Raw genomic sequence first — 143,764 nt, forward strand, 5'->3', positions numbered from 1 at the left:
GGATGCTTTTAAAAAGCGGACTCATAAAATTGCAAGGAAAGATGGCGGAGCAGAGCCGGGCGCTTTGTGCAGAACGGCAAAACCAGAGATGCTGTGGCACAGGGTACCGCACAGGGCCTCGGAGTGGCCTGCTGGCTGCAAGCATAATACAGTGGTGGTGCCCGGTGAGCTTCCGGGCAGCCGGCACCAGGGACAGGAAGCTGTGTGAGAGCCTGGCGCTCCTAAGGTTCCTGCCCCTGTCTCCCTGCCTAACCAAGATCGTCCTGACTTTAGCACTGTATCCAAGATGAATCTGAGTGATGGTCCAGAATTGACGGTATTCAGAAACAGGAAACCTTGAACCAGACCAATGGCTGGTTGCAATGAATATTTGCCTGTAAAGTTGTTTGACCAAAAAAAAAAAAATATATATATATATATACTGTGTGACACCCTGAGGTTTACAATGCCACTTTGATGAGCAAATACGTGATGGAGGGGCGGGAAAGATGGAGGAAGGGAGGGGCATGGGCGCGGTGGAAAGAGGCGGAACTAGAGATGTTCCACTATGGCCAAGGCGTGGGAGAAGACAAAGGTAGACTGGGAGCAACTGTTGCCAAGTCGAGCCCTCAGGGTGTGCAGCAACCTGGAACTCACTTGGATTCTTCCCCCTGAAACCCTGTCTATGGGGGAAAGGGCCAGCCAAAGGAACACACCCTGAGCAGAGCCAAAGAAACACACTTTGGCCCTGCAACCACAACCAGAAAAATGCCTCTGACCCTGAAACACACTTTGTCCCTGGAATTAGAGCCAGTGAAAGAAATACACCCTGGCCCTAAAATTAGAGCCAAAAGGCTAAAAAGGACCAGTGAAAGAAATATATTTTAGCCGTGAAGCCAGAGCCAAATCTGACCCTGAACCTGTGCAGAAAACTAACCAATGTCCTGAGCAGGAGGAGATCTAGCCATCCTAAACTCAGGGGTTGAAATCTGACCAATTCCCACCCTGGAAATCTCCCTGGAAAAACTCTGTCCCTAAGAAGCCCCATTTAAACCCTGTGCCTGTTCAGCTTCCGAGTGCCAGAAGCCATCCCCTTTCCATCTGAGCTACCGCAATGCTTACACTGTACAACAGCACCATTACCCTTGTGGGCTTTATGACTGATCTGATGGACAGGGATTCTCGCACTCAGGAGCCAAGGAATACCACAGGTCACAGTAAGTGTAGCAGTTTACAGCCCTGGTCCAGAAAAAGGCTTCCTCAGTGTATCAGCTCTGCTCCGGCAGGAGAGGACATCCCCCCCCAGCGAAGATATTATAGCTGGGCTCCAATCTCTGGAGTGTGGAGTGTAACAATTCTGTTTGGCCAGGGGAAGCTTTCCCCAGCTAAAAGTGTTACAGCCCTGCTCTGCTCCCCTCTGCCCAGGGTCGCCTCTGCTCCAGCGAAATAAAGTCTCATCCAAACCTCATTCAAGAGATTTATTGGGAGAGAAGAATCCAGGAGAGTGGTTGCCTCTGCCAGGGTGGAAGGAGACAGCCAGACAGCCACCAGCTGAACAGGGCACAGGGTTTATATAGGGCTTCTTAGGCGCAGAGTTTTTCCAGGGTGGGAATTGGTCAGATTTCAATCCCTGAGCTCAGATTGGCTAGATCTCCTGTTTAGGGATTGGTTGGTTTTCTGCACAGTTTCAGGGTCAGATTTGGCTCTGGTTTCAGGGCCAAAATGTGTTTATTTCACTGGTCCTTTTTAGCCTTTTGGCTCTAATTTTAGGGCCAGGGTGTACTTCTTTTCACTGGCTCTGGTTCCAGGGACAAAATGTGTTAGGCACTGGTTTCAGGGTCAGGGTACATTTCTTTGGTTCTGGTTGCAGGGCCAAAGTGTGTTTCTTTGGCTAGTCCTTTTCCCCTACAACCCTGGCTCTGAGCAATGACAGGAGACTTAGGATGGATAATTGTTCACTTTCTGGACTGGGCATCCTCCAAAGATGTCTATGGTCCATGCTGTCCCTTGCGGACATGTTGGTATCTGTGGTTCAAGCTACAGTGGGAATACATGCTAGTGTTTAGTATTCAGGCTTCTGCACTGGCCTGCTCTTGGGGTTCTGTAGCTCCAAATGACGCTGTAATGATAAGCGACACACTTACTGAAAATAAAACTACGTATTTATTTTAGAAATTACTCACAAGATACCAAACAAGTAACCCAGATGAGCCAAGTAGTCCCACCCCCCCACCCTCCCCACCCCCCCACCCTCCCCACCCCCCACCCTCCCCACCCCCCACCCTCCCCACCTCCCCACCCCCCACCCACCCCCACCCCCCACCCCCGGTTTTGCCGAACCGGAGGCCAAACTCCGGGGTAAAAAAGACCAAGACTTCCTGTGTGCTGTCTTTTATGCCTTCCCCCGTAACGCCCCCTAGCCATGCCCAAAAGTGGGCCTAGCTAGTGACGTAGTTCACCGCCTACGTACATATACGTCTTTACGTCCAGCCGTATACCTCTTTAGTCATGCCTAAAGTGGGTGTGGTTAGCGGTGTGGTAAACCACCCTTTTATTACCTCATCTGTATGCGCTTCTAGTAAGTCACATGGTTAATGGCAGCATACAGGCTTCCTCCTAAAATTCCCCTGTTAGTCTAAAAAGGACAACTAACTTGTGTCAATGAACAAAATGTATCAAACATCTATTCTATCCGAGCCTAAACTTATCTGAAAGAAACACCCAAATATGAACACCTCCTTCCAATCCCAACTCTAAAATAATTGAAAACTAACACTAACAGGTGTAAACTGTCTTATAATATCAATAGCAGGGAGAGGGGGCGTGGAATTCTCAAAACTACTTCCTGCTGAGATGGGACGATGATAATCTCACGGGGACCCATGAGAAGAAAAATGTTAGTATAACAAAATCTCAGTAGATCAGACAGTCTCTGTATGGCAGAAGATGCTTGATTGAAGTTCCTGACTAGGGTTCTAGTGTTGATTGAAGCTCTCATCTGAAGCTCTGGCCAGATTGTAGAAGATGTGCTGTTTCAGTTTCTTGGTCAGGAATTGTGTAGAGTGATGTAGTTTCAAGCCCGTTTCAGGATAGTGCTTGTCAGGTGGAGTCAATGATGTGGGGCAGTTCAGATGCCTCCAGTCGAATCAGGTGAAGTCAAGGAAGTGGATCCTCATCCTCTTTCTGAAGCAGTGTAAGATTGCTGTCAGGAAATCCCTTGTTCTCTGGAAAACTCAAACATTAATGTTAACAAAGAAATATTTTAACTTTTATAGGTATGCATACTGGACGAAGTGACAATAGGGAAGATGGTAAACCTGAAGGAAATTAGACTGTTCAGAAAAAGAAACCCACAGATAACAGTCCCTAATTTTATATTCTTCTGTCTTCTATCAATGTCTCTTTGGTATAATACAGAAATTCTGAATTGTATTTAAATAATATGCTTGAGTTTAGAGTAAGAGAGCCAATCCAACTCCAAAGCCAGCTTCAGTTAAATGAATGGGAACTGAGGTATGTGAAGAAACAAAGATAAAAGGGTACTATGAAAAACAAGATAGAGAGATTTAGACTTTGATACCACACAGTGAGTTACTGTTTGTTTGATGGTCCTCAGGGTAGCTAGTCATTCTTCTACAGGAATCCATATGTCCAGTATTCTTTGCTGAGTTTACCTGTGAAGACAAAAAGCAAAAAACTTCTCTTTCCTTTTAGGAGGTCACTTTACCCATGGTAGAATATGAATTTGTAGATGAGCTGTTATCTTCCTCCTCCTGAGATGTTTTCTGTTCTGATCGAATTTTAATTAATTTTGATGGAACCCAAACCTTTTCTTCTCCTGTGGAAACAAAAGCATAACCCCTTCCCCAACGTAACACATATCCTGGTTTCCAGACTGAGGTAATAACATCCTTAAAATACACCGGTTGGTTCAGTTCAGAAGTCTTCTCTGTAGTCCAGTGTCTTTCTGCTGCAGCTTGTCCTTTTTCATCAGCATTAAGAAAATTCAACATTAGTAAAGCATTATGTAACCTGTGTTTAGGTGTTTTTGTTTTCCCTGGCTGTTTATGAAGCATCTCTTTCAAGGTTCGGTTAGATCTTTCAATTACTGCTTGTCCTGTGGGATTGTAAGGTATACCAGTTACATGTTTTATATTATAATATTTGAAAAATTGTTCCAATTTACTGGAGACATATGCTGGAGCATTGTCAGTTTTTTTTTGGTTTTTTTTTTGCATTGTCAGTTTTTATTGTTTTAGGTATACCCATAACAGCCATCACCTCTAAGAGGTGTGTAATAACAGAATCAGCTTTTTCAGAGCTGAGGGCAGTAGCCCATTGGAAGCCTGAGAATGTGTCAATGGTATGGTGTACATATTTCAAACTGCCAAATTCTGGGAAGTAAAATACATCCATTTGCAAAAGTTCATTTCTGTGAATACCTTTAGGATTACAACCTGCTGGTAATGGAGTTTAATTGTAGAATGAGCAACTGGGACAATTTCTTACTATTTCTTTGGCTTGTTGCCAGGTGATAGAAAAATCCTTCTTTAAACCTTTGCTGTTAACATGGTGTTTCTTATGAAATTCTGAAGCTTCCAACACATTACCTACTAATAAACGATCAATTTCATCATTGCCTTGTGCCAGAGGACCTGGAAGACCTGTATGGGATCTGATGTGTGTTATATATATATAGGATGAGTCCTGTTTCTGATGATTTCCTGCAATTGTAAAAACAATGAGGTTAATTCTGTATTATCAGGAACAAATTCTGCAGTCTCAATGTGCAAGACAACTCTTTCTGCATACTGAGAATCCGTGACTATATTGAGAGGCTCTGTAAAGTCTTTAAGTACCATGAGAATGGCATATAACTCTGCCTTTTGTACGGAGTTGTAAGGGCTTTGAACTACTTTACTTATATCTCCTGATTTATACCCTGCCTTACCTGATTTGTTTGCATCTGTGTAGAAGGTAAGAACTCCAGAAATAGGTGTTTGCCTCACGATACATGGAAGAATCCAAATTGTTTTCTTTATGAATTTGATTCTCTCTGTTTTGGGATAGTTATTACTAATACTTCCCAAAAAGTCACTGCAAGCTATTTGCCAATACTCATTATCCTTCCATAAGGAGGAAATTTCGTCATTCGTTAAAGGTACAATAATTTCAGCTGGGTCTTTCCCAGTCAGTTGAGGAAGCCTTAACTTACCTTTTAATATCAAATCGGAGATCTTTTCTATATATGTTTTCAATTTTTTATTCTGTATATGTGGCAGAAATACCCATTCTAGAATGATGTCTTCCCTCTGCATTAATATTCCTGAGGGGTATTCTCTAGATGGTAAAATAACCAGAATACAGTCCAGATTTGGATCCACACGGTCCACATGTGCTTCTAATAATCTCTTTTCTACCCATTCTAATTCTTTTTCAGCCTCAGCTGATAGTACTCGTGGGCTGTTTAGGTCTTTATCTCCTTTTAAAGCCATTTTCAGGTGTTTTAAATCATGCCCTTCTACACCGATAATTGTCTGTAATTGAGAGATTTCTCCTAATATTTTTTGAAGATCATTAAGAGTCTGGTAACGATCTCTTCTGATCTGTACTTTCTGCGGTCTAATTTTCTGAGCATCTATTTTATAACCTAAATAGTTAATAGAATCTCCTCTTTGTATTTTTTCTGGGGCAATTTGTAATCCCCAGCGAGGCAAAGTTTCCTTTACTGCTTCAAACATCTTTTCCAAAGTATCCTTATTTGAATCAGACAATAATATGTCATCCATATAATGATATATTAACAAATGTGGAAATTTTTTACGAATTATTTCTAGAGGTTTATTCACAAAATATTGACACAAAGTTGGACTATTTAACATACCTTGAGGTAGTACCTTCCACTGGAATCTCTGTAGCAGACGGGAATTATTATAGGTAGGTACTGTGAAGGCGAACTTTTCTCTGTCGTTTTCTTGTAATGGTATGGTGAAGAAACAATCTTTTAAGTCTATAACTATAATTGGCCAATCCTTAGGAATTAGAGAAGGTAATGACATCCCAGGTTGTAGAGACCCCATAGGCTGAATTACCTTGTTGATGGCTCTAAGATCAGTAACCATTCACTTACCAGACTTCTTCTTGACAACAAAAACAGGTGAATTTCATGCACTAGTTGATTCCTCAATATGTCCAGCATCTAGCTGTTCCTGAAGTAACTTCTCCAAAGCCTCTAACTTCGCAGATGTCATAGGCCATTGACCCACCCAGACGGGTTCATCTGTCAGCCATTTTAAGGGTAGAGCTTTTGGTTGCTCTGTAGGTTTGGCACTAGCATCTTGCTTCTGTACAGCCTGTACATTTAGCATCTGTTTTCTGTACTGCCTTACTATATTCTTTCTACCACTAAGAGCTTGTCTATAATTCCTAGCTGATACAGGAGGAATGTTAATCTGAGTATTCCATTGCTGGAGTAGATCACGACCCCAGAGGTTTATAGCAATATCTGCAACAAAAGGCTTTAACCTTCCTCTCTGTCCTTCTGGCCCAATAAAGTCAATCCATCTAACGCTCTGTTTAACTTCAGATAGGGTTCCAATCCCTAAGAATTGAACATTAACCTCTTTTAAAGCCCAATTGGGGAGCCAGGACTTCTGATTAATTATTGTGACATCACTTTCGGTGTCTAAAATGCCGTTAATCATCATATTATTTACCTTAACTGATAACTTGGGTCTATGATATTGTATAGAAGTTTGCCAAAATATATGTTTTGTATCTCCTCTTGATATAATTGATTCATCCTCTGGAGCTAATGTATTATCCAGTGCCATATTATTTACAATGGGCAGTGGATCTTCTAATTGTCCTGGGAGAGGCTGTCCTCCACTGTCACTGGGAATGACCGGATAATCTTTCTTTTTGGGGCTCGATTGAGCCCCTGATCCCCGTTTCCCGGCTTTAAAGATCTACCTTGTCTATCTCTTGTGGACCAGAATTCGTCAGTCCAATGATAGCCTTTCCACACCTCCTGCAGAGACCAGAAGGCTGAGGCCTTCTATTTGATACATTCCTGGTAAAAGCATTATTTCTATTAATGCGTTGTCTACAATTCCTACTAAGATGTCCTATTCTGCCACAGTTAAAGCATGTTGCATCTTTATGCCTGTTAAAATTCTTGGAGATTGCCTTCCCTACCCAGGCCTCTATATCATCACAGGTAGGGTATTTGGCATCCTGGTGCCTCCTCAAGCCTGTAGAAATAGCTTCACCTACCTAAGCTCCCGTATCCTGACTTTTACATTCCAGGTTCGCTGTATGTAGGACCCATTCCTCCAATGATGCTGATCTTATTTTTAATGGCTAAATTACCTGCCTGCATTGAGGATTCGCCTTCTCATATGCCAAAGATTCTATAAGGAGTCGCCTGGATTCTGGATTTGCTACCTGTACTTCTACTGCTCTGGATAATCTCTCTAAAAATTCAGTGAACCTTTCCCTTTGGCCCTGTAAAACCTTGGTATAGGGTTGCATTATCTCTCCTGTTTCACAAACCTTATCCAAGGCATTTAAAGCAGCTGTACGGCATAAAGACAACATGTGCTCGTCATATGCAGATTGAACCTGCGTGTCAGTGTAAGGACCCTCCCCAAGAATCTTGTCTTGGGGTACTTCATGACCGTTCTTTAATTCCTGAATCTCTAAAGCTTTCGCTTCTTGCCTCCATAAAGCTCTCCATTGAATTTGACAAGAATTTTCAAGCACTGCGGAGGCTAATTGGGCCCAGTCTTTTGGGGTTACTTTATTTACAATAGCCCATGAGGTTAGGAGCTCTCTGACAAAGAGAGAATGAAGACCATACGAAACAATGGCCTCCTTGATTCCCTTTAGATCCTTCATCTGCATAGGTTCCCAGTGATAAGCAATGGGACCATTTGATTGTTTTTTCGTTGCTGGTTTTTCTGTTACAGATACTGGGAAAACCATAGGTGAACGCATAGCAACCTTAGGGAGATCTTTCCGGCATTTGAGAGGTGTTGGGAAACTCCTGTCCTGACCTATTGCCTGTATGTCTGATTCTGAAGTATCAGATTGAACATCTTCTAAATCCTGCAGTCTATTCATCATTGTTTCTCTGAGCTCTTGAAGTTCTTGGGACAAACAATTTTCTAAGGACGTCATGGAATCTTTCATTTTTTTACATTCATCATTTACATGTGATTCCACATATTTAATATTCTCATCCTTAGAAAGTATCTCAATGGCATGTAAACTACCTTCCACAAATGATATTCTATCAGTTAGTTTGTCATTGCTCTCAAACATGGAACAATTCTTTTCTGTTAGCATTTCAATCTTATGTTCCAGTCTTTGTAGTTTGCTAGTGAAATCATCAACCATGGAACAGTTTTGTTGGTTAAATGTTTCAACGTTATGTTCCACTTTTTCTATTCTATCTGTTGAACACATTTTTCCTGAAAGTAATTCAATTTTGTGTTCCGTCTCTTTAAACCTGTTTGTCAGACCTACATTATCATTTTTAATATCCTGAATATTTTCTACCAACCCTTTCTTACTATCCTGCAAGGAATTTTGCATTTCCTGAATTCTTTGTATTAAGATTTCAAAACTATCCTGCGATGACCGTATGACCTATATAAGTTTCGTCCTATTTTTGAGCCATTTCTTTAGCAAAATTATATTAATTATGAAACTAATAATCACCATCGTGGGTAGGAAGTACCTTTCAGGTAGGTCCTCAACACTTTCTAAATTCCCATACATACAAAAAACAAGAAAATTCTTAACATCCTGCATCATAATGTTAGCTGACATTGTATAAAGCAGTTAAGTTTGTTACCGGAGGAGTTTAATTCAGGCCGAGATAAGCAGGCTGCTAGCGAAAGAGCACGTGGCCTCGAGAGAAATCTCGGAATACCACCTAACCTTACTGGCAGGTAGAAGGAGCTGGTTCCCGGCAGCAGGAATCGTGCTTGCCAAGCGAAGTGGTGAGGAACTTAGCGAAAGGAGAGTCCACATGTCCCTGGTCGGGCCGAGGAGCAGCCACTTTTCTGGGCGCCTGGATCTGGATTCCAAAACTCCCGACACCAAATGAGGCTCCAAATGACACTTGCATGCCTTTGAGAATGTTGGTGATGTTCTTTGATATTATCATCTTCCCATTTGTAGCCTATAGCCTTGAGGTTCATATAGGCCTCCAGCATCACATCTTTGTAAAGATTCTTCTGTGAAGGATCTAGCAAAGCCCACTCTTCCTGAGTGAAGTTGATATGCAAATCTTGATAGGTTACTGCATACATGCGGTGGTTTTCAAGCTCCTCTTGGCTCAGCTCCATGCAGTAGCTCTCACAGAACAGCACACAAGACCAGCGGAACAGTTTCTCTGCAAATCCAAGCCTGAAGTCATGCCTAAAGTGGGTGTGGTTAGCGGTGTGGTAAACCACCCTTTTATTACCTCATCTGTATACGCCTCTAGTAAGTCACATGGTTAATGGCGGCATACAGGCTTTCTCCTACAGGGTTCTAACAGGATATACTCTTAGCTGCATCCACTAAGAGCACCACCTGTGCACATTCACTACGTTTCCTTTTAAAAGGGCCCTGACCACCTCCCATCTTTCTCTTTCCCTGTGTCTGTCTGTTCCTCTCTCTCTCTCCCTTCCTCCTCCCTCTCCTCTCTTCTCCCCTTTCCTCTTCTACCATTCAGGTTCCCAAAGGCCAGGCTCCCCTCTCTCCTCTCCCATTCACTTTCCCCCAGTAAAGCACCCCTCCACCCAAGCTCTGTCACATGGCATCTTTCTCTTCCTTTCCGCTTTTTAAAATTACAGCATGGCCTCCCTATGTGTCTTAGGCTGGCCTGGAACTCACTGTGTAGCTGAGGATGCCTTGAACTATTGCTTATGATGCTTCCACTCACAGGTTCTAGGACTACCGGTATGTGCCAGCCACCATATCCTGCTTGATTTCCCTGTTTTTAAAGTTACTACGGTTCAGATATGAGGCTGAGGAGACAAGTTGGCCTTTTCTGTCCACTCCCGCTGCACTGCACTCACTCCCTGTGCCGCCAGGCTGGCGCCCTGTTCCCAGCCACCATCATGATCACCTACCGGGGACCTCATCAGTCATGATGAGCTGTTCACCGACATCTACAAGAACTGGGAGACCGTGGACAGGCTGTGCCTGGGGGGTGGAGAGCCAGTAGAACAGAGGGTGACGTCAATGACTCACTCACTGGTGGAAACACTTCTGCTGAAGGGGAAAGCACAGTGGTCCCCTGTGCTAATGCCATGGACCATCGCTCAGAGAGGCCAGCTCCCCAAAGGAGGCTACAGAAAGTCCAGCCAAGGTTACGTGAAATCACTCCAGGGGCTGCAGAGCAACTAAGCTCATCCTTGCTGATTTCAGTAACTACCGTTTCCCTTTTGTTTTTTTTGTTTTTTTTGTGAAAACACGAATCCAGATGGCATGGTTGCCCTTCCAGACTACCATGAGGATAGTCTATTTAAGATTTTCTTTAAGAATGGCTTAGAGATGGAGGAATGTTAACAGATTGGATCTCTCTATTGCCTGGCTCTATATCCAGCTGCTGCTTACCATCCACACAACACCAGGACTTAGGACAAATGGGACCTTTGTCATCTTGAACTTTTATTTTGACCTTGATTTACTTGTAAGGCATGTAAAGTATATCTCAGTAAAATTTCAAAGTTTAAATGTTACTCTCTGTGACCATCATCACAGAAGCATCCATCCCCCTACCGGCCACTCTCCTCCTAGTATCCACCCCTCCCTTCCCCATCTCCATGTCCTCTAAGTTGGTCTTGAACTCATGGTTTCAAATAATCTTTCTACCTCATCCTCTGCAGTAGGTAGGTCTCCAAGCATTTGGTGCCTGCTCTAAAAGCTGTTATCTTAAGGGGACAAGATAGCTGAACTGGTACAGGCAGCTGCTATTGAGGTTGACAACCGAAGTTTAATCCCCAAGACCCATATGGTGGGAAGAGAGAACCAACTCCTCTGAAAGTTGTCCTATGATCTGCACATGTGCCCCACCCCCAATAAAAGCAACTTAATGATTTTTTAAAAGTTTCATTTTACTTTATATATATATATATATGTCTGTTTTGTCTGCATGTATGTTTGTGCACCATGTCTGTGCCTAATTACCCACAAAGGCCAAAAGGCATCAGATCCACTGGAACTAGAGTTATAGGCCATAGCTGCCATATGAGTTCTAGGATTTGAACCCCAGGTCCTCTAGAAAAGTAGTGATGCTCTTACCCACTGAGACTTTTCTAGAGCCTCTGTAATGATTTTTTTTAAAGTTATCATCTTTAAGAATAGGAACTTTTGTGTGTGTGTGTGTGTGTGTGTGTGTGTGTGTGTGTGTGTGTGTGTGGTGGTATTTATATGAATTATAGTTACAGATTCTTATAGCTAACACAATAAGTACTAAAAGTCCTTGGGTAACAATGGCCACGTTTTTCCCCCTCCTGGGATAAGGTTTCTCTGTGTAATAGCTCTGACTGTCCTGGAACTTGCTCTGTAGATCAGGCTGGCTTTGAATTCACAGAGATCAGCCTGCCTCTGCCTCCCAAGTGCTGGGCCTAAAGGTGTGCATCACCACCACCCAGCTAACAACAGCCACTTTTAAAGCCGTGTTATGAGGTCATCAATGACAGGTTTTTCAAAAGTGCTAAGGACTAAGGATTTAAAAAAAGAGAGAATTTTCTGTTACTTACCTTTTATTTCTTTATGAATATTTAGTCCTTATATGTCACAGTTAATTTTTCTAGAGGATTATATAATTCCAAATTTATCACAAAGCATAAAAAAATTTCAGTAATCCAATTAAAATTTGACCATCGTGGGCTAGAGAGATGGCTCGCTCAGTAGTTCTGGGCACTGATTAATCTTCCTGGGAACCTGGGTTGGAGTCACCATCTGTAGCTGCAACTCCAGGGGATCTGACACTCTCTTCTGGCCTCTGCAGGAACCAGGAACCTGTGTGACGCTGCACACACATAAAAAATAATAAAAATTTGACCACCTTGATTTAGCAATAATTTATAGTGGATAGCAATCGGTTCATATTTAATATGATGATGAAGGTCAAAAAAGTATGTCAGTGGGAACTTTCATATACTCAAAATTTGTGGCTGTTGGCTGATGCCATACCAAGTTAAGTGTCATACATAGTAGCTCTGATGAGGTAAGCACCCAAGTGTAATTTGTGACTATAAAGAAAGCCATATCTTTGATTATTTCAACTCTGCATAGGTTGCTATCTGGGCTGACTGGGTGGCTGGATTCATGCTACCTTAAGTGCTGTAAGTTAAGCAACACAGCCAGTACCTGAAGAAGTCTGAAAGTAAGTTACAAGGACTGATTATTTCTAGTTCTGTTAGCTAGTGTCAGCAACAAATGCTGGTGAGCTGAGAAGCTAGTATTCACTGGGGCACTTGGTTCCACAGAATGGCAGTATACAGGGGCCTGGGTATGGGGCCCCTGAGGAAATCTCTTTTATGATATCTCCCAGTTCAGTGACTTCTTTCGTTGCATTCATTAAAGCTTTTGCTACCTATATTATTACATTTTCCCCATAAAAGAGTGAGCTGGGCAGTGGTGGTACACGCCTTTAGTCTCAGCACTTGGGAGGCAGAGGCAAGTGGATCTCTGTGATTTCGAGGCCATCCTGGTCTACAGAGCGAGTTCCAGAACAGCTAGGGATACACAGAGAAACCGTTTCGAAAAAAATAAAAAGAGTGTTCTGAGCAGGTAATCAAATCTTGTTCTCCCAAGTGGCACTGTTTCATTTCAGTGATCGATGAAACTGGCATGGAGAAGTTACCTGAAAATAGACTCTAAATCGTGAAGAAGCCAAATTTCTAGTGCCCTCAGATAATCTGTTTTCAGTATGCCCATGCCTAGAATCCCAGGAAGCACGAGATAGTCAGAAAACGCGGCTCCCTAAGCTTAAGAAGCACGTCCCAGAATCCCACCGGGACTCCAAATCCCAGAAACCCGCGTAGCAAATCCATCCAGGAAGCATAGCAGGCTAGCCGCGGACGCGACCAAGTACAAGAATGGGGGGATCAATTCTAAGCATGTGTGTGCCTTGGAGGTTTTGCGTGGGAAAATTTCCGTTTACAAGATGAATTTTCGAATTTTACTTCTGAGTTTCCAAGATCTCCGCCATTTCAGAGAGTCTGGTGGAATTGCGGCGGATCCCGTTCCCTCTGCTGCCCCGTCCTCCCCCGTGAGGATGAGCGCGCAGCTCCTGCGCCCGCCCTGCCGCGGTATGCGGCCTTGGGAGCGAGCGTGGTGGGAGGAGCCGCGCGGGAGGCGTGTTGTGCAGCGCGGCGGGAGGAGCGTCGGGGTTCGGGCTGTGGCGGCGAGGCGACCCTTCGCTCATCGCCGCGGGCAAGGCGGGCAGGTCGGCGAGGCGGGCGGCCACGGCTTCCCGACACACTCGGGCGGCCGAGTCCCTCGCGTCGCCCGGCACTGCCCCGGCCCCCTCGGCCTCCGGCGGCGAGGCGGGGGAGTGAGGCGATGCCGACCCAGAGGGACAGCAGCACTATGTCCCACACGGTCGCGGGCGGCGGCGGCGGGGACCATTCCCACCAGGTCCGGGTGAAAGCCTACTACCGCGGGTGAGTGACCGCGCGGGGCGTGGGCGGGCTCGGCCCGCGTTGGCGGGCTCGGGTCTTGGTGGCGGGGCCCGAACCATCGTGGGGGCGGCGAGGGGCGCGGTTGGTGGCACCCGGGACGAGTGGGTGTAGGTCGCCAAGGAGTCAGTGGAGAAGAGTAGGTGTACCCGGAGGGGAGAACACCTCAGCTGACCGAGAGATTTGCAACTGTTTCAGACTGGGTGGGTTGAGGATTTTGAGGGTGGGTTCGGTAGCCTGGACTGCAACCTTCATTACCGACAGGCCTGAAGCCTCTGATTTTGTAAATCAGTTTTGTGTCTGCCCTTCGCCGTGGGAGAGTTCATGAAATGAGTCTGGACTAAGGTCATATAGCCATATAGGAATTAAACTTAATACTAAAGTCGATTTTTTTTTTTTTTAAGGATATGCACTGGCTCCTTAGGTATGGTCAGAAGTAAGTGGCAAATGTGCTGATCCACATTTTGGAAGCCCTTAGTGAGGGCGAGGTATGGAGAGTGAGAAGACAGCTTTAACTCTTGTGATTTTCACTCACTTGGTCACCTGACGTTTAAATTAATGTGGCTGTCGAAAGTAATTGAGTTCTGAGATCATTGCGTCAAGTAGTTCTCTATCATGACTTACGGTAGAGTTCTTCCCTTCCTTTGAATTCAGTGGGTGGTTTGAGATCACTTAGGAGCACTAGTGAGGTGAAAGGCTAGTGTGGGCATCGGGACTGGAGAGGAGGGATTAACAGAAAACCCAACTGCTTGTCTAGGCAGAAATAAATTGCTTTTAAAAACTTGGAGTGCCACAAGGTTAAAAGCGCTGTGCGTGCTTTTACATTCCTGAGGGGATCAGTGAAGATAGCAGACCTTTAAATTGCTTGTTTTCATTTCAAAGAGCACTGGAGCTTTCACGAAAGTTCTCAGACTCTGAGGCCAGCCTCTCTAACATCCACTGATTTCAGGACTAATTTGTAGGACTTACAGTAAACACCGTTGTTGTTACATTAAACACGGGCAAGAGAGGTTTTGACTTTAAAACAATCCCCCAGACACATTTTCCTTAATTTTTTTTTCTTGTGAGTTTTTAAAAAAAAGTTGGTAGTTGTCATAGCTGCTTTAGCCATTTTGCATGGTGTGAAACACACTTTGCAAGATTCAGAGAACCACAGCCCCCCCTTCCAGGACAAATCACACAACTTTCTGATAACTTGAGAGAGATTGTACTTCAGAACACTGCTTCTCAATCTTCCTGATGATGTGGCCCTTTGATACAGTGCCTCATGTTGTGGTGACCCCAACCATAAAATTATTTTTATTGCTACTTCATAACTGTAATTTTGCTACTGTTATGAGTAGTAAATGTCTGTTTTCCGATGGTCTTGGATGGCCCTTGTGAAAGGGTCGTTTGACCTCTGCTCAAAGGGGTTGAGAACCACTGCCTGAAAGTGTGTCCCGTTTTCAAAGTTGACAGTCCATGGCTGTTCGGTGCAGAAGACAAAGTACAGTGGATTTCAAAGAAACTGATTATTGATAGGTTAACAAACTGGAAAGCACATATTGTGTACAGGTGTAAAATAAGTGTGTCTTTTCACTCTCCAGTCTCCGCAGGCTCTTCTGTTGCTGGTTAACTTGTTCTTCTGAAGGTTGCATTTGCTGTTCTCAAAGTTGCATTTATTTATCAGCCACCAAGAGGACTTGCTGTTCTCCCAGAGGACCCACATTGGGTTTGAAATACCTGCATCAGGTGGCTCGCAACTCTCTGTAACTCCAGTTCCATGGGACCCACCCAGTACCCTCTTCTGGCCACATGGGCACTCCATACATGTGACACACACGCATATACATAAACAGAAATAAATCTCAAAAGGTGATATTTATGTTTCTTGAGGTATCATCTTTAGATAGTATTCATTGGTTACTTACACTAAAAGATAGTGTGTATAATTTTTTATACTATGTACCTTCTGTCTCCTTTGTCTCTCAGATTTTGGTTGTTTAGCTATTATTTTACTTATTATACTTAGCCTCCAGTGACTACTGAGCAAGGAATTAATACTTTTTCATTTTCTCCATATTTTTATTAATTTGACAAGTATAAATAGGCACATTATATAAATAATTTCCAAAATTTCTTTGAAAATAAATCAGTGTGTCTAGAAACACAGGTATTCTGTAGAGATTTTCTTTATTTATTGTTCCTATTATTATTATTATTTTGGTTTTTTGAGACAGGGTTTCTCTGTATTGTTTTAGAGGCTGTCCTGGAACTTGCTTTGTAGACCAGGCTGGCCTCGAACTCAAAGAGATCCACTTGCCTTTGCCTCCTGAGTGCTGGGATTAAAGGCATTCCAGTTATTTAAAAAAAGAAAACAAGAGAATATGGATATATGATTTGTCTGTTTAAAATTTCTTGAAGACATTCTAATTAATATTATCTTCTACAATTTAAGAAATTTAATAAAAAAAGACACAAATAACTGCAAGTCTTCAATGCTTTGTAATCAATAGAAATGTCCTAATAGTTATTTTTCCCCAAGCCTCCTCTAAGGACAACCTCAGTACTCTAAACTGTACCATTTTCTGTTCTCTGAGTCAGCCATTAAGATTATGTGTTTATTAATAATAATCTAAACTGGTGATTATATTACAGCCAGATGCTTATTAGCATTGATGAGAATAAAATGACTCACTAGCAAGGATAGTTAATAACAAGTAGGATAACAAATCCCACACATAATTAGAAAGTGGACTCCCTTTCCCTTATACTGTCTAGTAAGGGAGGGTTTGCATTTGAAAAATGTTTTTTGAGCTGGAGGTATACTACTCAGTTGGCAGAGTGCTTGCCTAGTGTGCATGAGGTGGTAGGGTCTGTCCCTAGCGCTGCAGACCCCTGCCATGTGGGACATTGAACCCACCACTTAGGTAGAAGGTAGAGAGTATCGGAAGAGTGAGGTTGTCCTTGGCTACATAGTGCATTTGGGACCAGCCTGGGTTGCATGAAATTTTGCCTCAAAAACAAAAACTACCCCCCAAAGAAAAATTTCTTTTCATTAGCTTTTTCGAAAGAGCACTATTCCTCCTAACAGTATTACTTTCCAATGAAGGTTGAATCTGGGAGTGTTTTCAGAGAGTGATTTGCCCTCTTTAAAAAATGTATACAGTGTACTTGGGCTGTTATGTTTGATTTTTAGGGAAAGTGTGTCCTCCTAGATATAAGAGGCATGCAATTTGACTTTTTTCTAGTTTTTAAAAGTAGGAGATTGTTTTCTAGTTTTTAAAAGCACTGAGAATTTGGTTTGACTGGAGACCAACTAAGAGTGCCTGTCTCGTGTCCTGCACCCCATTTCCCCCAACATGGGAACTCAGTCAGTGGCTCTTTTCAGTTGTTACATAGTGCTGCTGGAGGAAGAGAAACAGGTTTTTTTGGTTAGTGATATATTGCTATTGTGTGCTTATCCGTATATAAAGGTACTTGTGGGATAGAATTTAACCAGGTAATGTGTGGGCTGCTCATTTCTTTACATTGTATATGTACAGGAATTCGGCAGAAAGCTTGTAAAAAGCACTTTTTAAGCCATTGTTGTTGAATGGTGATTACCGTCCAGAGAACTCTTCAGTTCACACTAAATTGTTTCTGGCAGTACAAGGGATCATACTGGTGCCCTCCTACTGAGCTGTGTCCACAGCTCAGGATTGACTCTGCACATTTGGAATGTAGAGCTGTTTGCATTTTTTCCCCTTACACTGAACAAGTCCTGTCAGGTCTTGCTTTTAAGAGCATTGCAAAATTATTTTAGCTGTGTGCTTCTCGGCCTTGGAGCTGAGGATGTAGTTCAGCTGGTGAAATTCTTGCCTAGTGTGCACAAAGACCTGGGTTCAATCCAGGCACCACGTTAAACCGAGTGTGGATGTGCCTGCCTGTAGTCCCATTGTTTAGGAGGTGGAAGCAGGAAGATTAGGACTTCTCAAACTTGTCCTTGGCTGCATAGTCATAACTTGGACCTTGTAAGACCCTGTCCCCCCATCCCCCCAAAAAAGGGTGGGAATGGTGGATTGGGAGCCAGATCCGTGGGGTAGTTGGCCCCTAGCTTGACCAAAGAGAAAAGAACCCTCGGAAACCTTGAATTTGGTAGCCCTGGGATAAATAGCTTGTTGGCACCGAGGACCGAAGCTGAGGAGTTGGAGAAATTGTTGAGGTCCAAGAAGCACATGCCCTCTGAAGGGCTGAAGAAGAACCCGAAAGAAGCAACTGTTTAGAAAATTCTCCCCAGAGGGAGAGGTGCTTTGCTCCCTCCCTGGCCCTCCCCTCCTTGATAGTCTCTGGGTAATTGACTGGCCTCAGACTCACCCAGGCTGGCCTTGAACTCTCCATCCTCCAGGCTGTGACACCTGAATGCTGGGATTACAAGGTGTTTGGTAACACATTTTCCTGTGTGTTCTCTCTCCTTCCCTCTCTCCCTTCCCTTGTTCCCTTTTCTGTTCTCACACGGGGCCGCTGTAGCCCCACCTGACACACAGCTTACTCCATAGTGGGGCATGATCTTGAGCTTCTGGTTTTCCTGCCTGCATCTCCCTAGAGGTGGGATAACATGTGTGCCACCACACCCCAGCTTTATGTCATGCTGGTGCTCTAACCCAGGATCTCATGCATGCCAGGTAACTAATGCACCAACCTACCTGTTTTTCAAACCTATTTCCCCTTCTAATTTGATGATGGGACACTATGACATTTTGTCTATTAAAGTTGCTAGGCATTTCTCAGTCTGTTGTTTATCTGAAGATTTTTAGTTTTGTGTAATTAAATTTATTTTCCCCTTTATATGTGGCTTCTTGGTTTGCTTCCTTAAGTAGATGTGCTTCTCATTTATAGGTAGTAGTCTACAGCTTTGTATTGTACAGACTTTAAGTAATCACTGTCTCAGTGTTATATTTTGGGGTATAGTCATCAGTAGTTTTATGATACAATGTGTATCTTAAAATTCTACTGATTTTTTTTGAAAGAGGTCTTTCACTACTGGTTTGAAATAATTGTTACATACCGTATTTCTCATAGTGTGCACAGATGACTGTCTATTCTGTGCCGTTGATTTGGGAAGAGATCTGTTTAGTACATGTCACCACTTGATTATTACAGAATGTAGTTAATGTGCTTTGGGTAGTCTTATTTATTTAATCTTCTCTTTCAGGTTTTTATGGTTTGGTTGAATATGTGCATTTTACCAAGAATTTCTTGCTTTTACAAATGAGAACTTTTATTCCCTCATTTTGCATTGCAGTGACCAGAATATCTGACAGCAACAAGTTAGGGAAGAAGTTGTTTAGGCTCATGGCCTCAGAGGGTTCAGCTCATGATTTCTTGACCCCAGGCACTGATATAACATCACGGTAGCAGACATCACAGAGGACCAAGAAGCGGAGAGGAAGACTGGAAGTGGCCACTGATAAAGTACCACAGAGGCCTCACTGTGATCTACTTCCTCTGGCTAGGCCTCACCTTTTCAGTGTTTCCAGAACCTTACAAAATAGTGCCTGCCACTGTGTACTAAACATTCAGTCAGTCAGCCTGTGAGGGACAAGGCAGACTTAAACATAGCTTTCTCATTGGCCTATTGTATCCTTTTTTGTTTTAATTGAAGTCTTGCTGTGTTGCCTTGACTGGTGTGTGTAATATTCTTAGCCTCAAGTAATTCTCTTGCCTCAACTTCCCTAGTCACTGGAATTGCAGGTCATGCCATTGTGCTCAGTTTTATGTCACAGTGTAACCTGACTGGTCTGGAACCCACTATGTAGACCAGGCTGACCTCAAACTCATAGAGTGAGTACTGGAATTAAAGAGCTACACCACCATGCCTGGCCTACTACCAGTTCATGTATGTTTAACTGAACGGCCATTTATTAACCGTTTCCTGGCTAACTATCCTGGACTCTGTAGGATGACATCAGCTCTGACTGACAGTTGTGCTGCTCTTGTTCATCTGATTTTTCTTACTGTTTGGCTTGGGCAGTGTTGGATTAGAGCAATGCTTTTTTCTTAATGAAATATAATTAATAGAAATTTCACCAACTACTTAGAAAATGTTAACATTTACAGTGTACTACATCTTTCAAGAATTGTAGTTATACTTTAAGAGGTTTTTTTTTATGTTCACAACAGTACTCAGATTGAAGCTTAGTAAATACCAATACAGTGTTGGGTAAAACTTTCAAAGAACTCCTCCCTTTTATGTGCTTATGTGTTTTTGTCCATTTTTTAATTTCACCATTGTTGCTTTTATGTTAATTTTCTGTCTTGATTATGAAAAATGGAAATTGATTTGTGACTTTTTACTTACATTTTTATTTATCTTAAGATTTGCTTATTTTATTTTATGTGTATGATGTATGCCTCTATGTATGTATATTCTTGTCTGGTGCCTGTGTTGGAGCCCCTGGAATTGAAGTTACAGGTGGTAAGCCACCATGTCGGTGCTAGGAACCGAGTCCTGGTCCTCTGGAAGAGCAACCAGCGCTCTTAACCACCATCCTTCTCTCCAGAGTCCTTTGCTTAATTCTTAAAGTCAGGACTCAGCAGGATTGATGCATCATGGCGTTTTCATATGGATATGTCACTCTTTGTTCCCCCTCGCTTGCCACTCAGTGCACTCTGCTACTCTTTCCCCCTTTCTGCCGCTCCCCATCATTAAGTCACTGCTTTCTTTGTCATGGTCTGCTCTCCACTCACGACACACCCCTCCACAGACATGTAAACTGAAAAACAAAGTCTTCATGTGAGAAAAACTATGAGATAGTTGTGAATCTGGTTCTGTTTTTCTACAGATGTATGTCTTCCTTTTTCTGTATGGCTGAGTAAAATTCCATTATGTGTGTATGTATATGTACCATGTTTTCTTTATCCGTTTATCTGTTGATGGATGTGGTTTATAGACCTGGCCCCCATAGGCTCACATATTAAATGTACCATCATTAGGATTGGTACTACTTGACAGGGATTAGTGGGTGTGACTTTGCTGTAGGAAGTGTGTCATTGGAGTTAGAATTTGGGGTCTCAAAAGCTCAAGCCAGGCCTAGTGTGTCTCTCTTACTGCTGCCCGTGGATCTGGATGTAGAATTCTCAGCTCCTCCTGCACCATGTCTGCCTACACACTGCCATGCTCCCTGCCATGACGAATATGGACTAAATCTCTGAAACTGTAAGTCAGGCCCAGTTAAATGTTTTCCTTTATAAGTGTTGCTGTGGTCATGGTGTCACTTCACAGCAGTAGAACAGTGACTAAGACAATGGACATCTGGGCGGTTCCTTCCCCCCTCCTTCTTCCCTTTTTCTGACTTATAACTATTGTAAATGGTGCATTAGTGAACATGTATGTGCTGCTGTCTCTGTAGTATGCTAACTTAACACTCCTTTAGATCCATACCCAAGTGTGGTAGAACTAGATCATACCCTAGTTCACTTTTGAGTTTTTGAGGAGTGCACACATTGATACCAATAGTAGCACACCAGTTTACAGTCCCACCAGCAGTGTATAAGGCTTTGTCTTTCTACACATCTTTATAGCATTTATTGCTGCTGTTTTTAATTAATTAACTAATTTATTTTTTGTTTTGTTTTTTTGAGACAGGGTTTCTCTGTGTAGTCCTGGCACTATTCTGTAGACAAGGCCGGCTTTGAACTCAGAGATCTACCTGCCTTTGCTTTCTGGATGCTGGGTAATTTATTTTTATTTTATGTGTATAAGTGTTTTGCCTATCAGATCCCTTGGAACTAGAGTTTAGGATGATTGTGAGCCACCATGTGGGTTCTGGGACCCAAACCCAGGACCTCTGCAAGATCAACAAGTGTTCATCACCACTGATCCATCTCTCCAGCCCTGTTGCTTGTTTTCTTGTTGATGCCCATGCTGACTGGGGAGCCTGGAAATTCAAAATAGTTTTCATTTTCTGATGGCTAAGCATGTTGGACACTTCCCATGTACTTACTGGTCATTTTGATTTCTTCTGAAAACTGTGTGTTCAGTTCATTAGCCCATTTATTGGTGGGGTGATTTTCTTGAAGTTTAATTTTTTGTTCCTTACATATGTGTTATCATCAAACAGCAGAGTTTTAGGTTTTTTTCACCCCTATTCTGTGGGCTGTCTTTACTCTGGTGATTGTTTCCTTTGCTGAAGGAGGTTTTTAATTTCATGTATTCTTGCCTATCATTTCTTGGGATTTTTCCTGTGTTATTGGAGTCTTTTTCAGGAAGTCCTTGCCTTTACCTATATTTTGAAATCTTTTTCTGTAGCATTTTCAGAATTTCAGGTCTGCCATTAAGGTATTTGATACATTTTGAATTAATTTTAAAATGTTTACATTTGTTTGTGCAGAGTGTGTGTGTGTGTGTGTGTGTGTGTGTGTGAGAGAGAGAGAGGGCAGGCAGGCAGGCAGGCCGGCAGGCCGGCAGGCAGGCAGGCAGGCAGGCAGGCAGAGACAGACAGACAGACAGACAGACAGACAGACAGAGACATGCCATAGTGGATGTGTGGAGGTCACTGGATAACTTTTGGGAATTGGTCTCTTCACCATGTGGGTTGAATTCAGGCTCATAGGCTTTGCAGCAAGTCCTTTTACTTGTTGAACCATCTCACTGGCCCCGTTTTCAATTGATTTTTATGCAGAATTACAAATGGGGATCTTATTTTAGTTTTCCACTATATACTATATATTACTGTATACTAAATGTGGAAATCCAATTTTCCCAGCACCATTTTTAAAATTTTATTTTTAAATTAAGGTATAATTACGTCATTTCCCTCACTTCTCTTTACTCCCTCCAACCACTATGTTTCCCTCACCTCTTGCTCCTTTTCAAATCCATGATATAGTTTTCTTTGTTACCGTTACACACACACTGGCACGTGCACTCGTGCAGATATATGCATATGTAAATGCATAAATATATAAAAAGAACCTGCTGAGCCGGGCGTTGGTGGCGCACGCCTTTAATCGCAGCACTCGGGAGGCAGAGGCAGGCGGATCTCTGTGAGTTCGAGGCCAGGCTGGACCGACAGCCTCCAAAACAGAGAAACCCTGTCTTGTAAAACCAAAAAAAAAAAAAAAAAAAAAAAGAACCTGCTGAATCTGCTTACTGTTACTTGCATATATGTGGTTTCAGGACTGACCACTTCATTTTGGATAACCAAATAGGGGCTTATCCTTGGGAAGAAAATTTTATCTCTCTCAGTAACCCTTAATTGCCTGTAGTCCTTTGTCTAGGGTGGGTTCAGGTAAGATATCTCTCTTCCATGTCAGCATGTCTGTTGGTGGTGTCCTTCTTTAGGATTTGTTTGGTCAGCCATATTTGAGGTATAACGGGTTTAGCTTCTGGGTCATTTCTAGGAAATAGTCTTACAGCAGTTCCTGGTCCTCGGGATCTTAGTGTCTTTCCAACCCCTCTTCTGTGTCCTTGAGCCTTAGGCCCAGCCCCGTTTGTTAAAGAGGCTATCCTTTTTCTAATGTATGCTTTTGACACTTTGGTCAGTGAAGACTTGGATGGCGATTGCTCTGTGAGCGTATTTGTTTTCCCTATTGTGGTCTGCTGATCTGTGCCTGTTTGTTGCTGTGGCTCTGTAGTATAAACTCAGAGGCCAGCCAGGTGCTGTCATACCTCTTTCTGCTTAGGTTTCAGTTTCCGTAGAAATCTCAGGACTGTTATTTCTAGTTGTGTGAAGAAATGTAACTGAATTTAATAGGAATTCTGTTGAATCCGGGTATTGTTTTTGGTAATGTAGCCATCTTCTCATTAACCCATGAAAATAGAAGGTCTTTTGTCTTCTCCAGGTATCTTCAGTGCCTTAGGTTTTTTGTTGATTTTTGTTTTGTAATCTCTTTTTTTCCCATTTTTTATTTTTTTATTTCATTTTACATTCCAACTACAGTTCTCCCTCCTACTCCAACCCCCATCACCTCCTCTCTCACCCCCACTCCCTGTGACTTAGTTTTTGCTGTAGAAGTCTTCCACTTTATTACAGTTATTGATACGATGATTAATTGATTGATTTAGAAGGTACTGTGAATATTTTTCCCCCTCCTGACTTATTTCTGGGCAGGTTCACTGTTATATAGAAAAACTGATTTATTTATTTATTTTAGATCATGCTACTTTGCTGTGGAAACACTATAATAGCTTTGACTTTGACTTCTTGCTTTTCTGTTTGTTGTCACTTTCTCTTATGGTTCTAACTTAAAGATTGAATAGAGACAGTGAGAACGGGTATATTTGTTGTTATTAATTTTAGAGAAAACACTCAGTTTTCCCCATTTAGTATACTATTGGCTATTATACTATTTGTCATGCACTCCTCCTTCCCTTCTCTTCCTTCCTCTCTTTCTGTCTTCCTTTCTTTCTTTCTTTCTTCCTTTCTTTCTTGTGTGTGGTGTATGTGTATGTAGGTGAGGTGTACTCACCTGTGCATGTTTTTTTCCTTTCTCTCTCTCTCTCTCTTCCTTCCTTTCTTTGTGTGTGGTGTATGTGTATGTAGGTGAGGTGTACTCACCTGTGGATGTTTTTTCCTTTCTTTCTCTTTCTCTCTCTCTTTCTTCCTTTCTTTCTTGTGTGTGGTGTATGTGTATGTAGGCGAGGTGTACTCACCTGTGCATGTTTTTTCCTTGATTGCTCTCCACATTATTTTTAAGACAGGGTCTTACTGAACATGGGCTTGCCATTTTGTCTAGACTGGTTTATCAGTGAACCTTTCCATCCTGCTGTCTGCCTGCTCTTGTCCACAGTGCTGGAGTACAGGCGCTTGCTGCCATGCTAGGTTGTTTTGTGTTTTGTTCTCAAGACAGAGTTTCTCTGTGTAGCTCTGGCTCTTCTGGTATCACTCTGTAGACCAGGCTGGCCTCGAACTCAGAGATCCCCCTGCCTCTGCCTCCCAAGTGCTGGGTGGGATTAAAGGTGGTTGCCACCACTGCCCAGCTTTTGTTTTCTTTTTCTTTTAGCATTTTTTTCATTAGCATTGGTGTTTTGCCTGCCTGTACATCAGTATGAGGGTGTCAGATTCCCTGACACTGAGGTTACGGACAGTTGTAAACTGCCATGTGGGTGCTGGCAATTGAACCGGGGTCCCTTGGAAGAACAGCCAGTGCTTTTAACCACCAAGCCATCTCTCCAGTCCCTTATTTATTTTTGGAAAAGTGGTCTATAGTCTTCATTTGTTGTGTCCTTAATCTGGTGTGGTTATAAGGATCGTACTGGCTTTCAAGGATAAGTTTGGTAGTGTACCTTCCTTTTCTGTGAGGAGGTTTTAAAAGTGTAGAGGGTAAACCTCCCTTCCTTAGAGGTTCGATAGACTTAAGCAGTGAGTCAGTGCAGTCCTGAGCTCTCCGTCCTGAGCTCTTCTTTGTGGGAGGACTTTTAGTACTGCTCCAGTCTGGTGTCTTATGTTGTTTATGTCTTCTTGATTTAATTTAGTTAGGTCAGTTGTGTTCAGTTAGCTATTTCTTTCTTTTGAGTTTATGTTTCAAAGTATTCTTTAATTATCCCCTAGATGTTCACTGGAGTCTTTTTACACTCCCCCCCCCCTTATTTCAGCTTTATTATTTAAGTCTTCTTTTGGTTAGTTTGGCTAGAGTTGGTCAGTCTTCTTTATTTTTTCTGAGAATCAACTTTTTATTCTATTGATTCTACGTAATTATTTTTGAGTCTCAATATGTCCTGATCTTTATCTTTTGTTGCTGTTTGCCTTCCGCTTTTATGTTTGTTATATATTTTTTTTCTTTCTAAAACCCTGAGTGCATTGTTAGGTTATATATTAGATTGTTCTGATTTTTCTTAAACATAATTTTTAAAAATTGGTTCTTTGAGAATGTCATATCATGCACCCCAATCTCACCCATCTCCCAATCCTCCACATCCACCCTTCACCCTTGTAGTGTCCCCCACAGGAAAACTATAAAAGAAATAAAAAACCAGATAAAGATTTTTAAAAAGGACAAACTAAAATTAAAATAAATAAAAAATAAGTAAAAGTATCAACTTAAATTAAAAAGCAAACCAACCAACAAAAAAATTAGCAAACAAACAACAAAAAATCCAAACACTTTGCTCCTCCGTCTTTTCTTCTCCATGACCTCTTCATTCATCTTAGTGGCACTGGGAGCTGCTGTGTGTCATGCAGTTTACTCTTGTCCAAACAGCGTTCCTTGCAAATGTTCATTGTGTAATGTGTTGTTGGTCAGGTTCAAGGCCTCTGACCTCAGGCACACAATCAACACTGGACCCCCACAGAAACTCTCAGACATCCTGCTGTTACCCTGAGTCATATAGACCATGCAGCCATGGCTCTGCAGGCCCAGACCCTTCACACACTCCAGCAGGTCGTAGATGGTCATGGTATATGTTAGGGTATACCAGCTTAAAGCCCTGGATATGTATCTGGCTGGCTGCTGAGTTGGAGCACCCCCTCAGATGAGGGCTGGGGCCAGCTCTCACATGTTCATGGTAAGGGGTGGGACCATCTTTCCCAAGTGTGGGGGGCCAACTCTCCTATTACAGGTAGGGCCATCTTTCCCATGCCAGAGTCATTGGAGTTCATTATCCCATGGCCAGTGAAAAACTGAGTCAGTCTTCTGGTGGGGGGGGGGGCGTCAGCTCCCCCTGGACCAGTGATGGCTGGGACCAGCTCAACACAGCCCTTATACTTCAACTCATGTTTCAACACATGGATCACATGGGCCCCTGTGGTAACAGGCAGTGGACATCAACACAGACCCTAAGGTGAGGCCATGGACCCAGACTTGGCCCTCAGCAGTAACCTGGACCTGGACTACTCCATGGCCATTCAGGTTGGCAAGGGCGTGGAAGCTGCAAGTCTCTCAGAGCCCTTTGTAGTTATGGGTGCTGACCTGGAAGCCAGGTATCCTTGTGGCCACTCGACACCCTGGCTACAGGTGGCAGTGCAGTTCACTCAGATCAGCATGGCCTTGGGCACAGCATGTCCCTTGATCACCAACATGGCCACAGGTGGGGGCCCACACCAGGAACTCCTACCCGATCCTCAGCACAGACCATACTGCTGTATGGCCACATTGTTCTGATTTTTAATGTACTCATGGCTACAGACTGCCTTAGGTTTTTCCTGGAGGTTCTGGTAAATTGTGCTTCCATTTTCATTTGATTCTAGGAATTCTTAAACATCACCCAGATTTCCGCAGTATCTCACTGGTCATACAAGAGTATGTTGTTCAATCTTCAAGTAATTGAGTAGTTTTTGTAGTTTCCCTTGCCTGCTGGTTTCTTGTTTCTTCCATTATGATATGACGTGCTGTGGTCTAGATTGTGGTCCATTTGGGGGAGGTGCACACTCCTTTTCCAGTGGACGAGCTAGTCTGAATATCTTCGAAGTCCATTGTTCCAGAGTCTAGTTTAACTGAAGTTTACTGCTGATTTTTAATTTGGATGACTTCTCTAAAGATGACTATTGGGGCACTTTTATCACTAAAAGGACTTCTGGGATCTTTTATGCTCAATAGGGTTGTTTGGTTTTGTTTTTGAAATTGGGAGCTCTGATATTTAGTATATATATATATATGCACTTACAATTTTTACATATTCTTATTGTTTAGTTATTTTAACAGGGTTTTAGATATCCCAGGGTGATCCAGAAACCTGCTGTGATCCTCCTGCCTCTAACTACCTCCCCAACACTAGGGTTGCAGGCTTACATACCATGCCTTGCCTTATGTGGTATTGGGGACCAAATCCAGGGCTTTAAAACTGTGTTTTTTAAGTTTTATGTGTATGAGTGTTCTGCCTGTTTTGTATGTGTGTGCATACCACATATGTGCCTGTTGTCAAAGGGGAGGCCAGAAGAGGGTGGTGTCAGATCCTCTGGATCTATGAATTACTGATGTGGGTACTGGGAACTGAACTCTGGTCCTCTTAGGGCCGTGCCTTCTCTGCAGTCAAGGCTTTGTGCATGCTTATCAAACACTCTACCAGCTCAACTACGTGCCCAACCTTTGTTAACAATATAGTGGCCTTGTTTATCTTTAATTTTACTTTGAGGTCCACTTTATCTGGTATCGGAATAGTTGCACCTGCTTGCTTTCAACTTTCATTTGCTAGCTGTTGGGTCTTTGGCTTGGTCTGTGGGAGTCTCCATACACCTGCTGACCTCAGCTGGTGACTGTCAAGCTCTAGAGTCACTCTCTCTTGGTGAAACCTGCATTCAGAGTGGAGCTGTGCCGTAGCAGAGCCTGCACTTGTTAGCTGCTCAGCATCCAGCCTTCCTGCTCTCCACAGCTGAGTCCTGGGCTTGTGCCAGGTGAAAGCCAGGCTCTAGGATCGCGTTGTTCCCAGTTCTGTGGTGTAGGGCCCTAGGGTAATTCAGCATTAATCAGCAGATTCCCTCTTGAGGTAGCATCTCACTCTGCTCTCTAACTCATGTAGGCTGTATTGTAGAGTCAGGAAGTAGGTTTTCTATCCACGGCTAACCTGTCTGCCACAGGCACACACACACCTGTTTCACCAAAACCCGCACTGGATTTTAGGTTTGTGAGTGAAGCCTGTGGGCAAACAGCCCGGGTTTTGGATGAGGCTTGTTTCCTCTCTCCCTGCTAGAGTGGCAGTTCTCCATTCTTTGCTGCCATTCCATCACTCTCTTTTTGAATGTTTGAAGTGCCTCTTCCTTCACTATTGGAATACTTTTCTTTTTTCTGCTGATTTCTTCTAAACCAGGTATATGGAGGTAGCTTTTGGTCTTTTTTTTTTTTTAAGATTGATTTATTTTGTGCGTATGAGTGTTTTGCAGCATGTATTTTGAATTGTACCAGATGTGTGCTTTATACCCACAGAGGTCAGAAGAGGGCACTATCAGATCCCCTGGAGCTAGAGTTATGGATGTCTGTAAGCCTCCATATGGGTGCTAGGAACTGAATCTGGGTCTTCCTGCAAGAGCACCAAGTGCTTTTAACTAGTAAGCTATCTAGCCATCCCTCTGTATTATTTTATTATATCTGTCTGTATGTATGTGGACATGTGCTACAATACTTGTGTGGCCAGCATTGGGTGTCAGTATTAACTTTCAACCTCATTGGTGGCAGGTCCCCCCCTCTCCCGGGTGTGTGGGGGGGGCTGTCCTGTCCTGGAACTCTGTGTGTGTGTGTGTGTGTGTGTGTGTGTGTGTGTGTGTGTGTGTGTGTGTGTGTGTGTGTGTCCCTGGCTGTCCTGGAACTCACTATGTAGACCAACCTGGTCTTGAACTCACAATATCCACCTGCCTCTGCCTCCCAAGTGCTGGGATTAAAGCATGCAACACCATGCCTAGAGAGACAATGTCTCTTGATCACTCCTGCCAGCTTCCAAGGTGTCACACAGAATCTACTGGATTTAGTGTGGCATTTCCCACCTCCCCTCTCATTTTGCTGTAGGAGCACTGAGATTAAAGACACTGTTACCATGACCTGCGTTAGGCGGGTCTGGGGATTTGAACTTGGGTCTTAGTGAGTAATTTCCACTAATCTGTTGTCTTACTTGGAAGGTGTTGATAGCTTTTTGAGTAACTACTAACTGAGATGACATGACTCTTCTCTGCCTCTAAACCCTTTGTCCAGTGATTCTGCTATCTGTGGGTAACTCTGCCAGGCCATTATTATAAGCTAAATAAAGTTCAAAGAAAGCATTTTCTAAATAGTCTATATATTTCAGAAGAAAAGTTTGTTTAAAATAGCAGAAGTCAGTGTTCCTTCTTCTTGGCTTTACTTTTAAAATTAACCCCAAAGAAGCTTTAGATTTTATATTTCAGAAAATAAGATCATTGAATTCTCAAACAGTTGTCTTCTGGAGCCCACTAACAAAATTAATGATTCCCCCCCCCCTTAAACATTAAGTAAAACTACCTAAATTTGCTGTTTAGGGACTCTTGGTGGTAAAACACTGATTTGTTGACCATCAGTAAAATAGTTTATGCTAATGACAGAGTAAAACTATGTGTGTATACTTTGTTTTCCACCTTCTGAATGGCTGTGTCATCATCCTCAGCTCATTTTTAGCTTGCTTATTATAATTGGGCTCTGGTAATTGTGGAGTGTTGTAAACACAGTGCTTTCCCAAGTAGAGAAGTGTTTACACAAACGTTCCTTAAATGCTTTAGTTCCTGGAACTTAAGGAATGGTACTTGATAAACCACCCCCTTCACTTAGTCTCTTAAGGAAATATGTACTTTGGCTTTTTAAATATTACATAGATATTTCCCCAGGTGTCATGATCCCTACATATAATCCCCTCACTTGGGAGGCAAAGGCAGGAGGATAAAGAAATCAAAGCCAGCCTGGGTTATATAGCAAGACTATTTAAAAAGCCAAAAAATAAGTTTTATTTTAATGTTCTGTCCTTTTTAAAAAACTCATGAAAAGTAAAGTTTCAGATAACTCTTGTTAACTCTGTGAGTGTGTATGTTTACATCTATATTGACTTTAATTCCCTGTGAAATTTAATAAAGAAACTGTTTTAAAGATTTTTATTTTTTGTGTATGAGTGTTTTACCTGTATGCATGTCTTATATGTCTGTGCATGACATGTGTGCAGTGCCCTTAGAGACCAGAAAAGGGTATTGGATCCCCTAGAAATGAGTTATAGACTGTTGTCTCCATGTGGGTGCTGGGAATTGAACTCGTGGCCAGTGCTTACTTAACTACTGAGCCATCTCTGCAGCTTAGGGAGCCATATTTTGTTGCTAATAGATAGCATTGTTTTCAATAAAGATAACTTGATTTCAATGAAGATAACTTTAATTTTTCTTTGCCAAAAAAAATCTTTAGGAGCTTTTTCTTCTCTTCTAATTTAATTCCCAAACATTATGGCTTACTAGTAACCTGGAAGGTACTTTGAAACAAAGAGTACTTTGAAGCAAGCAACTCTCTTTTAAAGTCAGTAGAAGGAACCACTTGTTTTTGTTTTTAAAAGTTATTGCTATTATTTTTAAGATAGGTTTCCACTTGAACCTTTGATCCTCCTGTGTTTGCCTCTTGAGTGCTTAGAAGACAGGTGTGCACCCCAAGCCTGCTTTCCACAGTGCTGGGGATCAGACTTAGACATCCTGTTGACAATGCAAGCACTGTACTTACTGAGCTGCAGCCGGAGTACTGTGTGTATGCTTGACTTCCTTATTTTACGGCACATAATGTCCTCTTGGCTTCCCCATGTTATGTAATATGTATAATTTCTTCTTTGAGTCTGAAGAATAGCCCATTGTATGTTTATAGCACACTTACCCATTCATCTGTGGATGGACTCTTGTGTTCCTTCTACCTCTTGGTTGATATGGATAATGTTGCTGTGAATACAGAAGTACAAATATTTTTGAGGCTATTGTGGAAGGTATTGCTTCCCAGATTTCTTTTTTAGTCAGTTTGTCATTTGTATATAGGAAGGCTACTGATTTATGTGTGTTAATTTTGTGTCTGCTACTTCGATGAAAGTGTTTATCAACTGTAGAAGTTCTTAGTGGAGTTTTTTGTTGTTATTGTTTGTTTTTTTGGTTTGGTTGATTTTTTTTTCTTTCTTTCTTTCTTTTTTTTTTTTTTTTTTTTGGTTTTTTGAGGCAGGGTTTCTCTGTGGCTTTGGAGGCTGTCCTGGAACTAGCCAGACTGGTCTCAAACTCAGAGATCCACTTGCCTCTGCCTCCTGAGTGCTGGGATTAAAGGCATGTGCTACCACTGCCCAGCCTTGGTGGAGTTTTTAAGGTAATATGCTGCAATGGTTTGAGTATTTGTGGTCCCCACTCCTCCACCCCCCAAATTCATCTATTGGATTTGACTCAAAAGGTATTAGAAGATGGGGATCTACTGGGAGTTACATTGCCTCTGGTGAATGGAATTAGTATCCTTGTGAAGTGACCCTAGACTAGCCCTTGTTTTGAGAACACAACTAGAAGTTGAAAGTTTTTGAAACAGAAGTTATGGCTGAACAGGCAGTAACCCTATGGTACCTTCATGTTGGACTTCTGTCTCCAGGATGGACAGATGGACATAAATTCATTCCTGTTGTGTGAGCTATCTCATGTGTGGAATTTATTAAGTCAAACTGAAAGAACCAAGACATACATTGTCTGGCATCTGCTGTGGAAAGCCATAGTTCAGGGTATGAGCACAGGTGAGGTTTATTCAGGAATAACAGTTATGGGAGAGAAGGAAGAAGGAACAAGGCTCTTCAAATCTGTTTGTGCTTCTGTAACAATATTATAGATAGCATAATCTACAAAGAACCGTAATGTCTCAGTCTAGATGGTGGAAAGTACGGCACAAACAGACGTGGTATCGAATTAAAGGTCTGATTTCTCCATCCAGGATGACTCCATTTGACTCTCTTCTCCAAAGAAGGCAACACCCTCATGTTGGTGGAAAGAATAGAGTGCAAAAAAGGACCCATGAAACCCACATCACTTAACCACTTTTCCTTTTTCTCTTCATTCTTTTTTCTTTCTTCCTTTTTTTTTTCTTTTTTCTTTTCTTTTTTTTTTTTTTTTTTTTTTGACGTGGTCTCACTGTATAGCTTGGAACTCACTGTGCAGACCAGCTGACCTAGAACTCAAAGAGAGTCAACTGCCTGTACTTCCTTAGTGAGATTAGAGGCATGTGCCACCATGCCCAGCATGACCCCTCTTCTTCCTGCCACCACAGTGGAGATTAGGTTACACCATGAGTTTTGGAAGGACATACAGTCAAGCCAGAGTATAGGTAGGAAAAAATAATCGAGCTGTGCTGAAGTTGAAATTGAAATCTCCGCATCCTGGACCTTTACAGGATGAGTTGGCACATCTAGGGTCTTCATATTCCATAAGGTTGTTAGGGAGTGGGGGGGCGTTGTGTCTGTAGGTATGGAGTCAGATCCTTGGGGCTGATAACAGAGATGATCTGTGGTGGCTGCAGCGGCAGAAATCATCACATCTCCATTACTGGTGGGGATGTGTGTGATAGCTGAGAAATGCAGCTCAGGGGACAGTGTCAGTTACAGTATCCTGCACATTAGGATTTGAAATTGAGTCCTTTTGCTACTGTCATAAACTGTCATGACCCTGTGTTCTGCCTTTTAAAATCTGTCAGGTGAGACTGATGTTTAGATTGATTGTTATAAAGTTTAAATAAGATAAGACTGTTTAAACACATATGTGCATATTGTCCTATAAAGCCTGATGAGGTGGCGCATACCTTTAATCCTAGCATCCAGGAGGCAGAGGCAGGCATATCTCTGTGAGTTTGAGGCCAGTCTAGTTCTAGGCCTGCCAGGGCCACATTGTGAGATCCTATCATAAACCAGACAAAGTGTTCTGTGAATGTTTATAATAAAAAAAATGTGTATTCCTTTGTCAAAAGTGTATTTGATGAAAAATGATTTCCTGTAGAAACTTTTTTCGTTTTCTACATTCCTACAGTACAACATACTTGAGCCCCTGTTGTATTAATAGTAATATGAAGCGGGATGGTGGTGGCACAAACCTTTAATCCCAGCACTCAGGAGGCAGAGGCAGGTAGATCTCTGTGAGTTTGAGGCCAGCATGGTCTTCAGAGTGAGTTCAAGGACAGCCAGGACTGTTACACAAAGAAACCTGTCTCCAAAAACAAACAGAAGCCCAAATAGTAATATGAATATATTTATGAATCCAAGAAGATTAGCTTTTAGTTATTTATTACTTAGTTGTAGATGTGTTATCAATATAGGAATTAAGTAAAAAGAATGTAAGACATGACCGGGTGATGGTGGTGCACTCCTTTAATCCCAGCACTCAGGAGGCAGAGGCAGGTGAATCTCTGTGAGTTCGAGGCCAGCCTGGTCTACAGAGAAAGTTCCAGGACAGGCTCCAAAGCAATACAGGGAAACCCTGTCTCAAAAAACAAACAAAAAAAATTAGACATTTACAATTATAAGACACTGTGTGGTTGGCAAATTAAATAGAATGTGATGTTGATAGTGCTTCTCTTTCTGTGTAAACTGAGCCTTAAATTGAGGGGCTGTTTGGATTAGACTGTGTAATCAAGATCTGAAGTATGTGGGGTTGTGAGTAAATGAGTCTCTGTAGTAGTTGGTGTATTGGTGCGGAATGGTCAAGTTGAAAAAAGAAGTTAGAAGAGGATCTAGAGTCCTGAAATCACAGTTGTTACCACAGAAGCTATGCATGTAGAGACGCTGAGTAAAGCATAGTGTGGACTAAGATTCAGAGGAAGGGAGGAGAAAGAGGCCAGAGGAATATCACCGAGAATGCTTTGTGTCAAAATGCAGAGGGGAGATGACTTTGGAACACTCAGTTGCCAAACCGGGACGTCTCCATCAAATCCCTTCCTTCAAGGCTCAGGGATAACCTGTGTGGAAGAAGGCAGAAAGGTTGAAAGAGCCAGAGGTAGTGGATGAATCTAAGGTATCATGTCTTCTAGACATAACAGGACTGACAGAGACTCACAGAATTTTAGAATCCTGTCTTGAAAAATCAAAAAAAAAAAAAAAGAAAGGCATCTAAAGAATAATGATAAAATACAGTTATATAAACAAGTAATTAAATATGACAAAACAAATATGAAAAAGAATCAAAGAAAAAGCACAGGAAATGCATAGATGCAGAGACACACATGTTGGCAGACACAGGAATCTCATAAAGACCCCAAACCAGAAGCCATAATATATACACAAAGGACCTGTAAGTTTAAAGAAAACTGCCCTGACTGAAAACCTCCAGAGTGCCTTTCTGTCAGTTTTGTGCTCACCATCTACTGTTGGGTATGGGCTCTGCCCTTAGGAGTAGTTTCCCAATGAGACTCCCTGGAGAAAACTAATTTTTTGTTCGCAACATGAGGAGAACTTCAGTGACTTGAGAGCTTGTGATGTTCCAGGTCCAGAACCTAATCTTGAGTTGGTTTAGTTCCCCAAATTGCCACCCTTGCCCATCTCTGTGTCTGACCTAGCATCATTGTGTTTGTCTAACAAATGAAATGTTTTAGAACGTATTGATTGACCACTAAAGTTCATCATCCAGAAAGCTAAGAATGTCACCAGCTAGTATCTGAGGCTGATAGCAGAAATGGTCCCACTTTGCTGGAAGCCACCTCTCTGATGTTCCACTAGTGTTCTTGAAAAGTGCATTTGATTTAAGAGTTCCTTTGTTCTGTCATTGTGAGAGTGTTATGAAAATGTTCCTATGTTGGAACATGGAATTTGAGGTAACTCTAATCTGTGTCCCCTGGTCATGGTGTTCATAATTGGCTCCAGAATCATCTCTCTCTTCCCTATTTTGAGGTCAGAGTTACGTTTTGGCAGTTATTCATCCTGTCCTAGGAAATGCATTGCCCTTGGGGAATATATTGAAGAAAATATCTCTGCATTCACAGTCACCAAGTTTAATTGTATTCCAGTTGTGACAGAGGATAGATTTAAAAAAACATGCTTATCTTGCCCATTGAAGAAATGAAATAGGTCAGGGAAGTAGCCCAGGACAGCTCATGTGAGGCCTATAGACCCTGATGTCCTAGTTTTCTCTCCAGTTGCTGTGATAAAACACCCCAATAAAGCAACCTAGAGGAGAAAGGGCTTATTCCAGCTCACTGCTTCATGTTCCCAGTTAATTCCATCATGAAAATCCCTCACAGGCATGGCCGCAGACCAGCCTACACTAGACTGGTCCTCATGCCACTCTTCTCAGGTCATTCTGGATTGCATCACATTCACAATAAAGCTAACTGTCCCCCCTGTCTAGGGACATTAACTTTGACTCTTCCTGATAGAAAAAGCACTTGTGTTTACAGCGGGAAGGGCATGGACTGTGTTAATTTTATGAAAACCTTAAAGCTAGCTCAGCACAGAGTGCTGTGTAAAAGGCTGCTGTGTACAGGTCAGAGGTTTGAAAGCCTCTCCAGGGCTGCCTAAGGGCACACCAGGCCTCTACTAGAAAACACTTAACAACTGTTAAAGTTACTGTGAATAGCTGCTTACCGTATGTAAATTGTTCATCTAGTGCTAGTAGTATATTAATGCATTAATATGTTATTTACTATTTTATATTATTTGTTAATACTTTCATTAATAAATATATATTCCTGTGATTGGGAAGGAAGTTACTTTAAAGCTGTTTTTGGAAAACAAGGTCTTTGGGAGGAAAACTGGAAGTGAGGTAAGAGATGTAAAAATCATGCTATACAAAGAATGGATGGACAGAGCCAGGGTAACAAAAGACAGTCTCTTAGATGAATGGCAGACTCTCTGGGGCAGGGAAATCTGGGGATGAAACAGATTTTGGATGAATCCAAAGCAAATGTTTAGAGCATGGTTTAGGGTTGGAAGGCCTTCCGAAAGGGTAGAGCCTTGAGGGTGGCTTTCCTAGTGAGTTAAGGCTTCTCATAAATCCATTGTTTTTCATAGCGTAATTTTATTTCACTAATGTTTTAATTTTTCGTCTACACACAGAATAACTAGTGTGCCAGCAGGTATTCAGTCTCATGTAGATCAATATGGCTTTAAACATAAAAGTTTTCAAACATGAAACTTTCTTTTTCAGGGACATTATGATAACACACTTTGAGCCTTCCATCTCCTTTGAGGGACTTTGCAGTGAGGTTCGAGACATGTGCTCTTTCGACAATGAGCAGCCATTCACAATGAAATGGATAGATGAGGAAGGTGAGTGATTGGGGGAGGGTGCTGCCTGGATGAGCATATGCTCTAAGATAAAATAAGAAATTCAAGAGGGAGAGATAAAGTAGAAATGTAATGCCATGTTTGAGTACTTAGATTAAGATAAAAGATGTAAATCAAAGCACACAGTCTTTGCCTTTCTCTTCAAAATGAAGGTAAATGTTTTGTTAGTATGACATTTTAACTTAATTTTGAATGTGTCTTACATTTTAATGTAATCGTTTACCTGTTCTTAACAGAATATGCCTTAAAGAAAATGTTGTAGGAGAAATCACAGTGTTGTGGTCATTTTACTTCAGGGTAGTGTTAGTGACTTGTACTCATATGTTGTAATGAACTGTCTGCAGATAGACTGTCTTCAAACTCAAGGGCTCAGCACAGTCTGGCGTATGTGTTAGTCAGGTGCTCGGAAGGACCACAGCTGATAGAATGATAGAATGGGAAGCTTCTCAGCTCGAAGGCATTGAATTAAGGCTTTCACCACCCACTGCCTGCATGGGTGCCTCAGAAGACCACAAGAAGTTGTCAGATCCCCTGGAGGGACTGCTTACAGAAAGTTGTGGTCTGTCTTGTGGGTGCTGGCAACTAAACCTCTGCAAGAACAAGTGTTTTTAACTGCTGGGCTGCCTCTAAGTTGACTTCTTTTTAAATAAAGACAGGTCTTGTTTTATGGCCCTGTCTGACAGGAACTTGCAGTGACCTCCTTCTTTGGTCTCCTTTTGTGAGCTACCAGACCTCAGTAGCAAAACATTGTAGGTGAATAGTAATTTTATAACCATCACTGCCAGGGAATGGCAGGGAATAATAGATAGGATTTTTATTTTACTTTTAGTTTTCTACCTAGTTTTAAATTTGTTTTTTTATTATTAAATTTTTTTTATTTTTAAGTTTAAATTTAGATTAGAAACATGGTTGGCTTACAAGTCAGTTCCAGGTCCCTCTCTCTTTCCATCCCCTCCTCCCATACCCTTCCCCCAGCTCCCCCATTATCCCCTCATTTCCCCAGGGAGGGTGAGGTCCTCCATGAGGGTGTCCATAGACTGTCATTTCATCCAGGGCAGGGCCTAGACCCTCTCCCTAAATTTGTTATTTTTAACTGACAGTATATATAATTATGGGCTGTAGTATTATGCTTATTCTTTATATGTGTGTTTAGTGTGTATAGATGTTTTGCTTGCAGGTATGTCTATGCACCGTGTGCATACAGTATCTGATCAGGCCAGAAGAAGGTATTGGCTCCCATGGAACTGGAGTTACAGACAGCTGTTGACCAGTGTGTCATTACTGGGACTAGAACTCAGGTCTTCTAAGAATGGGGTTGTTGCTGTGACAGACCTGACCTGTTTTTAAAGACTTTTAGAAGATATTGGGATTTGGGACTAGAAAAAGTACATTTAAATGTTGCAAGCAGGGTTAAATAGACCTCCTGATAGGCTCTTAGAAGACAGTATTGCTGAGAGCAATATGGATTATATAGGACCAGCATTCAGAGAAACAATATTAAAAACTGGGTTAGAAGCCGGGTGGTGGTGGCACACGCCTTTAAATTCCAGCAGTTAGGAGGCAGAGGCAGGTGAATCTCTGTGAGTTCGAGGCCAGTCTGGTCTACAGAGTAAGTGCCGGGACAGGCTGCAAAGCTGCATAGAGAAACCCTGTCTCAAACAAAACAAACAAAAAACTGGACTAGAAATCATTCTTGTGATATTTTGGCAAAGAACGCGGCTTCTTCTGCTGCAGTGTATGAAGAAGCTTCTTTCCCATCCTCCTGTTCCCAAATAACTGACAGGGAGACTTAATAATTATAAATGCTCAGTCAGTAGCTCAGGCTTATTACTGACTAGCTCTTTCATTTCTTATCTACCCTCTGCCACATGGCAGTACCATCTTTCAACACAGCATGCTTATCTCCTGCTACCTCTGTGTCTCTCTCTGTGACTCCTCTGACTCTGCCCTTCTTCCCAGCAGTCTCCATTTGGCTCTCCCCCTAAATTTATCCTGTCCAGCTATTGGCCAGTCAGCTTCCTTATTAAGCCAACCACAGTGACATATACACACAGTGTATATTCCGTGCTGTAGTCGTAAGAATTTGCCTGAGGCTAAATTGAAAAGAAAATTTCTTGGAGGAGATTTCAGGACAGCCTAATATGGACTCTGTCATGTGATTATCAGTAATCACTCTATTCAGGTCTGCAGTGAAAAATACCAAGTGGAGCAAAGCGAACACAGCTACAGTACGAAGAGAAAAGGGGGAGGAAATTGAATGTTGCAGTCAAGACTTGTGCTGAGAGGTTAGGGGATTAAGGAAAGGCTGGTCTGCATGGCACAAGGGGACCAGGGCAAACTCCCCAGTTTAGTTTCCAACTTGTGAGGAATTTTCTGTTCACCTTTTTTGTTTGTTTTTTTGAGACAGGGTTTTCTCTGTGTTACAGCCCCAGCTGTCCTGGAACTCACTCTGTAGACCAGGCTGGCTTCAAACTCACAGAGATCCGCCTACCTCTGGCTCTCAAGTGCTGGGATTAAAGGTGTGCGCCACCACTGCCCAGCTGAATTTTCTGCTCTTAAGATGCTATAAGGGAAGTTTCTGCAAATGCGACTCTAGGAGAGGACCAGGCTCCCAAAAGGGCAGATGAATTGGCACTGTTGTCCGTATGGTTCTGGCTTTAGAGTCATGAAAACTACAAGAGTAAAGGTGTGTGGATTCTTCCTCCACGGTTAAGGAGAGCCACTGAGGCCTGGCATGTGTCAAGGGGAGTCTCTGCATGGAATCCGTGAGATGCCATGTGTGAAGTTGTGCAGCTGAAGCATGTGTTATGTTGGAGATCCCATGATGTTAGCCGTCCTGGAGCCATGGGTTCTCGCCGAGGAGATCTGCACACAGGACTGGACCCGTGTGTGTCATCAAAGGCAACAAAGCTGGAAAGGCGGAGCCTTTTAAGGGTTACAGTTCGCCCTGCTGGTTTTTGGTCCAGTATTTGCTAAGTATGCCCCAGTCCTCCCTTGTTGAATGGTAATATATATTTTCTGCCATCCATGTTGGAAATACATAAATTGTTATTTCACTAGAGAGATTACACTTAAGAGATTTCCTTGAGACTCAGAAGAGACTTTGAACTTCGGACTTCTAAACAGTGTTGAGCATGTTAGACTATGGGGGCCTTTGAAGTTGGGCTAAATGCATTTTTCATTGTGATATGGCCATGAACCAGTGGGGACCAGGAAGTGGAATGTGGATTTAAATACAATGAATATGTGACCTAAGTTTTGTGTTCTGCATCTTGTCAGGTTATTTTACAAATAGTTGGATATTTCGTATTTAACAACTGTTTTTAGAGCCTAACGCTTATTTGCTTCTTTTTTGTAGGTGAAAAAAAAAGTAGGTGCATTGAAAACAAGAACAGGCTAATGATTAATATCTGGAATTTATCAGTCCTTTAATTCCCTCAAAATCAGCTGCAATGAGCAAATACTCAGAGGATGTATTTGTGTTTCAGTCTGTAAATTTAGATTTGGTGATAGAGTTGCTTTGAAAAATAACTTTCCTGATCATCTTTGCTTCATAATGACTTATATAGACTGCTTTATGCATCAAACTCAATGGTCAAAAAAGGTCACATGTGTCACTCGGGCATTCAGTTCAAGAAAAACAAACCAGATTAAATGTGTGTAGTGTCGTGATTGACTGACTTCCCTGTTTCCTTGCTGTTATACAGAAGTGCTTATACAGTCTCCAAACCACCCAGAGCCTAATCATAACCGACTATAGGTTCATAGTCCAAACATGTCCTTCTCATTCTTTGGCTTGTCCACCTGTGGTTAGGTTCCTTGCTAGTTCTGAAGACCTGTGAAATACTCACTGAATAATAAACTAGAGACAAGATAAGTACAGTAGCTACTCCTAGTCACAAGAAGGGAGACTCTGAACTATAGTAGCATATGCCACTGTTCTCAAGAAAGCTCCTTGCTGCCTTCTGGACTAACATTGCTTCCGAGTCCTCCTTTTCTTTTCCTAGGTAATGGTGTTTGTGGTTCAGTAACTTTCTTAGACTTTCTTCTGCATAGTCGGAAGTCACATGTCTTCATTTTAAACATTGTAGACGTCATATGTGTCATATATGCCTGTTGCATTAGGTAATAGCCATACTCACATAAATCTCTTCTAGACAAGATCCCATCTACACTCTTCTGAGGTTTGAGAGGTTCTTTTTTTTTTTTTTTTTTTTTTTTTTGGTTTTCGAGACAGGGTTTCTCTGTATTGTTTTGGAGGTTGTTCTGGAACTCACTCTGTAGACCAGGCTGGCTTCGAACTCATAGAGAACTGCCTGCCTCTGCCTCCCGAGTGCTGGGATTAAAGGCGTGCGCCACCACCGCCCGGTGCGGTTTGAGAGGTTCTTATGCTAACCTAATATCCTGACGCAGAGCTGCAGGATGGCTAAGCAGTTAAAAGTACACATTGCTCCTGCAGAGGACCAGTCTCAGCACTCAGAGGGGGCAGTTCCCAACTGCCTGTACCTCCAGCCCTAGGCAACTGCACTGCAAAAGCACATACCCAGCTCCCACATTCATAATTTATTAGAAGCTCCATGCATCTGCTCTTTGCCCTTAGTGTGCTTCTTATTTTTGTGACTTAAAGGTAGAAATGGAAGAGAGGGCAGTTTTATTTTCAAACCAAGCAAAGCTTGGCAGGGAAATGTTTTCTTTTAGGTACTTTGTGGTAACCAAGTTTCACCAAAAATGGTTTCATTCTTGATATTTCTCTGCATCTGTATCTACATAGGCTGACGAAAGAAACCATTTTGGGGGCATGGCTTAGCAGTTGAGGGCATCTGGCTACTCTTCCAGAGGAACCAGGTTCAATTCCCAGCACCCACATGGCAGATCACATCTGCCTGTAACTCCAGTTCCAGGGCATCTAACACCCTCACACAGAAATACATTCGGGCAAAACATCAATGCACATAAACTAAAAAAAGTAAATTATTTTTAAAAGAGAAACCATTTTGTACTTTGAACCTCCTACCTAGTCATTGTGATGTTTTTATTTGTAACCACTGTTTCTTTGGGTGTATTTTCTGCTTCCTGTATTGCCTTCAATGACAGTGTTGCCACACTTTGTTCACTCATTTTGTCCATTTTCCAAGTCATTTTCTCTGTTCCCTGGCCTTTACAAAAAGTCCATGGCTGCCACCTTCTGCCTATCATTAGGTGGAAAAGGCCATGCAATTCTCTTCTTTTTGTACCAGTTTCTGGTTTGGTTATCTATTTCTGTGTAACACTAACACTGCCTTACGACCTAGTGAGTTGAAAACTCACTAAGTTTTCGTGCCTCTGTGAGTTATCAGGACTAATGTTATAAATGTCCAGAGACGATAAACAGGAGTAAGGCCTCAGCAGCTGAGCTGGAGAAAAGAATAAAGACACTGTTTTCTTTGAGATAGTGACTTCAGCTGGGTCCTCTGCAGAGTGTGACTGAAGATTAGACAGAATCAGTGGCATCTAGCATGGAGGAAAGTTTCATGGAAATGCAGGAATGAGCACTAGAATAGCAGAGGGTGATCCAGGTCAGGCCCCAGCCTTGCCTAAGTGACTTGTTCAATGAGGAATGCCGTTATCATGTGTATATGCCACCTCTTGACTTCCAGGAGTGACTCAGCGCTTTGGCTGTTTAGTGAAGACAGGTGTTCCCTCCTCATCTTATGTGTATGTGTCTGTATTAAAATTCAGCACTTACACTTATGAGTAGCTCAAGCTGTCCAGCCTTACGAAGGACTTTTGTAACATCCTTCCCACCAAAGACTCAGGAAACATGTCAGAGGAGGGACATCTCAGAATAGGGGTGTAAAGCATGTAAGAGCTGCAGGATGGAGAGGAATGCTGCCTTTGGGATATGACCTGGCCTTTGTACCCATGAACTCATCACAGCTATGATTACACACACAAGAGTGAGTCAGATCAGTCATCATTCCAACACACAAGATTCAGTAGGTTATTAACGAAAAAAGAAGACATGAAAGAGGAGAGGGGTGTTGGGTGCCTGGTGGTATAGGCCTGTAATCCCAACACATGGGAGACTGAAGCAGGAGTATTGTGTTTTTGAGGCCAGCCTGAGTAACTTAGACCCTATCCCCAAACAGAACAAAATGGGATGGAGCTGTCTCTATACCTAGGTGTTAGAGAGCTTGCCAGGCCTGGTCCTGGGCTCCATCCACAATACCAAGAATAAGGAAGAGGCAGCAGACTGTCTCATAACCATACATCTGAGTGATCCATGCCAGCCTGAAGGTAGTCAGAGTAGATGTGCTTGAGTGCGTGTGTATGTGTGTGTGTGTGCACGCATGCGCGCGTGCGCGCACACACACACACACACACATGCATACACACATGCAGAACAGTTGTTTTTATGTAGAAAGTGTCTGGGCCCTGTGTTTCTTTCTGTGCAACTAGGAATGGATATGATGTCATCTACTTCAGAGAATGGGGTGTCTAAGGAAATATTTAAACTTCTGTCCTTGTAAACACCCCTTCTGTTACTGTTTATAGAGTTTGTTTACAGTTACCTAACTCAAAAGATGAAGATTGAACTTTACTTTTTGTGTTTTTTAGGAGATCCGTGTACAGTATCTTCTCAATTAGAACTAGAAGAAGCTTTCAGGCTTTATGAGCTGAACAAGGATTCTGAACTCTTGATCCATGGTAAAGAGAGCCATCAATTGACTCCCAAAGTTGTAATTTAAACCTAACTGTTTTTGTTGACTATTTAAATACAATCTAGGTGTGACTTATTATGTGTGCCCTCATCCCTACATAATTGTCCTTCACTTTCTCTTTCCTGTGCTAGACCAAGTAGAATGATTCTGCTTTTTATAGCCTAGGAGAAATGTATTATCTGTATATAGTCTTCTAGGATATTAAAATGTAATCTCCTGTTGTTTCACAACGTAGACATTCCTACACAGCTTTAGAAGTCTTCGAGTGTGTGTGCAGGGCAGTGACTACCCTTTTCTAGTATAAAATGTTAGAGAAACAATCAGTTATCCCGGCAAGTAGCAGCTGCCTATTACCCTACAACTTGGGAGCATAGTCAGGAGGGTCTTGTGTTCTAGAGCAGTCTGAGTTACATAGTGAGACCACATCTCAAAACAAAACAAAATGAGAGCTGAGAGTGGACTCAGCTGTGGAATACTTGCTTAGCACAGTGCTGGGCTTGGTAGACTGTTTCCTGTCCCAGGAAACACTTAGTTAACAAGATGCTCTCACTATAAGATGCTTTCTTTGGTGTGTTTATAAACTTAGAGAACATAAGCTTATATTTGGAGGGTTTGGGTACTATTTTTGATATTAATTCATTCCTAAATTGAGTACACATCTTTATACTATTTCTGATATTAATTCATTCCTAAATTGGGTACACGTCTTTAAAAACTCTGATATTTGTCATTTAATTCTTGTTGTAACAAAGTTATCTACAACAAATATTTTAAAAAGTAGTAGTTAGTTTCTTCAAAGACCAGAAGGGGGAAAAAAGTGATTATTCACAAGAGACTAGAATTAGTAATTTAAGTATCTAGTGTGTTACCTATAGACATATTTATTTTCACAGAAACTTACTTTATATAGGCTTGGTTAAAGTGAGAGCTTTTAGTAGACTAATTTTGACCATGTGCTAAAATTCTGCCTTTGATATCTCAAGTCACTTTGAAATTTGAATCAGTTCAATTCTATATAATTTGTATTTTGTAAATATGCTGGTAATTAATTTTAATTAATTTTCTTTTAGTATTTCCTTGTGTACCAGAACGTCCTGGAATGCCTTGCCCAGGAGAAGACAGTGAGTGCTTTTAGTATCCTGTACACCTGAAAAGCGTTACTCAAAATGAAAATAAACAGAACTTTTTACTTTGTTGTTTTTCTAGACAAGGTTTCTGGCTGTCTGGGAACTCATTTTGTAGACCAGGTTGGCTTCCACTCCTGCCTTTGCCTCCTGAGTGCTAGGATTAAAGGCATGTGCCACCATGCCTCTGCTAAGAAATAGAACTTTTCATTTGCTTGATTTATTCTGTTTTTTCAATCTAATTACACTATATTACCAACTGCCTAAGCTCTGCTTTTGCCACATGGAATTCATCTAGCTAAATGTTATATAACTGTCTGTTATGCATATAAAAGGACAATTAAGTTAAGTCATGTGGCTTCATGTTTTTTAATTTTGGATATTTTCAAATCTGTGGAAATTGCAAAACATCTTTGGGGAAAAAAAGGATACCTATGTATCACTTACCCAGATTCAACATTAGCATTTTATTTTTACCACTGCATTTGTGTGTACACATATGTATATACTTCTATATTTAATAACCTACTTGTTACATTGATTCGTTTATTTTCTTATGCTTAATATATAGTGTGAGAATAATTGACTTGACACTTTTAGATACTTTGTAGATGTCACATTGTTAGGAATTGTTATAGAATCTCATTTTCATTTATGGTTTCTACACATATTCATGACTTCAGAAGGAAAAGTAGTGAATGTTTCTCTTTGAATTATAAGAAATTTCCAAGTCTAAGCTTCTAATTTAGTGACTTAATGCCCTTTAGTGAATGGGGAAAACAAAGAGTTATAAAGTGAAATGGATGTAACATGTTATACAGGAAGATGGGGAAATAAAGGATGGGCAGAACACCCCGACAGTAGTGAAAATGCGGGTTTGTATTCGGCTGGCGTCATCTTGCTGGGCTGTTAGTGGAAGGAAAGTTGAAGCCATGTTGGCTTCTTTACAGAGCTGCTGGAGAGAATGGGTGTCTTCTCTGCCCAGAGCCAGAGCTTTGAAAGAGTTGGCATTGTAGCACATCTGTGCAGAGCTCCATGTCCATTGTAGGTTTATGCCATGCTTTCCCATTACCTTATTTACCTAGGCATTCATTTACCTTTTAAAATTTAGTAGTGGAGGTCTGACACCACCGTTTACCCAGAAAATTAAATAGTAAACTAGAGTGTAGTAACCATGACTGTGGTCTCTTGGCCTTTTAAATTCTTAGACAGCAGTAAAATATTTACATTTAGGGCATACAAGCTAGTTCATAGGAGTATCTGGTAAGCTAACATGTGCTGGCACTTGCTAGAGAGTGGAGGCACAAGAGAAAGCCCCTGTGTTTAGTGTCAGGCATCATGCTGCAAGGCTTCTACTTGGTATAAGGCCCTGGCTCTATCCCCAGCTCTGCAAGCAGATTAAAAGACTTCTAAGAGCTTTGTAGCTGGTACTTTCCACTTGAACTTGAAGTAGTGGATTCAATGCTACATCTGCTTTAAAGTAGTTTAGAAGTATTCCTTACTACTTACTACCACTGAGGAATCTCACCAGTAGACAGTAATTTACTAGACAGTACTGCCATAGTGATGGATATCCAGAATCACAAGTGGATTAGATTTGATTGTTTGGAACCTCTTCCTATGTGTTTTAGGAATAGTTGTGGCACAAGCCTTTAATCCCAGCACTTAAGAGGCAGAGGCAGGAGAGTCTCTGTGAGTTCAAGATCAGACTGGTCTACAAAGTGAGTTCCAGAACATCCAGGACTGTTACATAGAGAAACCCTGTTTTGGGGGAAAAAATAGTGTTTGTGGGAGTTGGAGACATAGCTCAGAGGTTAAGAGCCCTTGTTGCTCTTCTAGAGGATCTGAGTTCGGTTCCCAGCACCCACATGGTAGCTCACAGCCATCTGGAACTCCAGTTCCAGGAGATCAAACTCCCCCATCTCACCTCTAGAATACTAAGTACATACATGTAGACAAAACACTAATAAATGTTTTAAAAAATTAAAAAGGATAATAGCACTTATATAAGACCTTTGGAGTGGACTAGAATACTTATGATGTAATGTGTGAGGTCTTGAGTTCAATACCCAGTATTGTACCAAAACAAACCAAAAAGGACAAACATTTGTTGTAGATAGAGTTATATAAAATATCACTTACAATTCTCTTACGTGACATAAAATGTACATTACAGTGAAGAAGAGATGCAGTCACTACTTGTAAGGGTGGTTACCAGAAGTGGGCACTGACATTCTGACATTGTGTGCCCCTCTGATGTAATACCATAAGAAAAACATAACAGTCTCTGTCTTATTATTTTATTTTTAATTGTGCATGTGCACATATCATAGAGATGCCTGAGAAGTAGAGAGCATCTGATTCCTCAGCGTGCTGCCAGCGGGGTTGGGGGGGGGGCTGCCTCAATGCTTACTCCATAGTTGCAGGCAGTTGTGAGCTGTTTTTGTCTGGGTGCCAGAGCAATGAGATGCGCTTACCAGCAGAGACATTCCTCTCGTCCCTCTCCTCTTTAAAGGCAGCTCTATAGTACTTTTGTTCAAAGTATTTAGCACTGACTCTGATCATGAAGAGGCAGACACTGCAACATGGGTGTGGAACATAAAAACACTGCCTAAGACATGGAAAATAAAGCAGAGCGGATGGTTTTGAATGTGTTGGAGGTAAAAACCAACCAACCTGACAGCCGAACAAAAGAAACCAGATGCAGTGAATGCCTGCATTGTGATTTGTTCCTGATTATAAAAATGACAGCTTTGAAAGACACTTTGAGAACAATTAAGAAATGTTGTATGTGAGCTTTAGACTGAGCGATACTGATACTAAGTTAATTTTTTAAGATGCAGTAATTATATTGTGGTTACGGTGAATGTCATTAGATTCACACATTGTATCTTCCAAATCATTCAGAAGGAACAAAGAAGATTTCTGTTTTTTATTTGTATTTATTGAGAAGATATTCGGTATAACAAAGAGTAAGTAGTAGCTTGTAAATCAGGTAAAGAATACAAATACTTACTCCTTTAGCCTGTCCAGGAACTTCAGTTTTTCTCAAATGTTAGGGGGGAAAATCTCTTTAAAAGAAAAGCAATACTGGGCTGGAGAGATGGCTCAGAGTTTTAAGAGCACTAACTGCTCTCCCAGAGGTCCTGAGTTCAATTCCTAGAAACCACATGGTAGCTTACAATCATGTATAATGAGATCTGGTGCTCTCTTTCAGCATGCAAGCATGCATGCAGACAGAACATTGTATACATAATAAATAAAATCTTTTAAAAAAATACAGTATAAGAAAAGCAATACTAATTATTCCAAAGTCGGTACCCTGGGTGTTTGGTTTTTAACAAGTCCTTTAGTGAACCCATTTTTACATTTTCAGTTTCTAGTGTGTGTTACTATAGTTTTTCCAGCAATAAGTATATAAAAGATTAATTAAGTGGCTTTCATTCAAACTTGTTCTCTTTGACTGTCAATCTCTCTTCAGAGTCCATTTACCGCAGAGGAGCACGCCGGTGGAGAAAGCTTTACTGTGCAAATGGCCACACTTTTCAAGCCAAACGTTTCAACAGGGTAAACCTATTTTGTTGGATTTCAATACTTTGAGACATCTATTTTTTTTTTCTTTCTGTGAGAGAAAGGTAGTTTGTTATTCAATCTTGGTAGTCCTTTTAAAAGAACTAAGCAGCAAGGCCTTGTATCTGCTGCTGTGGCAGTGCCTCTAGTGTAAATAGCACTTCCTCTCACCACCTAGGACTCTGCTTCACTCTGGTCCTCATTAGATGAATGAATGCTATTAGTCTTAGATCAAACGTCTCTGTCTTTGGCTTTGTTTGCTTGTTTGTTTGTTTGGGACAATGTTTCTCTGTGTAACAGCCCTGGCTGTTGTCCTGGAACTTACTCTGTAGATCATGCTGGCCTGGAACTCACAGAGATCATCCTGTCTCTGCCTCCCAAGTGCTGGGATTAAAGACATGCACCATCAACACCTGGCTTAGATAAACTTCTAATGTTTGCACCTTATATCCAAATGAGTCTGAAAAAAATGGTTTTTTTAGAGTTATAAAAATTATGTTTCAATATAATTTAAAGCAGACAGAAATCGTGAAAGTTTATTGTATAAGCCTTTTGATTCACTATTTAGAAGACAGTATTAGTAGCAACCACTTGGCTAGCTTTTACTCTGAGTGTTTCATCTGTGTTGACTCACTAAATCCTTATAATAGCTCTGTGGAAAAAAAAAACAGGTACTGTATTTCCATTTTATAGATGAGAAAAATGAAGTTAAGTCTTGTCTTAGATGTTTTAGCCAGTAAGTGCAAAGCTGGGGTTTGAGAGTAAGCAGTCTGTTTGCATAAGCCTGTGTTTAGAAACAGCCCCAACCTTTTTGACACAGGTTCTAACTGTTGCCACAGTTGGCCTGGTACTTGGTATAACTGAAGTTAGCCAAGAACCCATGGCAACCTCTTCTGTCTGCCTAAGTGTAAGAGTGTCTGGTTTAACTTCTTTTGATAAATATACATTTATGGATTTCATTTCTACAATTAAAATAATCTAAGTTCATCCATGTCAGTAGAAATGAATGTGAGAGACCCTCAAACTCTTACTGCCAGTGACCATGACATCACCAAAGCTTTGGGCACTAATGTCTGTAAGAAAGCAGCTTTGCCCTCTGCATATGTGGCTTATTAGCCACTTTTCCTGTGTTCTTTACTGTAAAACTTTTGTGAAGATGAAAATTTCTTGCATTTAGCATCAGAAAGTAACATGGCTGAATATTCATGTCTCTTTGAAACTGACTTGTCTTCTGTTTATTTTTCACTGATCTTTAATAGCCTTTGAAGAAAAATCATATGTAAGAAAGTTTTGTTTAGTTTGATTTTGCCATAGGTTAACAACAGTGAATTCAGTGGTAAGCAAAACCACTTATTTTTAAATGTCTTGGGGTTTCTGATTGTTTGGATTTTTGTTTTGTTTTGTTTTTCTTTTCTCCATACAGGGTTTCTCTGTGTAATAGTTGCCCTTGCTATACTGGAACTTGCTTTGTAGACTAGGCTAGCCTCAAACTCACTGAGATCTGCCTGCCTCTGCCTCCCAAGTGCTGGTATTAAAGGTGTGCACCACCACCACCTGGCCTGTTTGAATTTTTTGAGACAGAATCTCACTATGTAGCCTTTGCTGGCCTGGCACTCACTATGTAGACCAGGCTGATTTTGAACTTACAGATCAGTTAGCCTCTCTACCTTATGAGTACTGGGATTGAAAGCATAATAAGAAAGCTGTTGGGAAATAACTTTGGCTTATGTTTTTGTTTTGTTTTGCTTTGTTTTTGTTGTTTTTGGTGTTTAGAGACAGGATTTCTCTGTAGCTTTGGAGCCTGTCCTGGAACTCACTCTGTAGACCAGGTTGGCTTCGAACTCACAGAGATCCACCTGCCTCTGCCTCCCGAGTGCTGAGACTAAAGGCATGCGCTGCCAACGCCCAGCTCCTTTGTTTGTTTTTTGAGGCAGGGTATATAACCCTGACTATCCTGGAACTCACTATGTAGGTCAGACTAACCTGTAACTTCCAATGATCGATCCACTTGCTTCTGCATCCTCAGTGCTGGGATTAAAGGTGTGGGCCACCACTTCCTGGCTGTGATAAAATGTTCTTGAATATACTCTTTACAGCGTGCTCACTGTGCTATCTGCACAGACAGAATCTGGGGACTTGGACGACAAGGATATAAGTGCATCAATTGCAAACTGTTGGTTCATAAGAAGTGTCACAAGCTTGTCACGGTTGAGTGTGGGCGGCATTCTTTGCCACCGGTAAGGCATAGGATTTTGTTTGTTATATATGTGTACAACATGCTTCATTGGTGTGTAAGAGTCCTTTACATTTCATTTAAGATACGTAAAGTTTGGAAGTTTAGAAATACCAATAATTGTCTGATGAAAAGGTACAATTTTTCATTCTGAATCAAGATTCAGGCTGTCCTTGATTGATGTTTCTTCCATACTTTTTAAATTCTGTGGTTCCTCCTTCTTCCCTCCTGTTTTGCTCCTTAAAATTTTATTGTAGGAGAAACAATTGCTTTTTAGTCATTTAAAGTATTTAATTTATTCACTACTTTGAGTGTCTTTTTTTTAACATACTTTAGTAAAAGTGATGTACATCCTTTTCTAACTCATTCTTCTCACTGAACAATATGACTTGGTCTTTTCTCAGATTCATTTTTATTTATGTGTATGTATCTATCTGAGTATATGCTGTGTGTGTTCTGGCCTTAGAGGCCAGAGGAAGGTGTCAGATCCCCTTGGAGCTGGAGTTAGAGGTGGTTGTGAGCTGCCAAATTGTGTGCTAGGAACTGAGCTCAGGCCCTTTGCAAGAGGAGCAAGCACTCTTAAGAGTCTCTCCAGTCCCCAGTTATCTTTTCTCTTCTATTTTATTCATCATTATTGTGCATGTGCGTGTACCACAGCATCTAGAGGCTGGAGAGTGACTGGGGAATAGTTCTCTCCTTCCAATGTGGCATTTTTCAGAGGGAGCTCAAAGGGGCAAAAGGTAATGGAGAGGGGATCACAGTTTTATTTCCAACTGACTTGAAATCACTTGCTTATTTTTTTTCTGTAAAAAAATGTGGATTATGTCATCCATAGGAGTATTGCATGGCTTCATATAGTTAATTATTATAGTAATATAATTCATATCACTTAGAGTTTTTCACATTTAGTTTTAGTACGATACATCTCATTAAAATACCATCATTTCTAGATGTATAGAGGTTTGGGGATTTAAGAGGAATCTTGTAAGTTTCTGTGTCTTTGGATCGTTTGTAGGAACCGCTGATGCCAATGGACCAGTCATCCTTGCATCCAGACCATGCACAGACAGGTGAGGGAGTAGCGGCTGCTCTGGGTGCTTTTATAAAGTCTGACTCCTCATATTATCCTTCATCTCTTTTTAACTTTTGAATTAGCATACAAAGTATTAGATTTCATCATAGCATTTTCAAATAAAACTTTTGCTGTTTCTCTTTCCCCGTTTTCTCCTGTATTTCCCCCACCTTAAGCCCTCTGCCCTGGAGCCTAAGCTTGAGTTTAAAAACACAATGTACCTAAGCATATTGTGATAAAATTTGTCACAATATTTTAATATACATATCTAGCATTTGAAGAAACAACTGGGTAAGCTAATAGTTGACTTTCCTATTTCAAATAAATTCTTTTGGAGAATCCTTTCAGTTCAGCAAGCCTAGTTTCTTTTTCCCAGTGTGGAAGTCCAAAGCTGAGTTTGGAGCCATGTTGACTGTTGAAGCAGTTTGGTTTTATTCAGATCCTTATTCTGGAAATGTCGTGATACAGCACAGCAAACTGACTATGTGGGATAAGTTAAATGTTAAACAGGAACAAAATCTTAAGCATGTATTTGGAAAATTCTGAAGCTAAAAGAATTTTTCTGGAAGGACAGACTATTCCATTTGTCATAAAAGAAGCTTAAAAAGTCTGATCTGAGGGCTTTTAGTCCCCAGACTCCTAGCAGCCCTGAGGAGCAGAAGCCCCGACCTTATCATTTCTTGATTTGTATAATAGTCAAGCATTTTTAAGACGATAAGATGAGAAATAAAATGTAGGCCTGCCGTCTTTGTCTTGGGGTAGTAAAGCATTTCAGTAGGATTATAGTCCTCTATAGAGAACAAATTATCCATAAGGAAGAGAAAAAACTGGAGTTGGCTGCCAGCTGGAGTCTCCTCTCTGCCTTCACTGCTCTGATTTTTTTAAGTGATCTTTCTTTACCTTATTTTTTTTTAAAGATTTATTTGTTTTATGTACGAGTGCTGTTTCTGCATGTATAACTTTATGCCACAAGAGGACATCAGATCCCACTATAGGTGGTTTTAAGCCATCCATGCAGTTACTGGGAATCCAACTCAGGGCCTCTGGGAGAGTACAATTTATGACAAATATCAAGCTTTAACTAATTACTTACTCATATGTAAAAATTAAGAAAAACCATCAAGAAAAATTATAAGTCAAATTCATCATTGATTATTTTTCTTTTTTAATACTTGGTTTTGAATTTTTAGTAATTCCATATAACCCTTCAAGTCATGAAAGTTTGGACCAAGTTGGTGAAGAAAAGGAGGTAAGATAATTTGTCCTACTGTGCACAGCATTAGTTTTTTATGAAGACATAGTCTTTTAGAAATGTAACATTTTGACCTGCTTACGTATTAGATTCTGACAGTAAAATACAAGGAAGACCTCCCTCCCCCCTCCCTCCCTCCCTCCCCCTCCCTCCCTCCCTCCCTCCCTCCCTCCCTCCCTCCGAGTGTGAATGCCCAGCCCAGCAGCACCCATGTGTCCACTCTGTTTCATGTGCCCATGTGCCTTCTTTCAGCTTTGTTTCCTGAAGCTGCATGTTTACTTCTGCATTTATGACCCCCCTGCCACTGTGACCAGATCTTCCTTGTTTTGTTCATAGGCTGACTGAGTCAGACAAAGGAAGAAAACCCTAAACTAAAGAATGAGCTCTCTGTTCTTCTGGACCCTTGTGCTGCTCATGTTTCTTCCATGGGCTCTTCGGTGCTCTTCTATTCCTTTTTGTTCCTTTCAGAAACTGGCATTGGCATTTTATCAGTATCATCATTATTCTTGCTGCTTTGGTTGTTACTCCTTTTAAGTGGTAGAAGTGTGTGTAGCAAACACCCAGACGATGGGACGAAGCTAGGTGAATTTTCAGCACAGTGAGCACTGTATGATGACCTCTCAGAAGAAAGATCCACCAGCACTCCAGAGGCTTGTCTGTTGCTTCTCGTCTCTTCTCCCTCACCTCCCCCCAGAGTACATTATCTATGCGCCTCAGATTAGCTGTGCCTTCCTTTGCTCTTGTTCCGGCTGTAGAAACACACAATGTGCGTGTCTCTGACTTCCTCCATGTAACATAGATGCAGAGTAGTACTTCAGTTATTTTATCATTTTGGTCTATCTGACCCACTTCGGTTTCCCCCTCTCAGTTGGAATTGTTATGATAAGCTATGATGAAACAATCTTTTTTTTAAAAGGTTTATATCTTAAAGATTTATTTATTATGTATACAGTATTTTGCCTGCATGTATGCTTGTAACCAGAAGAGGGCCCCGGATCTCATTACAGATGGTTGTGAGCCACCATGTGGTTGCTGGGAGTTGAACTCAGAACCTCTGGAGGAGCAGCCAGTTCTCTTAACCTCTGAGCTGTCTCTCCAGCCTGAAACAATCTTATAAATATGATTTGGCAACTGGCCCTGCTGATGAAAGCTTGTATGTCATCCCAGCTTCTCAGGAGGCTGAAGTAGGAGGATAAGTTAAGGCTGCCTGGCTACTCAACACAGAGCCAGCCTAGGCAACTTAGTGAAGATCTGTTTCAAAATAAAAACTGGAAAAAAAGGTAGTGTTGAGTGATGGAACACTTGCCTAGCATACACGAGGTCCTGGGTTCAGTCCTTAGTGTTAGAACTACATAAAATGAAATGAAAATTCCACTCCCCAGTACTACAGTTAATTGTGTAAGTAAGTAAACAAGTTGGTGCATAAGCAGTAGACTGGCTGCGTAGTATGCACACTCCACTGTAAGAAACCGGCCACAGCCTTTGGTTTGTGAGTTTATACTTCCATCAACAGTTGGTGACAGTCCTGGTTGCTCCTCATTCTTGTCTACACTCTGTTTAGTCTCTCTTTTAAGTCAGTCCTTGGAGTGGAAATAGTGGCTATGTATGTATCATTCTATTATTGATTTATATTCCTGTAGCCTTAAGATTTAATACAAGCTGTTTTTGTTGGGTGTGTGAATACAGGCAGTGCCTATAGACACCAGAGGGCTCAGATCTGCAGCTTTCCTTCCGCTCTTCCTCCTTCCCCTTCCTCTCTCCCCTCCCCATTTCCCCCTCCTGTCTTCCTTTTCTTTTCTTGATACTTTTCACCAGAGAACTCCTGCTTTGTTTTTGTGGGACATTTGTTGATTACATGTTGGTGACTTTGCAGTATTGAGCTATATAGGCTTGGTCCCTGGAGGTGTTCTTTTTGGCTTTGCTAGTAGCATCTAAAAGATTATCTTAGATGATCCTTGTAAATGGACAGATTAAATGTTTTAGAATATATAAGAAAAGAGTTAAGAACTTAAAATATTTTATGTTAATAAAATACTTTAAAATGTTATGGTTATAAGAGTTTGTTAGAAACATAAAGTGGAAATATTTCCAGTTAAAGTTTTGTTGAAATAAATGTTCTCAACAGGCGATGAACACCAGGGAAAGTGGTAAAGCATCATCAAGTTTAGGTCTCCAGGATTTTGATTTGCTTCGAGTTATAGGAAGAGGAAGTTATGCCAAAGTACTGTTGGTTCGATTAAAAAAGACAGACCGCATTTATGCAATGAAAGTTGTGAAAAAGGAGCTCGTCAATGATGATGAGGTAAGCATGGAGATGTTTTTTCTACTTGTAGACAAACCCTAGCACTTAAGAGGCCCTGGTATAATCCAGAGGTACACAGACATAACAAAAACACAGTACTTTAGTGTTTGTGCATTATTATTTTTGGCTACTTTTCTAAGAGCATGCCCTAGGTAAAAATAAAGTCAAGGCATATTATTGTCTAGGGAAGTACTTGAGCTGTCTAAGTTTTCAAGACTTTAATAATACTGAACATTTTGTTAATGGTATTTTTCCTTGTATAAGTTTTGTTTTATGTCAGTGAGTGGTTTTGATATTTAGTCTAATTAGTTAATATTTGTGAGTGATTTGCTAAGAACAAATTTGCCATTGTTAGTTTTGGCCATTTCATTTGACATAGATTTCTTTGACATTTTAAAAAGGATATTGACTGGGTACAGACAGAGAAGCACGTTTTTGAGCAGGCATCCAATCACCCTTTTCTTGTTGGGCTGCATTCTTGCTTCCAGACAGAAAGCAGGTAAGGTTAAAAGGTGACAGACTGTTACTGGGCTTCTTCTGTTTCCTGTAGGAGCACTAAGAACTTCCTGCTACAATCTAACACCCGTCCTAATAAGGAAAAAGGAAGGAAGGACGGAAGGAAGGAAAGAGGGAGGGAGGGAAGGAAGGAAGGAAGGAAGGAAGGAAGGAAGGAAGGGAAGCAACAGAGAGGGAGAGAAGGGGCTCCTAAGAAAGAGCAGGAGATGGCCAATCCTGTAACATCCTGAGCATTCTCATCTTATGACATAATGTCTTCTTTACCTTACATGACATTTAAACATGACTCACCCAGTAAGTAGCTCCTTACCCCAAGCAGTACTACCCTAGAGTGGAATTGGTGTAGTTGTATCTTGCTGGGTTGCTTCCTTGTATCTAAGCCCTTGTTCCCACTAAGTTCTTGTCAAGGACTGAATCATTCAGAATGCCTTTGTGCTGTCATGATTGCTGTTCTGTTTTAAGTGCCAAAAGCTCACTTTGACTTGTGGTTTTGCCTCTATTTCAGGCTGTTTTTTGTCATAGAGTATGTAAATGGAGGGGATCTAATGTTTCATATGCAGCGACAAAGAAAGCTTCCTGAAGAACATGCCAGGTAAGTTTTTTGTTGAGTTGGATTTTTTCCTCAGAGCTGTCTGACCTTTTGGGTCTGCTAGTTGAAAACAGTACATAAACAAGTTATCTTGTTGCTAGTTTACTCTTTGTAAGTCATGAGGAGGCTGAACTAGGTTAATTTACATAATATAGTATACCAATCACATATTATTATAATCTCTTTGTGTTCATTGTATATTTAGGGTTTTTCAAATGGTGACTATTCATAACAAAAACGTATGTTTTTCAATTCAAGGTTTTACTCAGCAGAAATCAGTCTAGCACTAAATTATCTTCATGAGCGAGGGATAATTTATAGAGATTTGAAGTTGGACAATGTACTGTTGGACTCTGAAGGACACATTAAACTCACTGACTATGGCATGTGTAAGGTGAGAACCTCCAAGCAGCTCATGACCTGTCAGTTAAGTAACTTCATGTGTAGATGGAAAATTATAACTGCCTTGTTTAGAATGTTTTGGAATTCTAACTGAAGGTGAGTGTACTCCCTGACCATTTGGCCATTTGCAGAATTCCACATATTTTGTGATAAGTGTTAGATAGGTTTAATCTTTTTTTTAATTGGTCGTAACTTTTTGTTTTGAAAGCTGTTAGGCTTTTGAAGAAAATTTGGAAATAACAATTACCCACAGTCCTTATTATGTTAACACTGTGTTTGCATATCAGCTTCCAATTGTTTGCCATTTAGTAGACCCTGAACCTACTTGCAATTTTTTCTTAGAAATCTGTTTTTATGTTTACTACATTCCAAATCTCTGTGACATAAAGTATGATAAAAATCAAGTAAACATCTTATCTCAGAATATGTCTATTTATTGATGTTCTGGTTTTTTGGCAACAGTTTTATTTAAAGGTCTGATCTTTTCTCACAAAATGTCTAGAGAACTATTCTGCTTATTAACTCTGCTGCACCAGGACAGCCTCCAAAACAATACAGAGAAACCCTGTCTCGAAAAACAAACAAACAAAAACCCTGCTGCAGCAGAGCATCCCCGGGTGTGTGAGTGTATGCACTGTGTTCCCATCCACCTGGAGGAAGTACCACCAGACCGGAGCTCCAAATTCTTACATCAGTAAAACACTGGAATGGTACTGAGGATTTAATGTTACACCTGCACATCTGATGTTAGGAAATAAAGTTTTCACACAATGTATAAAACTCAAGACTATTTTTCATATGATATATACCTTAAATTATTCTTGTAGGATTCCTTTTTGCTCTGCCATTTCTTTTCCCTAGAGTGTTTTTCTCTCTGGTTAAAAAAAAAAAAATCAAGCTGGCACATTTAATCTACTCAGGCAGATCTCTGAGTTCAAGGCCAGCCTGTCTACAGAGTGCTCCAGGATAGCCAGGGATATGTAGAGAAATCCTACCTTTAAAAAAAATCACAATTATAGTGGATTTTTATGAGTTTCAAGACCAGATAAAAATAAAAAGTATTAATCTATAAGTTAGAAGTTTTTTTTTCTTTTCCCATTTTGAGTTACTGTTTCAATGTTAGATTACCAACAGCACGAGGAGGCAGAGGTTTGGTGATCCACCTCTACAGGGCTGAAGCAGGATGGTCAGGAACTCAAGGCCAGCCTGGATTGTATGGCGAGAATTTACCCTAGAGCTGTCTCCTCGGTTCTGTGAGGGGTCTTTTATGACTTTCTCTCCTTCCCATATTTTTACCATGTATACGGGTGTATGTAGCATATTTGATTGTTGGATTGGTTTTATTTTGTGGTTATTTGTTTGGGTGGGTTTTGTTTTATGGTTTTGCTTTTTTTGTTTGTTTTGTCTTGTGTTGTGTTTTGAGACCACATCTTCAAACCTTTGTGGCTGAGGTTTTCCCTGCATTAACAGTCCTCCTGCTTCAGTCTTCCAGTGCTGGGGTCACGTGTGCACCACCATGCTTATTTTTTCTTTTTAGTTTTAGTTTTTAATCTAAAATTTTCTGTTTATTCGTTATTGGTATGTAAGGATGGATTTTCTGATATAGGAATGTTAGAATCTCATGATTGAGACCATGATATTTTCCTAATGTGTTCATTTTTCTTCTTTTTAAAAGAATATATTAGTAAGTATACAGAAATTTATATTTGTTACAGCTCTTAGTGGTTGTTCCATTTATTATTGAGTATTTTCTGTATGTAGTTTGTGCATTGTGCCTTAATTGTTCACAAAAGCAGAAGGCATGCTCCACAGGAAAAGTGACTGGACACAAAACCTTGTAATGTCCGTCAACAGTCATGTTAGATGGTTCATCTTAGTCATGTTCTTGATTTTGTATTAAATTTTATTTATTTATTGTATATACAGTGTTCTGTCTGCATGCCAGAAGAGGGCACCAGATCTCATTATAAAGGGTTGTGAGCCACCATGTGGTTGCTGGGAATTGAACTCAGGACCTATGGAAGAGCAGCCCACAGTGCTTTTAACCACTGAGCCATCTCTCCAGCACAACAAATATTATTTTTTAGAAAAGTTTTTGTTTTGGTATTTTCTTTTGTTGAAGCCAAGCTTCAACTGGCTGGCCTGGAATTCACTCTGTAGACCAGGCTGGCCTCGAACTCACAGAGATCCACCTGTCTCTTGCTAAAGTGACTTTAGCAACATCTAATCTGAATAAGTTTTCTTTATGCTATTTATTAGCAATCACAATTTTCATAATAAGGTAACTGTTCCTAGTGATGTTGTCTAGGTGTAATGTATTGCATATACATGCTGAATTTAAACAGTAGATGAAATGGAAGAGGTGACCTTTAAATTGTTTTGTATCTTCTTTATTTTTTTCTCCTTTTGTTTTCCCCCTATGAAAGGAAGGATTACGACCTGGAGATACAACCAGCACTTTCTGTGGAACTCCCAATTACATTGCTCCTGAGATTTTAAGAGGAGAAGATTATGGTAATAAATAAATAGGTGGTATTTTAACTACTGCTATATTGGTTGTTTTAATGTGGTACCAACTATCATATAATATGCTATAGCATTTTAATACTTTTCTTGGTTCTGTTAACATACGTGAAGACCCTTTTTCTTGGTTCTGTTAACATACGTGAAGACCCTCATATTCTGAAACCAGAGCCAAAAAAGAGTTTGGTATTTATTGAAATATACATTTAAATAATATTTTACTATTAACAAACACCAAGCAGTGGCAAGAACTATTATAAACAATTAACTCTAAGCTCCCTTATACGCCTGAGGTAAGTTTTTTTGACTCATTTTACAAATGAGGGAACTGATGCACAGAAAAGCTTAAACAATATGCCTAGATCACAGTAGCCATGTAGGTTTTAAAGCATCAGCTGTGTGAAGCCAGGGTCATGAGCTCCTAGAAGATTGTTCAGATCCCCTGGGATATTTCTCCTAGGAGTCTAAAAGATGCTAAAGACTGGGTGCTCGCCAGGCAGCAGATGAAACTTTTTTTTCTGCATCAGGGTCTCTCTACATAACTCTGGCTGTCCTGGAACTTGCTATGTTGACCAGGCTGGCCTCTTAACTCACAAAGATCTGGCTGCCTCTACCTCCCGAGTGCTGGGATCAAATTGTGCACCACCACATCTGGCTTCCATTGTATTTATTATTTTTATTAGTACTTTGAGAATTTCACACAACGTTTTGATCATATCTACCAGCTTCCCATTCCCCCCAAATCCACTCCCAACTTCCACCTTCCTTACTCATCCAACTTTGTGTCCTTTTCTGTTTCACTCATCTTGTCTAGTTTGTTGCCCATGAAGCACGGTCAGCTTACAAGGAACAACTCTCTTAGAGAAAACTCCTTCTTCCAGCAGCTATCACTTACCATAGCTCCTTGTGTCTGCCTGCCCTTACCATGCTGGTGTTTGGTCTGACCTGAGTTAACATGGGGTTTGTACAGCCTATCCCAGCTACTGTGAGTTTATATGTGCAACTGCCCTACTGTGTCTGGAAGCTGCTGTTTACTTGTATTGGTTCAGCACCTCCTACATTTATAGTCTTCCCCATTTTCCACAATGATCTTCTACTTGGGAGGAAGGATTATAGTATAGATGTTCCTTTTAGGGTTGGACCAAATATTTCTGCAGTTCTTAGTGCCTACCATACTATTTATAATCTGATTAGAATTTACTTTTTCATTATGTTTGCATTTTCATCTCATGATAAAATACATTTCTGATTACTGGCTCTTCATGAATACAAAGAAAATTTATTATTTAAAATTTCTTTCCAAAGGCTTCAGTGTTGACTGGTGGGCTCTTGGAGTGCTCATGTTTGAGATGATGGCGGGAAGGTCTCCATTTGATATTGTTGGGAGCTCCGATAATCCTGATCAAAATACAGAGGATTATCTATTCCAAGGTAATTTGCAGTATTTTGTTGAGATTCTCTGTGAATAACCTAGAGAAAAATTAGGGCTTCCAAATTACTATTCTCAGTAAGAAAAAGAATAAATTGGCCGGGCGTTGGTGGCGCACGCCTTTAATCCCAGCACTCGGGAGGCAGAGGCAGGCGGATCTCTGTGAGTTCGAGGCCAGCCTGGTCTACCGAGCTAGTTCCAGGACAGCCTCCAAAGCCACAGAGAAACCCTGTCTTGGAAAAAAAAAAAAAAAAAAAAAAAGAATAAATTGGACATGTGACTTAATGATAGTTTGGATAACTTTTAAATGTACCCTTCCCACACTCAAACTCATAACAAAGCAGCTTAGCTTGTCCATCACAGGTATTGCAGTAGGGAATCTACTGCCTAGAGAGACTAATCTTTGTACACAAGCTCCTGGCTTAGTGCCTAATTTCAAGAAAAGTAGAGTGTGAAGATAGCAGAGAGGAAAAAGAAAAAGAAAAAAAAGTAAGGCGTTGGTGGTACATGCCTTTAATCCAGCACTCGGGAGGCAGAAGCAGGTGGATCTCTGTGAGTTCGAGGCCAATCTGCTCTACAGAGCGAGTTCCAGGGCAGGCTCCAAAACAATACAGAGAAAACCCTGTCTCTGGAAAACAAACAAACAAACAAACAAAAAAAGCAGACTGCTCAGAGTGATGTTAAGGACTCAAGGTGGCCACAGTGAGGACTACTAGAAGTTGAACAGAACAGAAGCAGGAGGCCAGGCACCAGGACCTCTACCACAGAGTGTGAAAGTAGCCACAAAATTTTGCATTTAGTAGTTAAAAACCTTCACAGAATTCAAGGAAGTATCTAATGTAATAGGGAACCAGAGTATCATGAAGAATATGAAATGCCCTGGTAATTGGAAGAATACTCACTAAGTGTTAATGAGCTACAGTTTTATGCCTATGCATTTGACTTTAGATGGATGATAACTGGCTAGTGCTCATGAAGGTGTGGAGCAATGGAAGCTTTTCAGGGCTACTGTGGGGGGTGGAAGTTGATAGTAGCTTTGCAGAATAATTTCACATTTCCTGGTACAATTCCGTGTTGCATAGGAAAGCACTTTATATTATTACCTTTTATACCTCATAAGAACCCTGTGAAGCAGGTATTGTTTTTAATTTCTATTTACATAGGAAGAAACTGAGGCACAGTAAGGTAGTAAAAAAAAATAAAGCATGTTTGTAAATAGTAAATGCAATGTTCAGGTAAGAGGCCAGCTCTGAGAAGTGAGGCCAAGGGATTAGGAAAATGCATGAAGTGTTTCAGTTATGTACATACTGTGTTTTCTTCTGGAATGCCTGAAATATCTTGGAATGTAGAGAAAATACTTCAAGCCACATAAAACGCTGAGAATTAATACTGTCATTCTTATCTTTTTAGTTATTTTGGAAAAGCAAATTCGCATACCACGTTCTCTGTCTGTAAAAGCAGCAAGTGTGCTGAAGAGTTTTCTCAACAAGGTACGATTGTTTGTAAAATCTTATGTGATTTCTTTACCTGTGTAAGTTGGCCTCCTAAGTGGAGGCTCAGGCCTGGTGATTATGTAACTTTTCAGTTAGGATGAAATTTTATTTCATAATCAATGAGACCTAGTCAAATCCTGACCCGATTATCCTTGCCACATGACCAGTATAATTTACCCCCAGAAAGATATTGGGTTGGATGCTTTTAATATAAATGATGCATAAATCAGTGTGAGAAAAATAGAGTCTTTAGGATTATCTATAACTGCATTTTCAGTTCTGTTTTTATGTATCTTTATCTGTAAAACCATTTACCACCATGTGTTTTTTTGAGCATGTGATCAGTAGTATTCTCTATCCATTTCATATTAACCCAGTATTTAGATAAAATTCAGAGGAAATGAAATGGCATCTTGAAAATGTAAACATCACTCAATTGCTTGTGGTAGTTGGTACAACAGTGGAATTTAGGATCTAAGATTGTGAACTTGTGTTTCATAAATTGAATTTCAAATAAATTAAGGTAGAAAATGGGTTATGTTTACCTCCTTGAGCAGATAAGGATGAATTTTAATAAAATTGGAAATTGACACTTAGTTTTAGATGGCTGTTTTTTTATTGTATGTGTCTGTGTGTTTTGCCTGCATGTATATCTGTGTACCACATGCGTGACTGGTGCACAAGGAAGCCAGCAGAGGGCATCCCATCTCCTGGGACTGAAGTTAGAGCTGGTTGTGAGCTGCTGTGTGGGTGTTAGGAATCTAACCCAAATCCTCTGGAAGAGCAGCTAAGTGTGCTCTGAACCACTGAGCCGTCTCTCTGGCCTCTGGATGGCTATTTTATGTGAGGAAAGATCTAAACTGGAAAGCTTGTGTTTCATACAGTGAGAAATGAAGCTGACGGATGCTAATGTATAAAATAAAATGCCTTTTATGAGAGAGGAAGCATTCTACTTCGTAGTATGAATAAAAGCCATGGCTTTATGAGGTCCAGCCTCCAACTCAGTCCAGTGATCAGATAATTGCTATATCATTGTCTTAGGGTTTGTTGCTGTAGTCAAGTATAGGGCTATGACACCGAGCTAAACAGGGGTAATGTTCAGAAGCTTCTTAATAATGACTGAACTCTGGCCTCTGAGAAAGAAATAGCTAAATGCTGCCCTTATTTTTCTCACCTTGTTTCTTTAGCAAAGAGGGGTGATAGTGCACTACCCTTTTAAAAGCAGGATCTCATGTATCCCAGGCTGACCTTGCATTCTGTATAACGAGGGTGGCCTGTTTTTACTCCTCATAGTCTTGCCTCCACCTCTCCAGTGCTGGGATTAGAGGCATGCACATGTCTAGTATGGGATTCTCCGCTTATTCCATGATTGATGAGCCAGGAGGAGACCTTTCCTGATGTGAGCTCTGGATGACTCACTTGGGTCTGGTGATGGGCTTTCTAAGAATAGCTAGACGTAAATGAAGGCATCATATAGGAATCTCACTCATCTAGCTATTAACACTGCTTCTGCCATAGGACCCAAAGGAACGATTGGGTTGTCACCCTCAAACTGGATTTGCTGACATCCAAGGACACCCATTCTTCAGAAATGTGGACTGGGACATGGTATGTAAATTTTATTTTCCTTGCTTGGGTTTTATTGTAACCAAGGGCCAACTTTTATTATGTTATGTTATTGAAAAGCTAAGGTATTATAGTTTAAATAACTTAAAACTACTGCATAGTACTTACAGGATTTTTTTAAAATTTAAATTAGAAACAAGCTTGCTTCACATGTCAGTCCCAGCTCTGCATAGTACTTATAAAAAGCCTTAGAGAGCCGAGCGTGGTGGCGCATGCCTTTAATCCCAGCACTGCAGAGGCAGGGGTCAGCCTGGTCTACAGAGCGAGTTCCAGGACAGTCAGGGCTACACAGAGAAACCCTGTTTTGAAAAACCAAAAAACAAACAAGCAAAGAACAGCTTTAAAAAGGAAAACAGAATATCAATGTGCTGGAGCAGTCTGTCATATTATTGAGGCTGATGCCAACGTTCAGATTAACAAGACGTGGCCATGGCTGCTGAGAGTGTGTAGTAGCATGCCTGCTGAGACTTGGAGAGCAGAGTAAATGCAGAGGCACAGCGTTACTGAGTGCAGACCTGAGCTTTCATCTGTGTGTCCTTTCAGATGGAGCAAAAGCAGGTGGTGCCGCCCTTTAAACCAAACATTTCCGGAGAGTTTGGTTTGGATAACTTTGATTCCCAATTTACTAACGAACCAGTCCAGCTCACTCCAGATGATGAGTAAGTAATTCCACACGCTAGGATGTTTTTAAAATAATTCCACACGCTAAGATGTTTTTAAACTTCTTTTGAAATAAGGCTATTTAATTGTTTATGAAACTATTATATAATGTATATGTAACCTTTCCATTGCTGAGTATTTGGATCATGCTGCTTAAAACTCTTAACAGTGGTTATATCTACTTGCTTTGTGTGTATTATCCCAGTTCTCACAACAGTCTTTCAGAGTGGGTATTCTCATCTTCACTTTACAGATGAGAAGCCAAGGCTCAGAGAGGTTAAGCAGAGGTGCACAGGTGTCAGGATTTGCACCCAGGGCCGACTGGCCAAGGCCTTCATTTAACAGTAGGCTGCACTGCCCCATTCTAATATGAGCACCTCCATGAGTTTCTGGGTGTTCCTTTTATATTTTTGGTTGTGAGCCTAGCCTTTAACGGCTGAGCCATCTCTCCAGCCCTGGGTGTTCCTTTTAAAAGTGACATCAAGTCTCTGGCCAGCAGGGATCAGAATAGTTGTTTGTGTCGCATCTTTTAAAAATATAATTTAGAGGGCTGGAGAGATGGCTCAGAGGTTAAGAGCACTGGCTGCTCTTCCAGAGGTCCTGAGTTCAATTCCCCGTAACCACATGGTGGCTTATAACCATCTGTAACGAGATCTGGTGCCCTCTTCTGTCTGGTGCCCTCTTCTGGTGTGCAGGCAGAACACTGTATACTTAATAATAAATATATAATTTAGAGCAAGTTGAGATTATTTTGATATTCTCTCTCTGAAGATTCATCCTCTAATCTAAGGGGCCTTTGCCCTAGGTGTTCACTTCGATTGTATCTCAGTCTGGCATTCTTTGCAACTCTTCCTTAGAGCCTTCTCCCAAGGGACCCTCTTTCCTTGACTCTAACTGCAAGAATTGAACCTGTGGTATAGGTGACCTCAGGCAGCTGTGTCTCAGGCCTGGGCCTCCCTCTCCTGCTGGGAAAGACCTCCCTCCTGGAAAGCCACCCCTGCCATCTTCCAGCCCTGGCCTGTGTCCTGCCCTCTCCGCTGCTAGTTATCTCATTGCTTTACCACCTTAACTTTCCCAGCACTCGCCTCCCACCTAAAGACACACGTAGTTTTGCTTTTGCACAAAAGCTTAGCACTTCTTTAAGGCACATTTTTTGTCACTTCATTCCTTTCATCTTCAGACATTTAAAGAAATGGTTAGTGATATTCTTAGTAAAAGAGGAATAGGCAGTGTCTGCCAGACTCTTGTCAGGGTAGTCAGCAGAGACCGACTGCCTTTCGTTTTCTTACCACAGGCATTTGTAGATTAACTTGCTTCTTAAACTTTGGCAGGTCAGGTTGACTTCTTAATTTGTAAGTTTCAAAGCATTGTTTCTTTAGTCCTCACCTTCCCTGATGTCTGTGAAAGGGATAGCATTCAGAACAGTGCCATCCTAGTTTAGTTTGTCTGTATAAACAATTGGCAGTCATCTTCTTCCCCATCCCCAAGACCAGGATGCTCTGTGGTTCTATGCATGGCAACCTTCTGTTGCTATATTCATCTATACCTTGGAGATGTCAGCGGGTCCTGTATGGTGGGTGCTAGGTATTTAAGTGACTACCAAGTAGGCAAATGGTTATGGAGCAAAAGGCATTATGCTGAGTGCTAGACATTCATGGATGATCAAAATAGCTTGGTTTCACACAAAGCTCACTGTCTACTAGGGGAGAGCTATACCAGTCGTTCCTGACAGAACTGTTAGAAAGAACAGGGGAGTTCAGCAGAAGAGAGACCCTTAAATCCATGTCATTGTCACCAGCTGTGAAGCCTTCTGCAGTGATCCTGTTCCTCCTCGTGTCTACCTCACAGGGCTCCTATGAAGAATAAATGAGGGTGGTTTCTGAGCATCTTGCTGCCCCTCAGTGGTGCTCCTGGGCATTTCCATCTGTTTAACATCTGTATGAGCTTGTCAGATAAGCACCTCGGAGAACTGGACCTTTGTCGCTTTTCTCTTCTGTCTCTTGGTTTATGTCTGCCTGTTGCACCAGCACCTATTCCTGTCCACCATATTCAGTCCAGGCTTTTTGATGTCTTTCACCATAGGGTTCTCCAATACCCACTGCTGAGGCGGCTTTGTGTGTTTTTCCTTCAGCGTTTAGATCTGAGCTTTCTTTTCTTATCCTGTTGTCCTAAACCTAGATCCAGTCTCATTCACATTATACCAAGAGTACAGTACCAGCCTGCTAGTTGATGCCTGCATCCCTTTACTGTGCATCCTATTGCGTGCACTTCATGAAGGACTGTTGCAGTTCTTCAGCCCCAATCAGAAACCTCCCAGGTAACAGCTGTCCACACCCTCACCCCATCTTGTTCCTGTGTTACTTTAGCCATATCACTAAAACACAAAAGGTGTTCTGAGCAGTCTGTCATTTACTATTCCCTGATAGTGGGTGTCCTGCTCTATCTCTCCTGGCTTATGTCTCTTAATTTCCTCTACCATTTTACCATTGAAATCTCACTTTTTTCAAAAACACCTGAAATGCCACTAGATCTTTGATTAGTGGAGATGAAATCCCTTTGTGTAATTAAACATCATTACCATCTTAAATGTAGCACCACCGTCCTTCCAATAGCACCTCCCACTTAGCACCCTTCTATCCCTAGTCCAGCCCTGATGGTTTCTTCATTTCTCCAGACCTACCAGTCTTTCCAATTCACGTGCTTGTATAATGAACACTTACTGCCTCGATTTCTCCAGCTTGATGTCGCCCTCTGTTTCTAGGTGTGGTTAGAACAGGGCTTCGCTTATACTGCAGACAGTGGGGTTTGGAAGATGGCTCAGTTGGTAAAGTGCTTGCCATGCAAGCAGGTGGGCCTGAGCTCAAATCTCCAGCACCCGTATAAAGAGCAGGTGTGATGGCACATGTCTATAATCCTAGTACTCAGGATGCAGAGAGGCTGGGGAACCAGAGCTCGTGACCCATCCCCCAGTCACTGAGCTCCAGGTCCAGTGAGAGGCTCTGCTCACAAAGTAGGGTGGGTGACCTGCTGTCGGCCACATGTACATGGGAGCATGCACACACAAACACACACGGGAAATTTAGCAGATACTGCTTTCTCTTCGGGCTTCCCAAGTGCGCTGCTCCTTCAAGGATGGAGCTCTGCTTTGTGCTTGGCAGTATGCCACGTCACTTTAGGAACTGGAATGTTTGATAGCTTTCCGCTTGCCGTGTATTAAGCTAGGTGTCCAGAGTGACACAGCGCCAGCCCCCCCCCCCCCTTGCTCCAAGTCTCTTGGTGTACTAGTCTCTGTTGTCCTTTCTTTCCTTGGGATAACTTCCTCCCTCTTTCTCTTCGCCATCTGCCTGGTTGTTAATGTGATTGCTGGCCTGATGTTAATTCGGATCTGGCTGTTTACTTAATCAAGAATGCTGTTCAGGGTAAAGTTAAAATAACTGGAATTGTGTAATTTCTGTGTTTTTAAAAATCCTCAGTGTGATTCTGAGCCCTCAGGTTGCTTGTGGAGTTTGTGGAGTTATTAGTTTTCCTGATGCGGTCCCATCCTGTGTCCCCATCCCCTCCCCCCAGTTATTCTAGAACTCACTTTGTGATTAATCTAAGAACTTGTTTTCCCTCCACAATTATATCATTTAGCTCTGTTTTTTCTTTTTAGGTGTATTTCACTGTTTAAAGGCTGAAAGAATCTTGATTATAATGAAAACAAATTGATTTTTCTTTCTACAGTGACATCGTGAGGAAGATTGACCAGTCTGAATTTGAAGGTTTTGAGTATATCAACCCTCTTTTGATGTCTGCAGAAGAATGTGTCTGATCCTCACTTTCAGCTGTGCTTTGCTTACTGCCATTTAGTGCATGAATAACCTGTCAGCCTGGTCAAGTTAACATTTGATGTCGTCACCTACAGAAACCGTCGGCATCCTGTTATAGATGATAGGAGTCATATAGCTAAGTAGAGCTAAGATAAAGAAATTAAAACTAGCTTCCTGACAATCATGTCAAACTTCAGTTATGCCTGCTCTCCAGAGGCCTAGTAACAAGTAAGGAAGGTGTCTTTTGTTTAAAGGAAATGCCACAGCTTCTCAGACTGAGCCTCTGTTGCCTTGTGACACGCAGTGGGATTACATCATCTGTCTCCCACAGTTGTTGTCATTTTGTGTTAAGTCAGTTGAAGGCTTAATCATGTAGTGGAAGGTAATTCACAATATATCTTGTATTACTAGTTTCAGAGTTCAAGTATCCTATAAATTTTCAGTTATCAAATTGATATAGTTGACTCCTTTTATTAAGAATTGGAGTCTAAATAAGTAGCTGTGTTTGAAAAACTGGCACAATGATTTGTTTTTATTTTATTTTTTTTTATTTTTTTAGAATAAGGGGTTAGCATCTGAGCTTACCTTTTCAGTGAAAACCAGCATGCTAATACATGTAGTTCAAAGACCCACATGAATGGACAGTTTCTCAGTTCATATAAAGGGAAAAGTAGAAGTTTAAAGTAGCGGCAGAAAGAACAATGGTCATGTTCTATTTCTTACTGGGAATGAACCCTACAGTTGATTCTTGAGATTTGGTTTAAATAGTGAGGAGGCACTCACTCCTTACTGAACTTAAAGCATTCCATTCATGGAGGGGAAGCAGAATGTACATATATATATTTTATTATTTAGTATATGGAAAAATAATTTATCTTCTAAGTAGAATAACTACTTTTGATTCCTTCCCCCAAAGTGCATTTTTTGTATTTTTGAGACCTGTTTAATGCAGTCTTCAGTGAAATTCAAGAATAGCAAACGCACTTGAGTAACTATATAACACATGTGTTCACATCTCAGTTCTAGCTCCTACTGAGTGTTCACGTCTTAGGTAACAAATGAAATACATAAGAGGATGCATTTCAGGGCAGAGTTCTTCAGTTTCCGCAATATTCTTATTAGTATTAGTATTTAGCAACATTTTATTTAAAGAAGTACCGTTTTAGCATCATTTTGCTGTTTATTTTAAATATTTTTATATAAAGAACTTTAAATAAACATCTAAATAAACTATAGTTGTCAAATCAGTAAAATGTAATTTTAGGGATGCTATCTAGTGTTGAGCTTATAATGATTTAAAACATGTAGACATTTAAAAATTGTCTTTTGGGGGATGCTACATTTCATTAGAAGTGTAAGTTTTCCCAAGTTTGTGTCATATATTTTCTTTTCTTCAAATAACTTTAGGCTGGGAGCAATAAAAACCTCCATTGATTAAAGCCAAATAAGGGACCAGTCAGATGGCTCAGCAGGTAAAGGCCCTTGCTGCCAAGCCTGGTGCCCTGGGCTTGATGCTGAGACCCACATGGAGGAAGGGAAGAACCAGCTCCCACAATAGGACACCATGGCACATGCGCACCCTCCCCTGCAATAAATAAATGCGCAGTGGTGCAGCCAAACAAATGCAGTAAATGAGCATCAGAAAGCAATTGTTTATATACGTTTTCATGTTTGAGGAATATGTTTCCTCAAATAATTAGAACTTTTTTTAAAATCAAAAGGCAGCGTTCGCATCATACACTTGTAGAGAATTCTGAAGTGTCAGGATGTTTATGACCTTTTAAGTGGTGCTGTTTACCTCGGGGCATTTTGGAATATAGAATCATCACTGAGTTTGTTAAAAAAAAAAAATGCACGTCATTGGGCTACCTTAGGGCTCTTTGGGAACTTTGTATTTCATTTTGAGAAACATTTCTTTAAGTTATTCTTTTTGTGTGTGAGACCATATTTCTTATTGGAGGGTGAGTCTGCTTTTTGTAATGAAACAGTTTAAGAAGGGGTTCTTAGTGAATTATCATGCACATTTGCCAACAAATTTAAATGAATGAATTCAAATAACATATCTTCGATACCTGCACCCCCAATAAAACCTGTTTTCTGCCAATACTGTTCAAAGGATGAGCAGTTTTCTATGAGGAGGTTTTAGCCATTATTAATGGTGGTCTTTGTTTTTAAATCTTTTTAAACAAGATTTACTGTGTGTCTTTTATTCAGAATTATTGTAAACGTTTTTAATTGAGTTCTAGTTTTCAGTCCTTAAGTGCCATGCCAATTCTTTGTATGTTATGTAAAAATTCTCTCAAAATACTCATCTGGGGCTGGGCAGTGGTGGTGCACTCCTTTAATCCCAGCACTCAGGTGGCAGAGGCAGATGGATCTCTGTGAGTTTGAGGACAGCCTGGTCTACAGAGGGAGTTCTGGGACAGCCAGAGGTGTCACACAGAGAAACCCTGTCTTGAAAAGCCAAAAAGAAAAAGAAAACAAACAACTTTTCAGGGGAATAATAGTGTGGATGGGTGGAGTGACTGACATTTGGTGTCTTGGAAATCATTTATTTTGCATAAGCTGTGGTCAAATTGTTTTATCACATGCAGCTGGGCTGGATGTCTAGTTCCATGTGTCCTCAGTGCCGGTACATTTAGTTTAGAAATTTGTTTTGATTTTTGTCATGTAGAATACTTCCTTGTTCACCATAATGTAATCTGTATTTGTATAATTTTTTACATTAAAATCTTTAAATAAAATGTTTAATACCTATGAGGAGTAGACCATTTTTAACAAGTGCCACATTAAAAAAAAAAAAGTTCCAGAACTAGACTGTCAGCATTTGTTCCAGAATTTCTATAATTCAGACAACATTCTGGCGGTGATGATTAGAAGATCCTAGTACATTTTAACCCTGTTCCTCAGTAGGTCTTTTCATGTGAGAAACAAGAAGTCAACTAAACACAGAACTGAAGCTTATGCAGACTTTCAGAGCAGGCCGTTCCTGTATTAGGCTTCATGTTCATGCTGACCTATTGTGTTCCAATAGGCTGGAACTTCCTCTCTCTGGGTAACAGCTGTTGTCCTATGTATGAGTACAGTCCTTACCATAACTCTCTGTTCTCCCATGGGAATTACATCTTCAGTGCCTTTATCGGCAGAAAGCGAAAAACTATGGAAACCCCTTTGATTGTGTCCATCCTGATTACAGCCCTCATTTAGAATAGAGTTTGAGGCAGTCCTAGTGAGGCGGCACCAGGCTGTTCCCTGCATCACATTGTCAGTCAGCGTCACTAACACTCAGTCAGTCCTAGTGAGATTTCCAGGCAGTCCAACTAGCACCTTGGAGTTTTAGGGGAATTTTGCATGAGACGTTGAGTCACCGGGACAGCTAGCTTTCCCCTGAAAGGTAAACCAGGTTCTTAGCCCTTGAGACTTTGTCAGCTTGTTTCTGGACACCGAGCAGTGTGGCATGTTGGGGAGCTGGGATCTTTCCTAGACTTGCTCTAGAAAGAATGGAATCAGAGATGTGAGACCATGGAGTCCCAGTAGGCGGAGCCACAGATCTACTGCAGCACTTTGCTAAGTAAGGCTAATAAAGCTGAACCTCTGCCCTTGACGCAGATAGGAAGCAGACTGGCAGTGTTCACCTCTAGTCCAGTGAGCAAGACCAAGGAGCCATAGTTGCTGTCATACAACGCAATGAAGCTCCTGAGGTTTGGCTTTATGTCTTACTGCTCTGTGGTAGACACTTTTTAGACTTAGACGAGGCTCCACAGAGCTTTCCTGTGTTTTGGATATTCACAGAAAGAAGAAACTCGGGTCATGGGTGCTCTGCCCCACAGTCATTGGTTTTGCATTCTGTGCTAAGAAATGGCAGTTGGCTTTCATCTATGGGATGGGAGGGAGGGCAAGCTGCCAGGTGCTTCTGATTGAATCTTTTTCCTTTCACTCATAATGGAGAGATTTGGGGATGTGAAATGTGACAGTGACACCTTCACATGGCAATTCAGGCTCTGCTGACACTAGCTTATTTATTCCAGTTGCTATTTCTAGTATTGGAGAAACTGAATTTATATATCTAAGAGATAATGGGTATGGTGTTTTCTAGGGTATAGGAAACTTAAAAAGTGTCAGATGCATCCACTAAACTGGAGAATTTGTTAGCTCATTTACACTCACAGTAGATAGTCAGTAGAAACTTCTATGTAAAAAAGGAGCTTATGAAAGCCAGGCGGTGGTAGTGCTGCCTTTAATCCCAGTGGGAGCCAGAGGCAGGCAGATCTCTGAGTTTGAGGCCAGCCTGGTCTACAAAGTGAGTCCAGGACAGGCAAGGTTACACAGAGAAACCCTGTCTCAGAAAACAAACAAACAAAAACACAAGAGAGGAGAGTTCTATTTAGCAACATATTTGGAATACTTGGACTCCATGTTTTTGGGCCAATCAACAAATGGGCAAAAGAACTGACTGAATAGTCTTTGAAGGAAGAAACAAATAGCCAGTAACTGTTTTAAGAAGTGTTCAACATCCCTGTCAGAGAAATGCAAATTAAATTACTTTGAGATACCACCTGACCCAAGTCAGAATGGCTGTTATCAGTGACAACCAATGTTGGAGAGGAGGTTGAGAGGAAGGAACCCTTATTCACTGTGGGTGGGGTGAGAAGTAGCCACTGTGGAAACCAGTGTTGAGATTCCTCAAGTAATTAAAAATAGAATTACCATACGACCCCGCTATTTCACTCCTGGATACATATCCAGAGAACACCAGACCCTATCCTACAGATACTTGCATCCCCGTGTTCATTGCTCCCTTATTCACTGTACCAAGGAATTGAAGTCAACCTGTTTGTCCATCAACAGATGAATGAATAATGAAAATTTGGGAGTAGTGGTGAATTCTGTTCTGCTCTAAAAAAAAAAATGCAGTCACAACATTTGTAGGAGAATGCATAGACTGTATAATTTAGTGCAGTTACAACCTCAGGAAAAAAAAAACATCTCATTCAGAGGTGGGATCTAGCCAATACAACATGTATTTTTGCAAGCAAGTGCATGTTTGGGTAGAGTATGGCTTGTATGAAGAGAACAAGAGAGACTAAGCATAAGGGGATGAAGGACTGCAGGTAGTGAAAACTAGTTCTGCGTGGATATAAATTTTGCTTTTCTAGTTCTTACTCCTGTCATGGATTTGTCGTTTTTGGTGGTGGGTAAGTGCATAAAAATATACTCGATAGTGAACAAAATCCAACTTAAAGCACCACTATTCGTGTTCCAGATGGCTGTTCTAAATATAGAAGTTCATTGGAGTTACGGGTCTGGGTCTGGTTAATCTCAGCATGTAATGTATTTTTATTTGCAGTGTTTTCTATAATATAGTTTAAAATAAAAAAGGAAAGTGCCGGGTTTCTAGAATTAGAACCACATGGCTAGATTTAAAATTTAACACAAGCTGGGCATGGTGGCTAACACCTGTAATCCCAGCATTTAGAAGTTGGAGGCAAGAGGATCCTTCTTGACTGTGAGAGTTCTGAATCAACCTGTGATAGATAGAAGACCTGGTTTTGAAAAAACACTGGGGTCAGATGGTTCAGTAGTTCGGGCCCTTGTCAACAAGCCTGATGACCGAAATTGGATCCCTGGGATCCAAGTGGTGGAAGTAGGAATCTTCCTGAAAGTTGTCCTTTGGCCTCCATACAAATACTGGGCATCATTGTCCCCTCTGATAAATAAAAATTTGAAAATCTTATAGGAATTTTCTGCTCATGAGTAGTTTTGTGACTTTATTGTCTAGGAATAAAATGTATATTACAGAAATTTAACTTTGAAATTTGGAGTGTGCTTATGGGTACAAAGGTGTCAACATAGGCAGCCTCAAGTGATCCTCAGATCTGGTTGTTTGTTGTTTTGGGGGGCTTTGTTTGTTTGGGGGTTTTTGGTGTTTTTTGTTTTGTTTTTCGAGACAGGGTTTCTCTGTATTGTTTTGGAGGCTGTTGTGGAACTCGCTCTGTAGACCAGGCTGGCCTCGAACTCATAGATATCCACCTGCCTCTGCCTCCCGAGTGCTGGTATTTGTTGTTTTTAAGCTAAAGTTTCTCACTGGCCTAGTCTAGTTGACCAGTGAGCCCCATGGATCCTCCTGTGTCCATCTCCCTGTGTTGAGATTACAAACACATACCACCAGTTGCATTTTTTTTTAAATCTTTCATTTAACTTTATTTTTTTGTACATTGGTGTGAGGCTGTTGGATCTCCTGGAAGAGGAGTTACAAACAGCCATGTGGGTGCTGGGAATTGAACCCAGGTCATCTAGAAGAGCAGCTACTGCTCTTAACCACTGAGTCATTGCTCCAGCCCCCTCTTTTGCATTTTTTAAAATTATAAATGAACTCTTTATTATCTTGAGTTTCATATAGCTTTTGCAACAAAATTACATTTTCTTCACTATATCCATGTGGTTTTCCCAACCCTTTGAATTTTTTGTTTTGTTTTTTGTTTTTATTTTTTATTTAAATTAGAAACAAGCTTGCTTCACATGTCAATCCCAGCACCCTCTCCCTCCCCACTTCCCCCGCCCCTTCCCACCAGGCTCCCCCCAGTGCCCCTCCTAATCCCCACTCAGACCCCTAGGGAATGTGAGACTCTCCATGGAGGATCACCAGAGTCTGTCATTTCAGAGTCCAGGCTGAGAGAGCATCCCTCATTGTGGGATGGGCACCCAAAGTCCATTTGTGTGCCAGGGATAAACACTACCCAAGGCTCCATAGATTGCCTAGGCCTCCTCACTGATACCACATTCAGGGGATCTGGCTCAGGGCATCAGACTCAGGTACTCAACGTTTGTGAGGCAAACACTTTATGGCTATCTTCCCAGCTCCCTAACCTAATATCCCCAACTTTACATTTTAATGAACTCATAGGTAGGGGTGCGTGCATGGTGTTGTTTGTGTGATCAAACACACTCTTAACTCTGAGCTGTGGGGGGGGGTGTGGCTCTGTGTGTGTGTGTGTGTGTGTGTGTGTGTGTGTGTGTGTGTGTGTGTGTGTTGTCTCGATCATGCTACGCAAGCACTCTTAACTCTGAGCTGTAGCCTAGCCTGAAGAAACCTTAAGCAAAATGTTTTCATGTCACTGGAGTTTTACTTAAAGCAGATGTTTCGATGTACACAAGGATACATATTTGTGAATAGTTTTGATTTTTGTTTATATTGTTACGGCTTGACTCACAGCTTCATACTAGGCAAGTGCTGAGAAACACTCAGCACTGAAATCCGAGTCAATATGTCAGCCTTGATGTTTTTCTAAACTTATTTTAAGCTTGAAATATAACTTATGCATCGGTTGGGAGATTTAAAAGTATTATTAGAGAATTCCATGCCCATGTACAATATTTCGATCATCCGCCCCGCACTCTCCATTGCCCCTCCCCGCAGCAGGCACCCTTCCTACTAACCCTCCTCCTTCCTACCGCATCTTAGTGCTTTCCATCTGCTTATGGCTGTAGAGCGATCCACAGGAGAACCCAGCACCCTACCAGTAGCCACACTCCTAAAGAAAAACGACCTCCCCGCTTCCCTCAGCAACCACCAGCCGCCCCACTAGCTCCTCAGCTAGGGGTGGGGGCTCACCCACCCCCATGCCCGCGCATCGGTTTTGGAATTTTGACTGGCCTGATCTTATACAAGTCTTACAGGCAGGTGACCACAGCTGTGAGTTAGTAACTCCTAAGGCGTTTACTGATCCTTGGGGTAGGTAGACTTGGGTATTGATACCGATGTCAAGTTTTTGTGGCTGAGCACACCTGTGGTTTACTCTTAGCACACTGGATTTTGAGTTCCCATTAACTGCTGCCCCTGCAAAGAAGAAGGCTCCCAGCCAAGGTGGAGAGCAGCATAAATTTACGGAGAGAATTGCTGGCGCCGCCGCCGCCGAGTTGGAAGGTGAGGTCTCTCGGATCCCAAGGCTCTAGCTGGTTCCTCGCGGTGCTGAGTGACTTGTTTTTCTCTGCAGCCTCAGGCTTCCTGGGGTTCTGGTGTGTGGGGGAGGAGGGGTGTGGAAATCCTTATCTGGCAGTTCCCTCCGACCTGGCACTCCACCGCGGTCCTGCAAGTCTGATTGGAGGCACCATACTCGTTCTACGGGATATGAAAAGTGCGATCTTAAGGGTTTTTTGTTTGTTTGATATTATGAACAACTGTGTTGCAAAAAAAAAAAAAAGTTGGCTTAAAGCCTTTTTTTTAAAGCATACACATGTGTTTATGTAGGAGATATTTCCCGGATTAAAATGCTCTTTCCCTAGCAGTATGGTTTGGGGCCTGTGGGAGATAGAAAATGGGGGCGGACAGCACTGGGCCTGGTTGGCAGAACGGTGATGCTATATAGCTTCACCACCACTAGGGGTCAGTCTTTTGCCTGATGATGGTCAGAGTTTACCCTGCGAAAAGTTTCATAACCCTGCAGGCCAGTGGCCAAGAAGTTCAGGATTTATTAGTGTTTATCTGTGTCTCGATCTTACTGAAAGTCAACATGCTAGTCAAATTGCTCATCAGAGTGAAATCTGCGTTATTTGGGAGTTTGGCTTTAATAGGATTCTTTGCCCTCTTTAATCTAGATATTGTAATTCTATATTATCATAATTGACTGTGAACTAGAACCTCTTCTGTGTCAGGCAATGAGGAAATATATATCAGGGTTTAACTATGCCATGTTTCTCCTATGAAGAATACTTCTAGCTGACAATAAAACCAGGGAGGTCTGAGGCAGCCATGGCGACTCACCTCTAATCCCAGCCTGGGTTACATGAGATCCTGTCTCAAACAAAGAAATGAATATAAAACTAGAGCTGACTTTGATTATTGTTATACACAGTAATTCAGTTTAAAACAATCCAAGGAACTGTACTGTGAAGTTTCTGTATCAAATGTTGCATGACATTAAAGTGGTGTCCTTTACAGATTTAACCCATGAATTCAGACACTCAGATTGTCTCTTATAAACATGATTTTAGCTGGGGCTATAGATTGCATGAAACCCTAGTTTTAATCCCTGGGCCTAGCAGGAAAAAACCCAACCAGACAAAACACAATACATTTTGAGCTGGAGAGAGGACACAGTATTAAGAGCACTGGCTGCTCTCACAGTCAAGGATCTGGGTTCAGTTTCCAGCACCCACATGGTGGCTCACAACCATTTACAATTCCAAGAGGTCCGATTCCTTCTTCTCACTTCTATCCAGGCACTCAGAGAGTGAATGTATGTGTATGCAAGCAAAACACTCATACACAGCAAAACAAAACAAAAAGCCTTCAAAAAACCACACATGATTTCAGAAGCGTTGCCATTATTGTACATTATTGTACCTGCGCATGTGTGAGTGTGAGCACGTCACAGTGTGTATGCGGCCAGAGGACAACTTCCGGGAGATGGTTCTCCGCTTGCACTGTATGTTTCGGGGATGGACCTCGGGCTGCCATGCCGCGACACCCCACCCCCAATAGTTTGTAAGTGTGGAAGTAAACAGTTTAATCCAGCTGCCAAGAAATGGTATTTTCTTCCTAACCCTGTTGACAATCCTGTCACTCCTCAATTCAAAGTGGTTATTTACCTCATTGCCCAAAATAACTGATTGTAAAATGTACCATAGAGTGCTTTAAACAGCTTCCCACCTTCTCCTGCACAGGGTTTCCATAACAAATGTTCAGGTTTGTTGTGTTGTTGACACCACTTTATGAGCTGCACTTTGTGAAAAGAATGAGTGGGAATACGAGCTGCTTCCACTTGCGAGGATTCTCAGAAGTATTGAAGGTTTTCTCTTTTAAAATAGAGGGTGGCGGTGGTGGCGCACGCCTTTGATTGACCCAGGCACTCGGGAGGCAGAGGCAGGCGGATCTCTATGAGTCCAGAGCCAGCCTGGCCGACAAAGCTACACCTCCAAACCCTGTTTCAAAAACAAAAGCAAGGCCAGCACTTGTATTTTATCAGCCAGGCCTGCTGTTGTTTGACTTGTATTTGACTTTCAGAGCTGCTGCAGATACCCGACTTTCCCAAAGGACATACGTTAGGACCACCCAAATAGAAATGTTACTACAGATGATTACAGCTGACCCAGGCCTGGCACGTGTTAAACATCTGTAAACAATCTATAGAACTGTTCAAAGCCAGGGTGAGCCAGGCACAGAGAAAATGGCCTGATGTAATTCAGTGTAATAAGGAGAATTTTAATACGGCTAAACCTCCTTCCCCATTGTCCTCTGTTTCCTTCAAGTCACCTGTGTTTTATTACCCCTCCGTGATCTTTCCTGTCCCTCTCCCTCAGTGGTTCCTTTCTAGTATTCTGCATTCTACAACTACTCAAAGTTTAAAGACAGATCTGAAGATTGGACACTAGGGTTCATATAAGAATGATGACAGGTAGGCAGAAGATTGGCGGGGCCAGAACTAACACTAAGGACCTGTTCATACAAAAGAGTTCATACAAGCCCTACCCTTCTGCTCCTCCCAGAAGTCATGGTTGCCAAATGAAAAGGTGTGGCTATACTCCTCCTTGAATTAGTTAAAGGTGTCCTGGAGACCCCCAAACAATACACACTACTGCCCCTGGTATTGGCTGTCCACCAAACTCGACGGTAAAGGCAAGATCCCATTGCTGAAGACACCTCACGCTTTGGTCACAGGACATGAGGAAATCAAGTTGGGACTGACCGGGAAGTTCCCTTTCTGCTGGCTAGCTCTCCAGGTACTGGAAGGTGTTTTGCAGCCTACTGGGGCAGGGGAAGCTACGAATATTGTGAGCCACAATAATGACCAGGATACCGAGATATATTAAAAATGAATATTTCAGATCAAGATGCCATTTGAAATGCCTTCAGAAGGAATTTTCTATACCCCACCAGGAAGTCTGATTCCAGTAGAATTGTTTTGCCCGCATCATTACAGACACTGCAGCTTGCATTCCATTCCATTCCATGTAATCCTTCCTCCCATCCAAGTTCTAACCAGGCCAGACACTGCTTGCCTTCCGGGAGCAGGCTAGCCCAGGTGCATTTGCAGTGCCAAAGGCTTCTCAAACATTCTGCACTCTTCTCATTTAGTCTCAAAGACCCTGACAAGTATCATTGGCCCCAGAATATTGAGCCTTGGAGTGAGTACTAGGCCTAGTATCTCAAGCGTTAATATGTACTGTTGTCCTCCTTGTACACATGGAGAAGCACAAAGTTGTAACTGACTCACATCAATATGACTCCAGTTACATCCATTAACTCTGAAAAGGGCGCCTCAAATTTTCTCCAAGCTTACATCTTTCTCTTCAAGAGCGCCACACACACCTGGACAACTGGACCACAGTCTTATCCTTTTTACTCCTTGATGCCCATCCCTGTGGGTCTGTTCAGACAGCAGTCCTTCCTCCAGAGCTAAATCGCCTCAGTCCTGCAAGTCTTGTCCCACACTGGATCTGGAAGTAGTGTGAGCCTCCTGTGTCTATTCCCACAAAGGACGTCTTGGACAGCCCCAGGTTTTCATGTCCCACACCAGGCATGAGCACATCCAAGGAAACAGTCCTTGCTGGCTGCCTCAGCTGACCTGACTCCCTTGGCTAGAGAAACCGGGGTGCCCAGTGGGGGTGAGTGCTGGGTTCTATTACATAGCTTAGAGAAGTCATGCCCACCTGCAGATTATCTGGGTTGTCCATCTGTCCATCTGAGATGTACCCCCAGTGGCCCAGCCTGCCTGAGGCCTCTCTTTCCTGCCCATGCCTTCTGAAGCTTAACTCCCCCTCCTCTCCTCCCCCTTCCCCCCTCCTTTCTACTCTCCTAGCCTTTCTCCTATAGCCAATAGGCCCCTCTTTGGGGCACATGGGGGCTACTTCCCCAACTTAGCCATTGCCCTTTCCTGGTCTCTGAGTGTGTTCTGAGGGTGTCCTTTTCTTGCTACTGCCTTCTGGGAGAGGCTGTTTATCTTCAGGATGTTTCCTAGGGTTCACATGCTCCCCCAGCACACTGTTTGTAACCCCACCTGTGTGCGGAAGCATCCTTAAGTCTCCTACCACGTGGTTCTGTCCCTTCCTAAAGGCCTCTTGCCTGTTTCATATCTTTTGACGAAGATTTGGTACCTAACTCACACTGCTCTTTCCCAAGGCCTACCACCCCTGACAACTTCAGGCCTAATCAGGATGGACACAAACCATCCAAACACCAAACTGTATCCCCTCTAGCCAGTCATTTACCCCGAAGTACCTTAACACCATCACCGTGCTTGCCACCGTTCCCTCTTTACCCTTCCTTAGGAGCATAACTTCTAGCCTTCAGGAGAGTCGCATCCCCAGAGAAACCTACCTGCCCATATTCCTTAGAGTTCTCTCCATTTTTCTTGACAGATGGTTGTGAGCCACCGTGTGGTTGCTGGGAATTGAACTCAGGACCTCTGGAAGAGCAGCCAGAGCTCTTAACCTCTGAGCCATTTCTCCAGCCCTCTACTAGTTTCTATCGTTGTATGGTCAACACATCTTTTCTTCATAATGTCTCTAATTATGTATTGTCTTAACTGTCACCTTCACCACAGAATAGCGGCTATGCCATCTTCTTTACTAGTGTTCTTATTCCATCTTACTTATTTAGGGGTGTGTGTGTGTGTGTGGGTGTGTGTGGGTGGGTGGTTAGAGGACAATTGTGAGAGCTGGCTTTTCCCTTTCTCCCGTGGGATTCCGGAGATCAAACTCAGGTCACCCGGCTTGGCTTCAAGCACCTTTACCTCACGGGCCCCATCGATCTTCTTTTCTCCTGCAGTCCCAGAACCTAGAATGATGCTTGGCACAGAGACAGACCAGAAATACCTATCCATGAATAAACAGACGAGTGGAGGACAAATGTCTTTCCTGGGCTTGGAAAGAGATCCCACTGTCTCAAGCTTCCACCATGAACAGAGGGAGGCAGGGAACTTTCCACTGCTCCAGCTGGGCTGAGGCTGAGGAAGCAGCAGTTTCTGCAGACCACCCAGATGGCTTGGATACTTTGATAATGCTTGGGGAAAAAAACCACACAGAGGAAAGGCCTTCACCCACACATGAAATGCTGACCTCGGCTAGACCTGCCTCTGCCAGGAAAGTGAGTCACTGTGGGTTTCTGTGGCATTCCCCAGTACTGAGGGAAATGTATACCTCAGTCAAGGCCCTGGTGTCCCAGGTGAACTTGTGGACATCAAGGCAAAGGGGATGTCTGAAAAACTGTAGCCTGATTTTCATTCCTTGTTAGTGTTTTCTTTTGCCTTGTGCTGTGACCTTAAGAGCCATTAGTTTTTGTTTTGCTTATACTATGAGTCTTGGAACAGAGCTATTTCAGAATGCAGATTGCTGTTGCTGCATCAACCAGATCAATGCACTTGAAAATTCTCAATGGCAGATGTTTCTTACATCAGCACTAGATACGGTTCTCAGAAATGCTGGGACCTGATGCAGGTAGAACATCTGGGGAATGCTGGCTCAGGGACTTGGACTGGGACCTGATGCAGGTAGAACATCTGGGGATGCTGGCTCAGGGATTTGCATATAAGTTCTCCTCCTTTCAGATACTCCCATCCTTGGGCCTTCTTCTGAAAAATGCATCTTTATTTTTTTAATTCTCACTTTCTTTTGTGCATGGGCATTGCCTGGGAGTCTTTGTGTGTGCAGAGCCTTGTGGAGGGCAGGAGACAGTGCCAGATCTCTGGAACTGGAGTTACAGACAAGGGTGAGCTGCCATATGGGTGCTAGGATTGAACCCAGTTCCTCTAGAAGAGCGGCCAGTGCTGTTAGACAGTGAGCCATCTCTCTGTCTCCACCCTTCAGTGACGTCTTGAGATGACATCTGGAGGCACACAAGACCTCCCGCTCTTTGACCTTGGCCTACATACTTCATTTCTGCTCAGAGAAGAGATGTTGACCCAGAAGAAATTCGTCTCCTCCTCCAACAGGTATTCTCAAACGCGGTGCCTTTGTCTCTACCATCCACACACTGAACACCTTGCTACAGGAGGATGGTAGGGAGGGGTGCAGTTCTTCCAGGCCAGTGTTCACAGAGCCCAGAAAAGTACTCACCTACTCCAAGGCTGGTCGTGGGGTTGGAAATGGTGGCTTGCACCTTGGTTCAGCATCCTTGTTTCTATGAGCAAAGTGGACAATAGGGTTTCATTCCAGGCCGCATGGGTTCTCACACGGGTGCCGTCTAATATAGCCTAGACCATCCAACCCAGAACCCCACCCCTACCCACCCCCATCTACCCACCCCTACCCACCCACACCCCCTGCCTCCCTGATCATTGTTTGCCTGTGTTGTTCTTTCTCTATCCACCCCTTCTTTCTTTTCAGGGGCTCTGGGCTTGAGATCGCCCTGCCTCAGTCTCCTAGAGTTCTGGCATTACAAAACATGTCCAATATCCCACAGCCCACACCTCCGCTGACACATGACAGGTGGGGTAAACTGTCAGGTTGAGCAGCAGGGGGAGGAATGGAATTACCTTAATTCTATTTGTGGATTTTCTTTTAATTTTGTCACCCCTGAATTCCTTTAAAACCCACCTTGCATCGTTGGAACTAACATCCCATGCTAGCTCACCCCATGGCTGTATTTACAATTTAAGTTCTCCACCCTTGCATGGTTCTTGGGCTTCGGGACTTTAAAGGGCCAGTTGCCTCCTTTTAAGCATGGAGAGATACTGCAAAATGCCCCCTGTGGTAACTGTTACTTGACACAAGTCACTTCTGATGTCCCTTCCCACTTCCCTGTTTTCTTTGTTTCCTTATATGGAGCAGAAATGCACACAGGTACAGGACCAAGCACTGAACTGTGCCACAGAGCCAGGAGTATGGAGCCCACTGCCATCTCCAGCCCCGTCTACACGGCAAGTAATCTTCCAAAGGTTCCAAACAAATGGCAAACAACAGGTCAGCCAGACAAATGAATAAAAGTTTCCTGCCACTCCTGCTTCGAGTAGATCCCGGATCTACAGGGTAGACGAAGAGAACGAACTCCCTCCTGTTCTTCTCTGGTCTGCATATTTGTATCGTGGTACTTATGCACCACCCCATACAATAATTAAAATTTAATAAATAAAGACAAACAGTGTTACCATGGAAACAGTCTCTGTGTGCCCATGAAGGGCAGAATAGGTAAGACACATAAGATAGTGCCTTGCGACATTTCTCTCTATGACAACCCTCTTGTAGCCCTGGAAAACCTGTAGGCACTCTGGGAGTGACCTAGGGTGAGTGAGAGTGCTCTCAGGCTGACACACAGACCTGTAAGGGATGGAGGCCTGCTTCTTCCTATCCTTATAGTCTAGGACGGTGGCTCTCGGCTTGTGCTTTCCAGGAAGTGGAAAGGCTGGATCCCACACCCAAAGAAGGCTTTACAGTCCCGGCCTGGGACTAACTGGCTTCACCTAGGTTTTGGCTTCTGCTAAGCAAGAGAGGCCAAGGAATGTCAGCTAGGTATGTGCCCTGGAGGGAGAGGCACACAGATTTGGTGTAGGTCCTGCAGCTGCAGCACACCCGAGCAGACTCTCCCAACTAAGTGGAGTCAGGAGAAGCCTGCACTGGCCAGGGACGGGCAGTGGTGTCACAACCCAGAGGGCCGCCAGCACCACACTTCGGGTCCCTGCAGGTCCACCTCTGACTTCTTTCTTCAGCTCCTTCCTTTGCCCAGCCTGTTGAGCATGGCCCTACCTCACTGACCATTTCCAGGCCTGGGATTCAGCCACCACCTGCCTTCTCGACTCTTGGCTCACAGGCCTGACTTCTGACTGCAGGGCTCAGAGTCGGAGCCCTCGTCCTTCTGTCCATGCCCAGGATGTGCCTCTTCAGACACTCCCCTAGACAGTATCTCCTGCTTCGCTTGCCTTCATCTGTCTGCCTTTCTACCTGGCATTTGATTTGCCTTTAATTTTCTTAAATCTAGTTTTTAGCATGCTGAGGATTGAGCACGGGGCCTGTAAATGCTGGGCAAACTCTACCACTGAGCTCCGTCCATGAGCCCTAGTGTGTGTGTGCATGTGCGTGTGTGTGTCCGCGTGTGTGTGCGTGTGGGAACGTAAGTGAAGCGTGACGGGTATGCATGCAAAGGGCAGCCTGAGGTTGGTGTCTGTAGCCAGTTTTCATTATTCTTCTACCTTAGTCGTTGAGGCAGGGTCTCTCCGCCACACCCAGAGCTTCCAGCTGTGACTAGTCTCGCTAGCCACCTTACTCTGGTGATCTCCCATCTCCGCCTTCTGAAGCTGGTTTTAGAGACAGGCCTTTATGCCCACCTGGAATTTTTGTGGCATCTGGGGATCCAAACTCGCAGTTGCTTGGCAAGCATTTAATCCCTGAGCCGCCTTCCCAGGCCCTCTTGATGATGAAATACCTCAGATAATCAATTTAAAGGAGGAGAGACTTATTGGGTTTAAATAACAGGTCTTACGCCCCACACGGAGAGCTCCTCTGCCTTTGGGTCTGTGGCAAGGCAAAAATATCACAGTGGTGATTGTGAAGAGGAGGTCTGGTCACCTGGGAAGGAGACACCGGGGGCAGAGTCCCAGTATTCTCTCAAAGGCACTCCCCAAAGTCCTTCCTTCCATGAGACCCCACTTCTTACAGGCCCCACCCAGTACCTGCACAGGCCGGTGACCAAGTTTTCTACACGTGGTTTTTGCCAGCCATTCTAGTTCTGAAACTTAACATATGCCAATGACATGACAGAGATTTGGGGCTGGCTGACGAAAAGACCAAGAGTTATGCTGTGGTTTCCAAGCGTCCACCCAGAAGCTGGTCCTCAGTGCAATGGGGACTGAATTCTTGACGTTATCAAGGGAGAAGGTTCATCTAATGACTACATCAAGTTCCTTTTCACAGGACAAATTCAGCCCTCTTTGCCTCTCTTCGCCCTTCCTGGACAGAATAATGCAACAAGGACACCCTACCTGAACCCTCTTGGAAGTCTGGACTTTGGGAACTGAACTGTGAGGAACAAGTTTTTGTTCATTGTAAACTACCCCTGCTATGATATGTCATGGCACAGACTCCTGTTCAGAGGGCTGGATTTTCAGCCTAGTCCTCAGCCTTGAGTTGGTCACCAATGTCCAAGGAAGAAACCAATCCTGTGGAAGATTATGGTGCCTCCAAGAAAACCTGATGGTTCAGAGGGCTTCTGAGGAGCTGAGCACCCGAGGGTATCTAGGACATCATAAGCAATGAGCCCTGACCTCCTGTCCGGGTCCTCCCAGCGCGTGGGGGTGGGGGGAGGCCTGGTCCAGCCAGTCTCTTCCCAGGGCTGAGGGCTGAGCTGCAGGATGGTGAGTGTTGATGACTCAGACCCTCCCCCCATTAGTTACTGGGGAGAAAAAATACACACTGAGTCGGGAGTCTGTTGAAGCAGGATCTCAATTTATTCCAACAGGCAGGAACTTATATAGGGCTGAGGTAGGGAATGGGAAACATAGGATGGGGTTAGGTGATGTGAGGAGTTAAGGACTAATAGTATTCCACCAAGCAGGCAGGTAGCTAGGCAGGGGGCAATCTTGCATCAGGTCTGGCTGAGTCACCCCCACATGGAGGTTACAGGTCAGAGACAGGTCGCCAAACTCTAGCTAGGCTCAGGAGCTTACACTGGGCCTCGAATCCGAGCCTTCCTTAGGCCCAACACTCCTGTTTTCCCATACTCCCCAGCTCCCAAGAGAGGCCTAGCCCCGTGCACCACTCCCAGCTGGCTATTTATCTGTATTTCTTGTGATAGCCATTCTTTTTATTTATTTTTCTATATATTTATTGATTTAAAACAGGGTTTCATATATCCCAGGCTGACTTTAAACTTGTACGTAGCCAAAAAGAACTTGGAACTCTGTATCCTCCTGACTCTACTTCTGGAGTGTCAAGACTATAAATCCCACTTCTCCTGGTTTTTCGCTATGCTGGGATGAAACACAAAGCTGTGTGTGCACCTATAATGTCCCTTCTGATAAATGAGGAAGCACACGTGTTAGCCTGAGTTTTGAATGGTAACACAAAACTGATCCTAGCAAACAATTGGGAACAGCCAGTTTATATCCAGTCTATCAGAAGCCTGGTCCACAACCTGGAGTTCGCTATTGGTGTCTGAAATGGGATCAGACTTGTGAAACTGAGCCCTAATCCTGTGGAACTGAGCCCTAATCCCACACAGATCCTCTCAAGATTGCAATGAACTGTAAGGAACCCAGTGGGTGTGTGCAGAACTGACCATCACTTACTAGCAAGGACCACACTTGATGCCCAAAGAGGAGTGATCTGTGTTCAGTACCATAGTACCTGTGTGTAAGAGTACGAAAAAATATTTGGTTTTTTTTCTCCCTTTCCTTTCCTTTCCTTTCCTTTCCTTTCCTTTCCTTTCCTTTCCTTTCCTTTCCTTTCCTGTATTCATTTATTTTGAAGCAGGGTCTCACTGTTTATCCTGACTGTCCTGGACCTCACTATGTAAACCAGACTACCCTTGAACTCAGAGATCCTCCTGCCTCTATCTCTGGAGAGCTGATATCAAAGCCTTGCACCATCAAGCCTACCTTGGTTTTTCTTCTTTTAAATGTGAGATCAAATGTTTTAAGACAATTTAGGCACTAGGTATAGAAGAAAAAGAGAAAGCTAGATATTTACTATCCTATTTTGAAGATCCCTCTGGGTATGGAACCCAGGGCCTTACATACACTAGATAAACGCTCAACTACGGAGCTATACCCCAGCCCTTATTACTGTATTTATGGCTTTGCTGTATTTTTAGCAAATACTTTGTTGTTGTTGAGTGTCCTTAAATCCTTGTGTCATAGCTGAAGGTTACCTTGAATTTCTGTTCTTCCGACTTCTGCTTCCTAAATGCTGGGATTACAGGTGTGTGTCATCATATCCTGCTTATGTGGTGCTAGGGATGGAACCCAGGGCCTTGTATATGCTAGGCAAGCAATCTACCCACTGAGCTAGGCCCTCAGCTAACTATAAAATGGCAACCTGACTGACTTAAAACACAGACACTTTTTATAGTTTATTGTTGTTCAAGTCAGGGTTTCTCTGTGTAGCTCTGGCTGTCCTGGAACTCGCTCTGTAGACCTGGCTGGCCTTGAACTCACAGAGGTCTGCCTGCTTCTGCCTCCCGAGTGCTGGGATTAAAGGTGTGAATCACCATGCTGGGCAAACATGAAAGCTGTAAAGAGGCATGTCACATACACATCCTAAACATTGATCCCATGAAGAAATTCTTTGGAGCCTTATTTTTATCATCTGGAAAACGGAACCTGGATAAGAAATTGTGAGTTGGCAAGGAGCATCAAAATTTGAAAAGAGAAAGCCGTTAAAAAAGAAAACAATTCCTCTTCACAGGGCCTGACTCATTTGAAATGAGAGGAAAAGCTGAGAGAATGGTTTAAAAGGAAATGTTTGACTAACGCTTGCCTGCTGTACCCATAGCTACCTGCCCACAAGACTGTGGCTCCCTGGTGACAGCTGCACTAATTATAGAAAAGCAAGTGGAAGATGAATTATGTAAATTCACATTGACTGAAGATCCTACTGGAACATTCAGGAGTCTTGGTTATCACAATAAAATGAGGATTTTCTTACCCTGAAAAGCAGTTAGAAGACAAAGTATAATTTGCTATAGTCTTAGAATGAGATATGGATCAGTCAAAATAACATTGCCATTACTGTAAGTTATTTGGAGGCAACAGTCATTTTGTGAAATTGCCAGGAAACATTTAACGGCTTTTTGGTTTAAATTTAATATATTTGTATTTTTAAAAAGGAAATATTATTCACTTTTTCTATAAATCCTCATTGGTAATTAAAATAAAAATCTGCATGTCCTCTGCTTCATTACAATCAGTTTTCTCATTTTTTGAAGTGTCAACATGGTTTAAAAATTTTGTTAAAATAATGAAAAGAATAAAAGAATAAAAAGCCTTCTTAAAAGTTAGAAAGCCAGGATTAATGTGTACATTTGTAAAGGTAGCTGTGAACTTAGAAACCTTAATAAGGATGTATAACACAGTGCTTTTGCACTTTGGAAAATTTAATAAATTTTTTTGCTAGCAGAAGCAAATGAAACTGGTACTTAAAATGTTTCTTGGGAGAGCATTATTCAACATCTAGTTGAACATGCTATAATTTAAAATGGATCTTTTTTTCCTTCTCAGACACGTTGGGAATGTAGCTACACCGTACTCACATACAGAAACAAACCCCAGCAGGGAGATTGGCTAGATATTCTTTGCTATGTCTCAGGAAGGGTAAGGACCAGCCACAGACACAGCACCCTTCCCAGGGGATGCTCCTGTCTCACTCCCTGCCTTACCTGGCTGAGAAAACCACGTTAACTCTGTTCTCCATCCTCAAGGATGTGTGTGTCAGCAGTGGAGTATGGGGAACGCTGAGCCTTCCTCCAGATCCGAATCCCTCAGGATTTGTGTTGTATCCGTGCAGATGAAGGACAGTGTGAGGATTCCCACTTGTTCACATTTAGCCCTGACACAGCTCTGTGACCGGAGTGGTGTCTTATAAACGTGAATTAATTAAGAGGAACAACACTGCTTCAAGGTACACAGCCAAAATGAAAATCTACAAGCAAGACAGACAGGGTGCGTAGGTGGTACGCTGTTACAGCAGCATGACCTAGGGCAGCAGGACTCCTGTCTTTTTTCTTGTTGTAAGGACAAAGTCAGGAAGTTATACTTTAGGCCAAGGTGTGTATCTGTGTGGGGTGTGGGGTGGGGTGTTGCCTTCGTGGAGAAGCCTGGGAGGACTGGGAGGAATCCAGGCTTCACATTTGCAAGGGGGAAATGTTCTACTGACTCACATTAGAGGCTTCAAGGATACAACCCTTTCAGGAGTGCAAAATCAATGCAGGGTTTAGTTAATTGACTACAGATTGACTTAGTGCAGAGAAGCCTGAATAGGAAAGTCATGCTGGGAAACCAGACAGGGCACAGGTGAGCGAGCAATGTGAGAAGGCAAAGAACTGGACTGCAGGGCTAACCTTCTTTTTTTGTCCTAGGAGGCCAGGAGACAGAGGAGGACACGGTGAGCTTCCTTGTATCTGACCGCACAGACTTTTCCGGCCCGTTCTCTAAAGGCGCACCTAACAGGCACAGCACAGCGGCCATGAACGGAGTCCAGCAGCTTCCAGAAGAGGGAATAGAACATAGCAGACTGCACTAAAGGAAATGGCTAGCCAGTAGGAACATGTTTAAGATACAGTGTTCTTATTCACATTTCAAGTTCATCGATTTGGGGGGATTTCTGTTTGTAAAGAAATAACGAGCTGGTCATGTGTGTCTGATGTTAGTTTTCATGGGAGATCAAAGCATAGTTGCTAAAGGGAAACGAAATAGGAAGGGGGTAGGGGGAGAGTTTCAACAGGAAAGCCGCTTCCATTCAAGCTGAAGAACCAAGTTCAATCCCCAGGGCATTGTCACCTACATCTGTAAACCCAGCACTGGGGAGACAGACAGAGATCCCTGGGGCTAGCTAGTCAGTCAATTTGGCCTCATAGGTAAGCTCCAGGAAAAGAGAGATCCTATCTCTAAGCCCATGATGGACATTCCCTTGGGGACGACATATGAGGCTGCCCTCCAGTCTCAATATGCTTCACACACCTGTGAAGGAACACGAAGACACACACGCATGAGACCAAAAGTAAACGCACTAAATTTAAATACATACTTCTAGGTGTACTCATCCGGTGATTTAAATTTTAAAAATTACGGCTGGAGTTGTAGCTCACTGGGTAAAGGGCTTGCTCAGGATGCACAACCCCACGCACGTGTGTTTCTGGAAGGTTAAAGTCACAGAAGGAGATCATGTTGAGGGAAGTCCTGTGCATTTATCAATAAAGCACTGTCTGGCCAATAGGAATCTAGATAGGTGGGACTAGGAGTCCAGAAGGACTCTGGGAAGGAGAAACACAGAGAGTCAAGATGTAACGCCATGGGGTAGGAAGCCCGGAAACTTCTCCGGTAAGAGACATACTTAGATTAACAATTATGGGGTAATTACTTAAGTCAGAGCTAGCCAGTAAGAAACAAGCAAGGCCAACAGCTTCATAATTAATATAGCCTCCTGTGTGTTTATTTGGGACTGATGCAGCTCTGGAACCAGGCTGGCGGGAAGGCTTCTCTCAAGGAAAAGGCTTTTCTTTACAAGTTCACATTGATAACTGATAGGTATTGCCTTAGAATATCTCCAAATGTTACTTTTAGAAGTCTAAAAATACCATCCCAAATATATAATTTGTGTTTGGAAGTATATTTTACATACATCAGAAAACCTGTAAACAAAAATAAGAAAGAATGAGAGAAAATAGATGACTAGGCCTTATCTCTCCCTACCTGCCCCAGGATCATCATGTACACCCATAGGCTGTGCACAGACCACCCCAGGGTCTTCATGCACATCCCTGAGATGTGCACAGACCACCCCAGAATCTTCGTGTACAACCCTGAGCTATACACAGACCACCCCAGAGTCTTCATGCACACCCCTGAACTGTACACAGACCACCCCAGAGTCTTCATGCACACCCCTGAACTGTACACAGACCACCCCAGAATCTTCGTGTACAACCCTGAGCTGTACACAGACCACCCCAGAGTCTTCATGCACACCCCTGAGCTGTACACAGACCACCCCAGGACTTTCATGTGTACCCCTGGGCTGTGCACAGACCACTCTGGAGATTGCCACCTTAGAAATGACTTGCAATAAGGTCAAGGCCAGACTGGTCACACTCTGTTGGGGAGAAGAATTTGGTGATTGTAATTGGAGAGGAGCAGTTATAACAGAAACTGTACCAGTCTGATGAGGTGGCTCAGCCGGTTAAGGTGCTTGCTGCCAAGCTTGGCAAGCCGACGTCTATCTCCAGTACCACATGGTGAAGGGAGAGAACCGACTCCTGCAACTTGTCCTCTGACTACCATTTGTGTGCATGGCGTGTCCCCCCAATAAATAAATAAATGATAAAAATAAAAGTCACCGTAACAGCATATTGGTCAGCAAGTGCGACTGAAGCCAAGCATTACAGACGCTAACACGGTAAGAAGGACATGCTGGCACCCCTGGTTCCCTCTCCAGCCTTTTGCTGTTGCTGGGAGCAAGCAGTGCCCAGGCAAGCTGCTCTACCGAGGGGGCTCTTCGTAAACACAGCGCTGCAGAGAATTGGGAAGTTGCCATTTGGAACAAGGACGCCTTCTTTCCCCATTTCTTTGTAGTGAAGAGATGTGAGCTCTGGGTCTCGGAAATTTCAGCGAGAAGTTTGTTGTGAGTTTGGAGGAGGTACTGAGAAAATCATGACTGGAGTCCAAGGAGGAAAGCAAGTATGTATCTGAGAAAAGGAGGGAGTCCATATGGGATCCCAGGGTGACAAGGCTGCCTCCCTCTTTTCCTTCCACCTGTCCTCATCTCCCAAGCCTCTTTCCAGCTCCCCTGCCTTCTGTGGACAGCGTTTCTTTATGAGACCCTGACACACCGGCCCAGAGCTCAGGATCCATTTGCCTCACGCTCCGGAGCAGCCAGGTCACTGGCATGGACGAAACCCAGCAAAGCATAGCAAAGCTCTCTGATGAGAGGTACTAGGGGGCGCTAGGCTTTGATGGTTAGTATTGATGATCAACTTGACAGGACACAAAGCTCTGCACTGGCGTGTTTCCAGGGAAGTTTAGCTGAGAGGAAAGGCTACCATGAACGCGGAGCATTATCCCATGGGCTGGGGCCCTACAATGGGGTCTGTGAGGTAGTTCATCAGATGAAGGCAGAAAGCTGATAATCTGAGTTTGAGTCCCGGAACCCACATGATAGAAAGGCAGACCTTACTCCCACTAAGTTGTTGTCCCTACATGTGCTCATACTCTCTCTCTCTCTTTCTAAAAATACAAACAAAAGCACAAAAGAAAGCCCAAAACAAAACAACAAAACCCCACATCCACAACAACAAAAACCCAAATTAAAAACTGCTTTGGTCACTCTTGGAGACCAAAAACCCTCAAACAAAAAGAAAATAGCCAAGCAGTCCCCTTCCCTGGAACAAGAACAATTATAGTTTACAGCAACCAATAAATGATGAGGAAGCACACTCTAAAAATTAACTCTAGCTAAGCAGTGAAGAAGGAGCAAAGGATGTTGCCTCCTGGGGAAATACTGGACCCAGGTTATGCTCATCATTGACTATTAAATCTTCTGTTGAAAATTGATGGGCGATTTTTGTTGTTGCTTGTGCTTGGTTTTTGAGACAGGGTTTCTCTGTGTAGCTCTGGCTGCCCTGGAACTCACTCTGTAGACCAGGTTGGCCTCTGCCCCCTGAGTCCTGGGATTAAAGGTATGCAACACCACTGGCCGGTTCTAAAAAGCAGAGAATTTTATAGTGGACTCAGGCTGAGCATACCTGAGCACCCTGATGATCATTCTCAATAGTAGCCACTGCATGCCTTTTGTAACCCCCAGGGAGGCAAAAGCACTGACGCACATATATGACACCTGATAAAGTTTCCAACCTTTTCTGGAAATAGGGTCTTACATATGCCAGGCTGGCATCAAAACCACTATGGGGCTAAGCATGACTTTGCACCTCTGACCCTCCTGCCTCCAACTTCCTGTTGCTGGGATTAGCGTGTTCCACATGTCCAGTGTTTGCAGTGACGGAAATAGAACCCAGGGCTAACATATGTCAGGCAAGCACTTGGCCAGCTGAGCTGGACCCAGAAGGGTTGAGTCTCTAATTTTTTGCCATCACTATCCTGGAAAGTATGAGAGGGCCAGAACATGGTACCTGATACCATAAAGATGCAGCCTGCAGAACTATCCAGACTCAAAATGTAGGAACTTCTACAAGACAATAGCTCCTTCAGTAAATGAAATGTAAGGATAAGAAGGTCATTAGATAAAGAGCTTCAAGAAACATGAACAAGAAACAAACGCGTAAACCACACAAACAAGTGTATAAGCCTTCAGGAGACACCTAGAAAACTGAAGGCTAACTAGAACCGTGTTAACCCCTGAAAGTAGCATCGGCACTGTACACGTGTTTGTGGAGATCTTTTGCTGTCTGGATACAGTGCACAGAGAACCTCGTGTGGTCTAGCGCTCCCAAGTGACACCCCCAGGGAGGGCTCTCGTCACAAAAGCTGTCATGGGTGCCCAGGCCTCTCTGACCTGTCACAGCCTAGGTACGCAGAGCCAAGGAGACCCAGGGTAGCTGGCTATTGTGGCTGGTACTGATTGCTGGGTATGAAAATATCTGCCTGGACCAGACACAGGGATTGACTGGCGGGGCCGAATCAAAGCTCGAGCTCTGTATGAAAGCTTTCAGGTTTAATGGAGGAAGAAGGAAGTGGGAGGAGGGGTGGGGGACAGGGTGAGGGGGTGGAAACAAAAAGGAAAAGGAGGAGGAGGAAAGAGAAAGAGACAGAGACAGGCTAGAGACAACACAGCCCAAGGCTGTCTTCTGGAGACAACACAGCCCAAGGCTGTCTTCTGGCCAAATTCATGATCCGGCTTACACATAAAGTTATACTTGAATTAAATCCCTATTTTTCTTGGCAGTACAGATGTTGAGTACATTCATCTCTTCGATAGTCATTACAAAACTCTAGTGCCTAGTCAAAGTGGAATAAAAAATTAGCACACTTATCACAGTGACAAAGTAAGGCCAGGCAGGAAGCGCTCTACCAGGAAAAAAGCTGTCCCTTGGGGAGCCTGACTGTGTTGGTTTAATGATAAGGATCTGTACACTAAGGTTGTCTGCCAGCACAGGAAATTTCTCTTGGTGGAGAGCAGGCTTCCCAGTCAGGACTGATGGCCTCCGGCCACATCAATTGGCTCCAAAGGGCATCTCTTCGACACAGGCAAAGGGCAGCGTATCTAGATTTCTGGGTCACAGAAGGCCTTCCTGGCTTCTGAATGGGAGCAAAGGGCAAGGACTCAAACGGAAGAGAGAGGCCAGATCCCTGCTTCTTCACACCTAAGAGTGGCTGGTTTTCATCTCATTGAAGACAATTTGGGGCCTGTAAGATGGCTTGGCAGGTAAAAGTGCCTGCTGGAAAGACTGACGACCCAAGTTTGATCCCTCAAGTCTACACAGTGGGAAGAGAGGACTTCTCCAGCAAGCTGTCTTCCACCTGTCACATGTGAGTTAAAAAAAAAAAAAAAGCAAACCCAGAAAGGCAACCCTGAGAGTACTCCAAAAATCCTAGACAAATAGCATAGCGTAGGGGTTGAAACTACTGCAAACAAATTCGGACGTTAGGATTTTTGCAGGTTTACCTGATTGTAACTGTTGTTTATGTGTTGGATTTGCAGAGAGGCCGACTGTATCAAATTTGGTATAATCAAGACCAAATATCTTATCGAGTGTACCAGAACAAGCTCCATGGTTCTGGAGAATTTGCTCTGGAAGATTTTTGTAGCAGAGCAGCCTGAAGAACTACACAAAACAACTTAAAATACGTACATACATTCTCCTTTCACACACGGCCTTGAGGCTGTGTGGTCGGTCTGAGGCTTAGCAGAGCTGAGAACTGACGCTAGCCCTGCAAGGCAACCTGACGGTTTCAACTGGAGGGATTCTTTTTTCTGTCCAATTCCTTCTTTCACAGTAAATGGATGTGTCCAGTGTATTCCCACCAGAGAAACTCCTTTAAGAAAAAAAGTTTCCTCGCCATGCTGGAGGTCAAAACCAGGGCTTTGTGCAAGTTAGCTGAATGCTCCGCTGCTGAATGGCACCCTCGGCTCCACACTCAAGCGTGTCACAACAGACCCTGTTAAACCAGTAGGTTAGGCGAGAGGTCACCCAGAGTCTAGGGATCTCTGACACAGCAAGGGTCTGATGTAGCAAGTTACATTGGGATCCAATCAGTCTCTTTGATGGCGTAAATGTAGCTACACAGACACAATTCAGGCCCGGTGCCACATAAAATGAAGAAAAGGAGGTTGCACTAGGCCACCAAGATCCTGCAGACTTTCCGGTTCCAGTTACAAGCCTCTTTATGATCCCCCACCCTGAAGTGACTTTGACCAGATTGTGTCATCACATTATATGGAGAGCATGAATGGAAATAGTGATATAATGTTTTGTTTGTTTGTCTCTGAAACCCTTGTGCTACAAGTCTTCCTTTGACTGTCTGGAGAGATCCCCACCTTCCACTCCCAAAGCCATCTTAGTGTTTACAAGGTGGACATTGTCCTTCCATTTACATGCAAGAGAGACCAACAAATAACACACTAGCCAGCCTTTCCAGCCTATCCTCTGCCCTGGACTTCTCTCCTCCACCCACTTTCCCTCTTTACCCGTGGTGGATGAAATGAGCAATGGAAACCTTTAACTGGAGATGGCCTATGAAGGGAACTTTGTAGAAAAATGCTTAATCTCGATCCTATGGGAACCTGTAGGACAGAAACAAATGAACTGAAAACCCAAAGAAAACATTCCCACAAGTTCCAATGAAGGAATACTGAGGACTCTCAACCAACTAATTATACACAGCTTTTCCTTAGAAAGCCCCTCCCCAGACTGAGAACACTCTGTTTTATGTATGAACCTCTTGGATGATCTGGGAAAAGACTCCAGTCAGGAAACTAATACGCCTGGAGGAGTGACTGGCTTTCTTCAAGACATCCTTGATGAATCAAACAGCGCTCCCCACAGATGTGCGTGCTAAGATTTCACAAGCAAGGGCTGGGGAGATGGTTCAGTGGGTAAAGTTCTTGTCACAAAAGTGCGAGGCCCCAAAATTAGATCCCCGGAACACATGTAAAAAATCTAGGCACCAACACCGGGGAAATAGAAACAGGAGGATTCCTGGGACTTGCTGGCCAGTCAATCAAACTGACCAGTGAGCTCAAGGTTCAGTGAGAAACTGCTTCAAAAGTAAGGTGGAGGAGCCTGGTGTGGTGGTGCCCGCCTTTAATCCCAGAACTCAGAGGCAGAGGCAGGCAGGACTTTGTGAGTTCGAGGCCAGCCTGATTTACAAAGCTAGTTCCAGGACAGCCAGTGCTGCGCACAGAAGGCCTGTCTTGGAAAATAAAGGGGGGGGGGGTAGGAAGGTGGAGCCTGCATGGTAGTACACACCTTTAATCCCAACACTCAGAAGTGTAATGTTGCAGCTCTGACGGGAAAGGCTTCCCCAAAGGAAGTGCTACAGCTCTGAGGAGAGAGGTTTCCCCTAGGTAAGTGTTGTAGTCTGAGGGGAAAGGTATTCTGGCAGTGGGGAGTCAAGGAATACCAGAAAGTCACACTGCATACCAAACCTCACACAAGAGATTTATTGGGAGAGACACAGCCACAGGGGACTGAGCAGGCTTCTGCTGGGATTCTTGTGGGGGAGGAGTTTTCCAGGGTGAAGATTTCCAGGGTGGGAATTGATGAGGTTTCAAGCCAAATTTGGGGACTGGTGGGATTTTGTGCTTAGGGATTGGTGGGTTTTGGTAGATTTTCAAACCTGGAAGTGGGATTGGACTTTTTACCCTGCAAGGAGGCTAACCTGGTCTACAGAGAGAATTCTACCAACACACACACACACACACACACACACACACACACACACACACACACACACCAGTCCTGAAGTGCAGAAGTCTGACATAGCTGACCAATGGCAGTGGCATTTATCTGGTAGTTGGTATTTTCTGGAAGCAAAAAGGCAAACTTGGAGAGGGGACAGCAGAGGAGCTTCAAGTTAAGGAAGAGGTCTCAAGGGACACTGAGCAGGTGTGTCACTGCTGGTGAGGTCTGGCCTGTTGGGACTGGATACTTCTTTTCTATTTACTTTGGCTGTGTGCGATATCTACGGTGTATATTTCATGGATGGCCCTGGGAGTGTGCCTCAGCCCAGGCAACTGTTTGCAGCTAAGTAAATGTTAACATCTATTAGCAAGTTTTCCATGTTCTTAAAATTATGGCAGTATAGCCAGGCGGTGGTGGCGCATGCCTTTAATCCCAGCACTCGGGAGGCAGAGGCAGGCGGATCTCTGTGAGTTCGAGGCTGGGCTAGACCGACAGCCTCCAAAACAATAGAGAGAAAACCTGTCTCATAAAACCAAAAAAAAATTATGGCAGTATAGTGTTTATTCTATCTATTTTTGAACATGTTAGATATTTAAATATTGAATACTGAATGCCTGTCCCTTGTCCCTCCAAGAGAGGGGGACCAAAGCATGTGAGGTAAACATTATACAGAGCTTTATTTGACAGACTGATTTATTTCAAAATCAACAAAGTGGCTGAGGGAAATTTGGGGTATTAATTTCACGTTTTTATTAACTTTTAAAGGGCCCATGTGGCTTTTAAAAATCTATATTACCTATGTTAGGAAGTCTATTCCTTAGAAACTGAGCTTCTGATCTGAGTACAGAACCAATGTTCACTTCCTACAGAGGCCAATCTGAGTGAGTGTGAAAATTCAGGACGGTTAACTTCCCATACTGTCCATCAAAAGCATATGCTGAGCACCCATCATTGCTAATAAGAGATGGAGAGGTTGATGGTCAAAACCACAATAGTGTAAATACCTTCCTCAGTAAATTTTACACATGTACTAGGCACATGCACAGGTATCTGTTTTACTGCCTGACTATTTTACTTGTATATTAGTAAATATACGTTATTTATTAAGGGCATATTTCAGGCTAGGGAGATGGCTCAGTGTGTAAAGTACTTCCTACACAAGTCTGAGGACTGAGATCAACTTCCATCACCCATGCAAAAAGTCAGGACTTGTAATCTCCCCACTGGAGAGTTGGAGACTGGTGGGTCCCTTGGGCTTCCTGGGCCCCAGCCCTGTCTAGTTGGGTAGCCAGGGTCCAGTGAGAGCTGGTGGGCAGCTCCTGAAAAATGATGTGGAAGTTGACCTCTGGCCTTTATGTGCATATGCTCCCACGTGTACCCACAAGAGTACAGACTCAGATGAGCACACACCCCCACAGACAAAGAAAGGAGAGAGAGAGATCAGTTCCAGCTGACTGTCTTTTTTGAGTAGATCATAAAGAGAAAATCTCATTGGCGGAACAACCAGTACCAACTGTTTAGCTGGGCTCTCTGGGACAGGTAAAGTCCAAGTTATTCAGCCTATGGTTCAGGACCCGTTCCCCGGCTCTTTCAATGCCATTCTTCACTCAGCAAGGGACTGTGGCCAGGGTGGTTTCTGTTAGGGGAGGAGTTTGGAGTATTGAGAGTGTTATGTTCTGAATGAGTGCATCTCTAATTTTCTCTCTGGGAAACAAAACCAGTGCTGCTGCTCCCCCACTAACTTTGTGCAACGACTGAGTTTTCAAAGGGCATGGGAGTATGCTAATTTTGATGACTATCGGCCAGATTTTTGCTGTTCTATTTTTCATATTAGTTGAATGATGTATGCATGTATTTGGTGCACACATACACAGATATAGAAGTCAGTGGAAGACGTCAGACGTCTTGTGCATGGTCACTCTCCACTTCACTCCTTGGAGAGAGGGCCCTTCAGTGACCCTGCAGGTGACCCTCCTGTCCCATGCCCCAGCTCTGGATTTACAGGGATCTGAGCGACCACATCTGAATTTGTAGGTGGTGCCGAGATCAGAATTTGTTTCTTACTATGTGCACAGAGAGTCACTCTTACCCCATGATATCTGTCCAGCCCTTATATTTTTCTGGATTTTTCTACCCACATTTCACTTACCAAACAACACCATGAATATGACATTCCTTTTTTTTTTTTTTTTCCATGTGAGAAAACACGTAAGAAATCAAAGTTTTACCTTTTCTTTTCTCCTTTATATACTGGAATCAAACCAGGGTGTCACATATGCTAAGGCAAATACACCACAGCCCCAAAGTGTCACTTTGGTGATCAACTTTACATATGTGGTTGAACCTCATAACCTTGTTCTGTTCTTTTCTTTTTTATATTTAGCTTGAACACTTGTTTTTTGGGTTTTGGTTTTGGTTTTCGAAACAGCATTTCTCTCTGTGTAGCCCTGGCTGTCCTGGAACTCGCTCTGTAGTCCAAGCTGGCCTTGCACTCAAGAGAACTGCCTGCCTCTGCTTCCCAAGTGCTGGAATTAAAGGCGTGTGCCACCACCATCTGGCTTGTTCTTTGTTTTTCTATGGACTTATTTGTGAAAGAGTTCACTGTTGTTTGGGGGAAATATTCCTATCTCTAGATGGTTTTCTGTTCCAAGGGCAGCTGGACTGCTGTGAGGAGTCCAGTGTGGCGGGGGAGAGTGAATATTCCAGATGCTCTTTTTACTTAGTTTTCCAGTGTGTGAACAAGTGTAACAGATTTCTGCCTCTACCCTCAGGGAAGTGTCTCTGATTCCGTTCTGCAAGTCCCAGTGTCCTGTCTGAGCGGGCACACGGCTCCTCCACTGCAGGCTGAGAACTCCCCCTGCCTTTCCCTTACCCTTCACTTGGTGCTGAGTCTCTCAAGCTTAGGAGACAGAAGAGCACCTGGAGCAAACAGAAAGTGCAGATTCCTGCATCCTGAACCCCCAGGGGGGGAGGAGTTCAAATCTGGAAGTTCTGGCATCCTGGGAATTCATATTTTTAATGTGTTCCTTGGAGGATTCTAGGGAAAATCTCATCTTGAAGGACGTTGCGTTGGAAACTCAGTAGGTGTTTTCGTTGGGGTGGAGTGGGGTGGGGTGGGAGGACACCCAGATGAAACGCTCTCTATTTAAAAACATCGGGTTTTAGCTGGGCGTGGTTGTGCACACCTGTTCTCTCTGCTACTCAGGAAACTGAGGTCTGGAAAACGAGCTTGGGAGTTTGTGGACAGCCTGGGCAACAAGTGAGTCTCAAAATATTTAAAGCGAGCCAGGGAGTTTGTTCAGTCAGTAAAGTATTTGCCTTACAAGCATGAGGGCTTGAGTTCTATCTACAGACTCCAGTTGGTTTTTGTTTTTGTCTTTGTTGGTTTTTTGGTTTGTTTGTTTTTGTTTTTGTTTTGTTTTTCCTAAAGGAGGTTGTACTGGCATGGGCTGGAAGTCCTAGCCCTGGAGGGAGAGGCAAAGGTGCTCTTGGGGCTCACTGACTGCTTGGCAAGTTCAAAGCCAGTGAGAAACCTGTCTCTGAAGTTCAAGGTGGACTGCTCCTGAGTTTGTAGTCTAGCTCACACACGCGCGCGCACACACACACACACACACACACACTTGAGCCATGGGCCATCCACTCTATCAGCAAGTCTGGTCTCAGCAAACACCTTCCTTACAAAAGCTGGGGAACCTCCTTCCCCAACACTTCCAGAGAAGAATGCTGTTGCTGAGCCAGGAAGGTTCCTTTCTCTTTCTCCCCACCCCCCTTCTCCTCCTCCTCCTTTTACTCCTTCTACTTGTTAAAGCTATGTTATCCAAACTAGCCACAAATTTCTAGGCTCAGGGAACCTCTGCCCTTAGCTTCCCGATGCATTCTGTGCCATCCATTTTAGTTAACCCATGGATTTGATGGTCCCTCCCTGTTGTTATGTTCTTATTAGAACCTTCCAGAATACATCTAGAACCGAACCTCCAGTTTACCCTTCTGCTATATTAGGAAACACTGATTTGAGGCTATGTTCCCGAGACAGGTCAGTGAGTTGGTGGGGAGATCTTTGGCCATCTGCCAGGGACCTGACCAAGCCAGTATGATACTAGTTAATTAGAACCTGGCTTACTGCCTTGTAGGTTCAGACAAATGATTTTTGTCAGCAAACAAGACTGAATCTGGTCTGTGACGAGGTTGATATTAACTGAACTCATAGCACCGTGAACACACAAGCCTCACGTCACGGACTTGTTTACAGTTATCAAAGGAACTAGAACATTTGCATTAACGTAGAATCTCCCCCTGCACAAGTGGTTTGGGAAGTCCCATTACAATCAGAAGGCTGCTTTGTGGGCAAGAAGTTAGAATAAGGGAAGCTAAATACATCACTTGCTTTCTGAGGAGATTGGGCTGGCTTCACGGATTTCCAGGACTGAGGTAACATTCCTGACCTTGCAGACTGACTTATGCCTACCGAGTGGTACATTCATTTTGTGAATTTGTTAAAGCAATGAGTTAAATTTCACTCTGAGAAGAAAATGTTTTTCTTTCTTTAAAGCGATTTTGCAGGGCTCAGGACAGAGTGCCTGATATACAAGCATGAAGACTGGAATTTGAACCCTAGAACGAGCATTAAAAAGCTGGGCATGACAGTGCTTGCTTACTTGTAATCCTAATGCTGGGGACGGGGAGAGGCAATCACCAGGGACCCCGGCCAGCCAGGCTAGCCGACTCAGCAAGTTTCAGATCAGCGTGGGACCCTGTCTCAAAAAGCAAGGTGCACGGCCCCAGAGGAACCACACCCGAGGTTGATCTCTAGCTCACACCTGTGCACACAGGCATACCCACAAACAGAAAAGTGACCACCCACACCCACACCTTCTCTCTCCCTCCACCCCCCTTTTCTGTCTTTTCCTTCTCCCCTTTTCCTTTTCGTTGGTTTTACTAGTAATTCTTAGAAAGCCATCTCTATTACCTCGGTCCTGGTCAGTAATAACACAACACCGCAGGCTGGGTACATCGGAAAGAAAAGGGCACACACCTAATCCCAGCACACTCGAGCAGGAGTGCTGCAGCAGGCCTGAGGCCAGTCTGTTCCACATAGCAAATTCTCTGCCAGGGGAGGTGACGTACAGGGAAGGGTAATATGTCTATTTTGTCTCATGTTCAGTCAAGGACATCTGCTTGAAAAGACAGCCTTTTCTTTTTGGGGGGAGTTCGACACAGGGTTTCTCTGTAGCTTTGGAGGCTATCCTGGAACTCACTCTGTAGACCAGGCTGACCTCGAACTCACAGAGATTCACCTGCCTCTACCTCCCTAGGGCTGGGATTAAAGGCGTGCGCCACCACAGCCCTGCTTGAGAGGATAGCCTTCTTGATGGCAGGGTTGTCAGGCAGTGAGGAATACGACATGGGAAGAAACCAGAGGAATACATTTGTGTTCCCTGGTTTCTCTCTCTCTTCTTATGACGCCATCAGTTTTCAAACACAGGATTTCCCCATCCATCCCTAGTGATGAACGTAAACATAAACCCCTCCCAAAGGTCTTATAGACATTGCAGTGTTCTTAGAAACTCACAGTGATTTTAGAGGGCATATGTCCCATACCATCACATTATTCATTTCTTTAGGTTACCGCATGGAGTAAGAGTTAGGAACACAGTTGGTGGCACTGGGTCAGTTAGTGTACAGTTATCCCACTTTTCAAAGAAAACCAAAAGAAGATCAAACAAAAGACAACATCCCATTTCTTTTGCCTTTGGCATAGCATGTAAAATATTTCAGGATATTCATGTTTCTTTTATTTTTAATTTTTGTGTATATCTGTGTGTATGTGTGTACGTGCACATGCATGCAGGTGACTGTGGAGGCCAGAAGAGCTGCAGGTGGTTGTGAGCTACCAAATACAGGTAGTGAGAACTTAACTCAGCCCTCTACAAGAGCAGGAAGTGCTTTTAGCTTCAAGCTCTTCCCTCCAACCCTCATGCTTCTTAAGTGTAAACATCTCCAAACCTAAGTTCTCCAATAGAGCTCCCTGCACTAATGGTTGTGTCCTGTCCACTGTGCAGCAGTCACTCGCTCCTGTGTGGTGTCTCCTGTGCACTGTGCAGCAGAGTCACTTGCCCCTGTGTGTGTGATATGGAACACTTAAAGTGTGTGATGAAGAGAATGCCTTTCTTTTCTTTAATTCATTTGAATTTAAGTAGCTCTATTTGGGCGACACAGTTCTCTCGTTGTCAATGGGTTTCATCCATGGCATTGCCGGGGAGCAGCCACATGGTAGGCTCACTTGACTAACTGCACTGGAGACTCTGCATTTGCTCCCTAGTGCCGGTTGTGGGAAGGAATGAGCAGCAGTGTCAGTGTCAATTACCCCTGCCTTCCAGGTCTTTCTTGGATCTGGCCCCTTAGTTACTTAGGATTCTGCAGAATGCGCAACAGCAGAAAGTCACTTAGAGGTATCAGAAGCATCCAAGGCATGAAATCAGGTCTACCTCTGGAATGAATGATATATTTACACTTTATAAACACCCATTTTACCTGTTTCTCTCCTGAATCTGCCTCATTTGGTCATGTTTGGCAAACTGGCTTACTACTTTCCCACCTCACAACAGCAAACATGACCACCCAAAGCTCCTGAAGTTTTATATCCTCCACTCAACGTACCAGCCAGGTTGAGGCTGGGTTTCTCAGTGTTTATTCCAAACAGGGTGGCAAGGTAACAATTGGCCTAGGTGCACAGTCTTGCTCTTATTCCCTGTGACTCACGACTGATGACAAAGGTCACGTGCTGTAAAACATTAGTATGTTATACTTGTTTATGCCGTGGAACATTTGTTTTATGATGCAAAGATGTGTTCCATTATTTTATTTTATTTTGATTTTTCGAGACAGGGTTTCTCTGTGTAGCTTTAGAGACTGTCCTGGAACTTGCTCGGTAGACCAGACTGGTTTCGAACTCACAGAGATCCACCTGCCTCTGCCTCCCAAGTGCTGGGATTAAAGGCATGCACCACCACCGCCCAGCATGTTGCATTCTTTTATGTTGCCTCTGTTTAACTCTGTGAAGCTGTGATACTTCGCCTGTCTAAAACACCTGATTGGTCTAATAAAGAGCTGAACAGCCAATAGCAAGGCAGAAGAAAGGATAGGTGGGGCTGGCAGGCAGAGAGAATAAATATGAGGAGAAATCTGGGGAATAAAAGACTAAGGAGAGAGAAAAGAAGGGGCCAGCCACCCAGCCAGATATGGAATAAGAAGGAAAGAAAAGATATACAGATATACAGAAATTGACAAAGGTAAAAGCCCAGAGGTAAAAATAGATGGGATAATTGGCTTGAAGTAAACCAAGCAGAGACCAGGCATTCATAAGTAATAATAGACTCCATGTGTGATTATTTGGGAGCTGAGTGGCAGGCCCCAAAGAGACACAGAGTAAAGAGTAAAAGGACAACCAACGACAGTCAACTTTAGTTGTATGAAGCTCTGTTGTTGATGTCTATGTGGTTCAAGAGGGTGGGAAGGAACCAGATACGAAATGGGGCTTGGGTAGAGAACCCCATGGGAGGTGATCACAGTGTTCACTCTGTCACTAGGTGACCTTGTCCTTCATTGAGGTGTGTAGTGTGTCTGTGTCTCTAACCTCCTTTGATGGAGGCATCCTTATCTTGTATTCCATTACAGTAGGGCTCTGCTGCTAGGTGACTAATTAATCTGGTGGAGGCAACAGACTGCAGCAAAGAACTCAGCTCAGGAGCCTAGGGCACCAGTCTCCTCACTGAGTTAGTGAGGATAAAACGGCCTGCCTTGAGCAGGGTGGTGGCATGAACCTTTAATCCCAGTACTTGGGAGGCAGAGGGAAACAGAGGGAAGTAGATTTCTGTGATTTTGAGGCCAGCCTGGTCTATAGAGCAAGTCCTGGGACAGTCAAGGTTATTACACAGAAAAATCCTGTCTCAAAAAACAAAAAAAGGCCTACCTGGAAGTGGGGATTAGAGGATAGTAATACAAATCAGTATCAACAACACATATTTATTCCTAATAAACACATTTTCAGTTTAATCTGTATATCAATGAAACTGATATGGCTTCTGGGTCATATGTTAAAATGCAGTGAGACACAGACTCTTAGTGATCCTCAAATCACAGAACAGAGTTCCACATCCTTTCAAATATTAATGTATGATTAAGTGAATGTATGGTGTGTCTGGATGTGTGTGCTGCAGAATAAATGAAGAGGTCAGAGGACAGACTTGTAGAGCTGGCCCTCCTTTGATCTTTACACAGGTTCCAGGGATTGAACTCAGGTAATGGGCTTCCGTAGCAAGTGTCTAGCCTCTGAGGCATCTCACTAGCCCTGTATCATCTTTAATCCCAGCACTCGGGAGGCAGAGGCAGGCGGATCTCTGTGAGTTCGAGGCCAGTCTGGTCTACAAAGTGATTTCCAGGACAGCCTCCAAAGCTACAGAGAAACCCTGTCTCAAAACAACAACAACAACAACAACAACAAAATCAACAAATTTATCCTGCCTATAATTCAGATTTGAAAAACAAGGGTAAACCATTCTCATATTCAAGGGTAAGTATCTATCAAACTGCAGAGACCACAGAGACCCACAGAGACCCAAGGAGACTCATGGAAGACTCACAACAAAACATGGACCTGAACTTGGAGAGAGGAAGGCTTGTAGGAACCACAGGAGTCAAGGACATCATAAGAAAACGTGCAGAATCAACTAACCTGGGTTCACAGGGACTCACAGAGACTGAACCAACAATGAGGGAGCCTGCAGGGTGCTGACCCAGGCCCTCTGCATATATGTGACAGTTGTGTAGCTTGATCTATAAGTGTTAACAATTAATATTATTTTTTTAATTTGTGGTTTCTTAAACTTCAAGTTGTAATGTGTCAGTAGTGAATGGAGATGTACAGATGCAGAAACAACAAAAATAAACCAAAACCAAAACCAAACCCCACAAAGCATTTAACAAGTCAGGCATGATGGCTTACACTTGTAATTCCAGTTCTTGGGAGTCAGAGGCAGGAGGATTATTGCAAGTTCTAGGCCAACCTGGCCTACATAGCAAGTTATCTTCCAGCTGAGGCTCCACAGTGAGACAATGTCTTTTATTTTAATTAAAATTTTTTAAATTAAAAAATAATTTATTTACTTTTGTGTTATGTGCTTTAATGTTTTGCCTGCATGTCTATCTGTGTGAGGGTGTTGGGTCCTCAGGAACTGGAGTTATAGAGAGTTGTGAGCTACCATGTAGGTGCTGGGAATTGAATCCAGGTCCTCTGGAAGAGCAGCCAGTGCTCTTAACCTCAGAGCCATCTCTCCAGAGTTCATTTTAATTTTTAATGAAAATCACTTTGTTGTAAAAAAAAACTTTCAGATAAAACATCACACACTTAGATTAACTTAGCGCTTTAAACAAGCACTCACTGTAACTCAAGATCCATACATCCCAGCAGACAGTGAGAAAAAACACAAGCAATTGCATTGTTCATAATAAGGGTACATATCCCTGTGGGCTATTGCGGGGCTTTGAAAGAGAATGGCGCTTATAGGGAGTGAGTGCACCATTAGGGGGTGTGGCTTTGTTGGAGGAAGTGTGCCATTGTGGGAGTGGGCTTTGAGGTCCCCTCTGCTCAAGCTACACTCAGTGTGGCACACAGTTGCTTCTGCTGCCTATGGATTAAGATGTAGAACTCTCGGCTCCTTCTCCAGCACCATGTCTGCCTGCATGCTGCCAGGACAAGAATGGACTAAACCTCTGAATTGTAAGCTAGCCCTAATTAAATGTTTTTCTTTATAAGAGTTTTTGTGGTCATGGTGTCTCTTCACAGCAATAGAAAACCTACTAAGACAGCTATGAAACATGTACCCAACCCATGAGTTTCAATATTTGTCTTTTTGCCTAATATGAATTAGTCCTTATCACTCATTTGCATACTCACCAAGAAGAGAGGGAATGAAAATCAGAACCTGCCCTGGTGTTGGTCGAGTGCATATGGTTCTAATTCCTGTTTTGCCATCAACAAGTGATGAGTTTTGGGAGATGACCTAAACTCTCCCTCAACTTCCTTTTAGTTTAAGGAGTAAACTTCCAGTACATTTCTTAGAAGAATATGAGAAGTGTTTTGAGCTACTTATTGAGTCCAGTTCCATTAATTAGAAAATATCTCTCTGCCTTTAATCTCAGCACTTGGGAGGCAGAAGCAAGTGGATCTCTGTGAGTTTGGTCTACAGAGAAAGTTCCAGGACAGCCAGGAATACAGAGAAACCCTATCTTGGGAAACAAAAAAAGAAAGAAAGAAAGAAAGAAAGAAAGAGAGAAGGAAAGAAAGGAAGGAAAAGTAAAGAAAAAGGAAAACATCTCTCAACCTACGGGTGACATATTGTAATGTGGTGTATGTAGTGATAGGGTCAATTATGATCCCATTCTTTCTCAGATTAAAAAAATCAAAGATAAATGTTTGATTTGTGGGGCTGGGGAGATAGGTTGGTAAGATGCTTTCCTTACAAACAGGAAGATCTGAGTTTGATCTCCAGAACCCATCTAAAAACAGACAACAACAACCCCCCCCAAAAAAACACACTGCTGCAGTGACACATGCTTGTGATTCTAGCACGGGGAGGTCCAGGTCACAGGGTCCCCGGGGCAGCCTAGCCTAAGCAGTGAACCAAAGGACAATGAAGTAATCCTGTTTCAAAAACCAAGGTGAACGGCGTCTGATGGAGGACACCTGAGGTGGCCCTCAGGCTTCCACACACATGCATGAACACATGTGTGTGCAAACAGATGCACACAACTAGTTATACAACCCCTGGAATTAACAATGACACATTTAATGTGACTGCTACACTAATTTTAGAATTTTGTTTTAATTTAAAACTTGAGAAGTTGAAGGCTAGAGAAATGGCTCAGTAGTCAGGAGCACCAGCTGTTCTGTCTAAGAGAACCTGGGTTTGATCCCCAACCCCAAGAGGCTGCTTACAGCCATGTGTAAATCCAATTCCAGGGGACTGATACCCAATTCTGGCCTCCTCAGGCACCAGGCTTGCATGTGATGCACAGAAACACTTGCAGGCAAAATACTCATACACGTAAAACAATAAAATTTTTTTAAAAATTGATTTGAGGCCAGCCTGGGCTACAGAGTGAGTTCCAGGACAGTCTCCAAAGCAATACAGAGAAACCCTGTCTCGAAAAACCAAAAAAAAAAAAAAAAAGTCTAACATCTAGCAAGACTTCTCTTTTTGGCTATTCCTTGTCTGTTTTCTCCTTCCATTCTAGTTTAAAAATGTTTAGTTAAAACCTGGGGGGGGGGCATATTGTGCAGTATTCAGGGAGAAGAGGCTAACTTTTTCATCATTTGTTTGTTTTTAAGGCATGACAGTGAGAACTGGCGCCTTGTTAATCCAGCACTGACTTGGCAGATAGGAGGAAGAGGCCATGCAGGGAAGCCAGCCTTGGCAGTGATGGGAAGGAACCCGTCACTGCTGGGGACTGCAGCACTGAACAAATACGGAAGAGAAGACTACAAGGAAAAGGATGGGGAGGGAGGGAACGCTGACAGGAAGGCCAAGCGCATCATTCTCACAAACCATCATAAATGAAAAGCTGCAGAAGTCAGCAAGACGGGGAAGAACATGGTGGAGGGCCTCCCAGCACTGGTTCTGCTGCAAATGCGTCTTTGAGATGAATTTTTCTGGAACTGTGGGAACAAGGAAGAAGAGGAAGGGGGATTAGAGGCTACAGATGACTTCTCCTTGGAAAAGAGCAGAAAACGCGCGCGCGCGCGCACGCGCACGCACGCACACACACACACACACACACACACACACACACACACACACACACACACAGAGACAGACAGACAGACAGAGTTTTTCTAGACAGGTTTCTCTCTGTGTAGCCCTGGCTGTGCTGGAACTCACTCTGTAGACCAGGCTGGACTATAGACCAGGAAGGCCTTGAACTGACAGAGATCTGTCTGCCTCTGCCTCCTGATTGATGGGATCAAAGCTGTGCATTACCACCAGCCAGAACTAGAAGATATAGTTTTAGAAGCCAAAACACTGATCATTGTTTTTTAACATTTGACTTCTCTTCCTCCACCACTATAAAAATAAAAATGATTTCTGTCAGCCGGGCATTGGTGGTACATGCCTTTAATCTCAGCACTCAGGAGGCAGAGGCAGGCAGAGCTCTCCGAGTTCGAAGCCAGCCTGGTCTACAGAGTGAGTTCCAGGACAGCCTCCAAAGCTACACAGAGAAACCCTGTCTCGAAAAACCAAAAAGAAAACCCAAATAAACAAAAAAGCTACCCTGAAAACTTGCTCTTCTTACTCTCTGAATTTTTCTCTTTGATTTTGGGAGACAAGAACTCAAGCCACTGACTCAAAGGAAGTTTAGCTTGAGTGATCCTGAGCATTCCAGGGCTCTTCACACCTGAGCAGTGCACACCTGAAGCAGGAACTCTGCTTCACACTTGAGGACAGCCCTTCTCCCAGCATCTGCTTCGGGGCAAATGCTTCCCCTTTGTCTTAATTTACTTATGATTGCTTTTCATGGCCTTTTATCCAAGGTCAAGTGTGCCGATCTATCGATGCTATAGATGAGGATCTCAATCCAAAGGGGCTCTCACTGAGTCTTCCAGGATCTAGTGTCCAAGAACAAAAAGGTGGATCAGTGACACACCTAGGTATTGATAGAAATGGAAACAGTATTAAGAGAAAAGCTCTCCCAAAATTGAAGTGGGCCTGCCTCTGCCTCTCCAGTGCTGGGATTAACAGTGTGCACTACCACCACCAGGCTTACACAGTAGTTTTATTATAGAAAGAATCTTAAAGAAGAAACATTACAGAGAGCAGAGTTCTGGAGAGTAAGCAAAGCTCTAGAGGTCACCCAAGAAAGTTTAGGTTAGCTCTAGAGGGGATGCAAGGGAAACCCACTGAGATGTCAGTCTAAGGGTGAGTGCTTCTCCCTCCCTCCCTCCCTCCCTCCCGCCCTCCCTCCTTCCCTCCCTTCCTTCTCCTCAAGGCATAAACTAGACAAAGGAAATTTCCACTCAGATTGGTTAATGCTCTGAGCATAACATAAGCTGAGCCAATGAAGAGCCTATGCTCCTGACCCAGCCTGAGAGATGATCACCTATATGCTCAGATAGGGAGCAGTCACAATTTGAGTCCCTCTTCTGCCCATTTCTGAGTTGCCTTGTCCATCTTTGACTTGCTGGACTTTGACTCCTGGCTATTAGTTCTGACAGGCATTGCTAGTCTGACACTGTAGGTGTTGCCACTCTTCGACGTTGATGGGGTCTGCTAGTTGCTTGTTCAACTATGCTGGTTTCCCTTTTACTTACATTACTGGTTCCCTCACATCAGCTCCTTGTCTGTCTGTCTGATGGCAAAGTCTTTTCTGGAGTAGGTGGAAGCTTTTTGTTTACAAGCCATACTTCTCACAACGTAGTCTGTATAGTTAGCTGCATTAGAAGCAAGAGTATATGAAAGGACGACAGTTCTGTGTGTGTTCCTCAGGGGGCTTCAGACAGGCGTGGCAGGAGCCAGCCAGCCTGCCAGCCCTGGCTCAGAGTCCTGTCCTTTCTCTTATCTGGTCAACTTGGTTATCTCCTATCCAGCTGTATGCCTCTTACTTACCTTCTTCAGTGTTCCGAACCTCACCCTTTAACCCTATTTTTTTTTTTTTTTTTTTTTTTTGCCATAGAACAGGATAGAGTTTGCTTTTACAGTTGTAGTTTCTAGATTCTTGGTTTCCACTATTACCTGACAGGTACAACTACTAACAGAGGGATTCTAAGTATCTAGTTCCAGACCCCTTTTGGGTTTTCTGTATTTGTTTCTGCTTACTATCTATGGGAGAGAACCAAACACTGGGCAAGGCCCCACTCCACCATCTGGAATTCTTAGAACACTGGCATGCTGTCACAGTGGTCTTGCTCAGCTCCAGCTGGCAGCCATGGAGGTTAGTGTAATCCACCCAATGGTTATTTACTGACCAGTACTTACTTTTTCAACACTGATAAACACTGCCAATTAAGTGTAACCATAATGCTCTCTACCTCATGGTACTGCTTTTCTTTTGTGTGTGGACGTGTTCATTTCTGTGCAGGTGCACGTACATACCCACAACGTGGAGGCTGGGGATTGACAATGGGTGTCTTCTTCTATGGCGGTTTGAATAAGAATGGCCCTCATAGGCTCATATATTTGAATGCCTAGTCACCACGGACTGTTTGACATGATTAGAAGGATTAGTAGGTGAGATCTTGTTAGAGGAAGTGTGTCACTGGGGTGGGCTTTGTTATTTTAAAAGCCCAAGCCAGGCCCGGTCTCTATCACTCCGCATGTGGGTCAGGATGAAGCTCTCAACTACTTCTCCAGCCCCGTGTCTGTCCACCATGCCTGATGCCAAGCTTCCTTCCTGCCGTGAAGATAATGGACTAAGCCCTGGAAATTATAAGCAAGCCCACAAATACTTTCCTTTATAAGAGTTGCCGTGGTCGTGTTATCTCTTCACAGCAAAGAACAGTGACTAAGACATCTTCCTCGATTATTTCCCACCTTATTTCATTCTAGGAGAGTTTGGCCTGCATGCATGTATGTATATCACACGTGTGTTAGGTGCTCCAGGAGGTCAGAAGAGGACATCTGATGCCCTGGAACTGGAGTTACAGACCATGGTGAGCCACTGTGTGGGCCCTTTGAAAGAACAAGATGGAACTGACACTCACCTCTCCAGACCCTCCTCCTTTTTGAGACAGGATTTCTTACTGAGCCTGGAGCTTAGAGATCCAGTTAGGTGGTGGCTGAGCTCCGCCAATATGTTTTTCCTCAGCTGGGGTTACAGATGAGCACTCCTGTGCCTGGATTTTATGTAGGCCTCATGCTTGTATAGCAGACACTACACAAATGAACTCTCACCAACCCCCATGATTTTTCCTAAGGCTTGTAGAGTCTCTTGTCGGTTCAGATCTGTTTCTGGAATACTGAGCCACCACCATTTGCTTTCAGTGTCTTTAATTAAGAGAAATTATCTTTCTTTGAGATACGGTCTATTTGTAGTGCAGGCTAGCCTCTTACTATAGAGCTGAGGAGGACTTCGACCTTTGGATCCTCTTGCCTCTACCTCCTGAATACTAGAATTACTTGTTTATGCAGTACTACGGTTCAACCCAAGACACGTATGCCAGCAAGCACTCTCAACGAGGCTGCGTACACAGCCCTGATTTTACATTTACACATTTCACTGACAATGCTGGAAACCCTGAGCAGTCTTCAGAGATGTGGATTAGAAAGGGCCTACCCAGCTGCAGCAAAGCTCAGCAGGCGGGCATGCTTAGGGTTACTTGCTCTCCAAGCCATACCTTAAGGCTGAGACCTTGGGAATTCACGGGCAACATGAATTTTATTTTGTAATTGAGAATAACGCTGAAAATGCCCCCAAAGCTTGGTTCTAGCCACACGGCTGTGGCTATGGTTCTCAAGTGTTCTCACAGACACAAAAGAGCCTTCCCTCAAAAAAACAGATTCCTGGAGGGCGCAAAAGAACAGAAGGAAAATGTATTTGATTTTTCTAAAAAGTCTGTTGTTCAATTAATTTTGTTTCTTAGGCCTTTGGCTAGCAAGTAATTACTTTTATGGGTGGTAAGAGGACTACTAAATACTTGGCATTAATTGAAGTTTCAGAAACGCTTACACACACACACACACACACACACACACACACACACACACACTTCTGTTATCTTGCTTTCTAGATGTTTCTTCTGGCTACATTCAGAGCCAGGTGCAAGGTGGCCAGGTGTTTAGTTAGTCTCAGGACTGTCCTGGCTTTCACCTCGGCTTTCCAGGCAGGCCTCTGAATATTCTGGCAGTTAGAACATCTATACCCCCAGACTCGCAGATGCTGCTCTCCCCCCCACTGGCTCTGCACAGAACATCATTATCTTTGCTGAGCTTCTGTCTCTATGGCAATAACAGATGGGAAGTGCTGTGGAATTATTCATGTTCACACAGGCAAGAAGCAGTCAAGGAGCGGAGGGTAGGAGGTGGGAGAGGGGCATGACCTGGGAGCCCGAGGATGGGGGCCGACAGGAGCTGGGGCGGGGGCGGTGAGGTTTGTTAGACCTACTGTGGGGAACGAGAGGAGAAAAACAAATCTTCGAGCACAAACGTACTCCCAATCGGACAGCTGCAAATGTGGACCCAAACATGAGTAACCCCGAAGCGGTAAAATAAGTAACCAGGCGAAAAGAAAAAAAAGGGGGGGAGGGGGGAGCGCGGCCGCCGGAGCTTAAGTTCCCTAAGTCTGCGCAGTGTTACTCGCTGCGCTATTTCAGTTCCTGATCCTGCGGTGGGGTGGAGAAAAGGGGATTTCTTGGTGTTTCGAAATGTGACGGACCAGCCCCACAGAGTTGAATCTTCGAACTGACTCTCCTGGGTACGTTGGCTAGGAACTCCCCCCACCCACCCGCTGCCGCCCGCCCGAGGTGGCAGCCGACAGCTCTGAAGTGGTTATCCTCCTCCTCCCGTCTCTGGAAAAAAAAAAAAAGAAAAGAAAAAACCTGAAAACCCCAAACGAAAGCGCTCAGTGAATTAGAACGGGTCACTTCTGGGGGGGCGAGAGCAGCTGGGGCAGCCAGGTCTGTCCCGGCGGGGTGGGAGCGGCGGCCTCCCTGACGATGGCGGCCGGGCGAGGCCACCCCAGCGCGGCCAGGCGGGGCTCAGCGCCGGCAGCTGGCAGGGCGGCGGCGGGAGGCCCCACGGGGGCGGGCGAGGGGCCCCGCGACGTCTGCGCGCCGGCCGGGGGCGGGGGAGGGAGAGGGCGGCGCGGGGGTCGCCGCCTCCGGGCGGGGGCGTCTGCGCGGCGGGCTCACCCCAGGGGTCGCGGCGGGGAGCCGCCCGGGGGCCACCTCCGGGGCGGGGCCGGGCGGCCAGCTGCGGCCGCGGGGGAAGGGGGTGGGTGGCCGAGCCTGACCTCGGGCGCGGCCAGCTGCCGGGGTCGCGCACAGTGCAGCCCGCCGCGCCCTGCCCCTCCCCCGCCCCGCCCCGCCTCCCCCGCCGCGCGGCGGCCCAGCGGCCGGGGCGCCCCCGGGTCTGGCCGGTCTCCACACGGCAGCGGGCGTGGCGGGGGCGGCCCCAGACAGCCGGCTGGGCGACTCGAGGAAGGAAGGAGGGCGGCGGGGGTGGGGCCGAGGGAACATCCTGTCTGCGCCGGGCACCGCAGACAGCGCCGTGCGCCAGCCGCCCAGACGGCGCGCCGGGCCAGCAGCGCGGGGCACGCGCGGTGGAGGGGGCGGGGTGGGGGTTGGGGGGGTGAGACAGGCGCACGCGCGTGCGCGGCTGAGGCGCCGGGCGCGCGCCCCCGGTGGGGGCCGGAGGGACGCGAGCGCGCAGCCTGCGGCGCGCGGCCCGCGAGGAGCCACAATAGGCCAGACGGCGCGCGCGCCCGAGGGACTGGCTGGCGCGGGGCCGCGCGGCGCCGCTGGCTTCGTTCCCTCCCTTCCCCCGCCCGCCGCCCTCGCTGTCCCCCGGGCGGCCGGAGACGGCGGCGGCGTCTGCGGGAAGCCGTGTCTCCGCAGTGACGTGGGCGGGCCGAGGGCCGGGTGACGTCAGAGGCTGTGTGTAGCGATGTGTGTGGGGTTCGGAGCGGCGCCGGCACAGCGAAGGCACAGCGAAGGCACAGCGAAGGCGGCGGGCGAGCGGCGGCGACGGCGACGGCGGACACAGGTGCGGCCGCAGGTCCCGAGGGGACGCGAGGGGCGTGCGGCCTCTGGGGACGCTGAGGCGGCGGCGGGGGTGATGGGGAGGCCACGGACCCCGTGGAGCTCCCCGGGGTGCGGAGGGCCGGAGTGGGGCGTCCGGGATGCGTGGGGTCCCGGGCGGGGTCGCGGGCACAGGGCGCGCGGCGGGGTCCCACGGGTGTACAGGCCTCGCGGGTCCTGGGACGGGTCGGCTGGCAGGGGATGGCGCTGCACTTGACCCGAGCGGCCGGGACCCGGGAGACCTGGACGCCGGTCATCGCCGCCATCCCCCGGCCGTCTGGGCTCGGCGGGGATGCCCCGGGCTGGCCCCAGCTCTGAGCGGCCGGCGACGCGGGCTTGCGGGCTTCCGGGCTTGGCGCCCAGCCTGCCCGCACCCCGCTGGGTGCCACGGCTCAGGATAGGTGAAGGGGGATGGCACAGCCCCGGGGCGCCGAGGTAACCCCGGAGAACTTCCCGCGGACCGGCTGCGTGGGGATTTCCGTCGGCGGCCCCCGCAGCGGGGCGATGTGGGGAGGGCACTTGGGGTGATCCCAGTCTCGGGTGGGGGTTGGGAGGACTCCTCCCTCTACTTCCTTCTGCCCCCTCGCACCTCGCCAGACGTCCGGAGTCCCCTGCTTTCCTGTCCTGCCTCCTTCGGTTGAAGATGGGTGGGTGTCTGCGTGGGCGCAGGGCTGTGGGGCGCCCCTGGGCTAGGTCATGCCTCCTGCCCTTTTCCTTGGCTCGCCTTGGCTGAGGTGTCCCTGGAGTGGCGAAAGTCACAGTACGGCGGCTAGATGGCTTTCGGCGGTCATCCTTTGGGTTTGTGTTAACGTAAATCGCGGGGAGTTTAGAAAGCAAAGGTTTTTATTTATCGGCTTTCGCTGGGTATTCTCCCCGGAGGGGAGGGGAAAAAGATTCTTTTTTTCCCCTACTCTGCCTCCATTTGCATTCTTTGTGAGGTCTGTCTGCCTTGTGCTTTTTTGTCCCGGATTAGTCTTGCTCAAGGATGGAGATTTTCAGGCATGGAGTCTTAAGGCTTTTGGCTTCCATTAAGCAAATTTGCTTACCTTTTAAAGGGAAAGTTTAATTTTTCCCCTTAATTTCAGAGATAGTTTATATGACTAGGTGAATTAATCCACTTGAGACTAACTTAGTTACATATGGTAGGTATATTAACATGTATCTGGCTCTTTTGGAGAGCTGAAACTACAATCTTTTTAATCAGATAAAAGATAATTTTTTTAATTAAAATGGCATAGTTGAGAAAGCCTCGGGTTCTGAGTTGTATTTATTTGTATTTTAAATTTGTACTCTTCCTCATTCGGAGGGCTATTATTTAATGTTCCTGCTGTCCACCTTCTGGGCTGTTTCCTATTTAAATGAAGTTTCTTTTAGGTAACTCGTGCTTGATTGAAGGAAACCACTAGTGTCACCCTTGGTAAAATGAACTGAGTTTAAGATTAAGAAACTGGTTTGAAAGTGGCCCTTTGGCCTCTGGAACAAATTCAGTTGTAACTCTTCCACCCTTTCTCTTCCAGGTCAATTGAAAGAAGAATGAACTGTAATCCTTGAAGATAACTGGGCAGTTGTTTTAGTGTATATATATTTTTAACTATAGAAGTTCAGGTGGAGTCAGGCTCTTACTGGTGTGGAGTTGGAAGTTTAGGCAAGTCTTCAGTGTGCGGACACACAGCAGCAGACCACCATTTTCAGTGAAGAGACTCCCCCCCTTGGTTTCCTTGGCAAAAATTAAATCCATTGCATCATTGTAACTCATGTTTGGGTGTGGTTTTAGGATACAGTAATGGCATACACTTTCCAGTGCTTTGCTTAAAAGACAAAACCACCAAACTCAACCATTACAGCAAACCTTGTGCATCTTGAATTGAGAAATTAGCCTTTTTTAAAAAAAAGAATACAATCCGAAGAACTCAAGAAAACAAGATTTTCCTCAGAAGTCTGCTTATGATTATATTCTTTATTATCGGAAGGAAAATGAGAAGTTTTGTAGTATTTTCGGTTACATCCTAAGATATAACTAAAAAAAGTTGCACAAATCTATTAAGAAATTTCATCTTTGCAAACTAAGAATTTTCTAAGGGAGTTCTAAGTATTTGTATATATTACCCATTTCTCTTCAAGTTAGCAACTGGGTACAACATGCCAATTGCAGACTTAATTATTTAAAGCACCAGTGTAGCCATGGAAAACCTGCAGTCTAATTTTTCCTTAGTTCAGGGTTCAAATAAAAAACTGAACGGAATGGAGGATGATGGCAGCCCTCCCGTGAAGAAAATGATGACAGACGTGCATGCCAATGGAAAAGCGTTGACCAAGGTGAAGAAGGAACACTTGGATGACTATGGAGAAGCATCAGTGGAGACAGATGGGGAACATGCTAAGCGAAACTGTACTTCCATCCCCGAAACTTTAAACCTAAACCCCAGCCTGAAACACACACTGGCACAATTCCATTTAAGTAGTCAGAGCTCTTTGGGTGGGCCAGCAGCGTTTTCCGCCCGATACTCCCAAGAAAGCATGTCGCCGACTGTATTCCTGCCTCTTCCCTCTCCTCAGGTTCTTCCTGGCCCTCTTCTCATTCCTTCTGATAGCTCCACAGAGCTCACGCAGACTGTTCTGGAAGGGGAGTCTATTTCTTGTTTTCAAGTTGGAGGAGAAAAGAGACTCTGTTTGCCCCAAGTCTTAAATTCTGTTCTCCGAGAATTTTCACTCCAGCAAATAAACACAGTGTGTGATGAGCTATACATATATTGTTCAAGGTGTACTTCAGACCAGCTTCATATCTTAAAGGTCCTAGGAATACTTCCGTTCAATGCCCCATCCTGTGGGCTGATCACTTTGACTGACGCGCAAAGACTCTGTAATGCTCTGCTGCGCCCGCGGACTTTTCCTCAAAATGGTAGCATACTTCCTGCTAAGAACTCTTTGGCCCAGTTAAAGGAAACTGGCAGTGCCTTTGAAGTAGAACATGAGTGCTTGGGCAAATGTCAGGGTCTCTTTGCACCTCAGTTTTATGTCCAGCCTGATGCTCCCTGTATCCAGTGTCTGGAGTGCTGTGGAATGTTTGCACCCCAGACATTTGTCATGCATTCTCACCGATCACCTGACAAGAGAACTTGCCACTGGGGCTTTGAATCAGCCAAGTGGCACTGTTATCTTCATGTGAACCAAAAATACCTAGGGACACCTGAAGAAAAGAAACTGAAGATAATTTTGGAAGAAATGAAAGAGAAATTTAGCACAAGAAATGGAAAGAGAACCCAGTCAAAGGCAAGTTGGCTTTATTAAGTAGTGATTTTGAATGGTTTCTTAATTCTGTGTCTATAAGCTTTGTATTATAAAGCTTATGCTTCAGCTTACTCATGTAATAACAAAAAACATCAGTGTCATGATTACGAATTTTTCCCATAATGTTTTTTTCCTGTCTATTCCCACCTGAGAGAAGTAGGATCTTTCCCATTTTACAGGTAAGAGAATGAGCCTCTGAGTCTAGACTTGGAGGCATGCGGCTTCTCTTGGCAAATCTTTCACACATCCTGCTTCTTGACTAAATCTGTTGCCTAGAACTCAAGATAGTTTGCACTGTGGTGTTGTGTTATCTCCATTTGCAAATGATACAGTTAGCTAAAACTGGTTTGGTGGTGCCTCACAACTGCATTTCAGAGCTACACCAGTAGTTTTTGATGTTTGGAGATAGAGGCTTGAGCTGTACTTAGATTGAGACACTTACCTACCTGAATAATTCATAATAGTAACCAGGATTTTGGGTTTTGATATTTGAAGACAGAATTTCTCTTTAGTCCTGGCTGTCCTGGAACTCACTCCATAGACCAGATTGGCTTCAAACTTACAGAGATCTGCCTGCCTCTGTCTCCCAAGTGCTGGATCTAAGGCGTGTGCCACCATCACCTGGCTCAGAATTTTGGTTTTAATACAAGAGAACAGGATGGTTTTGAAAATTGTGACAGAAGCAGAATAAAGACTATTTCAGATGAACGAAATATTACTATAACGAGCTATCAGCAAAAGAGATCTTAACATTACTCTTTCCACAGCATTATCTGGTAGACTAAGATAACCAATTAAAATTTGAATGCCTGGATGAAAGACAGGTTTGAAGTGTTAAACCTTGATGTGGTTATTTTACAAACTTTTCTACTTTAAAATTAGTATGTAATATACTTAGCATAGTTAAAAATGTGTTGAACGTTAGTCTGGAGCTGTTTTTACCGTATAATTTATTTAATTCTTGACAAAAGATTGGCCACATTTTAATAACTTTAAGTTTTCCACTGTTTAGTTTTTGTTTCCCCTTTAAAATAACCACTTTCTTTTTGTTTAAGGGAAGAAAGTTTATTAAGTAACTCAAGGTTGTTGGCAGTAGAGTTAGGTAGGCTTAAATTATAACTTAATATTGGCTGCTCTGTGCTTCAGCCTTTGAGGAAACATCAGTGTCCTCTAAGGCAATGGTTTGCTGCAGAAGCTCAGCATGGAGAGAATTCAGTTCAGACTTTTCCTTAGGGTCGCTTGTAGCATGGAGAGAATTCAGTTCAGACTTTTCCTTAGGGTCGCTTGTAGCATGGAGAGAATTCAGTTCAGACTTTTCCTTAGGGTCGCTTGCTGCTTTCCCAGAAGTTATCACTGAAACGCTCGCTGGTGGCCACTAGATAAGTTTTACTCTTCAGTGCAGTGTTAACTGGTTTAAGCAGGATTGACTTGATGCCATCACTTCAAAGTGTGAAACTTGCCTGTAGCTCTCTCCTTGTGTGGTGTTGGAGTTCCTGCTTGAGACCTGAATTTGAAAATGCAGGACGCTCCTTTTGATGCTTCTGTCCAGCCTCCGCTAATTAGGGCCACTACCCTGCATGTCTGACCCTTGCTGCATTGTATCTGGGACCCTTGCTCTGGTTGTCGCTGTTGACAGGCATTCTTAGAATCGCCTGTTCTGTGCTTGGGTGAGAACCCATCTGGGAAACACGGCTGAGTCTGTTTTGTAAGATAAATTTACTGAAACAGTTGAATCTGTCCTTCATGTGGGATACAGTAATGCAAATATGTTTTTTGTGCCATGTTTCCAGTTTTATAAGAATTGAAGGAAGTTAGGGGAATTTAAGAAAATTTCATCAAACCTTTTAGAAAAAAATTGTGTTTGTATTTAGCATACGCTTAAGCAGTTTTTAAAATGCTGCTAACTGCATATTTAAAATTTTTCTCCTTTAAACATGGAGAGGTGGTTTTTTAAGGATCTTTGAGGGAAATGACTTAGACTGTTTCCTCCTGTCCATGTGCCTGGTGTGTCCCTGGTACCTGTAGAATGAGTTCAAGGTAGATTTCCCTAAAGCAGCCGAAGTTGCATTTGAAGGGAGAGTATTAGAGCTAAAAGCACAGGCTCTTCAAGTTTTTACTGCATAAAACTGAAAGTATTCTGACAGCCAGGGGATTTAGTTGTTGGTTGTCAGACAAACCAAATTGATGAGGAAACTCCATTTAAAAAAAAAATCAAATCAGGCCGGGCAGTGGTGGTGGTGCACACCTTTGATCCCAGCACTCAGGAGGCAGAGGCAGGCACATCTCTGTGAGTTAGAGGCCAGCCTGGTCTACAAAGCTACACACACACAAAAAAACCCCTGTTTCAAAAAAAAAATCAAATCAGTTTTTTGTTTAACCTGTTATGTGAAGGAAATTATATTTACTGTGACCAGTGTAATTTGATAGGGTTTACGTAGTCAAAATACTGGTTAAAATAGGCACTTGTTAGAAATGTAGTGACTTTTTTTTTTGGTGTTTCGAGACAGGGTTTCTCTGTATTGCTTTGGAGCCTGTCCTGGCACTCACTCTGTAGCCTCAAACTCAGAGATCCACCTGCCTCTGCCTCACAGGTGCTGGAATTAAAGGCATGAGCTACCTACGCCGGACTTCGTAGTGACGTATTTTAAGGAACAGAAATTATATTAGTAAAGCCCAACAAGCTGCTTATTTGCATAACTAACATTTAGTTTGCATGGGTAGGTGTATTTAGATTCTAGGAATAAGTGGGGTGAGGTTAAGTGTTCTTAGAGAACTTCGTTTATTTGTAGAAACTAAAATATTTTGGGCCCTTTCTTAGGCTATCAGAAAATTGCTTGATGGGTCTGGGCACATAGTTCAGTTGGTAGAGAGCTTGCCTAACCCGCACAAAGCCCTGGGTTTGATACCCAGCATTGTATAAGCCTGGGGGGGTGTACCTGCGTTCCTGTGTTTGGGAAGAGGAAGTAGGAGGGGCATCCTTGGCTATATAGGGAGATTGAGGGCTACATGAGACCTTGTCTCGAAAGAAAAAAGTGCGTATACTTTTAGATATGCTTGGGTGGTGCTGTAGAATGGGTATTTCCAGACTCTGATGTTAGGTTTTTGGTGTGCTTTTTATTTTAGAAGTTTTTTTGTGTGTGTGTGTGTTTTAGAATGTACAACTAATATGCAGAAATACTGTTTTCCTAATTCTTTTTCACTTTCTGTCGGTATTCAGAAAGATAAGAATCAGACCCACTGAGTTTCTACTTTTAGAACAAGGCTAAGGCAAGTTCGTATTGGCAGGTAAACCTGAAGATTATTTTCAAGCACCTAGGAAGAGGTCATTTTTAGTTAGCTGGTAACAGAACTGTAGGTGATTCTTCACCTAACACTGGACTGACCATCTCTGAATCACTAGTTAAAAGTGGTGTGTGCGGGACTGGAGAGAGAACACTGATGGCTCTTGCTGAGGACACAACTTTGGTTCCAGCACCCACATGGCAGCTTACAGCCATATGTAATTCCAGTCCCAGGGGATCTAAAGCCCTCTTCTGACCTTTGAAAGCAACAGGCACATAAATATACTCGAACAAACACTCAGACACACGACACATAAAAATTCTTTTAAAAAAGGGTGTGGTATATGCCATTAAAGTTAGTTATTACAACTAAGATTTCAAAGTCAGACTGGTTTACTCTTGTACGATAGTGTAGTTTTTCTTTATGCAGCTAAGGGAGTACTGGTTTCTAGGTTATCTGTGATGCAGACAGATGTCCTAAAGATAAACAAGTTAAAAGTATTTTCTCCTGGTTGGTAGAGAAAGTGCTTAGCTTGTATTAGCCCTGGGTTGAGCTTCAGTTCACTTCTCCCTGAAAAAAGCATTAACCCTTCCACTCCCTTTAGTTTTGCGTTTTTGTTTCTGCAGTGATCTTGAGCATATTTCTCCTCTCTTCCAGGGTACTGGATGTTTAGGAAACATACTTGTTATAACCCTAAAAATGTAAGCAAGTACATTTTTTAATATTTGGTGTTAAAATTTTTTGTAGTTCTGAAGTCAAACCCAAGACTTTTGCCCTTGCTAGTTATGTGTTCTACTATTGAGGTAAGAACCCACCCTAGTCCAAGGACTTTCCCCCCAAGACAGGGTTTCTCTGGGTGGTCCTGGCACTCGCTCTGTAGACCAGGCAGGCCTGGAATTCAGATCCTCCTGCCTCTGCCTCCCAAGGACTGGGATTAAAGGTGTGTGCCCCCACCCAGCAGGTTGTATTTTTAAATAACGGCTTAACCTTTTAAAATGTATTTAGTTTATATATACAGCTTAGTGTAACTTATCAAATGAAAGAATGAATGTGAAAGCATTTTGGAAGTTGAAAGCCTTTTATATAGAATTATCAGATGGTATTGAATGATACTGAAATATTAATGTGTACATGGGAATTCCTCCCAAACATCTTCATTTACCAAACGTGTGAAAACAGGTCTGTCATAAGAAACAGAAACATTTAAAAATATGTATGCTAGTAGACTGCAACCCAAGTGGGTATGTGAATTGGTTCCCTTGGAGATGGTGCCCATTTGATGTCTGGTTGAGATCACCTTGAGGTTTTGGATAATGGAGCCCAGCATAGACTTGTTTGGATTGGGTCAAAGTTTGTTTGGCTCACCATTTTCTTTGACAGTGGATCTTGATTTTTTTTTTCCTCCACCTCCCCTCCCAGTGAGTTTTATTCTTTTAATAGTAGGAGTTCCCTGATTTTATTGTAAGGTTTTAGAATGCTTTGGGAATAGTACTCCCATGTCTTAATAAATATAGGATGTATTAATTTTAGCCTAAAATGGAATTGTTAGTGCTGTTTTTAAAAGACTTGATTTTAAAAAAAGATATTGATTCTTTTTTTGTCTTAAGTTCCTTTCACAACAACTTCTAATCTGTATACTTTTTTCTCATGTGGGGCTCCATGAGAGAAGTAAGCCCCACAGAAAATGCCTAGGGAGACGACTTTGTCAATTCTCCCAAGAGAAGTGCAGAGTATACCATTCCAGTGTGCTGGAAAGGGTTAGTTTACCACATACAGTGAGTGTCTTGGCATTTTTAACTCTCTACATAACCAGGTTGAGAAAGGTCAGAAGGAAGGAGCATGAAATCGTTTTTTTAGTAGGTAATTAGCATATAAAAAGCCAACACAAAATAAAATAGAAAATTGAGGATATTATACACAATAAAGCTAATTTTGTTTTTGTTTTGATAGTGAATATTATTTGAAAGCCCAAATCAGACCCTATTTTTTAAATGCATGTGTTTCCAACTAAGGAAAATAAAGCCTTACATTTATTTTTAATTATAAAAGAATATGGGGGACAAATGGAATACTAATAAAAAGAGTAGATGGAATGCAATGATACTTATAATAGCAGCAAGTGTAAATGATCTAAACACCCCTAATTAATGGCCAGATTTACTAGATTGGCTAAAAATAGCACAATTATGTGCTGCCTAAAAGAAAACCATTTCAGGGACTGGAGAGATGGCTCAGCAGTTAAGAGCACTGGCTGCTCTTTCAGAGGACCTGGGTTCAATTCCCAGCAACCACATGGCAGCTCACAACTATCTGTAACTCTAGTTCCAGAGGATCAAATACCCTCACACAGACATACATGCAGTAAAATACCAATGTACATAAAATAAATTTTTAAAAAATTTCAGATATAGACTCAGTGAAGTTAAAAGTTGAAGCATGGAAAAAGATGATACTTCTGAAATCTTAAAAAAATTATTTTGGGTCTGGAGAACTGGCTCAGTGGTTAGACCATTTATTGTTCTTGCAGGGGAAGCAGGTGTGACTTCCGACAGATGGTTATCTACAGTCAGTTCCAGAGGGTCCCTTATCCTTTGGCCCTTCTGGTACCCATTCATACATGCAGAAAGCCTTAGGTTTATGCATATTAAACATCTTGACATATTTCAATGAAAAAAACGGTATGGCATTGAGATTGCTGCTTTTCCTAGTTGGCTTCAGCTGCCAGTGTTATCTGAAGGAGTCTGAATTGGGGTGCTACCTCAATCAGATTGACTTGTGACTTGTCCTTGGGGCATTTTCCTGAGTGCTAATTGGTGTAGGAGGGCCACCCCCTGGGCAATGTTCCTGGCTTGAGCAAGCCAACTTTCCTGCATCACTTGATTCCTGCTGGAGTTGCTGTCCTGAGTTCCCTCAGTGATTTTGAAGTGAAAGTTACATAAACCCTTTCTTTCATCCCCAAGTTGCTTTTGGTCAGTGTTTTGTCACAGTGACTGAAAACAAACTAAAAACTCTGCTTAACATCTGAGGATGTGGCTCAATGACTGGATGCTTGACTGGTGATCCCAAGCACCTGGGATGGGAGGGGGTCTGAGGGTGTGCATCACAGTGATGTGTGTAGTTTATTATGTAAAGTTTATAGCAATAACTACAGCATACAATTTTATTTTCTTAGTTTTTTTGTAAATCCTTGACAAGTTTTATCAGTTCAAGTTGCAAAGAGAGCTGTGCTACCAACTTCACATGAAGTTTAAGATAATGAGTACGCATTCATTATAAGAAGTATAGCCTTTGCTTTCCACCTGGGCTTTGTCAGGTGTGTGGGGAGTTTGATCTTTCAGTGTAAGCAGCAGGCACTCATGTGATTCCTAGTGATCCATGGGATCAGCCCTTGATAAGTTAATACAGGTGCTTAGATCCTAGTGTTTCAGTTTTGCATTAGGTTAATTCTCAGTCAAGTGAGGCATAAATCTAAGCCTGAAAAGCGCCTAAGTAGCTACTTGCTACCTCATAACAGTTTTATTTCATTTGCTGACACGCTCATTCACAACATGCTAGGCACGCTGAGGAAACTGGATACCATCTGAAGGATTGGGTTTCTTTTAGTAAAAGTTGTTGGCAGCTCTTTGGTAGAAGGTGCTTTGTATACTTCTGAAATCATTTATTAACCACTTGAATGTCTTTGTTATATATGATATAAAGACCCAGGGCCAGGGGTATTACTTCATACCAGAGGAGGTATTTCTTAAGAAACAACGTCTAGGTTATCTAGTAGAGTTCTTGGCAAGGTTGCTGACAATTTATGTTGAACATATTATATATGATGATATGCATTTAATGTGTGTTGTAGTTCCTTTAAGACTGTTAAACTGTCTGGTGGTAGCACATACCGTTAATCCCAGCACTCCGGAGGCAGAGGCAGGTGGATCTCTGTGAGTTCAAGGCCAGCCTTGTCTACAAAGTAAGTTCCAGGACAGTCAGGACTGTTAGACAAAGAAACCCTATCTCAAAAAACCAATCCCCCCCCAAGAAAAACAAAAAAACCAGACCACTAAACTTACCAATTGGTGTACTGTCTTTGAACACAAGAATTTAAAAATGATTATTATTGTAGCATTTTTAACCTTTATTGTGTGTGGGGGTGTTTTGCCCTGTGCCTGCAGAGAGATCAGTAGAAGGTGTCAGACCCACTGAGACTGCAGTTACAGATACTTGTGGAAGCAGGGCGGTGGTGGCGCTCGCCTTTAATCCCAGCACTCGGGAGGCAGAGGCAGGCGGATCTCTGTGAGTTCGAGGCTGGGCTGGACCGATAGCCTCCAAAACAATACAGAGAAACCCTGTCTCGAAAAACCAAAAAGACAAAACAAAACAAACAAACAAAAAAACCCAGATACTTGTGGATTACCATGTGGGTGCTGGAAATTGAGTCTGGGTCCTCTTTTGTTGTTGTTGTTGTTTTTTTTTTCCAAGACAGGGTTTCTCTGTATTGTTTCGGAGGCTGTCTTGGAACTCGCTTGGTAGACCAGGCTGGCCTCGAACTCACAGAGATCCGCCTGCCTCTGCCCCCCCCCGAGTGCTGGGATTAAAGGCGTGCGCCACCACTTCCCCGGCGAGTCTGGGTCCTCTTAACCACTGAGCCATCTTGCCACCCCCATTTGTAGCTCTTTTTTTTTTTTTTTTTTTTTTTTTTTGGAGACAGGGTTTCACTGTGTAACGGCAGCCTTGCTTGTCCTGGGACTTTGAACTCAGATCTGCCTGCCTCTGCCTCCCAAGTGCTGGCATTAAAGGCGTGTGCCACCATAGTTATAGCATTGAAATAATATTCTGCTTTTCAAAGATTTTTGGAGGAGGCCAGCAAAATGACAGTGGGTAAGGGCATTTGCCATCATGCTTGATGACCTGAGTTCAGTCCCCAGGTTACACATGACAGAAGGGGAGAACTGTCATGAAAATTGTCTTTTAAAAACACACACACACACACACACATTCAACTCACACAAACACATACTCTCACACTCTAAATGTACAAACATTAAAGACAGTGTCTTAATTGTAATTTTTATTGGGGTTTTCGAAGTCTCGCCAGCATTTTAAAGCATTGTCCCATTTTTTTAATCAGTGTTTTTCACTACAAATTAAAGAGTGTAATATTAATCTGCTGTTACAATTAAACCCTAGCATACCACTTAGAAGACAAGTTTATTCTTGAATGTAAGTCTAGGACTCATAAGGACTTTAGTGCTTTATATTTAAAGTGGCACCAAAAATTCCTTGTAAAAATGAAGTCAGTTTCCCAAAACTGTGTCATTGTGAAACTTGAAACTGATAAACATGCATCACTTGTTAGGCTATCTGATTATGCAAGAGCTGTGGATATGAAGTGTCAGTTAAGATGCAGAAGTTTAAGGGAACTTTGAAATTGTTTCCTAAATCTTATTTATTAAAAATGAGTTTACTGTATATTTTGGGATCCCTTAAATTTTGCCTTTATGATGTTACTTTGGTATCTAGTAGAAAAAAGAGCCTTTGGATTGAAAAATGTATCTGAGACTTTGCTTGTGTGTGTGAAATGGTGCCAGCTGTTCTCTTTGAGGTAGATGATGGGGCAGTCCAGCAGAGAAGCATTTTAACATAGGAAGGCTGTCTTAAACTACTAAATGATGCCTTTCTCCGGCTGCCAAGTGATAGCATGCGTATTGTTTTAATGTTTAGGTACAGAAAGGAGTAAATTGTCCCACATTGAGTGGTAATATAAAAGGCTCCCATTCTGATAACTAATTTGTATTTCTGATCAAGAGCATTACTGCTGTTCTGTTTAATTATATATTTTTTTTCTGAAAAACCTAATTTGTATGTTGACACAAATGTTGGCTTAGGAGAGAAAAATCTGGCGTGTTTGTGAATGTTCCATTTTGTAATACGTGCTTAATTGTTTTTAACATGTAGTTAGGATAATTTGTTAGATGTGTGTGGCTTACATAGCATTTTAGGCAGAATTAACTTGCAGTACTTTATCACTGTTGGTGTTGTGCATCTTCTTAGGATTTGTATTATTTAATTTGTGCATCTGAGAAAATGCAGCCAATTATGTTCAGCTTCCCTTGTGCTTCGTGGAGGAGAAAGATGCCAAATGTCTTTTGCGTTTCGTGGTGGCCAGTAACCTTGTACTACTCCCTCCTTTGTCCTATTGTCCTCTTCTCTTTGTTGGTGCTAGAGACTGAACCCACCACCTCACACATATCCTAGGCAGGTACTCTGCCATTGAATCCTTGCAGCTCCTTGCCACAGGAACCTTACAGTGCTATCTTGGAATTACTGAGCTACCCTGTCATTCAAAATCATTCAACAAATACTGCACGGTGGGCATGGCACTAGGTACTGAAAATACAAAGCAAAACTATCTTTGGACTTCAAGTTGCTGTTCAGTCTGGGTGGCCACTTACCAGGGTTGTACTGGGAATTTAGACATTGACTAGGGACAATGCTAGCTAATCGTTAAAGAGAGTGTTCTAGTTAGCTTCTGTTGTCTACTCGACACTGTCCACAGTCATCTGAGAGGACCTCAGTTGGGACATTGTCCAGATCAGATTGGCCTGTGTGTGACTTATCTGAGGGGCATTTTGTTGATGGCTAATTGATGTAAAAGGGCTCACCCCACTGCAGGCAGCATCAGCCATTGGCAGGAGATCTTCTGCAGTGTAAGAAAGCTTGCTGAGCCAAGGTCCTGGAGCACGACCCTGAGCTGCTTCAGTTCCTGCCTCGAGTTCCTGTCCTGACTTCCCATGGTGATGGACTATTAACTGGAAGTGTGAGGCCACATAAATCCTTTCCCCAATAGTGCTTTAGTCATGGCATTTAGCACAGCGGCAGAAGATGGGATTTGCTCAGAACCTGTGGTCTGTGACTCTGTTGGTTAATTGATGTGAGAATGGGGACTAAGTAGAAACAGGATGAATGCTTAAAAATAAACAAATGCAGCTATTTAAGGTGATGTTTAAAAATTAGAGAAATTGCTGAAGTAAAGGAAGGCATAACCAGGCATGGCGGCTCAAGCCTTTAATCCTAGTACTTGGAAGGCAAAGGCAAGTAGATCTCAAGAGTTCAAGGCCAGCCTGGACTCCATAATGAGACACTGTCTTAAAAATAAAAAAAGACATACTGTGTTTGGATTATGAATAAAATTGTCACACAAGTCCAAGTAGAGCTTTGAAAGTAACTTAATGTTTAAAGTTGTCATATTCCAAGTCAAAGTTTTTGAAAAACTTTTGCAAGCTATTCTGAAGATTTTAGATTCTAGTGTCTGTACTAGGAAAACCTTTTTAAAGATGGTTCAGTTGAGTGACTTTAACTGTAAAAAGTCTGAAAATGATTTAGTGAGTAGTATATCTTGAATTGAATTGTTTAATATAGAAGACCAATTAAACAGTTTTTTTTTAGTGAGTATAGCTAAAACATTTCATTTAATTCAAGATAATATTAGATTCCCTTGGTTAGAGTGATTTTTTTTTTGATGCTTATCAATATACCCTCTTATGGACTTGGAATGCAAAATATTTTCCCATTAAGCTCTTTTAAGAATCACACTACCCACAATGTGCCTTACAACCATCTGTAACTCTAATTCCAAGGGATCTGATGCCCTCTTCTGGCTTCCAGAGACACCAAATACGCAAAAACATGCAGACAAAATACTTATACAGGCTGGGCCGTGGTGGCGCACGCCTTTAAGCCCTGCACTTGGGAGGCAGAGGCAGGCGGATCTCTGTGAGTTCGAGGCCAGCCTGGTCTACAAGAGCTAGTTCCAGGACAGCCTCCAAAGCCACAGAGAAACCCTGTCTCGGGAAAAAAAAACCAAAAAACATATTTATACATATGTAAAATAAAAATAGATTAATTTATAAAAATACTCTTTACCCCTGTAATTCTTATTCTTATTGATATTTCAAATTTCTTATTCAATAATTCTTAGAAACATATAAATTACCATGTTTTCATTTCCTGAATTTTAGCAGTTGTCTGTATTTATTTGTGGGAGGTAACGCCCCCTTGGCGCTTGTGTGGAGGGTTGAGGACATCTTTTTTTTTTTTGGTTTTTCGAGACAGGGTTTCTCTGTCCTGGAACTCACTTTGTAGACCAGGCTGGCCTCGAACTCAACAGAGATCCGCCTGCCTCTGCCTCCCGAGTACTGGGATTAAAGGCGGAGGACATCTTACAAGAGTCACTTCTCCACTGTGTGCTTCCAGAGGTTAAGCTCGGCTTATCAGGCCTAGTGGTACGTGTCATCTCACCCAGCTTTGCTATTTTTTCTTTTTTAAAAAATTTTTATTAGCATTAAAGTCATTTCTGGATTTTGGAGTTGTGTAATGTTTATTCTAGGAGTTGTTCCTTCTGTTTCTGGCTTGTTTGTTTCAGGCACTGGGCTGCTTGTCTGATCTAGCCAAGATTTCTTCATTTACATTGTTTTTTCCATTAGCAAGATGTCCTTCATCCTAGCCCACAGACTTAGTGTTGATTTTACTTTTAATAAGAACTGCAGCCTGGCGCAGGCCTTTTATCCCAGCACTCGGGAGGCAGAGGCAGGAGGATCTCTGAGAGTTCGAGACCAGCCTGGTCTACAAGAGCTAGTTCCAGGACAGCCTTCAAAGCCACAGAGAAACCCTGTCTCGAAAAACCAAAACAAAACAAAAAAACCCTGCATGTTTTTACTTTCCTTTGTGTTCTTTCCTGACCTGAAATTCTGGGGCATGTAAACCAACTTCCCCAGTTCTTAGTGCTGGTGCCCATCCCTTGGGTGAGAAACTTTTTTATGTTTGATACTGGAAATTGAACTCAGGGTCTTGTGTATGCCAGGCAAGTACTCTACACTGAGCTACCCCCTCAGCCCTATATTTTCATCATGAGGTTGCCGGTCTCCTCGTACCTCCGAATTGCAGATGGGATTGGAGCTCCTCAGTTCAGAAAACTGTCCAGCTCTGCTCTTAGGCCAGCCTTCCTTTGAGTCACTTTCTTGGGTCTGTCAGGTCCTGTCTCAGTCTGGCACCTTTCAGTCCCTCTTTCACTTTGCTGTCAGGGACCCTTGCTCCCTATTTCCCCACAAGAGCAGGGTAGTGACCTTCATGGAAGAAGGCCAGGAGGACAAAATACAAAGCAGGCCAGAGTAAGGAAGAGGCTAGATAATTCATTCTTTAAAAGTTGTTTTAAAATGTGAGCAGAGATAATGAGCACTGTTTAGTAGAGGGAGCCATTTATTAGAATCAAGCAGAGTGTAAAATTCTCAGCCAGTAATATTTGTGAAATCCAGTTATCATCCACCTGCCCCTTTATTTATGGGTGCTTTTTTTTTAAAGCTTTTAATATTAGGAATATGGTGTACTGATTCTTATTAACAATTATGGGTTAAATACTTAAGTCAGAGCTAGCCAGTAAGAAACAAGCAAATGGCCAACAGCTTCATAATTAATATAGCGTCCTGTGTGTTATTTGGGGACTGCAACTGTGGCAGGCCCAGGCAGGTGGCAGGGAAGACTACACTCTACAGAATGGTATCTAGTAGAAACTGTAGAAAGTGCTGTGGCTGTCGGGTTGCTTGTGAGCAAGAGTAAGAGTCAGAGGTTCTCAATGCTGTGTGCTTTCAGGGTCCTGTTAAATTATTTGAAACGGATTTTCAAAGTATGAAATTGTATCTGTTGGGTCGTGTCATTTGAATGTCCATGTTAAAACTTGGGACAGACAGGAGTAGTTTCAAGGAATGAGAGAGACATAGCACTGTGGGAGAGCACTTAGTAGACGAGTCTTAAAAATATGACAATTGCTCTTAAAAATATGACGCTGCCAACATGGGCATAAGATTAGCTTCTGGGAATGGCTGTGATGACCAGTGGTCAGAGTGCTTTCATACCATGGCCAAGGTCCTGGGTTTAGTTCCTGGGTTCTATCCCTAAAAGCACACTAATCAAAGAGAAGTCATCTTTCTCTCAATAACTTTTCTTTCCACATCCTCCTACAGACAGATGCATCGTCGGGAATGGAATTGCCATCCTGGTACCCTGTTATAAAACAGGAAGGGGAAACTGTTTCTCAGCCACATTCATTTTTACACCCCAGGTAAGTGAGTTTTCCTTTGTTTGCTTGTTTGTGATTCACTTATTAACAGCTGTCCGTTAGGAGTGATTCCAGGAATTAAAACTTAAGTCACTCTCTTTAGGTTTTCCTAGTTATTAATTACCTCTGAAGATTCAGAATTGTTGTAGACAAGCACATTAGGACTGAACACACCTTTTGTTTGTTTTTAATCATAGGGAAATTGTTTAGCTATTTTATTAGAAAAAAATCAGAGTCTAAAATGAAGGGAACTATAAATTGTACTGAATATTTGCAGTAACCTTTATTAGGTGTTTTTTTTCTAGAAATAAAAAATTTCTACTTTGAAGTAGAAATTGAAGGAATCAATTTCTTTTATTTACCTTTAAGAGGTAAACTGACTCGGGGCTGGAGAGATGCCTCAGAGGTTAAGAGCACTGGCTAGTCTTCCAGAGGTCCTGAGTTCAATTCCCAGCAACCACGTGGTGACTCACAACCATCTATAATGAGGTCCCACACTCTCTTCTGGCATGCATATGCATAATAAATAAATTTAAAAAAAAGAGGTAAACTGACTCTTCAAGAGTGTGCTACTTTGCTTTTTTGTATTGTTGGTTTTTTTGTTTGTTTGTTTGAGACAGGTTCTCCCTAGATAGCCTTGGTTGGCCTCCTTATGTAGTCCCACTTGGACTTGAACTCACTGAAATCTACAAACCTCTGCCTCCTAAGTGCTAACATTAGAAGTGTGCACCTCTGCACCTGGCCTTACTTTGATAATTTTTAAAACAAATGGTTTTGAAACTTGAAGATTTTATAATAACCATATCCTTTCACAATCCAATATATTCCAATAGCTTTATGGTCCACACATGCACATAGTCACCATCATGCAGTTTCCAAATAAGTCAACAGGGCATGTTAAACCCATGAGAGCCTGTGTGCTTAATTTTAAAGCAGAATACCAACTATTCAGAACCAGAGAAAGAGTAGTAACATAGATTTCCTGCACAAAGAGATGTGAAAGGAGATTAAAGCGTAGGGCCATATCTTTTCAGTGTTAAATATCTCAAATTTGTTATGTAAGGCTTGCAGATAACCTACTGAACAATTTTATATGAACTTTGAGAAAAGTCAGTAGTTGTTCTTTCAGTTTTAATTTTGTATAGTTTATTATTGCTGCTGTGTTAAAATTTTAAGAGATTGCCGTATGGGTTTTGTTCTGGTTGGTTTTGTGTCAGCTTGACTCAGCTAGAGTCATCATAGAGAAAGGAGCCTCAGTTGAGGAAATGTCTCCCTGAGATCCAGCTGTACGGCGTTTTCTCAATTAGTGATCAACCACCCAGTCCATAGTGAGTGGAGTCATCTGTGGGCTGGTTCTATATGAAAGCAGGCTGAGTGAACCATGGGGAACAAGCCAGGAAAGCAGCTCCCCTCCATGGCCTCTGCATCAGCTCCTGCCTCCAGGTTCCTGCCCTCTTGGCTTCTTGTCCTGACTTCCTTTGGTGATGAACTGTGATGTGGAAAAGTAAGCCAAATAAACCCTTTCTTCCCAACTTGATTTTTGGTCATGGTGTTTCATCTCAGCAATAGAAACTCTAAGACACGTTTTGATGGAAGCATTGCCTGGTAGCTGGGCAATATTGCAAGAATATGTCCTCTCTTTGAGGCAAATAAGAAGAAGGTCCCTGGGAGCGCCTCATTGACTTGGTCTCACTGTCGTCAAACACTGCTTACCTGTGGGAAAGGAAACAGGCGCCCAGAGAAGCTGCCATCCTGTTCTCCCTGCAGCAAGCCTCCTTGAAGCTGAGCCGCTAAGAAGCTCTGCAAAGAATTTCATGCTGTAGTTATTTATGTCTTGAGGAAGGATCTCTGTGTACAGCCCAGGGAAGCGGGTCTAGAATTCACTGTCTCCTAGACTAACTAATTCATGGCATTCCTCCTGTTTTGGCTCCCAGGTTTTGGGATTATAAGTGTGAGGTGCACCTGGTATTTCGTGGTTCTAGTTCTCAGGGGCTTTTGAGAGGGAAAGCAGAGACTCACCTCTTCAGTATCTAAGTGTTTTGAAATTGTTCTCAAAATAACAGTGATCCCTCGGAGTTTTGCTGTCCTTAAGTGCAGACTTTTTTTTATTTTTATTTTTACATCAGTTGTTCTAGTATCAAAAAATGGAGTTTATAGAAAGATGCCACATCTTAATTAATCTTACGCATGGTATATAATGTGTGTTTTGTTTTTCAGCTACTATTTATACATGTGTGATAAAGTGGTTGCACCGAATGTGTCACTCACATCTGCTGTATCTCAGTCTAAAGAGGTCACCAAGACAGAGACAAGTAAGTTCATCTCCAAACAGTCAGAAAAGCCTCATGGTAGTAGTAAACATCAAAAAACAGTGTCTTACCCAGACGTCTCACTTGAGGAACAGGAGAAAATGGATTTAAAAACAAGTAGAGAATTATACAGTCGTTTAGGTAAGTATTTAGCAGTTATATTTTTAAAATCAGCTAGTTCTTTTATAAGCCTTTTCTATTTAAGGTAATTTTCCCCCATATAATCACAGCTTTTACTTTAAAACAGTTCTAACTTTGAAAACTCAGGGTGATTTCTTTGCATCTCAATTGTGAGCTTTCTAGAATGGTGGCAGCCTGTGGAGGCTGCTGAGAGAGGAAGGTGCGTAGCTTCAGTGCACATGACTTTGTCCCTTGCTCGCCCTTCCTTCCTTCCTTCCTTCCTTCCTTCCTTCCTTCCTTCCTTCCTTCCTTCCTTCCTTCCTTTCTTCCTTCCTTCCGTAGAATTCTTTAGGAGTTCCTTGTCTTTTTTCTGATTTCTTTCTGTGAACTGAGATGCTGTTTACCTGTTGTTGAGTGTATCTAACATTGAACCCTGTGGTTCAGGAGGTACAGAGCTGGGCTGATTACACAGTAAAGCAAGCTTGGGGCACACAGAGGGCATTCATGCACATGCTGGCTGGTACTGCAAAGAAAACCTGCATGCTTCCTATGCCTTTAAAAATGCAATGGACCGGGCTGGAGAGATGGCTCAGGTTAAGAGCACTGGCTGCTCTTCCGGAGGTCCCGAGTTCAATTCCCAGTACCCACATGATGACTCACAACTATCTGTTATGAGATCTGGTGCCCTCTTCTGTCCTGCAGGGACATATGCAGACAGAACACTGTATGCTAAATAAATCTTTTTAAAAAATGCAATGGACCACAGGAGAGGTGTACATGTTGATGCTGCCTGGGTCTATTGAGCATTGTGACTTTGCTCAGTGCCCTGCAGTTGAAGTCATTTAGCATCCTTGGGTTGTCAGGCAGTTGCACTACTACTTTACAACTTCCTGGATTTGAGCTGTTATTCCTGTGACTCTGTTTCCTCTAAACTGAACTATGATGGTAATAATTTATATGTCATTATATTTGGGTTCTTTGGCTCCCCATTAGATGTCTCAGTGATTAAGAGCTCCTGTTGACCTTTGTGAGGACCTGGGTTTGATTCTCAGCAACCACATGGTAGCTCACATCTTACCTGTAATTTTAGTTCCAGGATATTTAATCTCTGCTGCAGATACCATACATATGATATACACACATACATACATGCAGGCAAAACACTAGTGCGTATAAAAACTAAATCTAAAAGCCAAGTCAGGTACCTTTGACATTCCATAGAACTTACAAGTGTGTGACTCATTTGTCTTAAGTGCAATCACCATGTTGTGAAAAGCATCCCATCTGTTTGATCCCAGATCATCTTAATTGCTCCTGTAGGAGTCCCTGGCACCTGCTGGCAGTCACCTCTATTTTCCTTTCTTTAGCTTCATTGTCTGTGTTTGGTCTTATGTATGTGCTTATTCTGGACATTTTAGACAAAATGAAGGGCAATGTGCATGTTTTTATTAGGCATGTTCTCATCTTGTGTTATAGGTAGGAGCAATTTCTTTTAAGAACTTGGTGTTTTACTGTGGATATGCCGGGTTTTGTTTATTCCCTCTTGAGTGGGTGGATGTTTGCATTGTGTCTCTGTGTAGTTATTATGAAGAATACCGCCAACTTGTATGCAGGTTTTAGTGTGGACGTGTTTTCAGTTCTTCCTAGTATATGTTTAGTAGTGGAGTCTGTTGGGCCATATAACTGCTAAGATTTTGAGAGACTTAGAATTTTCCATAGTAGCTGCACTATGCTGGATTTCTCAGTAGTGTTTGAGAGTTTCAGTGTCTTCACATTTGTGTCAACACTTGTTACTGTCTGTTCTGAATGCAGTCATTGCAGTGGCTATGGTAACAGTGTCTTATGTGGTTTTGGTGTGTAATTTCCGAATGATTAAAGTTGAGTATGTTTTTATGATTTTTGGACATTGGATATTTTATTTGGAAAAAAAAGTCTGATTATAACCTCTGCTCGTTTTTAAATTGGGTTGTCTTTCCTATTGAGTTCCAGGAGCTCATTTTATATTTTGGTCTTATTAGACATTCGATTTGCCATTCTGACAATTCCTTTTACTTTCTTACTAGTGATACTTAAAGCATATGAGGTTACAATTTTTATGCAGTTAGGTGTAGTTAGCTTTCTTACCTTAGGTATCTTACCTAGGAAAGCATTGTCTAGTCCAAGGCCAGAAAGGTTTGTAATTAATGGTTTCAGCTTTTACGATTAATTCTTTGATCTCATATTTAGCTCATTTAGAATTAATATTTATACCATTTTGGGGTGTGGGTTTTGAGACAGGATTTCTCTATAACCCTCGCTGTCCTGGAACTCACTCTGTAGACCAGGCAGGCCTTGAACTCACAGAGATCCTGTCTCTGCCTCCCAAGTGCTGGGATTAAAGGTGTGTGCCACCACCTCCTGGACTTGAATTAATATTTATATACTGTTCCACTTCTTTTTGGTTTGTTTCTTTACATATTAGTATTGGTTCTCATTTGTTGAATTGTCCTGGAAGTATAGTAGCAGCAGTTGATGAAAGAATGGATTTATTTCCGGACTCTTGAGTTCTTGGCAATTTGAGTTTTTGAGGCAAGATGCTCACTGGTGGCCCAGGCTGGTCTTGCATGTGACCTACACCAGCCTCCTGTGCATTGGGATCACAGGTGTATGTCACTTACCACTCCTGACATGGATTCTGAAGTTTTTAGCTTTTTAAGTTAGCATAGAAAATAATAGGCCCCTTTATTATATTTTCATACATACATGTCATTCATTCATTGTATTTTGCTTTAAAAATAGGGATGCTTTCACAAGTTTGTATGTCATAAGACATGTCTCAGAGGCCATGTCTAATTTTGAATCATTCTACTTTTCTCACATATGCTACTGAAGTGAGCACTTGGATTCTGAATTCTCTTGTTGATTTAATTGTCCAGTCGTATTTCAGTATCACCAATTTGATTGTGTATGTATGTGCAGTGTGTGTTTGTACATGTATATGTACACATCTGTGTGAGTGCATGTGGGGTGAGAGGACAATTTGTGTATGTATGTGCGGTGTGTGTTTGTACATGTATATGTACACATCTGTGTGAGTGCATGTGGGGTGAGAGGACAATTTGTGTATGTATGTGCAGTGTGTGTTTGTACATATGTACACATCTGTGTGTGAGTGCATGTGGGGTGAGAGGACAATTTGTGTATGTATGTGCAGTGTGTGTTTGTACATGTATATGTACACATCTGTGTGAGTGCATGTGGGGTGAGAGGACAATTTGATTGTGCGGTGTGTGTTTGTACATGTATATGTACACATCTGTGTGAGTGCATGTGGGGTGAGAGGACAATTGGGTGTCACTCTTCACCTCCCACCTTGACAGTCTCTCTGTTGTCTTTTGAGCTTCTGGGCTCCATCTGTATCTGCCTTTTTTTTTGTCTTAGGAAGGCTGAGTTACAAATGTGTGGCACTGCACATCGCATTACAAGGGTTCTGGGGCTCAAACTCAGGTCTTCACACTTTGTGGCAAGCACTCTACCAGCCCCACAATGTAATTTCTGTAGCTTGTAGAGAGAGTTGAAGTTGGGGGTTGGGAGCCCTTCAAATTTATTACTCTTTTGCTAGATTGTTTTAGTAATTTTGAATTTCTCACGTTTCAGTGTGAATCTTAGAATGAGCTAGTTAGTTTCTGTGAAAATAGGAGCTGGGGTTTTGATGTGGATTATACTGAATAGGTTAAGTCTTTAGTCTCAAAAAAGTATTTTGTTGCTTTTGAGTTGATTTATAAATGGAGTTTTCTTAATATCACTTATGTATTGTTTCAGTAACTTTTTGCCAGTGATATTAATACTTTTTCCCCCTTCTATTTCTTTCCAAAGATGCATTGATCCCAAATAATTCTGTGAGTAAACAGAAATCTGAGTCTACTGTTTGCAACTTGGTGAGAGACAGAAGCAAGCATGGTGCTGAAGCCTCCTCCCCATCTCTGGTCAGAGACGTTACATGTGAGGATGACAAGGGAGAGATTATGGAAGAAGTGATGAGAACCTATGTAAAACAGCAGGAGAAGCTGAATTCAATTCTGCAGAAGAAGCAACAGCTGCAGATGGTAAATTGTCTTAAGAAATGGTCACTGTTATGATATCTTTTCATGATAAGAAAGTCAGAATGAGATACCACAGGTGGACTCAGGGTGGTTCTTCAGTGAGTCACTTGGATGTAGACATGCTTCCATAGCTGAACTTTAGATGCTTGGTGACTTATGTTTTCCTAAGGAGATGGAAATAAAGAACTGTCGCTCGTGTTGCAGGAAGTGGAGATGCTGAGCAGCTCTAAGGCAATGAAGGAGCTCACTGAAGAGCAGCAGAATCTGCAGAAGGAACTCGAGTCTCTGCAGAGCGAGCATGCTCAGAGGATGGAGGAGTTCTATGTGGAGCAGAGAGACTTAGAGAAGAAGCTGGAGCAGGTGATGAAGCAGAAGTGTACCTGTGACTCGAGTTTAGAGAAGGACAAAGAGGCTGAGTACGCGGCACAGGTGAGAGTGCGCAGCCGGTCTTTCGCAGGCGGTGGGCGGACGCTTGCTTCCCGGTCTTAGTTCCTTTAGTCCAGCCAGCCAGCCTCCAGAGTCGAACCGCTTTAAAGCACGGCTTTATATGCTCCGCTAAGATAGCCCCCCCTCCCTCTTCCCTCTCCCTTCCTCCCCCCTCCCTCCCTCCTCTCCCCCCCTTCCCTCCCTCCCCTCCTCTTTTTTTGGTGGAGGTGTGGGGAGAGGTGCCTCCAATAAGATTTTTTTTTCTTTTGGTTTTTTGAGACAGGGTTTTTCTGTGTAGCATTGTAGAGCAGGCTGACCTCGAACTCACAGAGATTCACCTGTATCTGTCTCCAGAGAGCTAGGATTAAAGATGTATGTGCCACTGTTGCCCGACTCATGATTTTTTAAAACCTTTATTATTTTCAGTTTTAATTGGGATTCTGTAATTTAGTTACTAATGTAAGATGAGCTTTTGTTCCAAGCTATGAAACATGAGTAACTCTGTTACTGTTATCACAAATATGGAGAAGATGAGCACATTAACATAGCTGTGGAGAGTTGGAGTGCTGCTATAAGCCTTTGACAGGATGCTACATCCTCATTCCCCTTGATACTCCTATTCCTGCAATTCACTATCGTGTCAGATGTCAAAAGTAGTAGGTGTTCTGAGATACGCATGAAAATAGTTCATTTTGTAAAAAGCAAATGGCAATTTGTTTCATAACCATGGTAAGGTGATTAAATGGGAAAAAAAATCAAAGTGATGGGAAACTAATAATCTTTTACATTTTACAGTTGGCAGAACTGAGGCAAAGACTAGACCACGCTGAGGCGGACAGGCAAGAACTCCAGGATGAACTCAGACAGGAGCGGGAGGCAAGACAGAAGTTAGAGATGATGATCAAAGAGCTGAAGTTGCAGATTGTGAAATCATCGAAGACCACCAAGGAATAGGAGCTGAAGAAGAAATGGATCTGAATGTGGTCGACAGGGGTTTATGTTTGTCACTTACTTTGGAAATTGAATTCTGTCATCTTATATGTGCACAAAGATAACTAGACATTCTGTTCATTTGTAGGACAGCAAAGTAAAGAGATTATATATTAGTACATAAAATTTTCCACTTCCAAATGAAAAATGTATGCTTCTTTGAACCTTTTCCAGTCAGCTTGGTAATGGTAACCCATGTAATTTCAACCTGTAGACATCTATGTGTATTTCTAAGGCAAGCCTAACAGTTACATACTTTTCAAAGCTGAAGTATGTGGTGGAAAACAGCTGTGTCAATTTTGTTATGCTTATTTCAGGCTCGATTTTAGATGTAGTGCTGACGTTTATGATCAGAGCGCCTCAACCCTGTATCGTTCTTCTCATTACAGAATATGTTATTACAGAATCTCCTTTTTCTTTCTTTTTTTTTTGTTTTTAGTTTTTTGAGACAGGTTTTCTCTGTGTAACAGTCCTGAAACTTACTCTGTAGACCAAGCTGGCCTCTGCCTCCCAAGTGCTGAGATTAAAGGTGTACACCACCACCACCTGGCTGAATCTCCTCATTTTTATATACCTATCTGTTTTTATTTTGTTCAGGTTGTGGAGTGAGGTTCCTCCTAAGAGCAGTTTTGCTGATGGAATGGTGGGACCACCACCCCAACATGCCGTGGTGGGGAGCACTCTTTGCTGTGCCTGGATGCTGCACATAAGAAGCGGCTGGGATTTGTCTTTCAGTTTAAGAGTGGCTGTATCTAGATATGTGTGTGTGACTTCAGAAAATGAAAATGGTTTCTGAACTTTTAGTAATGGTGTGAAAGTACTCATCTGCATGAGGAAAATGGACTCCACTGATGTATGTACATTGGTTCCTATGTAATTCATAACCGTCCTGTACAGTTTTTGTATGTAGTCTTATAAAGGTCTTACTGAAATTTATATAATGGATTTTTTTCTTTTAAATTATAGAATATTAAATATTTTAGATTATTTTGGACTTTTGTATGTTTAAATGTTATCTTAAAACTTGCACGAATGGACCATTATGACTCTTTAATCTTAAAATCAGGAATTTACAGTCAGCTAATAATATCTGATAGGTTAACCCACAATTAAAGTATCTGCTATTAGCAGGAATTTAGGTAATTTTTAGATGACAAATGAATTCCATGATTTGGGGAAGGGCAGCCTCTGCACTTTTGTTTTTATTTTTTTGCACATTAAAGTCTGACATTTTTACCAGTGAATTTTATCTTAGTTGATGCTCAGCTTGAAATTTAAAATTTTCAGTGACCTTTGTATTTTTCTTTTTGTTTACCCTTCAAATTGCAGGGTTCTTCCTGCCTCTGCTTCTCAAGTATTGGATTTACAGGTGTGGTCCCATCACACCTGGCTGTGTGTGTTTTTATTTTTTTAGGGAGATTTCCTGAAAGTGGCATTAGCATCATCGCCATGTTTTATGTTTCCCAAGCTGTCTTATGTCACTACGTGAAGTGACTTCATAGCTCTGCTTAGGAATAATGTAGCGTTATGGCTGTCATTGCCCCAGGGGTATTATCACATACCTGCTTATGGTCATATTTTGTTTATGATACATCTAAAGGCAACTTTTTTGTTTTCTAAATATATTGTGACCTAAAAGTGGATTTACTATGCTAGCTTTATAATTTAATGTGTTGACTTTTGTAACCTCTTTGAGGAGAAACATGTTAAATTGCACAGGGACCATATATGTCATCTTATTTAGATTTGGAGAAAGAAAACCACAGGCATTTATAAAGTAGCTTTAGCTTAGTTGTCAGTTATAGCACAGCTTGGCTATGTGGGAGGCAAACTTAACATCATTTATTTTTCTGACTTCCTCAAAACTTGTGCTACTGTAGCAAATGTAATTTTTCTAGTCTTTCAGTGAAACTTGCCTCATTACATAGTAGTTTAGCATATAGTCTTACTTTACAGAAGATGAAAGGATGTGCCATAGTTTTCTGTCTGAACTTCTTAAAATAAATTTTAATCAGCTGTAAATATTATACTTACTACTATTGAGAGTAACTTTAAGTTACATTGCACCGTGTAGCTTGAAAGCAGTTGGAATTCTGTAAAACTCCCAAAGTGACTTCTGTTTATTTTCCATATGAAACTTAATTTATGCATGCTCTTTTGTGTGCTGGTTACTATCTTAAAGTTTGTCTTGGTGTAGGTCTTGTGTTGTGCTAAGTTCACTAGGCAAGCCGATAGTTCCTTAGACTTCATATCCTGTTTAGGGAAAAATGAGGCCATTTGCACTGAAAAGCTGTATTTAGGAGTGGACTGTAGAATTTGCAAGTGGGGGAAAGACGGTGTTAGCTTTTATACTGAATGATGCTTGCTCTGGTGGTGACAGTCTCTCTGTGGTCCAAGTGTGGGAGCTCCTGCTGCTGTCAAGGAGACTCTTAAACCACCTGCCAGTCACAACCAAGACTTTGAACACCAAAAGATTTGACCGACAACTTAGGTTTGTCTTGGGCTTTAATATTTTTGAAATATATTCTTTGGCTTGAATTTCTTGTGTTTTTGAGGATAAGGATGTTTTATGCTTCTTGAGCTAATTTTATAACATTTAATATATAAACTGTTTATATGTAAAATCTTTTGTACAGGGGTGGGGTGGGAAGGAGTAATGAAAAACTCATTTGTACATAGTGAATTATAAAGCAGACTGAAGTAGGTGAAACAGTGAGTACCACTTTGTCCGCAGGCTCCTGTAGCCTTTGAAAGTTACACCAGAACAACCAGTTTCTTTGTGTGTCTGTGGCTTGTTTGCAGAAAAGCAAAATGAAAAGGAAACACAAGCAGTAAGAAATGTGTGGAGGTTTTTCCCTTGCAACTGCTGCAAAGCTGTTCCTGAAGGGTTTTGATTTGCTTCTGGAAGGTGTGCTCAGTATGTTATGCTCTGAGTGGGTAGGGAAGAATGTCTTTATTTGTCCATTGTGCATTTAATCCTTAGGGCAAGGCATTACAACTGATGACATTGTGTTCACACTGTACATCTGCTCTCGCTCTTGGATGTACTTGCTACTGGTTCCATGGAAGCAATCAGCAATACGTGATATGAACTGCTGCATTATATATTATCCTTGTGTAACTGAGATATTTAAACGGAACTTAATTTTTTCTTTTTCTAGTGTAAGATACTTAAGCATTTCCACTATTGGAAGAAAAACATATATGGGTATTTTGTATTGTATCTTGTTTAAAAGGACAGTCTTTTTTAATCTTCCCACTTAGATGGCTTTTAAAAATACGTAATACAATTTGAAGCTTGTTTAGAAATAGAATTAAATGTCATATATATAGCGTTACTGTTTTGGAATTAGGAAGTGATCAAATATAAGACATTTTAAAATTAAGCCCAGAAAACAAAATAGTGTTTAAAGTTAGTTTAGTATAAAAAATTTATTAAGATTTTTTCTTCAATATAGATACCTCACTTGAAAATAAAGCACAGCACACGTAATTCTCATGAAAACACCCTCCTAAAATAATTGTTAAACCTAGAACATTGTTTGAGTTATTAGAGTTTGTGATAAATATAGTTGCCGTTAGCTTTTCTGCTGGAAGTACTTATATTGGCAGTTTTAAGACAGTGTAATAGTCTTCAATTACTCCTCAGTTTCTAACCTGTGAAAGCAGTAAGTGAATGGTCCCTTCTGCAACTACTGAAGCAAATTGACTATATTGAACATAATTCAACTGGTAATTTTGCCAATGTGTATAGTTTTATGATTAAAATTGCTGGGGTTGGTTGCATTACATGACACACAAAACTGTCCTCTACCTCACGTGAAATAAATATTTTATATGGTTTTACTAAAAAAAAAGATTCATCTATCTGGTTGCTTAGTTTACAAATTTTGGATTATATTTATTGAAACATGACATACTGTGCTCTTAGCTTATACCTCAATTGTATTTTGTGCTGTTTTCCATTTTCATGCCTTGTACATAACTTGTATAGATTGTGGATGATATTCCCAATAAAAGCTTTTAATGCCAATGAGATTTGGTTCAGGTTTTCTCAGTGTCAACTGGTAACTTTCTTGTTCCCCCAAAGATGGACATTTTCCTTTAGTTTTAAATAGTGTACCTAACTGCCCAACTATCCTCTCCAACTCCCATTTTCCTCTTTTTGTATCCTACTAATAATGTACAGATGAACATGGAACATTTGTTTTATTATAAATGGTAAACTTTTATATAATAACCCAGATGTTGAAAATGCCAGCATTTTGGGATTGTTGTGACCCCTGGAACCCTTGATTTAACATTCCCTCTAAGTTATTTCTTACCATTGCACGTTTCATGTCTTAGGCAACCTGCCAGTTTCTGAGTCAAAGCCAGGAGTAGATAGGCTGGGTGTTTTGACTTGGGGTCCAGATGGGTGATGTCATTAGAGATGGAGGGCCTGCTTTAGTTTGTGACTCTTGATGGCATGGCAGTGTCAAACCTGACTTACCCAAATAAGTGGCTGGCAAGGAAGCAACACTGCTGTTTCCTTATGACCAAGATCTAAGTCCCTCAGCCACTGCCCCTCCTTTCTTGTGTGTAAGAAATGGGTCACTAGTCAAGTGGTGGTATGCTTTCTTTTAGTCCCAGTACTTGGGAGGCAGTGACAGGTGGAGCTCTAAGCTAGGGGCCATCCTGGTCTACAGAGCGAGTTCCAGGACAGCCGGGCCTACACAGAGAAACCTGTCTCAAAACCAAACAAAAGAATAAGGTCACTGAGTCCAGCTCATACCCAACAGAAGGGGTTTTCCCAAAGACACATACCAAAAGAGCAGCCCCCAGAGGACATAGAGTGCCTGTAATACTCTGCACAATTTCCTTTCTGTGGCACAGGAGACACACATTCAGTCACTAAGGGTGTAATTCAGTGCTGCTGGGCACATTCAGTGTTATGCAGTCATCATTTCCAGACTATTGGTCCTACTGAGCAGCAACTCCCTCTGCTTTTCCTTTTGTGTTTAATTTCACTACTTCTGGTACTTACATGGAATGAGAATATTTGCCTTTTGTGTCTGGCTTATACCAGATGGTGTGCTTTCTGTATCTACATGTCACACACATGTAAATGTTATTTCTTTTACCACTGAATCATACTCCTTTACATGTTAATACCACAGTCACTTACTCCATTGTGTGCTGATGGCTATTGGGTTGTTTCGTCCTTATAGTTCTTGTGAATAATGCTACCTAACTATTGATTTACAAGTGGTATTTCTTAAGGTCATGCTTC

At 42.7% G+C, this 143,764-nt stretch overlaps 3 protein-coding genes, 1 long non-coding RNA gene and 1 pseudogene across 5 annotated transcripts; 4 read left to right on the forward strand and 1 right to left on the reverse strand.

The window, feature by feature from the left end:
* Positions 1 to 8,763: 8,763 nt before the first annotated feature.
* On the reverse strand, positions 8,764 to 9,387 carry LOC101825471 (zinc finger protein 431-like). The gene has a single exon (XM_005069662.4). The coding sequence runs from the start codon at positions 9,333 to 9,335 to the stop codon at positions 8,997 to 8,999; it is 339 nt and encodes a 112-aa protein (XP_005069719.1). The 5' UTR covers positions 9,336 to 9,387; the 3' UTR covers positions 8,764 to 8,996.
* Positions 9,388 to 10,094: 707 nt separating this feature from the next.
* LOC110340816 lies at positions 10,095 to 10,545 on the forward strand (annotated as a pseudogene).
* A 2,823-nt stretch (positions 10,546 to 13,368) lies between these two features.
* Prkci (protein kinase C iota) lies at positions 13,369 to 70,370 on the forward strand. The gene is made up of 18 exons (XM_005069750.4): positions 13,369 to 13,652; positions 36,173 to 36,294; positions 42,910 to 42,999; positions 44,084 to 44,134; positions 47,619 to 47,704; positions 49,804 to 49,944; positions 50,956 to 51,010; positions 52,203 to 52,261; positions 54,390 to 54,566; positions 54,968 to 55,065; positions 55,588 to 55,674; positions 55,930 to 56,065; positions 58,500 to 58,587; positions 59,902 to 60,027; positions 61,436 to 61,515; positions 63,037 to 63,126; positions 63,688 to 63,803; positions 67,528 to 70,370. Exons 1-18 carry the CDS (start codon positions 13,552 to 13,554, stop codon positions 67,613 to 67,615), a joined length of 1,791 nt encoding a protein of 596 aa, XP_005069807.1. The 5' UTR covers positions 13,369 to 13,551; the 3' UTR covers positions 67,616 to 70,370.
* Positions 70,371 to 75,010: 4,640 nt separating this feature from the next.
* LOC110340824 lies at positions 75,011 to 82,704 on the forward strand. The gene is made up of 4 exons (XR_002382658.2): positions 75,011 to 75,537; positions 81,417 to 81,541; positions 81,936 to 82,037; positions 82,380 to 82,704. It is a non-coding gene; the product is annotated as an uncharacterized LOC110340824 (long non-coding RNA).
* A 30,883-nt stretch (positions 82,705 to 113,587) lies between these two features.
* Positions 113,588 to 142,528, forward strand: Skil (SKI like proto-oncogene). 2 transcript variants are annotated; one of them, XM_005069752.4, is made up of 7 exons: positions 113,588 to 113,861; positions 115,414 to 117,166; positions 130,471 to 130,568; positions 132,783 to 132,877; positions 136,850 to 137,079; positions 137,281 to 137,505; positions 138,298 to 142,528. In XM_005069752.4, the coding sequence occupies exons 2-7, from the start codon at positions 116,078 to 116,080 to the stop codon at positions 138,454 to 138,456; spliced, it is 1,896 nt and encodes a 631-aa protein (XP_005069809.1). In that variant the 5' UTR covers positions 113,588 to 113,861; positions 115,414 to 116,077; the 3' UTR covers positions 138,457 to 142,528. The 2 variants fall into 2 exon arrangements, with proteins under 2 accessions (XP_005069809.1, XP_005069808.1); XM_005069751.4 differs by having other exon boundaries at positions 113,589 to 113,861; positions 132,783 to 133,015.
* The last annotated feature ends 1,236 nt before the right edge of the window (positions 142,529 to 143,764 follow it).

The sequence above is a fragment of the Mesocricetus auratus genome, unplaced genomic scaffold (assembly GCF_017639785.1).
Source record: "Mesocricetus auratus isolate SY011 unplaced genomic scaffold, BCM_Maur_2.0 Super-Scaffold_100011, whole genome shotgun sequence".
In the NCBI taxonomy this organism is placed as follows: Eukaryota; Metazoa; Chordata; class Mammalia; order Rodentia; family Cricetidae; genus Mesocricetus; species Mesocricetus auratus.

Excerpts from the sequence above, each read along its gene's own strand:
- LOC101825471 (XM_005069662.4), bottom strand. The coding sequence starts at position 9,335 with ATGGAGCTGAGCCAAGAGGAGCTTGAAAACCACCGCATGTATGCAGTA.
- Prkci (XM_005069750.4), top strand. The coding sequence starts at position 13,552 with ATGCCGACCCAGAGGGACAGCAGCACTATGTCCCACACGGTCGCGGGC. Across the intron at positions 36,295-42,909 it reads GAAATGGATAGATGAGGAAG|GAGATCCGTGTACAGTATCT; the intron begins GTGAGTGATTGG and ends TGTGTTTTTTAG. Across the intron at positions 61,516-63,036 it reads TGAAGAGTTTTCTCAACAAG|GACCCAAAGGAACGATTGGG; the intron begins GTACGATTGTTT and ends CTTCTGCCATAG.
- Skil (XM_005069751.4), top strand. The coding sequence starts at position 116,078 with ATGGAAAACCTGCAGTCTAATTTTTCCTTAGTTCAGGGTTCAAATAAA. Across the intron at positions 117,167-130,470 it reads GAAAGAGAACCCAGTCAAAG|ACAGATGCATCGTCGGGAAT; the intron begins GCAAGTTGGCTT and ends ATCCTCCTACAG. Across the intron at positions 137,506-138,297 it reads AGGCTGAGTACGCGGCACAG|TTGGCAGAACTGAGGCAAAG; the intron begins GTGAGAGTGCGC and ends TACATTTTACAG.